We start from the raw sequence: 144,179 nt of genomic DNA, 5'->3' as shown, positions 1-144,179 counted from the left end.
ACCAACAAGAAATTGTGAAGCCCCAAAGAAGCCCTTTCTTCCGTGTGTTACCATAGGGAACACGCGGAAGCAGAGGGACTTCTGTCATCTGTGATAGCAAAGGGAAGTGGCAGTGAAACTGCTGGATTCCAGTTACTACAGTGTTGCTGATTCACGATGTGAACTTGGGGGAGTTATTTCAGTGCTCTGAGTCTGAAGTTCACCATCTGTAAAATCAAGATAATTATATTTACAGTGCTTACCTCATAGAGCTGCTGTGAAGATTAAGTAACGCATATATACTTACAAAGTGCTTCGAGAACTTCAGGTGAAACCTGCTGCATATATGCAAAATATTATTTCTCTAAAATATCTTGAACCCTCAGGAGCAGCAGAGTCTTACTGGCTGTCACCACGTTTTTGAATGCTTTTACTTTTTGTCTAAGGAAGTTGTTTTGTAGGTAGCAGTTTCATATTGTGTTAATGGTGGAATACTTTGCAAATAGTAGCTTTTCCCAGTTCCTTTTGACTTGTTTTCCTTCTCATGTACTAAGTACAAGAAGATTATGGTTCCGTTGAACGGTAATTTTAGATTAAGTTGCATCTTTTGAGATTATTTTATTTTACCTCTGTAGATTTTATCACAAAGAAAATCTGTGTTTATTTGATATTGGTTGTTCCAGCTGTGTTGGTTGTTTGTGATTGGTCAGATAAACTATGATATATATCTGTACCACTTCCATTATAACATATCTGCAGGCATGGTTAAGGATCAAAGACTATGTGTGTTTAATTTATATGCCATGGGTGGGATTCAGCTCTTGTAAATTTAGCCATCTGAATATTAACTGCTTAAGTCTAAAGTGGTCACTCGAACTTACTTTACACTTAGTTGAAGGAGATGGGCACTTGCCCAGAGCAGTTTTCCCAACCTTTCTTAGATAAGATAAGTAGATAAGTAGACACTTAGATAAGTGTCTACATCTAAAGACGTTTAGATGTAGAGCTTAGTGATATGGTTTAGTGGAGGACTTGTTAGTGTTAGGTCAGAGGTTGGACTCGATGATCTTGAGGTCTCTTCCAACCTAGACAATTCTGTGATTCTGTGAAGTGTTGATTGGATGAATCAGCCTTTGGAGGCACAAATACCTCTGTTGACTGTAAAGGGACGTGGGAGTGATGTACACAGATTCAACTGTCTGGTGTGATATTAAAAAGTTGAGTACTGTTCCGTAGACCCTAATGATGCTCCTTGCCCTTGCAGGAGAAGCAGAGTTATATCGAAATAGCGGGTGGCTCATTTGAGCAGTAACACAGCTGCGCTCTCACTGCAGTCCAGGGACATCTTGGCAGAACAGCATTGAACCTAGAGATCAATGCAGCTGGCTGGTAGAGGTGTCCACCACAGGGTAAGCAGAATAGCTGGCTGGGCTCCTCTGACTCATACAGCTCTCTCTCTGCTGTCTCTTGCAATCTAAACAGCCAGCCCATCTGTGGATACAAAAATAGGGGTGTTTAAACCTGCAACCTCAATCTCAGATCAGAAGTATGATTTTATTAAGAGGATGAATGCAGAATTATTTGCTACAGGCAGATCTACTGAGGGTGCCACACTTCTTACAGCCAGAGAGAGTTTCTGCACTACTGAGTAGTCTGTAAGCATCTTGGTGTTTGTAAATCACATGTAAGCATCTCGAGGAGCGGCTGAGGGAGCTGGGCTTGTTCAGCCTGGAGAAGAGGAGGCTCGGGGCAACCTTATTGCTCTTTATAAATACATTAAAGGAGTCTGTAGCGAGGTGGGGGTTGGTCTATTCTCCCACGTGCCTGGTGACAGGATGAGGGGTAACAGGCTATAGTTGCACCAGGGGAGGTTTAGGTTGGATATTAGGAAGAACTTCTTTACTGAGAGGGTTGTGAGGCATTGGAATGGGCTGCCCAGGGAAGTGGTGTAGTCACCATCCCTGGAGGTCTTTAAAAGACGTTTAGATGTTGAACTTAGTGATATGGTTTAGTGGAGGACTTGTTAGTGTTAGGTCAGAGGTTGGACTAGGTGATCTTGAGGTCTCTTCCAACCTAGACAATTCTGTGATTCTGTGATTCTGTAAATCAGCATCTAAGAGTGTCAGGACTTGATAACACAAAACTCATATGCATTTAGCAGTTCTTATCTCTGCCTATCTGAGCTATTCTATAATTGTGCACTTTAGTTTTATTGTGTCTAAAGTTCTTAAATTGTGGTATTTCCACCTACTTTCTTTTAAGATAACTTTCCCATCTTCAGAATTCAGTGCAAAGAAGCCATTCAGCAGAATTTTTCTTCCTTAATTTTCCTCTTACATGCAGTTAAAGCCCTATGAATCACATCATTCAATTCTTCCATCTCTTGGTGGTTATAGATACACCTCCAGATAACTTCCACATCCATACACACAAGCTTTCTTCCTAATGTTTGCCATTCATTCTAGTCACTTTTGCAAAATTTCTGTCTCCTAGATCTGTGAAAGAGTGAAAAGAATATTTACACATGCACACAGCTATATACACAGGTGACTTGAAGCCAGTGTGTTCAACTCATGGCAGGAAGCAAACAAGTAGCATATACATGTATCTAAGCGTCTTCATATACCTTGTCTACTTCAACGTGCCAACTGACAATCTACCTTTATATACACACTCACACACAGATGTATGTATGCATATATATATAAGTACATATATATATAAATTTGCACTGGAGACGGGGAGAAGAATTCTTTTGATTTTCTCTGGACATCTGATGCTCCTTAAGGCAGTTATCATCCCACATTAATTTGTCTTGTTCTGCCTCAGCTCACTCCTTTTCATCTTAAATGTCATATTACCAAATGTTACGAGCTCCCCATCTCCTTTGGCAGACCCACAGTCCACCTGGGCATGTAGGGAAGCATGCCATAATCCTCCTTGACACGCCAGCAAACATCTCATCAGGGGCTCAGCTGTGTCACCTCCAATGATACTGATACTGCATGGCAAAATCACTCCTTGGCTACATTACACCCCATCCTGCCCTCCAGGAGGTGGGAAGGGCTATGCTAATTGGTTCTGGCCCTCCAAATCGAGAGGAGAAATTGCCTTCATCCAGTGCATCGTGCCAGATCTGTAGAACAGAAACTAGGGTGCTGCAATGTATGTAAACCCATTAGTGCATATGCAAGATGCCAGAAGCCCATGTCAGTGTGTATGTAAAATAAGGTACAATACCTGAGATGATTCAGGTATGCCTGAATTTATTCTCAATCTACAGAAGGCCCTCTGTCCCAGCCCTTTGACATAGACTGGGGACCCTGCAATATTAGATCCAGGGACAGAACTGAGGTTGTCTCATTCTTTTATATATGGTCTGCCTTGCTTTAAGTTGAAACCATGCCAACAAGCCTGCATCACAGGTTTCTGTTGCATTCAGCACAGTGTCCACCAAAGACAAGAGCTCTTCACACTCAGCCTGGCCATGGGGTTATGAAGGCATGTGCTTGAGCCCTGCCACATAGCTGTTACCTGTGGTCTTCAACACCCACTCTGAAGGCCTGGCTTCTCTGCAGACTCCTGCACCCCAGGGACCCCAGAAGTCAGTGGGGGTGAGTATACAATTCAGGAAAAACACAGAAAATCAATATGTTTCAAAATACCCTAGATTTTCTTCAGTCTCTTGAAAAAAATGAAGTTTTCTAGTTTGCTAGAGGGTATCACCTACTCTGCACAGCTAACAGAATACTAAATGCGAGGAGACCCAGGAACTCCTGCTCTTGCCTAGATCTTGCTCTCAGCCTGTGCAGAGCCTGACCCTGAATAAATGGACCAGAAGAACAGCAAGGGGATTAAAGCTCCAGTTGTTCTCTGACCTGGCTCTGTACATCCACTTTATCAGCCACAGACACTGTTGTGCTGCTTTGTCACTGTACTAAAGGGAAATGAAGGACTGAGTGCTGCAAGCTTTCCTCCCTGCACATTCATTCTTTTATTTTTGTCTCTCTCTCACTTTCCTTCTTTTCCTTACTCCATTTCCTGCTTTAATCATGCCTCACTAAACTCTGTGTTTGTTTGCATCTGACGCCAGATGATGTGCAGAGGTTCATGGCTTTAGGTTTCCCGAGCATGCAGATACTGCAGGGTACCTTGTCCTTTGCTTGGCAAGAACCAGGAGCTGACACCTCCAACAGAACTGGATTCCTTTTCAGAGCATGTGCGCTCAGCAACATTGCAGAAACATATCAGAGGAGAAATGAAGGTGGGCACACTATGTGAAATAGTTAAAGCAACACTGAATAAAGAAGATAGGAATTGAATCTAGTAGCCTGGTTAGGATCAAGCTTTTCAGTAGCACCAGGTGTTCTGGAAGAAGCAGAAGGCAGTTTTAAGATAGCCTAACACCAAACCAGTTCCTTGCCAGTTTTCCTGAATTAGATGTTAGCTTTCATCCTATGCAATAGATATTTTGTCTCCCTCTAAGACTCAGAAACAGCTAGTCCTTGTGGAACGATTTCTAGCAGAGAAAACTCCTTTCTACCGTGTGCCAAATCAAATAACTTCTTCTGCAGCTCAGGGTAGGGAAGTAGGGGGTTAGTAGGACCTTAAAACAAGTTTTTTTGGCGGGTTGTTATTTGGTTATCAAAGGAATGCTGAGTATGTGGTAACATTTTGCTTGTAACTGCCTGGGTTTAAATGCACACACGCGCGTGCACACACACACACACACACACACACACAAACACATACAATCAAGTTCTTCAGTGCTGGGGGAGTGAGGATCTGTCAGGACTATGTCACGGCAAAGGCATCCCATCAGCTAATAGGGGAGATTTTCTGGGCCTTGGTTTGAGAAGCAGACAGATGACTGACAGGGGTTAAAAGATTCTTGCTTTCTTTTCTGCATTGCCTCCTTGATGGTAAAGAGTTCCATGTCCCTCACACACAAGGTGCTCTCTGATTTCAAAGTATTTTGCTGGAAATACTGTACAATCTGTAATCATAGAATCATAGAATATCCTGAGTTGGAAGGGACCCATAAGGATCATCAGGTCCAACTCCTACCCAAAAGTCTACCCAAAAGTTTAGACCATGTGACTAAGTGCACAGTCCAAACGCTTCTTAAATTCAGACAGGCTTGGTGCAGTGACTACTTCACTGGGGAGCCTGTTCCAGCGTGCGACCACCCTCTCAGTGAAGAACCTTTTCCTGATGTCCAGACTAAACTTCCCCTGCCTCAGCTTAACACAGTTCCTGCGGGTCCTATCACTGGTGATTAAGGAGAATAGATCAGCGCCTGTCCCTCCACTCCCCCTCGCAAGGAAGTTGTAGACCGTGATGAGGTTTCCCCTCAGCCTCCTCTTCTCCAGGCTGAACAGGCCCAGTGACCTCAGCCGCTCCTCATATGTCTTCCCCTCTAGGCCCTTCACCATCTTCATCGCCCTCCTCTGGACACTCTCCTACAGCTTAATGTCCTTTTTGTACTGTGGTGCCCAGAAATGCACACAGTACTCGAGGTGAGGCCGCACCAGTGGCAGAGTAGAGGGGGAAAATCACTTCCCTCGACCATCTAGCAATGCCATGCTTGATGCACCCCAGGATACGGTTGGCCCTCCTGGCTGCCAGGGCACACTGTTGGCTCATATTCAACTTGCTGTCTACCACGACCCCCAGATCCCTCTCTTCCAGGCTGCTCTCCAGCGTCTCGTCACCCAGTCTGTACGTATAGCCAGGGTTGCTCCGTCCCAGGTGCAGGACCCAACACTTGCTCTTGTTAAACTTCATGTGGTTGGTGATCACCCAGCTCTCCAATCTGTCCAGATCTCTCTGCAAGGCCTTTCCACCCTCAGCTGAGTTCACAACTCCTCCAAGTTTGGTGTCATCGGCAAATTTGCTCAAAACACCTTCTAGTCCTACATCCAAATCATTTGTAAAAACATTGAAGAGGACTGCCCTAAAATGGAGCCTTGAGGGACCCCACTAGTGACCATCCACCAGCCTGATGTGGCCCCATTTACCACAACCCTTTGAGTCCTGCCCGTCAGTCAATTGCTCACCCATCGGATGATGTTTTTGTTAAGTTGTATGCTGGACATTTTGTCCAGTAGGATCCTATGGGAAACTGTGTCAAAAGCCTTGCTGAAGTCCAAAAAGATCACATCAGCTGGTTTCCCTTGATCGACTAGATGGGTGATCTTATCATAAAAGGAAATCAAATTTGTTAGGCAGGACCTACCCCTCGTGAACCCATGTTGGCTGGGACCAATGACTGCATTGTCCCCCAGGTGCACCTCAATAACTTCAAGAATCATCTTCTCCATAATTTTACCAGGCACTGATGTGAGACTTACAGGCCTGTAATTGCTAGAGTCTTCCTTCTTGCCTTTCTTGAAAACTGGCACATTTGCCAGCTTCCAGTCTACTGGGACCTCTTCCAGATTCCCAAGTCCGTTGAAAAATAATGGAGAGAGGTCCTGCGATGACATCAGCCAGCTCTTTAAGCACCCTGGGATGAATCCCATCTGGACCCATGGACTTGTATGGATCCAAGCAGAGCAGCAAATCCCGCACACGTTCAGGGTCGGTTGGGAGTTTATCATTCCCACCATCATGGTCCTCCAGCTCAGGGCACCCTGGGTCCCGAAGCCCATCATCAGTGTTGAAGATGGAGGCAAAGAAGGCATTAAATGTCTCTGCTTTGCCTATGTCCTTGTCTGTGAGGTCACCTTCCCCATCAAGTAGCGGACCTATGTTTTCTTTGGTCCTCCTTTTTCTGTTCACATATCTAAAAAACTTTTTATTGTCTCCCAGAGACATGGCCAGCTTCAGCTCTAGTTGGCCACACGAATTTTCTCCCTACAAACACAAACAGCATCCCTTTATTCCTTCCACGTCGCCTGACCCTCCTTCTAGCAGCCATACTTTCTTTTTGCATCTAAGCTCCAGAAGAAGATCCATGGTCAGCCAGGCCAGCCTTCTGCCCCGCCTGCCTGACTTCCAATATTTTGGAATTGCCTGATCCCATGCTTTTAGGAGGCAGTACTTAAAGACTGACCAGCACCGATGGACGCCAATGCCTTCAAAAGCAGTTTCCCAGGAGACCTTGCTGACTAGTTCTCTGAGCAGCCTGAAGTTTGCTTTCCCCATAAGCTACTGTAGCTCTTGGCAGAGATGATGCCCAGCTGAGCCTAATTTCCCATATCCTTAACTCATCAGCCCCGATCATAACGCAGGTTCAGTGTCCTAGAGGACCATTAAATAATAAAAAAAAAAACACACACACACATACACACACACTGAAAACAGTTAGAACATTTCATGATGGTAAGTGATGTCAGACTAAGCGCCATGGGCATAGCAGTCCTCTGCTTAGTCACAAAACAGGCAGAGCAATCTACCCCCAGTATCCCGTTGGCCTCACCTGGAGGACCTGAAACCAAAGGGTCAAACAGAGCTTGGGCTGCTTCACTCTTGAGGTTATCGGCTGCTTGGCTGAGGTGGTCACACACAAACACAGTTGTGATGCTCAGGGTGTCACCGTGCACACTCACATGCAAAGTACTGAACACGGCCATCACAACTTCAAACATTGCAGCAAGTTGGGAGGAAATAAACTAATAGTGAAGGTTACCAAAGGAGTCTGTGAGAAATTAAGAGCAAGAAAAACAAAAAGAAAGAGAAACAAACAAAAGGAAAGAGAAACTTATGCTTCCAAGTGGCTTTCACGAAGATCGCTATTGCAGTTGGTGGAGAAAGTGGTGGCACTCAGCTCTGAGACTATGATCAATATTAAGTGAAAACAATAATAATAGCATCTGAGATTTTCTGCAAAGCCCATGAGTTTGGTACTTAACTTTTCCTGGGGTAGTTTTACATTCCCCATAGACTCCCTTGAAAATCCCTTATGGGGAGATTAATTTTACTCACCCTTTGTCTGCCTCACACTTAATCAGTTCCCTCTCCAGAAGAGGTGTGGGTTTGCTCCATTCATGCCTCATTTTAACATGAAGCTGTAACATCCAGTGAACAGAAGCTGGGACCTATGGTCCCATTGCCCAGCATTGCTTTTCTAAGAAGAAACAGCTTCAAACTTCCTAGAAGATGCAGGAAATCTCACAGGCTCGCAGACGTGGGAGAATTTGTCTCCTTAAAAGGTCCCCTGAGCCCGAAGCTGAGAGAGCATGACACATGTGCTGCAAATACCTAAATAGATGAGATCTCACTTCAAAAAGTCATGCCTTCTGAGCTTCATTATTTAAATGTTTCTACGCCTGAAAATAATTATGCCAGACAACTATCATGAAAACAACTTCTCCTTAGCCAAGAGATGGTCTAATGGGCAGCAGTAAATAGCAGCTGTGGCTGGTAGCTCTCAGGTCCAGTCGTGGGGTTTCTGCTGTGTTGATCCATTAACTGTTGCCATTTCTGAGTGAGGATGGGGTGGTTCATATGTGCCACTCGGTCTTCAGCAACATCAGGATGAGCTTTGCCAGCTAACGATGCCTTTGCCAGGGGAATACAGGTGCAGTTCAACAGCACATGGCGTAATGTAGACTCTGACCCATTGAGTGTGATTAAATGGGTCTCGCTTGGCTACAGCATAATATTAGAAGCATTTTTTTTGCACTTTGCAAAGCAAAACATTCAATTAAGCAAACAGAAACAGGAAATTAATAAACATTATATTTCTGTGTTTTTCTTCTATCGGTTCATTCAATTGGCTCTTCCTAATAAACAAGATCCATCCAGGATCAACAGGTCTCCTGACTGATTTTCTCTTATTATCATCAAGGGGAGTCAGCTTTGTTGTTAATCTTTCCATTTATTTAAAATGCCCTAGATTTCATATTCAATTTTTATGCTCCCTGTTTCTGATTGTTTCATTGAAATGGGAACTTCAAGGACCTTGATAAATGGATTGAAAGGTTGCCTTATTTCTCTATCCCTTCTGCCTTTGCGTCCTCTGCAAAATGCTATTTTTCAAATCATAAATCAGGGGACTGCAGTAAGTATTCATCAGAGTAAGGCACAGAAAGCTGTAGGGGCATAGCAGATTAGATAGTCCCAGTGAGGGGCCAGCAGTGAGTGCTGATATGAAACAGTCGTGAGCAGAAATTAAGACAAAAGGACATAGGCTGGATACCAGTGCAGTCTTTCTGGCAGTGGTCTCTGTTAGCTGGAAGCAGTTTTCCACTGCTGTAGTCTGCAGATCAGCAGTGGTCTGGAACCCAGGGAGAAGGGCCTTCAGTGGGTTCGTGAGACTGCTGAGGATTTCATTTACTTATTTGGAACTCATTTACACCATTTTTCTAACAACTCCCATTGCAAGTGTGCTGATACAGGTATGCGTGAGGCTGTGAGAAAGGCTGATCCAGCTCTGCACAAATTGTCGTCTAAAATGCAAATGATCCCTTAGCCCTAGAAAAAGATAGGATCACCATTGCTGGGGTATTCGGCATTCCTTTGAACAAAGCATTGCAAATAAGTGTCTTCCCCAGAACAGGTTTTCATGAAATGAGTCACAGCAAGTGCATGTAAACACCCGGAGCCCCTGACTCTACTTCCAAGTCAGCAGAGTCCTGTTTGGGGGATGCAGCTTTCTAACAGCCCCCAGTGAAACTAGTGGAGCCTGCAGCCATGTGTTGCCAGGAGGGTTTCACCCCTTTGCTGGAACTGGCATAGCTTCACCTACACTCAGACCATCCTCCCTGGATCCAACAAATTGCCACAATACTTTCCCCACTGAAGCCACTAGCAGGCCCACACTGTACCTCCCTTTAACCAGTTGGACTCAGGGCTTAGATAACTGCAGAATGAGAAACCTTAAGCACTAAAGAGGTTTCCTCCTGGATGAGCTGAAATTGGGTTTCTGTTCCTCCTGCGTTGCTGCAGTCATTGATTGTACCAGAGCCTACAGGGGAGCACCCAAGGATCTTGTTGAATCACGCTTGCACCACAGCAGCTGTCCATTTTGTGGTGGAGGCAGTTGGTCAGGAACATCCCCATGTCACCACACATGAGGTGTGTCACCTGGGACAGCCAGCTGTCTTGCCCTTCCCCTGCCCAGTTCGAGTACGTCCCCCAGAGCCCCTCGCTGCCCCAGACAGGCCTCCCCTCCATCTCCTGGGCTCACCTGGCCCCACAGGCCCAGACATCTCACTGGGAGCTGAGCTGAGGGGTGACCGTGTCCGCAGCCCACAGTGCTTCACAAGGAGCTGCCTCCTCAGTGCGATGTGACGGTTGGAGCGCAAAGCTCTTCCCAGCAGTCCCAACATGTGATTACTGCACTTGTCCCTTCACACACCTCCGTAAGGGCAGCCAGGAGCCATGTTCCTTCTGGTGCTGCACTTTGCACTCCTTTTCGCTGTGTTACTATGGCAGAGGAGGGAAATGTTCAGCTGCCAGCTCTGAGTCATCGCCACCCTACCAAACACAGATGTGTCCTGGGCTGATCCTTCAAAGGAGCTGCTGAGCACACAGCCCATTATTCTCCTTAGCTTCTTAGGTGGCCACAGACTATACCTTGTAGCAGGAGCCGCAGATGCTATTAATAATCCCTGTTTACAAGAGGCCTCTTCAAAGCACAGGATCCAAAAGCACTTGATGCATTCTACTACCTGCATGTTGCCAATCCACGGCCTCGTAGGGATTTCACAGCTGTCACTGATGCAGGCTGAGCTCCTCATACCTTCAGAGCAACAGCACGGACAGACCTCAGGTTCTTCCTTGACATTTTGACAGGCATATTTAATGCTTTAAAAGGGAGGAGCTAACATCTAAGAGCAGCTGCTTTCTTTGACTACTTTACAGGCCATAGGCTTTCTCCATTTTTGGCAAGCATGACCTACAAATCTGATTTTGTGTTCTGACCATTTAAAGGAGAAATTATATGTCTGTTCTAAATAGGGGTTCCTAATTACCCTTTAAAATCCTTCTCCACTAAGGTTTCCAGAAATTGTAAGGTGTTTTCCCTGGTCACTGTGCATCTCCTGACATGGCTGAACAGACTGAAGAAGGATTCTTGTGTTATTGAGCTTTTAGAAATGCTTATGAAAGAATAATTTTTGTTTGTTTATTTTAAGAGTCAATGCAAGATCCACAGTTTTAGGGGAAACTTACATTTTTACCCCACTTCTTCAAATTAAGTTCTCTGTCCAAATTATCAAAAGCCATACTGCATTTCTTAGATCTTATTTTTTTCTAACTGTCATGGTTCCGCTCGAGTGGGTAGCCGAGCTCCACCACAGCCGCTCTCTCACTCCCCCTCCTCAAAGAGGAATGGGGAGAAAATATGTGAAAAGGGCTCAAAGGTTGAGATAAGGACAAGTAAATCATGCAGTAATTATTGTAACGGGCAAAACAGACTCGGCATAGGGAGATAGTAAGATTTATTGCTTATTACTAACAAGCGAGAGAAGTGAGAAACAAAAGAAAGAAACCAAAAACACCTTCCCCCCCCCATCCACTCTCTTCCACCTCCTCCCCCCGAGCGGTGCAGGGGAACGGGGGAATGGGGGTTATGGTCAGTCTACAGCGCTTCTCTGCCGCTCCTTCTCGGTCACTCTCGTCCCCTGTGCTGTGGGGTCATACCCACGGGATACAGTCCTTGATGAACTGATCCGGCGTGGGCTTCCCACAGGCAGCAGCTCTTCCAGAACTGCTCCAGATATGGGTCCGTACCACTGGGTCCATCCCTCAGGAGAAAACTGCTCCAACCTGGCTCCCCCACGGGCAGCAGCTCCTGCCAGGTCACCTGCTCCTGCGTGGGCTCCTCTCCATGGGCTACAGGTCCGGCCCGGAATCTGCTCCGGCAGGGGTCTTCCACAGGCAGCAGCCTCCGTCGGTGCAGGTCCACCTGCTCCACCGTGGTCTCCTCCACGGGCTGCAGCGTGGAACCCTGCTCCACCGTGGTACTCCATGGGCTGCAGGGGGACAGCCTGCTTCACCATGGTCCTCACCACAGGCCGCAGGGGACTTCTGCTCCGGCGCCTGGAGCACCACTCCACCTACTTCTTCACTGACATTGGCGCCTGAAAAGGCCGTTCCTCACTCCTCTCACTCTCCCAGCTGCTGTGTGGCGCAGCATTTTTTTCCCTGTCTTAAATATGCTCTCACAGAGGCACAAAACAGCATCGCTTATTGGCTCGGCTCTGGTCAGCAGTGGGGCCCTTACCAAACATGGGGCAGCTTCTAGATCCTTCTCACAGAAACCACCCCTATGTCCCCCTGCTACCAAAACCTTGCCACGTAAACCCACTACACTAACCAAAGGCATTTTCAGTTGGATCTAGATCAGTACTTCATCTTATAGTTTAAACAATATAACTCTTTCCTTTCTCTTGTTAGTACCCAGCATGGTTCAGTGCCACAACCTTCTGATCTAAATATTAACAGATTTCCTCTTTTCTTTTTCTTCCAAATGAGTCATATGAGGAGGTTATCTGTGTTTTTGTGTTTTTTTGTGGTTTTTTTTTTTCCCCCCACTTATTTCACTTTTAGTTTTGTTAGCTGTTTTTCACAGAATCACAGAATTATCTAGGTTGGAAGAGACCTCAATATCATCGAGTCCAACCTCTGACCTAACACTAACAAGTCCTCCACTAAACCATATCACTAAGTTCAGCATTTAAACGTCTTTTAAAGACCTCCAGGCATGGTGACTCCACCACTTCCCTGGGCAGCCCATTCCAATGCCTCACAACCCTCTCAGTAAAGAAGTTCTTCCTAATATCCAAACTAAAACACCCCTGGTGCAACTTTAGCCCATTACCCCTCGTCCTGTCACCAGGCACGTGGGAGAATAGACCAACCCCCACCTCGCTACAGACTCCTTTAATGTATTTATAAAGAGCAATAAGGTTGCCCCGAGCCTCCTCTTCTCCAGGCTGAACAAACTCAGCTCCCTCAGCCGCTCCTCATAAGACTTGTTCTCCAGACCCCTCACTAGCTTCATTGCCCTTCTCTGGACTCTCTCGAGCACCTCGATGTCCTTCTTGTTGCGAGGGGCCTAAAACTGAACACAGTACTCGAGGTGCAGCCTCACAGAGCCGAGTAGAGGCCATTTTTCACACAATGGCCTCCATAAAAAGCAATGTATTAGTTTGAAAAGCATGGCCAAAAGCTATTCATCACTATTTCTGCCTTCTGAACAGAAATTTCTGGACTGTACAACAAGAGAAGCTTCTAGTCCTTTTATGCCTATTAGGTTGCCCCAACCTAACCATAAATGAGTTATCAAATATGCAATGACATAAAGGGGAGAGATGGTTAGTTTGCTATCTAAGTAATGATCAGCAAGGAGCAAGATTTGCATTCTGTACATTGCTACACAAAGAACAGATCTATTTCAGAGACTTCCCAGGACAGGAGAGAACTAATAAAAAATAGTCATTAGTACAATTTGTATTGCACTTTCATGATCTGTTTCTTTTTGGTTTTGCTGATTTTTTTTTTCTTTAAAAAAGAAGGAAGGAATTTTCCTTCCCACTATGAAATACTACCAACAGAAGGGTGATTTTATGGTGACTGTCTCTTGTAGATGAAGAAAGATGACTTTTTTTTTTTCAGTAGCTGCAATGTTCTTATAGCTTCTTTATTAAGAATCTGCAAATTCAGTGGGTTCCAAGAGAGAACCTGGGATCAAAGAAATGAATATTAAGATGAGAAATATAGTGGGACACCTCTGATGGGAGCTTCAGTAGTTACTTTCATCTTGTTTATATGATACAACTCCAACAAAAACGATGTAAAAATGATCATCTTCATTCAGCAACACTCATAGATTCATAGAATCTCTGAATGATTTGGATTGGAAGGGACTTTAAATATCATCTAGTCCCAAGTCCTATGCCATCTGCAGGGACACCTTCCACAAGTACAGGCCTGTAATAAATGGCTAAGTCCCAAATAGGGTTACAATCAAAGTTTACAATTTATTAAAGGAATAGAGGTAAGCAAACAGTGCTGGGTGCACAAGGAGTCTCTGCTCCACCAAGACACACACCAGTTACATCAAGCAGCTGATTTTTATGCTCCTAGGCTAATACATATTCACTACTACTTCTAGAAAAAACAGGGTTATTATAATTAGTTTCCGGAATCCAAACCCTCCTACTGGAGCACGCGTATCAGTCTCCGGTGGTCCCTCTGTGGTTCTCTCATGCTGAAGGCTCATAGTCTTCCTCCCTCTTGTCCTTCTCCTTTGTCCAACTTGGCTGTATGTCAGAGACTTGTGCAGCGTACCTTGCAAGCTTTGTCTTTTAGTCGTTCTTCAGCTTTCCCCTTCTCCTTAATCTCCTGGCCAGATATCAGAGACTTGCATAGTGCCCTATGCAATAGTCATAATAGTTAGCAGTTATTCTGAACACCACCCCCCCCCAGATATCAGAGACTTCAAGGAAAAGCCTACAAATACATTTCCCTTCAAGCTCTCTATTGACATGAATTGCTAAAACATCCTTTGCAAGATACAAGAACTATAAACAAGATACAAGATACAAGAACTATATACATTAACCACTCCGTTTTTCTTAGACTTGTGGTTATACAAGGGTATGTAAGACAGAAGGTCACATTCATCATGCGGCCCTAGCATTGTTCCATATTGACATGAATCAGATGAACACATTTCACAATCCCCCATCTCCTTTTTCATGGTATCGATTCGTGTTTTCCTTTCCAATCGAGTCAATACTTGACGAATTGATACCAATTTTGGATCTTCTTTTGTTTTTATTATCATCAGGGAATGGGTTTTCACTTTCCCTGGTGCTGGGTCAACAGGTACTGCAGATATTTGCATTCCTTGTATAACCGAGTGTATTAGTCATATTTAATATAAGGTATTGTATTTAATACAATAATTTGTATTTGTATTTTTGCATTTGTATTTTCTACCTTGGGCAATTCAGTGAAATCAACTTGTACTTTCTCAAAAGGCCTATAAGCTGTGTTGTTGTGTTTTTTTTCTTCCTCCCGTGGCTGCTTGCTGAAACACTTTCTTATCTATTTTCTGACAAGTTAAGCAACCTTGTGTAATTTGCTTTGCTATTTCAAAAAATCCAATGCAACCAAATTGTGTAAGTAAATGATCACTTAACGCCTTTGTACCCCAATGTGTTTGTGCATGCAAACGTCGCAATATTTGCCTCGCATAAGCTTTTGGCAATATCTTTCGCCCCTCGGGCAGTGTCCATTTTCCTTGTTCTAATTTATCCCCTATTTTCTCCAGTTTCTCCAGTTTACTAGTTACTGTCCTTTGTTTCAATTTACACAAAAACCTTTTTACTGCAGGTTTTTACTATCTTTTCCTAATCTTCTTCCCAAATGTCCCAATTCTCTGGGATTAAACACTTCTTCCCACATACAAACTTTACTATTTCAGATTATTAATGAGCCCCGTTCCAATCATAAATCCACGGAACTTCAGGAAAACAGCTAAAGCACTCAGCCTTCTGTCTTCTAGACAAACATTACCACCTTTTCCACAAAATTTACATTTCAACAGGACCGAATTTCAAGCCGAATGCCAATTTGTTAGGAAGCCCATACAAAACAAGGAATCACTCCTGTGTATCTGTCAATAGGGGGGTTTAAAAAGGTATTGAGGCCTAAATAAATTTGCTCTCCCCCTTCTTACCAAATTCCCAGGGCTCAAGCCCAAACCACCAAAGAAATGACTCTCTCCATTCTATCGCTTTGATAATCAGTCAGCCCCCTCCCCCTCTCCAGTACTTGGGAAACTGACCAAACACCACAGCAAGTACACCAACACTTCTCAACTGTTAGTTACTTAGATAATGCTCCCGCCTTTTTCCTTGTCACACTCAAAGCATTTAAGAGCAAAAATAGGATCACAAGATACACCGCCAGGCCCATATGTTGGGCACCACCAATTAAAACTTGGATAAAACAGCACTTCTTTTCAGTCTGTCATGCATTTTGTTCGTCTCTGGCTGCTCCCCTCACGGAAAATACGGAACCGCGGATCGGAACTCGGCACTCGCTTCGCAGTGACGCTGTGTCTCACTCACACAGCACAATCACGCAATCACACAGAGAGGCCTCTAGCACATCTCATTCATACCACAAGAATATAATTTAGAATGATAACCAACCAACCAAGTATTGTCTCTGACTGTGTTCTTCGTGGAGTGACTCATTCCACTTTGTTTCAAACCCTTCCACTTACACAAATACTTTCAACACAAAATACCTGGACATTTAAGAATAAGACATACAATTATTAACACTCCAGTTAGTATCCCTCCAGCAGCTGAAAACATACCGTTTGTACGCAGCTTCAGGAGGTCTTTGTCTGCTCCTGCAGTGAGCAGCTGAGAGTGGAGTCCCCTCTGAGCAAAACACTCAGGGTGCATTTAGGGGCGTCCTCTCCACAGCCGATCCCGCAGCCGAGCAGAGTGTCTCCTGCCTGGCTCACCAAAATGACTCACAGAAATATGACTCCACAATCAGTAAGATTGTAAAGTAGGTATGTTTACTCAGCGCTGGGTGGCATTGGGGGGGGGGTAGTCCCACCAAAGTCGTGCACGCCTGTCGCATTAAGGGGTGTAGCTGATTAACCGTTACAGGCCCAGTCAGATTCAGGGTACTGAACCAGTCGGACATTCACCAACAACGCGTTAACTGTCTGGGGGTCTGGTTGGATTCAGAACACTGAACTATCATGGATAACCACCCTTACCCTAGTTGCATTTAATGAGAGCTATCACAATGCAATCAAGTATGGTTTATTACAGCAACAGATAATCAGGTTCTTTTGGATTGCCAGCGATAGTGACTGTCTGCAAACGCAAGCTATCATGCATGAAATATTCAGGTGTTACAGGTGTTACAGGTGCGCAGCCTAGAAATAAACGCGTTAAAAGGATATAAGCAAGTATTCAGATCTCACCCAAAGGCGTCCCAATGGGGGGAGAAGAGAGGCTCAGCCCGTCGACTGGTCCCAGGAGTCAGGAGGTCCTAAGGATGTTGTATTCCCTCGGGATGGTATCTCCCCTGACAGTGGTATCTTCCCTAACATCCCCTCTCACTTAGGCCAATTTATATTATTTTCTATCTTTTAGGTGGAGCTTGAGTGACTCTAGTCAAGCATATCTTAGTTATGATTGGTGAAAAGTTCTCCCGTCTCCGTTTAAAGTAATAGGCTCCGAGAAATTCAGAGCGCATGCTTGGTGAGGGGTGGTCACACCAAGTTTCCCCAGTGCGATAGCATCTAAGGTTGGGAGCCTAGGGAATGCTCAGGTAATGCAGCTATGCCCTACCCTGAAAGCCTCTTCAATGCTGTACATTTTCCTTAAAAAATGTGAATGTTAGTTTTATTTTCCTAGTTACTTCAAGCAATTACACCACAATGCCTAACGTGGCAACTTGCTTTGGTTATATCCAGTAAATTTCTAATTCCATGTTTTAGCTGCAGCATACTTGCTCTCTTCTGGATCCACAAGTATTCTACTATTAACATTAATGTTCAAAGCCTGATAGACCCAGTCCTCCGTGGACCCAGATATCGGCCTAAATACATGGGGTCTTAAGGGTTCTTTTGGTCATTCTATCATATATTACTGGACCATTTTTAATTTACTCTTTCATTTTCTGGGGCCCCTATTGTTCCAATTTCTAATCATTATTCCTAATGGACTTTCTGGTGGTATGTCTGGTAGCCCTATCTTTGGACCACCCATGGGATCAGAAGGCTTGCTTTTCTTCTGTCCCATCTTCCGAGGTGCCTCCGTGCACACACGCTCCCCTTGTTCGTGGCCCACGCCCTCGTGCGCAACGGGAACTGCACTACAAGAGGGTTCGCACTCGCTTCGTTCCTCAGGAACGTCTCAGTCAGTCACACCTCAGGAAACCCACCCCGACCGAACGGAACCACTCACCAATACTTACTCAATCTTGAGTCTTCGTTCGGATCTTTGTGCACAAAAATTATGGGGTACTGCGGGATTCTTTTGCCTGCTTACCCGAATTTAAAGTTCAGATGTACAGGATTTGGACAAGGGATCAGTCACCCAAGGGCCATCCGAAGATGGGGCACCCCCCTCGAGCTCAGATTCCAGACCAAATTTTCCTGTATCCGAGTCACGGCACCAAATTGTTATAAAAGCTAGAAGTCATTTGTACTTATCAAAACAGAATTTATTCAAGCAAGCAGGCAAGCAGACAAAACAGCGCTGGGCGGCCAGGAAGTCTCTTGCTCCACCAACAGCGTGCCTTACCCCTGCCAGGGTCCCCTTTTATTGTCTAGTGGTCCCGGGTTGAGTGGCACATCCTGTTTTTTTCTGCGGTTGCGCAACCAGTTGCTAGGGGGTCGTCACGGGCTCTCTGGTGGTCATGGGGATGAAGGTCATAGTCTTCCTCTGCCTTGCAGATTGATCGTCCTTTCATTATTTGGGCATTTCAGTTACTGCAATTGTTATCTTGCAGCAGGTAGTTATCACAATTGTCTGCTCAACAGGATGTGGTGGTTGGAGATAATCAAGTTACAGAGGTTAAACAGCTTATCCTGTTACCCCCACCGGTTTGATAGACAAATTCTTTATACAGTCTTTATTACAATAGGGACTGGAGCCAAGTTCAGATCTGGCTTGCACAGTCTTTTTCTCCAGACCCCCAAAAAAGCATTGCTAGCCAAAAAGAATTATTAGTGATCGTGAAGGTGGAGGTAGAAAGAGCCTACAGATACTGGTTATATCTTCCCACATGGACAGTGAAGCTCCAGTAGCTGGAAAATGGCATTTTTGAGACTTAGATTTTGTCCTTGTTATATATGGAGTGGTAATTCATGTTGAGAAAATGGTTGATATTAATAAAGAAGGGGGAGATGTGGGAGTGTGGCCATGGGGGTTGGAAAGCCCGTGGTTGATGATAACATCAGACTCTTAACGACCAGGCCATCAGGAATATAAAAGAGTTTAGAGGGAACAAAGAAGGGTGATTCAGGAGACTCCATGCAGTCTCAGGGTTTCTTGTTCTCCAGCCGTTAAGGCATGGAAGTTGCTGGGTGTTTGCTGTTGTTGTTATAGGCAAAGTTGTTTGACCAATGAAAAGTTGTTTTGAAAAGGACTGCTGTGTAGAGAAGGGTATAAGAGGGGAGCCTGCCTTCAAGATAAAAAAAGGCAACACGATGTGATGAAATTATGTCATCAATAAAGAAGCAGGAAAAAGAAGTGAAGAGGAACAGGCTAGAAGAACGGAGACCAGGATGGGAACAGGCACACTGATTGCCTCTTGGAGATGGGTTCGGCCAAACTCAGAAAACTGCTCAGAGAAGCTAGTACTGAAAGACGCTGGAAATGGGCGCACTGGAGCTGGAGAGAAGCTCGAGCTGAGAGAAGCGGACCTGTGCACACAGCTGCCCCTCGCGGGTAAGCAGTTGCGCATTATGGGGAATCATACGTCCTTAGGAACAAAGACTGTCCTGGTAACCTTACAGCTTATTCTCCTTATTAACAATTGGACAGTTTATGAGCCTGAAATATGGGACCAAACTGAGGTCAAGGTGTGGGACTCTGCAACTAAAAACGACAAGGTTGCAGTGGGATTGCTCGACACCTGGCGAGCAGTCTCTGAGGCCTTAAAGAGCCATGTGGGACCACAGTCAGACACATGTGGTTTGCCAGGCAGTGAGGGAGCTGCGGGCTGGTTCACTGATCCTTCTGCTATGCCATGGGCCCCTCTGCTGCTACAGCCATTGAAGGCTTTTGCTGTTACGCCCCCTGCTGACCTGGACATGCCTTTTGACCCAGGCCTATTGGCCTTGAAAAAGAGATGGATATGCTTTTCTTCGATCCGGGAAGAATGGGAAACATAAGGCCTGAAGACCGAGTTGCTTGACAACTTAAAGCAAGACATATTGTTCAAAGGGAATGGAAAACGGAGACTTGTATGTAATCAAGAAAAGGAGTGGAAAATGGAGACTGTTGAGTCGTGGAACTTAAAGGATTGTTTGTTACCTTTTCTGATTGCACATATGTATAGGCGTACTTGTGTTTATTATGTAAAGCAATGTTCTGTATATTTAGAATGTTTGATGTTCGTGTGCATGTGTTGGTGGATCGTAGACTCCCCGCATGTTGCAGGAAGCACAGCCGAAAGCACGACAGACACTAGTATGGTCAGATCATGCTCCATTTATTCCCCGAATAGCCTAACTTTTATAGTGAACTTAAAAGGGGTGGATAGTGCCTCAGTGGAATCATGGGATATAATAAACACCCAGGGAAAAAGGCAGCCTCAGTTTCCCCATCTGTAAAAGAATAGATGGGTGTTTCCACCACGCCTAGTTTGGCATTGCTGAGGTTCTTCAGTGTTTGCCAAGAGCCACAAATGCAAACAGTTCTGGCAATAACACTGAATGTCATCTGGCCAGCTGGTGGTCAGATCTCTGGCTGAACCCTCTGGTGGTCTCTATCAGATTAAGGTGGCTGAAGCTTCCCCCAGCTCCACGGTGAGGGTAAATCCAGGCAAGGTTCATTTCTGAATGGAAAGCTCTGCTTCTGCAAATAACACCAAGCATGCATCTTGGAGGGGTCTTCTGGGGAGAGATTTTTAAGCCCTTCAGTGGTATGACCCCTGAACACATTGTCACAGTAATTTAGGTGAATGTGTCCAAGAGAACACAGATGATAACTGTTGGCCTCATGAGTAACTGGAAAGAAATTTAACATTTTGCCAGCTGGTGAACCCATAGTCTAAGATTATGTTTTCAAATTAAACATGTCAGGGCTTATTTTCTGTTTTGAAGGCCCTCAACCATACTGCTGGCTTATCCTCCTGAGCACAGAGACCTGCTTGACAGAGTACTGGAAGAACTTGTTGGTCCTCGCCAGCTGCTGAACCACATCCAGAAGTTGTCTGGGAGAGCAGGGACATAAATAATGGAGCTGGGACAAAAAATGGAAGGAGATGGAGAAGAAAGTTCAGACTAGGAGGACGATCACTCTCTGGGCTTTGCTGGCCTGTGCTCCTGTTGCATTACCCACTACCTACCTGCAGAGAAGTGAAATCCAAGTGTACACCTACAGGCTTGTAGCTCAGAGAAAAGCACACTCAGGCTTCCTCTGTGTAGATACAGGACAGGTTATGGACAAAACCAGGGCAACAGGCCAAGTAAACCCTTCCATTAAGAGATAGCCTAAGCAATTCTTCTAACAGCAGAACCTCCTTGCACAGCTGAGAATATTATAACCCCAAGACAAATATCAACAGTACTGGCTTGCTGAACAGTGCCATCACAACTGTCCATTGCCAAGAGATGCTACTCCCTGTACAGATCTTAAATGACAGGTTTTATGGCGTTTGATATGGAGCTGGGAAAGCAACTTGCAACAACCCACTTTATTAGTAGCCTTTACTTAGGAAATCTGGTGGTGAGAAAAGTCTTAGAGCTGGTGTCATGAAAAGCACAAGGACTCTGCCTGATTTGTGTCTAGCAGATCATAATTGTTACAAGTTTATTCATTATCTGAAACACTCAACTGGAGTATTTCTGAGAATGATTCATGAGGCAGTGTTTTTTTGGGAAAAGACTCAGGATTCAAAATTTGATCTTTTTAAATTTGATGTATAGACCAGGAACCCAGCTTCTCTTCTCTGTCTCTCCACAATAGAAAGAATAACTGAACTCAAATCAACCTTCCAATCATGGAAAACAACAACAACACACATCTTTCCCTAAATATTAGCAGCCTGTGCTTATAGTTGCATTTTCCTGGGAATAGCCCTGGCCATGAGCTGGTCCACTGAGATATTCATGGAAGAAAAGCACCTAGGGAGACCCAGCACAGAAGTGTGGAGGCATGTAGCTATGCTGTATCTAAGTTTTGCAGGATTTCCCATGACTATCTGGGTTTCCAGCTCCTGCAGATCTACAGATGTCCCCTCACCCAGCTTGATGGATTTCCTGAAGAAGGAGGTGAAGGAGAAGACTGTCTTGTACTACCAAATGATACCTCAAACAAACACTGAATTACATCACGCTTTTACACTCATCTTTCAGAGACAGCTCAGATGTGAATACAGCTCCTGCAGCCTTTGGTTCTGGGGAATTTAACACATCTTAATTCCTACTGTTATAAATGAGGTCGCAACTCAATCTGAATTTTGTAATATTTATAAAACAACTATTTCTAAAAGGTATAAAAGGCAAGTAAACAGTGCTGGATGTGCGGGGAGTCTACGCTCCACCAACACGCACACACGAACATCAAACATTCTAAATATACAGAACATTGCTTTACATACTAAACCCGAGTATGCCTATACATACGTACGATCAGGAAAGGTAACAAACAATCCTTTAAGTTCCACGACTCAACAGTCTCCATTTTCCACTCCTTTTCTTGATTACATACAAGTCTCCGTTTTCCATTCCCTTTGAACAATATGTCTTGCTTTAAGTTGTCAAGCAACTCGGTCTTCAGGCCTTATGTTTCCCATTCTTCCCGGATCGAAGAAAAGCATATCCATCTCTTTTTCAAGGCCAATAGGCCTGGGTCAAAAGGCATGTCCAGGTCAGCAGGGGGCGTAACAGCAAAAGCCTTCAATGGCTGTAGCAGCAGAGGGGCCCATGGCATAGCAGAAGGATCAGTGAACCAGCCCGCAGCTCCCTCACTGCCTGGCAAACCACATGTGTCTGACTGTGGTCCCACATGGCTCTTTAAGGCCTCAGAGACTGCTCGCCAGGTGTCGAGCAATCCCACTGCAACCTTGCCGTTTTTAGTTGCAGAGTCCCACACCTTGACCTCAGTTTGGTCCCATATTTCAGGCTCATAAACTGTCCAATTGTTAATAAGGAGAATAAGCTGTAAGGTTACCAGGACAGTCTTTGTTCCTAAGGACGTATGATTCCCCATATATCCCATGTTTCCACTGAGGTCCTTGTCCTTGGCAGAGACGTATTGTTAGTCTTTTTTAACAGTAACTACATTGTTTTCTGTCTTGCTAATGCCAAGAATTACAAATCACATTAAGGGAAAAGTGATTTTGCTTTCCATAATATCCATATCACAGCTTGAGATGGGACCCAGGAGTTCCAAATACCAGTCGGAAATGTACAGATGAGAACTTTGGCCAAACTCTTGCATATCCTCTTGGGTCCACTCTTCCATAACTGAATCAGGAGTGATTTCCACTCTCTCCCAAAACAAGATGCAGGGCCCATCAGTGGAAACCAGTTAGCAGCATGCTCAACATAAACAAAAGGAAGCGGTTTATAACACAATGCATGATTAAGCTGCAGGACATCTTGCTGCAGGATGTGCTGGATGCTCATAGTCCTCATGGGTTCAAATCCCAATGAATAGTTACATTGAAGAAAGAAATTTTCAGGGCTGTTGTATACAAAAATACCACTTTAGGCTCTGAAAGTCCCTAAACTGCAGAGCGCTGAAGTCTGGAGGATATCTGGGGAGATTAACAAAATTGTTTACCTTGTTTACTCTTTCCTAGACATCTGCAGTTGGCCATGGTCAGAGGCAGTGCTCTGAGTCAGACACACCATCTCTTGTACAGCTGTTCTTCCACTTTGTGTGCAGTATCCACATCCAAGTCAAGGCCCAGAGTGCAGGCAAGCAATTAAACAAGAGAAATCCTTCAAACTAAATTTTTCATATTTAACAGTGGAGAGTAATGCACCTGTGGGACAAACCTTCCTTCTTTGTGCAGGAGAATTATACTCCCACACCTGGGCTTATATTCATTTGCGCTTGTCCCCATCACACAGCTATTCAGATTAGCTGTTGTTCTCTCTAGCCCAGGTGTCTCAAAGTCTCTGTCTCCAGCAGTCAGAGATCGGCAGCTGTGCAATCATATCTGCTAACACATGGGATATAAAGAATCTGTTAAGTAAAACCGAAAAGGGGAGGGAGGAGGGGAAGAGATCAGCACAAAGAAATCACTCCTGCTAAGATATGATTAGGGATGCCCCACAACACCCAGCTGCAAGGAATGGGTGAACATGGCAAACATTTTAAAGCCTGTAGCAGAATTAGCCCCTGTCCTGATTTCAGTTAGGACAGGGTTAATTTTCTTCCTAGTAGCTGGTAGAATGCTATGTTTTGTCTTAGGATGAGAAGAGTGCTGATAACATGCTGATGTTTTAATTGTTGCAATACAGTGCTTACACCAAGCCAAGGACGTTTCAGCTTCTCGCTCTGTCCTGCCAATGGGCAGGCTGGGGGTGCAGCAAGAGCTGGGAGGGGACAGACCCAGAGCAGCTGACCCAAACTAGCCAAACGGGTATTCCATACCATCTGACGTCATACTAAACAATATATAGGGGTGGCTAGCCGGGGGGAGGAGGGCTGGACTGCTCGGGGTTAGGCTTGGCATCAGTCAGCGGGTGGTGAGCAATTGCATTGTGCATCACTTGTTTTGTACACATTATTAGTAGTAGTACTCTTATCATCATTATTATTATTGTTATTATAATTTTCCTGTCTTAATAAACTGTCTTTATCTCAACTCACAGGCTTCACTTTCCTATTTCTCTCCTCCATCCCAGAGAGGGAGGGGGGAGGGTGAGTGAACAGCTGTGTGGTGTTTAACTGCCGGCCGGGTTAAACCACAACAGTCCCTTATGGGTATTGTTGGATATGTGGACGGGGAGTGAAAAGGGGGGAAATAGGTGCCTGTGCAGGTGGAAGGAGGATTCGGTTGCTATTGTTCAGAGTTAGGTAGAAGTAGGTTTTTGCTGTTTCCAATGTGGGTTGGGTTTTTGGGTTTTGGTGTTGTTTTTCCCCCATCCTAATTTTTGAAACACCTCTGTTTTACAAGATTCATGTATTTTCCAGCAAGGTACAACGGAGAAGATAATTAGCTAATTTACAACTAGCTACAACAGATTTTGTAATCGTTTCCCCTGTGGAAAGGGATGTAATCATCATCACGGAGCTGTAGGACTGCTGTGAAAATGGCAGTAGGAGCATGCAGCCCAGGCCCCAGGAAATGCCCTGCTTTTAGCCTATCGATCCATCTGATTAGCACAGGATGAGCTGAGCGGCAGGGCACTCTGGCTGAGCACTGGGTTGAGCCTGCAGCTTGGAGTTCAGAGCTGGATCTCAACCCAAACTTTCATGATGTTCAGGGGCTCACAGCTCACCCCTCTGCTCTGTAGTTCCTTCTTTGGATACCATGATTGTCTGAAATACCCCATGTTTATAGCTCTTCCATGGATTTGGCACGTTCCTGACCCTAGTGTATGGCTGTCTGGTCCATCCCTCCCTGATGGACACCCTAAGTGCCATTGCCTCTCCCTTTCCACCAATGGACTGATCAGGAAAACAGGCAAGGAAGATCCACTCTGTTTCTTTTTTCCTTTGTGGTCGATGTGCCCCTCAGTCCTGTGTAGTGGCATTTTCTTCTTACCCACACCTGCATGGCAAACATCTCTGGGCCGCTCATTTGTTCATTCGCGGTGCCAAGGAGATGAGCCTAAAGGCCTTCCCAGTGCCTGGGCTGAGGCTCTGCAGCTGGTCCCTCACTGTGTGTGCAAGCAATGTTTGGGGAGGAGGGAAACGGCATCAGGGGCAAATAATTATTAGCTATATAAATAATGGAATTAATTAGCATCTTCTTTCTGAAACAAAGCCATACGTTAACCTGGTCATGATGCTTAGAAAGCCGAAGGCATTGAGTAACATTAAAGATCTTCTCTGGTGAAAACCATGTTCCCACAGAAGACGTGTTCCCATACAGAAATACACAAATGTGAGGTTTGCTCTTGCATGGAGAAGCACACGCACCATCTATCTGTGATGCTGTAGCAATGAACTCATGATAAAATAGGGATGCTCGTAGGTTTTAGAATGAGAAGTTTGATGGTTGGAAGGGACCGTAGTGACCTTCTGGTTTGCCCTCCTTATTAGCCCAGGCCACAAAGGTGGTGGATCTGTCCCTCTTTATTTCCAAGGTCTTGGATGTGATGTTCTAGATGGTAAAGCCGGCTTATGCTTTCCTGATACAAGGATTCGACCTCTTTGTTTTACATGAGGAATACAAGAATACAAATGTATTTATATACTCTTATCTAAATGTACCCCCACGCGCACACATACATTATCAAGAGCTATCTGGATAAACACAAACCTGTGTCATGTCTCTCTGAGAGTGACCCTAATTTTCCCTCAGTCCTTCCACAATTGCTGTGATTCTTGTTCTTGTCCTTTTGCTCCACAGAGGGTCAAACATCTTGTGTTGCAAGAAGAACGGCCGAAAACACAACAGACACTAGTATGGTCAGATCATGCTCTCACTTTATTACCCGAATAGCCTGACTTTTATAGCAAACTTGACAGAGGAGGATAGTATCTCACACAAGATTATTGGTCAAAAGCACTCAGACAAACAACTAGAAGAAAACAACCCCACCTGCAAGAAAACAACCCCTCTTGTTATTAGCAGTCACGTAGTTCCCATTCTTGAAGCCAGCTGCTGGCAACAATATTTTTCTAAATTCCTCAATCGGGTGGTGTGGGAACACTGTCATGGGAACTTCTCATAGTCGTCCTGGTAGCTTGGTTTGCTCAGCTGTCATGGCTCCTTGCTGTTTCAAAAATCCCTCAACAATCTTGCATCTCATTGTCCCTTCTGTCTCTTTAATTAGTGCCCATCCTCCCCCTTCTCCCCCTTGCTCCCGTGTTCCCCCTTCTCATCTCCTCTTGGCACTTGGTTTGCAGTGCTCTATTATTTCACCTTTCATGCGTGTCATTTCCTTTGCCTGGGCCTGTCTGACACCTCCGCCTTATGCTTATCATAAAAACATAACATTTAAATACAAATAGAACAGGGAATAATTTAACCCCTATTTGCACTGGAGAAAGTGCCGAGGCTTTGTATAAACACAGCTGGGGAGACTTATAGAGAGCGTATATTTATCTGACGTTACATTTCTTCACTGCTGCACCTTGCAGCCAGTTTGTCCTGATTTGAACAAGCCTCTGTGGCTGGCAGAGCGGTCAGGAAGATGTGTAGGCTAGTTTTGGGGGAATATCGGAAATGTCACCAAGGGCACACCTCTGAAATCTTGTGATTGCTGAGGCCTTTCTCTCCCTACCTCTCTTCCTGGGAGGAACAGGGAGTGCTGGCTCCTCTAGTCGCTGTGGTTTGTTTATGGCTAACTGGGGCAGACTTGAGATGAATTTAGTTCCCAACATTATGGGGGTGCCTCAGGTCACTCATGGTGAGGGTCTCTGGCTCTTCTGGGAAAGATTAGCAAAGAGGAATAACCATCTATGTTTTTTTCCCTGGGCCAAGTATGCATGATGGACTCAGGTTGTTGGGAAAGACTGATGATGGGGTTAACACTAATGAAAGAAAACAAAACTGTAGAGAGAAGAGGCTTACATGAACACCCCACTGAGCCCCCATGCTGCAGGGCAATGTGACTGCTGCTGGTAAGGGCTGCCCCTACAGCGAGGCTAGAGAGGTTTCTTCACTGACACGTAAAATTTGGGCATGAGATGCAAGTGTCCTGAGACACATCCGTATGGGATGTCCTGTGCTGAAAGAGGAAGAAGCATGGTACTCATCGGGATGGTAGGGGTGGACCCTACACCCTACAGAGCTGTAGGACGGCTTGATCTGGGGACTGCTGTGAGCTTGTATGCAGCCCAAACCTCTGTTTTTTGTAGCATGTAGAAGTGGCCTGAGTGACGGCCTGTTCCCATCCAAGGACACTGCACAGGTCCGGCAGGGAGCACCAGCAGGTGCACACATGCTCATTGCCGCTGACACCAGCACATACTCTCTGCTTTTCATGCTGGCAGCCCCACAGTCTTGCTTGGACACATGTACAAAGCAGAAATAGTTGCCGTGGTGAACGGCAGTCAGTTTTTTGTCTGGGACCTGGCAGAGCAGCACACGGGCCATGCAAGGTATGAGAGGCTCACACAAGCGCATTAGGGGATAAACTCATTAGCCAAGATTGGGAATGTGCTGAATGGGCCCAGCTGCTGGCCCCCTCCCTCTCTCTTCCCATGCTGGTGTGAGAAACGCTCTGTAGCCAATAACATAGGCTCAGGTGAGGATCTCAGTGAAGTAGCATTTTTATTCGCGATTGCAATGGCGGGCATCCCACAAGCAGGAGTGCGCCTACTACACCCATCTACAAGAAGGGCCAGAGGGCAGACCCGGGAAACTACAGGCCTGTCAGTTTGACCTCAGTACCAGGGAAGCTCATGGAGCAGATCCTCTTGAGAGTCATCACGCTGCACTTGCAGGGCAAGCAGGCGATCAGGCCCAGTCAGCATGGGTTTATGAAAGGCAGATCCTGCTTGACGAACCTGATCTCCTTCTATGACAAAGTGACGCGCTGGGTGGATGTGGTCTACCTTGACTTCAGCAAGGCTTTTGACACCGTCTCCCACAGCATTCTCCTCAAGAAACTGGCTGCTCTTGACTTGGACTGGCGCACGCTTCGTTGGGTTAGAAACTGGCTGGATAGCCGGGCACAAAGAGTCATGGTAAATGGAGTCAAGTCCAGTTGGAGGCCAGTCACTAGTGGCGTTCCCCAGGGCTCGGTGCTGGGGCCGGTCCTCTTTAATATCTTTAACGATGATCTGGACAAGGGCATTGAGTGCCCCCTCAGTAAGTTTGCAGATGACACCAAGCTATGCGCGTGTGTCGATCTGCTGAGGGTAGGAAGGCTCTGCAGGAGGATCTGGATAGGCTGGACCGATGGGCTGAGGTCAACTGCATGAAGTTCAACAAGGCCAAGTGCCGGGTCCTGCACCTGGGGCGCAATAACCCCAAGCAGAGCTACAGGCTGGGAGATGAGTGGTTGGAGAGCTGCCAGGCAGAGAAGGACCTGGGAGTGATGGTTGATAGTCGGCTGAATATGAGCCAGCAGTGTGCTCAGGTGGCCAAGAAGGCCAACAGCATCCTGGCTTGCATAAGAAACAGTGTGGCCAGCAGGGCTAGGGAGGTGATCGTCCCCCTGTACACGGCTCTGGTGAGGCCGCACCTCGAGTACTGTGTTCAGTTTTGGGCCCCTCGCTACAAGAAGGACATCGAGGTGCTTGAGCGGGTCCAGAGAAGGGCGACGAAGCTGGTGAGGGGCCTGGAGAACAAGTCCTACGAGGAGCGGCTGAGGGAGCTGGGTTTGTTCAGCCTGGAGAAAAGGAGGCTCAGGGGTGACCTTATCGCTCTCTACAGATACCTTAAAGGAGGCTGTAGTGAGGTGGGGGTTGGTCTATTCTCCCACGTGCCTGGTGACAGGATGAGGGGGAATGGGCTTAAGTTGCGCCAGGGGAGTTTTAGGCTGGATGTTAGGAAGAACTTCTTTACCGAAAGGGTTGTTAGACATTGGAACAGGCTGCCCAGGGAAGTGGTGGAGTCACCATCCCTGGAAGTCTTTAAAAGACGTTTAGATGTAGAGCTTAGTGATATGGTTTAGCGGGGACTGTTAGCGTCAGGTCAGAGGTTGAACTCGATGATCTTGAGGTCTCTTCCAACCTAGAAATTCTGTGATTCTGTGATACTAGTCACATAGTACAGTTTATATACTTTCTTTCTCGATGACCGTGACCCTCCCCTGTTTCCCCATTGACTGGGTAGTCCAGGTTCACAATCTATTCAATGCTTCACAGATAATACATGGCTTTCAGTTGCCAGCCTGTTATTTTTCAAATTTCTTTTGACATTTTTTACTCTTTGAGGTGGTAATGCTTCTTCCCTTACCTGGTTTGACTTGATACCATGAATTTCCCCTAATTGTCCTAAGGAGTCTGGTTGTCTGCATTTTACAAGGTTGTCTGTTAAGCTTTGTTATCATTGCAAGCATATCTCAATACCACATTCCTTCCCTCTAAACAATGTAACATCTCTAGAAAAAAACTCTTTCTTACATGGTCACATACATCCAGTAAACGCTTTTCTGTTGAATATCAATTTAGTACTTGTCTTTCTTCCCCTTCCCCCCCCCCCCCCCCCATACATTGGGCATTCCCAAGAAGCAGCATGTCTGGTACTTCCTGTGCTTATGTTAACAATTCTGGTACAAAAACAACATTTTTATTCCCTCACTGGGCATGCAAGGGATGCTGTTAAAACACGATGCTGAGCTCCCTGGAAGGGCTGGGACGTGAAAGGTAAACACAGTACTTTGTTAGAAGAACTTCTCTGAGAAAAAAAGCGTGTTAAACTGACTCATTTTTTATAAGCTGAATGTGTGATCATGTAGATTTTGAAATGGCAGGTATGACAAATGATTCCCCTGACGGCCCAAGGCATGGTTTTTCGGGAGGGAGAGAGAGCGCTGATCTGGAGGTGGGGCTGGAGGTGGTGTCCAGGCGGTGCTGAGCCCTGGCTGGTCTCGGGATGCCGCTTTGGGCCACCTGCCTTGGAGCAGCTGGGCCAGCAGCCACTGAGGAAGGTGGTCCTCGCCCTCGGCAGAGCCTGTTCCTGGTGGTCTGATGGCCACCTTGTGGGCAGCTCACAAAGCACTGCATCTCCTGCCAGCCAGCTCCGGGGACAGGCGTCATGTCACCCCTCCTGGTGTCCTGCAGAGATGCAGAAAAGGGGGCTGAAATAAAATAAAATATAAAATTAACCGTTTCCTAACACACCTGGTTTAAGCTTTGCATAAACTAAACCAGACAAGGCAGTTTCAGGCCAGTTACACACTACAGAGTTTTGCTGACAGATGAGGGATGCGATTTTTTTTAAATGATACATTTATATTATCATAAAGCCTGGTGAATATACAGTTACAGAGCTATAGAAGTGCTTCTGCTGATGCAGCTTGTTTCAAACAGGGGAAACTGTATAACGTACAATATAACAGACACTTCCTCTGTGCTGGAAGTATTTACTAGACACAAACTCCCTCGTCAAAGCCCTTTGCCAGTGGTGTTCCCAGCTCACTCCCACCCATCTGCTCCCATCTTCCAGGACAGCTGTTCTTACTTTGCAGGTGGGTTTCCCTCGGGTATGTGGACAACCCTTGGAGTTTGGACTCAGCTTTCTCCAAGGCTTTGTCTTTCCCTAGCCTAAAAGACACCCAACAGCACACATTCAGCTTCAGTTGACACTTTATACCTCACCTCTGAGAGTCCCTTTTGCACATCAGTTTAGCCATCAAGTAAAGTGATTTCTGCTGGCACCTACAAAGTGTTCCATGAAAACAGGAGTTAGGTCATGCAGAAGAGATGTTTCTAAAGTTGAATTCCCACCTGGCTCTTCATCATTTGGTTACTTGACTGAGTGTCGTGGTTTAACCCGGCCGGCAGCTAAACACCACGCAGCCGTTCGCTCACCCTCCCCCCTCCCTCTCTGGGATGGGGGAGAGAAATGGAAAGTGAAGCCCGTGAGTTGAGATAAAGACAGTTTAATAAGACAGGAAAATAATCATAACAAAAATAATAACAATAACAATAATAATAATACAATGGTGATAATAGGAAAGTAATAATAATATGTACAAACAAGTGATGCACAATGCAATTGCTCACCACCCGCTGACCGATGCCCCACCTAACCCCGAGCAGTCCGGCCCCCTCTCCCCCCCGGCTAGCCACCCCTATATATTGTTTAGCATGACGTCAGATGGTATGGAATACCCCTTTGGCTAGTTTGGGTCACCTGTCCTGGGTCTGTCCCCTCCCAGCTCTTACTGCACCCCCAGCCTGCCTGTTGGCAGGACAGAGCGAAAGGCTGAGGTGTCCTTGGCTTGGTATAAGCACTGCTCTGCAACAATTAAAACATCGGGGTGTTATCAGCACTCTTCTCATCCTAAGCCAAAACACAGCATTCCACCAGCTACTAGGAAGAAAATTAATTCTGTTCTAACTGAAACCAGGACACTGAGAAATGTCATTGGTCCATCACAGGTGAAGGAAAACCAAGGAGGTCCCTCAGGCCCACAGGGATGTGATCTGTAGGGAGCATTTTAACTACTGAGTTCATTCTTTGCCATTATTGGATTGAAATTACTCAAATCCTTTCTAAAAATACTGGGCAAAGCACTGACAAGTACGTTTTGAGGAAAAATATCCTGTGATTATACAGGTTCCCCTGATACACTTCCTTGGGGTTCACAATCCATTCACTGAGCCTAATTGCCAATGCCATTTTAACTCCTGGATGAAGCCAGGAACAAAAATCACCCTGAAAATGAACCTTTGCGATGTCCAAAGCAGCTTCTCTTGAGGTGGGGACAACACACACAGGACTAGTTAGGGCTTTGTGCATTATCATTAAAGCCTCAACTTTGTGTTGCCAGCAAAGACCTCAAAGAGTCCCTTTGCCTAAACAATGCCAATATAAAGTGGGCATATTTCTTGCTTTTAACATGTCTATCAGAAGGTTATTCCTGGTTTTTCTCTTCTATCAGAAAAGCACACGTACCCTCCTCAAACTATTTTTCCTACCATTTCAGCAGCCTAACTGAAAGCAACATAACTCCTTGTTTTCTGTGGGCAGTGCACTCTTGGTTCATGTGGATAACTCCACTGCAGGACTGAAAGCTCCTAATATCCTCAGTAGATATCAACTGCGTGAAAAATTATCCTCGTCCAAGGCTAGAGTAATTTGCCAATTTGCAGGTGCATCTCGGAGAGGGGAATTTTGATCAAACACTGGTTGAAGCAGAACAGATTGTCTACACCAATGATTTCTCAGTGAACATAAGTGACATAAATCACCCAGTTAGTCAGCCAAAACATATTTGTTGCAAACCAATGTTTTGTTCATCTTTTGATTAATATGTGCATTAAAAATAAATAAAAAATTCAAAGTGTTTATTTACATTTATTTATTCAAATTGGTTACATCCGCTCTGTAAACTGCTCTAAAAAAAATCATGATTCACTCATTTACATAGTGTTTAATGAATGATAAATAAGACATTAATGAATGGTGTGCAAATGACCTGTTTAAATACAAGATGTAAACTATGTAAATTTCTCTTTTTTTTTTTTCTTTTATGGTGTAATGGTAGTAGTCTCTAAATATAAACCTGATTTATAGGCATCCCTCTGAGCCCCCTGAGATCTTTCTAACAACTCAGTAGCCCTTGGTTTGGTCTGTTTTCACAAACATTTTCTCAAGATGTTTTGTTCTGGACTGAAGCTCTCCATACTTGGTATAAGTCCAAGTATAAATAATCTTCATCTTTCAAAATACAATTATCTGTCAGCAGACCCCATCCTGCTTTAACATGAAACAGCATCTTCTTGAGCAAACTCAGATATTAGCATTCGTATAAGTTAACTTTGTTTCAAGAGACAATATATGTTTCCAAAACTTTGGGTTTATTTAAAATTAACTTTTTTTTTTATATATATATATATATATATATATATGTATATATATATATAAATGCATCCAAACTTGTAGGTACGTGTCTGTGAGTGGGTATGAATGACAAATCTCAATTTACTGGCTGTGGCTTCAGTTATATCCTGATTCAAAACAGCTTATGTTAAACATTTTTTTTCCTGTGACTTATTTAGTATTGTGAGGGCTACTTACTAATTTATGTTGTTTTTCAGTTGGACTTTATTTATGTATGCTATCTTTATTCACATTTCACTTAGATGGCAGTCTGAGCAATGTTGTCATTTCAGTTACTGCAAGCTGACTGCAAAAATTGATCAGAAAAAGCTGATTTGGAAGACTTTGGTGCCTAGATTTTGAGACGCAATTAAAACATTTTAGATATTTCTGGCATTTGGGAGGTTTTTTTTCTTCTTTGAAATTGTCAAATTATTTTCAAGTACTCACTGAAATTCAGATGTTATTAAGGTGTTTTGAGCAAGGCACCTGAAATGACTATCAGCTTCTGAAATATGTCACCTCAACGAAATCACTGTTTCTTCTGCATGTGATACTGAGCTATCTTGGCTTTCACATCCCTCCAGAAATATGGTAAGCACCTCCTTATTTTGTTCCAGAAGACAGAAAACTCTTTGTGGGCATGCTCAATAAGCAGCAGTCAGAAGATGACATGCGCAGGCTATTCGAGGCATTTGGCAACATCGAGGAGTGCACAATTCTTCGGGGACCTGATGGCAACAGCAAAGGTAAGACAATGGCTTATGGCACACCATGGCTTTATCTTCGAGCTAGACCCAGTCTTGGTGTATATATAATTTCCTGTCACAACAAAGTCACTAGGTGGCTGCCAGGTTGGCATCTCTTATATTAGGAAGGGTCACATTTGCCAAGGGAGGTCATTTCTTTGCTGATTGCTGTCTGCTTGTTCATGAGAACAAAGAGTTGATTGCACCTAAAAACATCCTCCTCCACAACAAGCTGTGTCTGACCACATGCAAACTGCTGCCTCTTGCTGTTTCTTTACAGGACAGCCTCCACTCTGAATGCAAAACCTTTATATTTGCTCAAGATCTGCTCTCCTCACCAGCCTTAGGAAAGTTGGGAGTTTCTTCCCCTATTGAACAGGCTCATGGCTCATTCTTTCCTTAAACAAAGCTGTATTTTCTGTTTTACATCCTTACTCACCAGCTCCGCCATTGTCTCTGCTTATTTATCACCCACCAGCCCCAGGTCCTCCTCTTCTTTAGTTGGTTCTTGCATAGTTACACACCAACCAGTGACCACTATTTCAAGCATACAGGATCTGATGTAAATATTACACTCAGTAGGTATTTGCTGCTTGAAACATCTCAATGCTTAATTGCAAAACTAGGTGTCTTACCTCCTTCTGCCACTTTTTGGCATCTCTCGTTACCTGGATAGCACAAGGAAACCTTTTCTAGAGTCCAGGCTTCTCTGTTAAACATAAGGGTCTTTTTTTTTTTTTTTTCCCCTGTCACTTTCTAGACAAAGTAACTTCAATTTGAATAGGAAGTCCTCTTCTCTTGACAGTATAATGTGTCCATTAAATATTGATCTGCATATAATACATCATAAACTGTGCTAGAATGTGCAGTACCAGGGAAGAGACTGGTCTTGCTGATGCAGTTCATATCTCACTGGATATTTTGACATGTGACAACATCAACCAGCATATTTTTGCAACAGGGAGGTGAAAAATCCAAATCATGGTTATACACTGAAAAAAAGATACTGCTATTCTGTAAAATCACTGTTAGCCAAAAAAGATTTCACTCTGGCATTATAGGGCAGTATTTTGATGTATGTCAGGAAAGCCCAGCCTTCCTGATACAAATAGCTGAAAATAAACTGTGGGTAACTTCTTTTGATTTTATGGCTACTTTAGTTTCATGACACTCAAAGGTTTGATTCACCAAAAAGAGTTTCAGCTATCATAAATTGCAGGCAGTTTGGCACTCCCATCACTGAACAAATCAGTAAATTGGGGAAAAGCAAAAAAAAGTCTGTCTGCCTCCACTTGGAATTGTACAGAACAAAATCTATGACAGAGGAGCTAAACAGAGTAATAATGAAGGCAATAATGTCTGAGATCTGTAAGAAACAGATTCCAAAGGAGATCCAACCCCAAAACTTGTATTCATTCTTGCTCTCTCTTTTTTTTTTTCTTAAACAATTTCATTATAAGTCTGAATCTGAGTGGCAGCTCCATATTGCTAACCAGTTTAATTATTAGTGCTAGCAGGCTTCAGTCTTAGGCTTGCATTTCACTGAGATGTTCAGGATCAATACTGAGCCTTGACAGAGTTAATATTACCAGCTTCCATTTGCAGGTGCTATTTACTGAGAATGTGAAGCTCCCAATTTCCACACGCACAGATATATACACACACACACAGAGCATTCAATCCAAACTTAAGGGTAGTGCTCTTATCTTAAGACACAGTCAGGTGAGCCACAACTCCCACCAACTCCCAGTCTGTAATGTTTTCCATCTGCTAGAAATCAACATGACACATACTGCTTATGAGATACTTATTTTGGGTAAAACCCATAAGGCATAAAATCCACCTAAATTGAGTTTTAGGAAGATTAACTAAGTGCATAGACTTCAGTCCTAGCAAAGCCATTACATGAAGCCTCACCAGGCGTCCCTGTGATGAGCAAGCTTTGAAGACACCTCAATGAAAGCAATGCTTGGAGGAGATAGGTCCCAGCTTCCCAGTGAATAACACGACAGGCCAGTCATAGTCAGAAAGGCATCTGAGCCTTTCCTGAAGCCATGGGAGGATGTCCGGAGCCATGTCCTCCATGCAAGCTCCATCTCCTGCACGAGTCACCTAGAGTCAAGCATAATAGTTACTAGAGCATGCAACCAGGTGGCAGGAGAGCTGGGACCAGGACATTTTTCTGCCTTAAGGGAAGTGCAGAGTCTGTCTGTCCTGGGAGAGATGGGTGTTGTGGTTCCACTCAAGTGGGCAGCCAAGCTCCACCACAGCCGCTCTCTCATTCACCCTCCTCAAAGAGGAATGGGTAGAAAATAAGATGAAAAGGGCTCAAAGGTTGAGATAAGGACAAGAAGATCATGCAGTAATTATTGTAACGGGCAAAACAGATTCGGCATAGGGAGATAGTAAGATGTATTGCTTATAACTAACAAGCTAGAGAAGTGAGAAACAAAGGAAAGAAACCAAAAGCACCTTCCCCCCCCCAATCCACCATCTTCCACCTCCTCCCCCTGAGCGGAGCAGGGGAATGGGGGTTATGGTCAGTCTATTGCGCTTCTTCTCTGCCACTCCTTCTCGGTCACTCTCGTCCCCTGTGCTGTGGGGTCCCACCCACGGGATGCAGTCCTTGATGAACTGATCCGGCGTGGGCTTCCCACAGGCAGCAGCTCTTCCAGAGCTGCTCCAGATATGGGTCCGTACCACTGGGTCCATCCCTCAGGAGAAAACTGCTCCAACCTTGATCTCCCACAGGCAGCAGCTCCTGCCAGGTCACCTGCTCCTGCGTGGGCTCCTCCCCATGGGCTACAGGTCCGGCCCAGAATCTGCTCCGGCAGGGGTCTTCCACAGGTGGCAGCCTCCATCGGTGCAGGGCCACCTGCTCCACCGTGGTCTCCTCCACGGGCTGCAGCGTGGAACCCTGTTCCACCGTGGTACTCCATGGGCTGCAGGGGGACAGCCTGCTTCACCATGGTCCTCACCACAGGCCGCAGGGGACTTCTGTTCCAGCGCCTGGAGCACCACTCCGCCTACTTCTTCACTGACCTTGGTGCCTGCAAGGCTGTTCCTCACCCCTCTCACTGTCCCAGCTGCTACGCATCACAGCGTTTTTTCCCCTGACTTAAATATGCTCTCACAGAGGCGCAAAACAACATCGCTTATTGGCTCGGCTCTGCTCAGCAGTGGGGCCCTTACCAAGCATGGGGCTGCTTCTAGATCCTTCTCACAGAAACCACCCCTATGTCCCCCTGCTACCAAAACCTTGCCACGTAAACCCACTACAACTGGTGGCTAGCAAACATAATGCTCATCTACAAGAAGGGCCAGCGGGTAGACCCAGGGAACTATAGGCCTGTCAGTTTGACCTCAGTGCCAGGGAAGCTCATGGAGCAGATTGCCTTGAGTGTCATCATGCGGCACTTGCAGGGCAACCAGCCGATCAGGCCCAGTCAGCATGGGTTTATGTACGGCAGGTCCTGCTTGACGAGCCTGATCTCCTTCTATGATAAAGTGGCATGCTGGGTGGATGTTGGAAAGGCTGTGGATGTTGTCTAACTTCACTTCAGTAAGGCTTTTGACACTGTCTTTTCTTCCCGAACCCTGAATCTTCTCTCTTCCACCTCCATTCTCAGTTGCTGTGGACAACATTATCATCCTACCTGTCAGTCATGCTCCTACCTAAGTATCATCTTCAGCTTGGTTTTCTCTTTCTCTCTGTGTCTTCACATTTGGGCAACAGCCAAATGTTGAAGAGGCATTCTGCACAACACGTCTAAGATATGGCCTTGTATTTTCACCCACACAGAATAAACTCTCCTTAGCGATTCATCACTCATACCAAAATTGCAGCAGCCTTTATGCTACCCATAAAGTACACAGGGTTAAATATTATACTACTGTTGAATCTCTTTGGCTATCTCACCCACCTCAGAATGGCACTTCAGAATTTCTTGTTCTAGTGAATTAATCCCTGAAAGGGGTAAAACTAATGTTACCTATGTGTTGTTTGTTTGTTTGTTTGTTTGTTGCACAGAAGCAGATAAGGTGAAGAGGAATTAAGAATGTAATTCATTTTATTTAGCTTTAACAGCCTGAAAATTTGTAATCTATTCTAAATGTTTTCCCACAAAGGAGGGAGGGGGAGAGAGAGAGGGGAGGAGAGAGAGAAAGAGATTTCTAGAGATTTGTGCATTCTAGAATATTTCCAGGGTAGGTACATTTTTAATAAATTGTCCTGGTTTCAGTTAGCACAGAATTAATTTTCTTCCTAGTAGCTGGTGGAATGCTGTGTTTTGGCTTAGAATGAGAAGAGTGCTGATAACACCCCGATGCTTTAATTGTTGCAGAGCAGTGCTTATACTAAGCCAAGGACATCTCAGCCTTTGCTCTGTCCTGCCAACGGGCAGGCTGGGGGGTGCAGTAAGAGCTGGGAGGGGACAGACCCAGGACAGGTGACCCAAACTAGCCAAAGGGGTATTCCATACCATCTGACGTCATGCTAAACAATATATAGGGGTGGCTAGCCGGGGGGAGGGGGCCGGACTGCTCGGGGTTAGGCTGGGCATCGGTCAGCGGGTGGTGAGCAATTGCATTGTGCATCACTTGTTTGTACATACTATTATTACTTTCGTATTATCCCCATTGTATCATCATTATTATTCTTGTTATTATTATTTTTGTTATTTTTTTTTCCTGTCTTATTAAACTGTCTTTATCTCAACTCACGGGCTTCACTTTCCATTTCTCTCCCCCGTCCCAGAGAGGGAGGGGGGAGGGTGAGCGAACGGCTGCGTGGTGTTTAGCTGCCGGTCGGGTTAAACCACGACAGTCTTTTTGGCGCCCAACGTGGGGCCCGAAAGGTTGAGATAACGGCAGATCTGATCAGAGTGTGTTAAACTAAAATTGGTGTAAGGATTAGACCTGCTTAATAGTCACTTGTCATGATGCTGATTGCTTTAATCACAACTCTGCTGCGCCTGTTTTCCAAATTGAGTATTATAGTACATTATTTTCCGTATTTGCTCTCTGTAGTGTTGTTTCTCCTCTCCGGGCCCTGGTTTCAGACCATTATGGTACTAAGTGTTATAGCAATGGCTTATGAGACGATAAGATATCTGGTCATGACTGTGAAACATGTGCTGCAATCAAGCAAGCCAAACGGTCAAAGCCTCTTTGGTATGGAGGACGATGGCTGAAATATAAATATGGAGAGGCCTGGCAGATTGATTACATCACACTCCCTCAAACTCGCAATGGCAAGCGCCACGTACTTACAATGGTGGAAGCAACCACCGGATGGCTGGAAACATATCCTGTGCCTCATGCTACCGCCCGGAACACCATCCTGGGCCTTGAAAAGCAAGTCCTATGGCGACATGGCACCCCAGAAAGAATAGAATCAGATAATGGGACTCACTTCCGAAACAACCTTATAGACACTTGGGCCAAAGAACATGGTATTGAATGGGTGTATCACATCCCCTATCATGCACCAGCCTCCGGGAAAGTTGAACGATACAATGGCCTGTTAAAGACTACCTTGAAAGCAATGGGCGCTGGGACGTTCAAAAACTGGGATACGCATTTGGCAAAGGCCACCTGGTTAGTCAATACTAGGGGATCTACCAACCGAGCTGGACCTGCCCAATCAAACCTGTTACGTACTGTAGATGGGGATAAAGTTCCTGTAGTGCATGTAAAAAATATGCTGGGTAAAACAGTCTGGGCTACTCCTGCCTCAGGAAAAGGCAAACCTATTCGTGGAATTGTTTTCGCTCAGGGACCTGGATATACTTGGTGGGTGATGCAAAAGAACGGAGAGGTCCGGTGTGTACCTCAAGGAGATTTAATACTGGGTGAGAATAGCCCATGAACTGAATTGCACCATGTTAAATAGTATATTATACTGTATGTTATCACTACCATGATTACTATAGGTGACTAATTAGAATGTATGGAAAAGAGTGTAACCTGAGCATGACATAAATGGTATGGAATAAGGGGTGGATAGATGTCCTGGTTTCAGTTAGCACAGAATTAATTTTCTTCCTAGTAGCTGGTGGAATGCTGTGTTTTTGGCTTAGAATGAGAAGAGTGCTGATAACACCCCGATGCTTTAATTGTTGCAGAGCAGTGCTTATACTAAGCCAAGGACATCTCAGCCTTTGCTCTGTCCTGCCAACGGGCAGGCTGGGGGGTGCAGTAAGAGCTGGGAGGGGACAGACCCAGGACAGGTGACCCAAACTAGCCAAAGGGGTATTCCATACCATCTGACGTCATGCTAAACAATATATAGGGGTGGCTAGCCGGGGGGAGGGGGCCGGACTGCTCGGGGTTAGGCTGGGCATCGGTCAGCGGGTGGTGAGCAATTGCATTGTGCATCACTTGTTTGTACATACTATTATTACTTTCGTATTATCCCCATTGTATCATCATTATTATTCTTGTTATTATTATTTTTGTTATTTTTTTTTCCTGTCTTATTAAACTGTCTTTATCTCAACTCACGGGCTTCACTTTCCATTTCTCTCCCCCGTCCCAGAGAGGGAGGGGGGAGGGTGAGCGAACGGCTGCGTGGTGTTTAGCTGCCGGTCGGGTTAAACCACGACATAAATACAAAACTAAAAATACATTATCTTCTAAACCTTGTTACTCTTAATTGGAAAGAGAAACCTACATTTTTTTTTTATTCTGTTTTGTAGGTTTTCTTCAAATAGACAAAAAGGAATTATTTATTGCTTTCATATTTCTAAATAGCAGGAAAGAATTTCTAGCCTACTGGTGTAAGAACACTTACCATTTCATAATGCGTTAAGGAAGGTGAATGAATCTGCAAGGACATAGACTGAGCTGAAAAATGCAGACCTGCTTGAGGAATTCAGCTTTGAAGTTTAGGTTGTTTGGATACCTGACTTTGATCTGAGGGTCATACTAATACCTGGGTTATATAACAAATTCTTTTTAATTAGAATTGGCTATGGTGTCACCAGAAGTCAATGATTCTGTTGCCCTGTGGAAAGCAATAACTTTAGCTCAGTGAGACACCTGCTAAGTAGTGTATGGGCAAGTAAAACCGAAATCAAGATTCCACTCCAAATAAATTACAGTTCTGGAGACCTGTGAAGGGAAGTACCTGCAGCAAGTCTCTCTGTTTAGACATTGCATGAAGAATCCCCTCTACTGAGGGAGCAGCATTATCAAAGGGTCTGTCACCCCAGCCCTGCATGAATGCCTCCTTTCTCCACTCTTGTTTCAAGTTTGTCTAAACCAGCTCTCAGGACTGTACAGTTGAAATTGCTCCTAGTGACTGCTGTCCTACTCATCTTTCAGATGAGATGTGAAATTGGAGCCCTGAGTACAGCATGTCTCACAAGAGGAGAGGGATGTTAGTCCTGGTCTTCTGGCCATCTCTACGTAGCTAAAATTCGCTACATCTCTACGTAGCTAAAATTCCCTCTGCTCTACAGTTTTAATTGGACGGTAGTTTCTTTCTCACTTGTCTAAAATCCCAGGTTTGGGTTCAAGCCCCCTGCTGGCTTATTCAGCAGACCTCTTTTTCAGAAGAGCTACACAAATTCACACCACCACCACCCCCGATCTAGTTTTGTTTTCAAATTTAGGAGACATAATACCAAATACCCTGATCTGATGGAGCCTGAAGCAAAGAAATCCCCCTTTGGCTTTCGAGGCCTAACATCAGGGATCCTTTTGTGGAAATACCACCTTGAATGGCTTGATGAAGATCAGCATCCTCCCAACTCTGCTTTGCAGTCATGAAGAGTGCTATGGCAAAATGTCCAACATGAGTAACCCTGTTCACATGGTGAAACTTAAGAAGGTAGTCTGCCCAAATGGGAAGTATCCAGCAGTGTCTATTCATTTAATACCTGGTATGCGTGGCTGCATTTTGGAAGGTACTTAATGGGATCTGTATATTCAGTGCTCTTATACTCAAGAGCTTTATTCACTAGAGCTTTAATATGACAAGTCATTTTAAAATATTTTTAGTCCAAAATTTTAACTGGCTCCATTTGAGCTAACCATGAGATAAAAGTCCACCTGTATGAGACAGACATCTCTGCAGTACTTAAATATATGCTTACATCCAATTATTATGTTTCTCTTTAAGCTTAATTAATCTTAATGGCTGTGATTAATTGGGCCCAAATTCATCAGTTTTGCAAGAAAAATATGTCTAACTGTTTCTAGAGGTAGGTAACATACTAGTCAGAGAAGACTTACAGGGCTGACAAAGAAACGAAAAACAAGAATATATTCTGCAAGGAAACATCTTCACAAAATTTTGTCTATGAATATTGTTCTAAGGAGAAGCAGATTTCCCTGATGTTGTGCAGGTCTGATGGAAACATTAAACTTAATTTGTGCATACCCTCCATTTGGAAGGGCATAACTAATGGAAACCAGTCCCAACATCCAGGCAAAATATTTGTTTTCCTTAGCTTTTAAATTAAATATCAATGGATGGATATTTTATTTTTAGTTGAATATGAAATTTCACAAGTGACCCATCAAGCTCCTCTTTTCAAGAATCACTTTATTTCACATGTCATGACAGGCTGGGAAATTAGTTTTTCCCACAGAGGACTCTGATTAGGGATTACAAAGTGAGTGTGGTGCAGAGTGATTTTTCTCCAATCTTTTTCCTCACCCCACCATCCTGGAGAACATCTGACTGCTGACTAAGGGGAGCAATTCATTACTGTGCATGGGAGGGGGATGGGAAGCAAGATAGTCATATTAAGTAGACTTGCTGGTCCAAGAGAGAATGGGGAAAGCATAATAATACTTAGCCCTTATATTATTCTTTTCATCAGTAGATATCAAAGCACTTGAAAAAAAAGGTTGATTTGATGGGAAAGGAGATAAATGCCAATTCTAAGTAGCCTATTGTAGAGGCACCAGCAGGAAGGTTCACTTTCATAGTAATCTCTTTTGACTGTGGATCTGCAAGGCAGAGAAATAAACATCTTTTCCTCAGTAAAATGCAGAATTAACACAGATCTCAAGGTATATTTCAAATACTATTGATTTACCTACTGTAGCTCTTTTGGGGGTTGGGGAAATGTAACATCCAGTCCAACAACCAGGGAGAGCAAGGGTGAGGCTTACGTATTACTAATAAATGACCAAGCAGACAGGACCTATTGCCTTTGTCAGCAGACAACAAGAGATTTACACCATGGTTTAACTGCTCACAGAAGCAATAAATATTCCAGATGAAGGGCTCTGTAGTTCATACACCACTGAAAATTGGACGCATTCTGTGGTATTTCTAATGTTATCTAGTGGATTACTGGGAGTCACTAGAGTAGAAAAGAGCCTTGTGGCTGTTTTAGATGAATGCTGTTTGGCTCCTTTGCTAAAAATCCTGCACTGGATGGCCTGATAAAGTTCACTGCCTGATTTCCTTCAGGCCATGTGGAAGGGCTGCACACGAGGAACCACATATAGAAAGCATCTATCCCAAAGGCAGTGGTCATATTCAAGAGCTGAGCAGCATCTCTATTGGCTACATATCTTTAACTGCTTGTGTGTGCATCTCATTGCACCATGCTCTGAAAAAAAAAAAAAAAAAAAGAAAAAAAAAAGAAAAAAAAGCTGCCTTTTCTATTCCTTATTGTAGTGTGTGTTCTAACTTGATTCTGTTTGCCAATGGCCCTTCTGCAGGTGCGAGACCCTCCGATTTTGGCACGGGGAAGCAAGTGATCAACTCAATATGAGTGGTAATACAAGCTTCAACTTTATTGTGCAGATATCCGTATATTTATACACACAGCGATAATTATGCCTACTGGTCACTATCCTATTGGCTAAGCCTAGAAGTGTTGCAAAAAATACTGTTTCTCCTACTTGCGGTTACAGTGCATAAGCTACTTCCTTATCTTCCCGGGCCTCAGATCCACCTGTTTCTCTCTCTCTCAAGGACAGACTGCTCCTTGCATATTTTCACAAAAATGCTTCTCATCCGGCCTACTCCATGGCTATAAACTCTGTATTTTCTTTGCCTTGCTTGTACAATTCCTCTAGGGACCTGTGCCCTTGCTCTTTGAGCCATTCTTCAACACCTTTCTGCCCTGTGTATATGATAGTGGTGGTCAAAGAGGCCTGAAGTCCTGCTATGACAGGCAACCCAGAAAAACATCTCATAAGAAGCAGTCTTGGATCCTATTGGGTCAAATGGCTGCTGTGCAGTCACTGTGACTCACATCAGGAGGGAAGAAAACTCCAGGGGCAAGAACTTCATATGGAGCTTACCCATGTTTTCATGATGTCATCTACAATAAAAGCTTGGGGTGAGAAACAAAGTTGTGTTTTTGCAATAGAAGGTGCTTTTGCAGTGGAAAATTCCACTAACCTTGCAGAATCAAAAGTGATTGTGCAGCATAGCAGTGTGGAGTATGTTAAGCAGATAAGGGGAAGGTCCTACTGTCACAAAATAAGGAGGATACCTAAGGAAAACAGGATGAGCAGCACGAAATTAGTAAAAAACAAAAATCACGGGACCTCTAGTCATGAGAGAAGAAGGAAAAAAAAAAGGAAAAGGAGAAATTAACAGTTGGTCAAATCAAATTGTACATATATGGTATAGAAGTGCGTCGAGTAGGTTGTGAACCTGTAGTACTCAGCCAATGAGGAAATGGGGGAGAAATCAGGTGTCCGGTAATAGGGAATATAAGGCTATGATAAACTTTTACTGTGCACTCCTAATTGGCAGGATGCCCACCATTGCGATTGCGAATAAAATAGCTTCACAGAAGGTCCTGTCTGAAGAAAATTATTGAGGTCTGTTGTGGTTTTACCATGCTAGGCAGCTAAACACCACAACTGCTCTCTCACTCCCCCTCCTTAGATGAGGAGGGGAAGAAGTAAAGAACAACTCATGGGTTGAGATAAGGATAATTTAATTAAAGGAAAAAAAAATAATAATTAAGGAAAGATTATTATTAACTAAACGATTTAACTAAAGGGGGAAAAAAAGGAAAAAAAAAAAACAAAAAAAAAGGCTATGTGGAAGTGCAGAGGAAAGAAATTACTCTCTACTTCCCACAAATGAGCGATGCTTGACCACGTCCTTGAAGCAGGGCCTCAACGCACGTAGCCAGTGTTCGGGAGGAGGACCGACGTTTTCATAACAAGAGCCCACCCCCACCCCCCTTCTTCTTCCTGTTTCCACCTTTTATTGCTGAGTGTGACATCACATGGTATGGAACATCCCTTTGGTTGGTTTAGGTCAGCTGCCCTGGTGATGTTTCTCTTCTCACTTTTTGCCCACCCCCTAGGAGGGTTAGAGAGAGTCTTGATGCTGTGCCAGCACTGCTCAGCAGCAGACACAACACTGGTGTGATACCATTGCTGTTCTGGCTACAAGTGCAGAGCACAGCACTGTATGGGCTGCTGCAGGGAAAGTTAACATCCCAGACAGACCCACTACAAGGTTTTTCTCACAATTTGGGGGCTCATCCAGGATTTCAACACAGGACCTTTTTTCTCACATTGGTTTTCAAAAACGTGAGGGATCGGCAATTTCCTAAGGCAGGTCTCCAGCCCTAACACTTCCAGGGCAAACAGAGATAAAAGGAAAAGTCAAAGGAAAAAGACACAAACTTATTTTCACTTCTCTGTCCTGCTGTCTAGAACAGGTCACATCTTCAAAACACATTTGCAGAGATGAATACTCATTCAGCTTATTCAGTCTGGAAATCCTCCAAGCTGTATTGTGCCCACTATGCTGCAGCCTCTGCTCTGCAAACCACAACAGCTCTGAACAGCCTAATCTGCTGAGGACCACTGTCTCCTTCCAATACAGCTACAAATAGCTTTAAATTATTAGATCCAGGTTACCAAACAGTCTCTTGGATCGGGGTTAATTAAATGAGTGTTGAAATCTAATTAAGGACTGGTCCAGGTGATAATTAGCAGGAAATGTATGCATTAAAATATTCATTTGTCAATGAGCTGCAATTAAGAGTGTGATTTGGGGAAGGATCAATAACTATATCATGTGATTTTAAAAAAATAAATAAATAAATAAAAAATTGCCCAATCTTGAGCAGAAATGTGGGGGAATCTTGACTGGATTTTTTTTTTATCCCCCCCCTCCCCCCCTTCACTCCTGTGTTCTGTTTTGCTCTCATGATAACTTCTGAAGACTGCTCTCCACCCTTGAATAGAGCATTCATCTCTCCCTGCCTTTGTTTTCCTGAAGCACTTCTTTCAACCCCTTCTTCTTCACCACATTGTTCAATTGGGTTATAGATTTATTAGAGAAAAAATAACAGGTCAAAAAGAAAAATTCTTTGCCAATGAAAATCACTTTCTTCCAGAGCAGGCTGCTAACCCAGGCAAACAATGCTCATTGTGTGGCCTTAGATTATTTTCTTTTTTAGCAAGTTAGTTCCTCAACTCCTTATTCATAACTGAGTATCTGGAGAGGCTATTGAATATGCAAAGCCTGGATTTATATATATGGTACGTCTGTAGTTGTTGTTTACTACACTATTCCCAGTTTCTCATGGAGCAACTCTGCTTTCCCTGAGACTGTTTTTGTTTTGGTTGTGGGTACATAGGTGTATGTGTAAGCGTGTTAACTACACTCCCTGTGTGCAGTCCCACATAATCCCACCTCTGCAGGAACACAGAGGGCCCCACAACAACCCAGCTCCTCTGGCACGGAATTGGCATTCCCCTATTGCTGACTGTATTTCCATCAGTGAATACCAGTGTGTCAAAAGGGAAGCATACCATGGGAACATCATGATTTCAGCTGCTCTTTGTCAGTCTCCTGACAGCTCACCTGCCCTTCTCCCCAGGCATGGTGGCAGCCCAACTCCCAAGGCAACAGTCTGCCTGCTGTCAGGGCTGCATCCCTGTCCCCCTGGGGAGACTGCACTGTAGGGAATCAAGCAACCCATGAAGTGAGGAAGTCCTTGGAGCTAGCCAAAACAATCTCAGTGAATGCCTTCCTAAGCAGATCTATTTCTTCCCATCTATGTCTCCTATCAGAAATTTAAGAATCACAGTCACTGACCTTTCATCTCATTTTAGGGAGGAGAGGGATTCCTTTCATTCCCAAAAGCTCTACATTTTTCAGACTCCTGCAGCCAGCTGTCATGATCATCAGTAGTTCTGCATTAGTGTTGACTGCAGACAGAATCCAAGCATTGTGTAACTCGCCCAGAAAAAATGTAAAAAAAACCATTTGGCCATTTGGGCTCTTTTGTAGTAGCCTCTCTATTCCCTGCTGTTCATGGATGGGGAACTCAGATCGATCAGGTCCTATTTTTGCTCCCCTGATTTAATAGTGCTACCTAGATGCTGCTTGGTGAGGGGACTTCTGCCGTACCCCGCATACTGAATCCTGCCTCCAAGGCTTGGCAGGGTTTTCGCACTAGACATAGGGGTTACGAGACACCACAGTGTGGAAGAATGTGACCATCTTAGTGGTTTGGCATGCACAGAGCTAACACATTCCGTCAATTCACAAATCCCACAGCATAACTCCAGCAAAAGCTTCTACATTTTGCTGCTCCCAGGTCCTTGCCCTCTGTTGAGAGCTAACAGGCCAGAAGGTTTTCTACAGTTTGAAAGAGTAAGGCAACAACTTTTGCAGAGAGTATATTTATGACAGACTGGAAGTTTGAATTTTGGAGGAAACTAGGAACTGGGCTGCTGGCCTCAGATGTTCATCCTCCTTAATGTCCTTTTTTTCCTTATGCCCTCAGCCTCTTGCAGAGGTCCAATTCAAAAGGCCAGAGAGTTTGTGTGGGAAAAACCTCTGTCATCTGGATCCAGCACTACCTAGTCTGCGTGTGCTGTATGGATTGCATGAGCCAATGTGTACCTGGCTAATTCCCTTGCATGTCTCCTTTTGTGTCCTGTCCTGCAGGGAGCCTCTTCAAGCCTGGTGGTGAAGTTTGCAGATACAGACAAGGAGCGTACAATGAGACGCATGCAGCAAATGGCAGGACAAATGGGCATGTTCAACCCCATGGCCATCCAGTTTGGAGCTTATGGTGCCTATGCACAGGCAGTAAGTATAAACATTGCCTCTATGCATGTTCACAGGGACAGGAATAGCATGTAGAAAGCACAAAAGCACACGTGAGCAGAGAGACAAGTACAACAGCAAAAGAGGAACAAATGATTTCTTCGTTAGTTGAATGATGGGAGCAAACAGCTGTGTCATCCTGGGGTAGGTGAGGGCATCTCCCAGACAAGCTCCAGAGGTGCAATAGTTGCTTGTAGTAGTAACCAGTCCATGTGTGTACCTATGCAAGACAGTTCCCATGGCATCTAAGCCATTGCTGTTAAATCCAAACACAACTAACCTTTGAGTTTTGGGAGCAAAATAGGCCCTGAATTTAGCTCACGCTAGTTCTCTGTCCCATGTCAGAGTTGTCTGGCCCCAGAGAAGGTTTTTAAAGGCATAAATAACTTTCCTGTTCTGCTAGGCCACACAGATGGAGCTGAACAGTGGACATGGCTCTTTGCTCCATTTGGCCAAGCTCCTTCTGCCCTGTGCATCATTGGGGGTAACTTTGGAATGATCATGGGATAATATAGCAGCTTCTGAAAGAAGTGCTTTTAGGTTTATGGAAGCATGCTAGTTTATACTAAAATGGAAAAGCAGATATATGCGCACACACAGTTCTGACTCCCCAAAGCAGTATTGTTTAAGCACCCTGGGAGAACACGTCAGCTATTCAAAGCATTGTTGTGATGTCTAACTTTTGGTATCTATCTTACACACCTAACCTAGACGGTGGGCCTTTGGGACATTCATGACTGGACAGGGAGCTGGGCTCCTGACATAGTCCCGGAATGGATGCTTCTAGCATAAGTGCCTTTCCTTAGGCTAAAAATAACAAGGATCTGCAAGACAAGATCAGGTTCAGGTCTCTCTGCCAGGTAGAGATGATCCCTGCAATAGGCAGACACAATACTGCCAGGTGACTTTGTATGACTTTTCTGGAGTTGGGAAGATGGGAAAATGCAGAAGAGCAAAGCAAGAACAAAGGAAGGAGCCTTGGAAAGTGACAGATACTGTATAAATTATTTAATTTTTAAATTATTTAAAATAAGATCAAAGTCATAAATCAAGTTTGCATAAAAAATAGGGTGGGAGTGTTAGCCACAGTCTCCTGACCAAATTCCAGTCATGGCACTGATTGTATCCTGCAGCAGGGGACAGGCATAGATTTAGTGAGTGAAAATAGACAGATGGGGACAGAGGCAGAATAGACAATGGTAGCATTTGCTCTCTGGCCTAGAGCAAGTCCTTTCCCCTCAGTAAATCCCAGCTCCCCTCCCTCTGAAAAGGTGCAAATGGCTTTGGCTTCTAAACTGCAGACAGTAACTGCAACACATCCAGCACTGCACAGATCTCAGTCATAATCAGAAGTGGTCACCTTGGGATTTTGGGGTGGCAGTGACTCTATGGTGCTGACCATGAAACCTAGCTGCTCACCTCTGCCTCCCTGCTCCAGCTCCTGGGGAGCTGAAAGGGTTTTTCTGCTAAATGATTTGAGGTAGTGCTGAAGGGAAGAATCGCTCTTTCCAGTGTTTATTCAATTTGTACTGTAAATTTATTTTGGATATATATATATACATATATATTAAATCTAGCCCTACAAAATCAGGGAAAAATTTGCTTTATATAGACTGTGTTCTCCATAGCATTATTTTATTTAAATGACCAAAATAGGACAGTATACTTGGTAAATGCTACCAGTTATGCATATCAGTTGTTCTGATCTGTTCTAGAAAAGGAAGCTATTTTGAAGTCATGGTACTTCGTAGCAGGGCTAATACCATATTTCTGATTGTCATTTCCTTGGTATTTCAGAAAAACTGAGTAGCAGGGAATGAACCATGACATGGCCATTTGCACATTTGGGCTCTGTTATACATTCCAAGTCAATTTCGCTTTATAAGATTTATTTCTGGGGTTAATAAAAGGCAAGTAAACAGTGCTGGGTGTGCGGGGAGTCTGGGCTCCTCCAACATACACACACGTTACATCAGGTGGCTGGTTTTTATGCTCCTAGGCTAATACATATTCATTACTACTTCTAGAAAAGGCAGGGTTATTATAATTAGTTCACTCGAGTGGAACCACGACAACATGACCAGCTGTAGGTCACAGAGAAAACACAGAGTGTGGAGGAACACAGAGAAAAGTCAGCAAAGGCCAGACTGGGACTGACCCCAGCCCTTGCAACTGCATCCATCTCAGAGATGCTACTTGGATCAGCAATGTTAAATGGATCCTATAGGCACAGATCTTGGCCATCATTTCTGCAACCAGCCAATTATATCCTCAGCTGTCCCCAGGTGAAAATACCTGGCACAGAAAATGAGATATGGGTCAGTACACCCAGTGCTGGAGTCAATCCAGTGTTAAAGATGGATGGATTCCCCTTTTTTCATTCACTTTCATTGGCATACTTAATAAAATCACCTGCTCAGTGCCTCATTTGGAGAATAAACTCAAATGATGCCTAGAAACAAATGTACTCCTTAAAGGGGAATCAGCATTGTGCTATAATAGAAAAGATTGTCTAATCATTCCATCAGTAATTACAAAGAACAGGATATCACTAATTAAAATGTGAAAGCGTCTTATGCAGGGTATAATAAAAGAGGGTAATTAACAGTCAAAGGAGAAGCCACCACCTTGGCACCAATCTGCATGAGGCTACAAAAAATAACAGTACTCAGCTCTACTACAGCACTCCTAATCTGTAGATCTGAAGGCACCCCTGCATGGGGAGACAGATATCCTGTGCCTCAGTTTATAGCTGGAGAAACCAAGGCAAGTTTACGCAATTTGTCCATGGTTATACAGCAGGTCAGTGGCAGAGCATCCTTTAATTTTGTCTCTTCACAGATGGTGACAAGGAAATTTTCAGCATTTGAGTGAGAGAAGTGATTTCAAGGATTTGTTTCAGTGTGTATATGTAAGAACAGTCAATTTAATATTTCAATATTAAACAGTAAGGGACAGATTTTGTCATGACTTTGTCAGACTTTCTCACAACTTTGTCATGACTTTTTTGTCGTGACTTTTGAAGTCTGAGAAACATATCCCATGTGCTTAAACAACAGCATCAGAGGGTTTTCTTGATGGGAGAGAAAGTAAAATTACAGAGAGCATCAAAACTCATCCTGAAGACAGAAAAGACATGAGTCACTTGTAATCTTTATAAAAAAAATAGTTTCCTTCTCTGCTGTTATCATCAAATCATGTTACCAGAGGCTGGGGAATGAATAGAGTGAGGTTTCAGTCCCTGCTCATCCTCTTTCAGTGGCCATTTGAAAATACCTCTCAAAAGCAAAAACAAAAAAACAACAACAAGAAAGTAGCCAACAAGGAAATGCATCAGGATTTGGTTTTTGGTTACTATATATCTATTTAAAAAACCTCACAACATGTCCTATAATTCTGACTTATCTTCCCCATCCTTTCTCTAAGCATCCACCGTCAGTCACTACTGGGGGTTGGACACTGTCTCACAGGACCTCAGATGTACCTTGTCTGGCTCTTTGTACAGCTCCAGGGAAGGGAGACAAGAGGCAGCTTCATCTAAGCTGTCTTCTTTACACCAGGAGCATTTTACTGGCCTACTGCAGCCATACTGTACACGTGAACTGCACTGTCCATGAATTAGGCTCAGAGTGAAAACTAATGATAGCAAAGTCTGGTTTTAATATAGGAAGCATTTCTGGCATAGTTACCCATTTTCCACCCTTCTCTTCCAAAATTCTTACTGCAAAATGCCTGAAAATATAGCCCAGGTTCCTTGTTTCTGCCTTTTGTAGGTGCTTTAGAAGAGGCAGCATTTTGATGACATTCTGGAAAAAAAAATAAATAAGGAAATCCCAGCAGCATGAGAAAGAGTGATTTTTCTCACCACCAGATGAAAATGGGTCAAGTTATCCCCAGAGAACTAGCTCAGCTTACTGCTCTGGAGAGGGGATCCTCTCTCCTCACTGCTCCACATGCACTGGTCTCCCCTCAGCAGCCACCAGTGTTTTCCCAGAGCTTTGATACAAGCAACATAAGCTATGAAACCTCTCTGCTCAGGAACATATAAAGTGTTTTCTCTGCCTTTCTCATCAAGGAAGGGCCTGGCAGTCAGAGTGTTGAGTCCAGCTCACAGGAGGCCTCCACACAGGGGAACACACTGGGGATGTGGGGGCCATAAAGACCCCAAGATGCAATGATACAATTTACCTCCTGTAGTGAGAAGGAAGGCCAAGGTTGGGGGGGTACCACAGATGTGGTGAGCTGACATCTCAAACCAGAGGGATCCCTCACACCCTGGTGTGTGGCCTCCATCCTGGTGCTGGTTCCCCAGGCTGTTCTGCTGGTGATCGCGTGGTATTTTTTCCCTGCTCTCTTTGTTCCAGCTGATGCAGCAGCAGGCCGCGATCATGGCATCGGTGGTGCAGGGTGGCTACCTGAACCCCATGACAGCCTTTGCCGCAGCCCAGATGCAGCAGATGGCGGCTCTGAACATGAACGGCCTGGCGGCTGCCCCCATAACACCAACCTCAGGTAAGGGGCCGAGAGGGGTAGAAAGGGCAAAGTGCAGGAAATGCTAGCCACGTGGCAGAGGAGATGTGGAAGGATGTGTTAGCTGTCAGCTTCTCCTACAGTAAGTGTTTTCTAAAATGGTGGTCTTGCTGGTGAAGGCCACCAGAAGGAAGGAGCAAGGTGACCAGATCCATTTTGGGGGCTGGAAGAGGGAACCTCTGCTGGGACTGGGTCCAGCTGGGGGTCAGTGTCTGTATCATGAAAAAGGTGCGATAGCAAAGTCAAAGAGGGGGCCAGTAGTGAACTGTTGGGCTAGCAGTACGCTGTGCTGAGCAGCACTCACTGGTTGGTGAGGAGAATGAGGGGGCTGAGACCCACCAGAGATGGGATGCAATGGGTTTTGGAGGAAGGAGGGAGCATGCCAGAAGGGAAGGCATTGGGAAGGGCTCCCAGCCATGACCCTTTGTGTTATCCCTTATACAGCTTCCCCTTAGCTCTTAGCATCAATGGAACAGCATCACAAAACATCCCAGTGACCTGTGCTGGTTTATTGGTTGTTCATAGACACATGAAGGATCAGTGCTAGTGTTGTCACAACCAGGCATGTCCAAAAACAAACAAAATAAGGTTTGTGGTGAGATGCTATGTTGTTAATGAGATGAGCTGTGTCTTTGGCACACGTAAGCATTGTGCTGGTGTGAAATAGTACTGAGGTGCTCAGGGAAGACCTTTGGTGCTACCTGGAATGCAAGCATTTGGCGAGAAGGTTTCTTGCTGCTGGAGCAGAGACAGGTAGTCAGTGAAGGGCTGCCAGGGTCTAGCTGGACTGTGACAGGTCACAAGAAGCCTGTGCTCGGAGGTGGGTTATGTTATTCAGAGGCAGAGAATTAATCTGGGATGGAAACAGGACTGGCTTTCCTGGGGCTTGAAGCACAGGTCAAGGAACTGGGCAGGACAGGTAGTCATGCAGTGGCGGGTGGCCTAACAGCCAAGCACTAGGGTGGCAGCTGGGGAAAGCAGGGCCAAACTGTGAAAGAAGTGAGAATTTTGAGAGCTTTGTAATGTACTGCTGACTCTGGTAGGGAAGCAGAAGATTCAAGGATGTAACTGCAGAGAAGGACCATTTCTAAGGGACAGTTTGGGATAGAAGTGTCCCAGGGGTGATGCCAGTTGTTCCTATGAGAGATACTGGAGGTGATACTGAGCTCAGTGACATGGCATTGCAGTGAGCAATGCACTGAAGCACTGAGCTAGCCTGGAGAGGAGCAGTTTGACATGGGTTTGGGTTGAGAGGACTGAGCTAGGCCTGAGCCAGCCGTGGTGCAGCCAGTGGTGGGAAGGCAGGATCTGGGACTCCTGCAGAGCAGAGTTGTAAGAGAGCAGCTTCACTGCTGAACATGGAGAAGTCTGCACCAGCACTGGAGCAGGAAAGGGACAACTGAGCCAGGAAAGATACCTCATGGCTGAGAAACACTGGATGGCAGGGAGATAAGGTACTGCAGCAGAGCAGGCTTGGAGGCTGTTGAATACAGTTCTAATGAATCCAGTTCTGCTAACTCTGCCTGCCAAAAAAACCCTCCCCATTAACACACAGCTTAGCATCTCTTTGCAATCTGTAGCTGGGAACAATGTCAGCAACTACTGGGTCAGATTGTATTATATGAGAGGGTGGAGGGGAAAGGGGAGAAAGAAAGATAGATCTCATTCCACATGAATTTATGGAGAACCAAGAAAAAGTGCTTGACTCAAAATCTTACACCACACATTTTGAAATATATGTTTACACAACAATAAATTTATAAACAAAGAGTCAATGAAGCTACTGCGAATCCAAATAGAAAAGTGGCTTAATTATATGTGCACCCTTTAAACCCGCTGCTGGAAAGATTATCATATTTGCATTAGCTAGATTTGTTTTGTGTTCGTGGGAGCAGAGAGAATGACAAACGTTCTTTAGTCACATGGTCTAAAATTTTGGGTAGACCTGTGCGGTGCCAGGAGTTGGACTTCATGATCCTTATGGGTCCCTTCCAACTCGGGATATTCAACGATTCTATGAAACAAAGAATGCCTGGAATTCAAATGTTCTCAGGTCCTGGAAAGCTGAATCCAGGCTGTGGTTCATGATGGCCTCACCCCAAAAAGCACAAGCAATTTTGCATATAAATGTCTTGAGAATAGCAGTCCTGTGATATAGGTGTGTAAATGCCAGTGCAACAGCCAAATCCCGTGTCTGCCATGATATCCAGGACATGAAAAATATCCTAGCTCTTCTTCCGTGTAAGTTCTGCTCCTCTTCTGATGTGCCCACTGCCTTCTGGGAACTGTTAAACTCTTATTGTCAGAATACAGGAGGAAAGAAAGGTCATGTTTTTTACATGCTTTCCAGAGCACCCATGACTGGTCATTACTGAAAATAAGATTCTGGTTTAGATGATCCCTTGATCTCTTTCATGGTGGCAGATTTTGCACTCTCCTTATGACATATTTTCAATCATGGAGCACATTCACTTTGGCATTATTGTAGATTTACCTTAAATGTGTTGCTTCCTTCATGAAAATCCTCTGTAATGGGTTGTGGAAATGCCCACTGACAATTATTCCTTGGGTGAAATGTTTAGACTTTGAAATGAGTCCTTGTATTACTGCCACACTCACAAAGCTTGTGATAAGATGCATAGAAAATGTTTCACATACGTCTGAGCAAGCAAGCCTACAACACTAGCAATGATTTCTGAGTAGCCAAGAGATACCTGAAGCCTAAAGTGAATTTTCCTGATGGCTTCTGTTAGCATTCAGAAAGCCAAATGGAAAATGATCATTCTGCTTCATAGCAGGATTTCCAGTCATTGAAGTATATCTTTGTTCTGACTTGGAATGAAAATGAAACATTTCAAACTTCTGTGAAAAACAAGCGTTAGAAAAAGTGTTTGGAACATTGAGAAAAAAAAAAGTGTTTTGATCTTTCCTAAGAAAAAGAAAAACTGCTAGAAAAAAAGACTTTGGTAACCCAGAATTCCTGGAGATAGTAGCTGGGCACCGTGCCTCTGTGCTGGTATATTCAGGCCCTTTGTGTTCTCACCTCCCTTTCAGACCAGAACCTGCTCCTGCAGAATTCCTAATCCAGCCCCCAGGACAACAGGTTTTTCAGGTCATGGCCATGAGTTCATTGATGTTCATGAGTTCCCATGAGACCTGGGAACTTCAAGACTCTTGGATACAGGCAGATCTAACAGACTAGAGGCAGGGTGCATCTCACGTGGCTTTAACCATACAAAAATTAGACACCCAGTTTGAACTAGTCATCTGGCTTGCCTGCAGTCAATGCAAAGCAGTAGGCAGTCCCAGTGGGTAACTCAGACCAGAATAACTATGCTACTTGCCTGCATTTTGATGACGCCTGTGATATACTGAGTAATAATTTGTGCCAAGAAGATGGTTGATATTAATAAAGAAGGGGGAGATGTGGGAGTGTGGCCATGGGGGTCGCCAAGCCCCATCATTGATGATAACATCAGATTCTTAATGATGAGGCCAACAGGGATGTAAAAGAGTTTAGAGGGAACAAAGAAGGGTGATTCAGGAGACCCCATGCAGTTTCAGGTTGCTTGTTCTCCAGCCATTAAGGCATGGAAGTTGCTGGGTGTTTGCTGTTGCCGGGCAAAGTTGTTTGACCAATGAAAAGTTGTTTTTGAAAAGGGCTGCTGTGGGGTGAAGGGTATAAGAGGGGAGCCTGCCCTCAAGATAAAAAAGCAACACGATATAATGAAGTTATGTCATCAAAAAGAAGTAGAAAGAAGGAATGAAAAGGAACAGGCTAGCAGAACGGAGACCAGGAGGGGAACAGGCACATTGATTGCCTCATGAAGATAGGTTCGGCCAAACTCAGCAAACCGCTCAAAGAAGCTTGTACAGAAAGTCACTGGAAATAGACGCACCAGAGCTGGAAAGAAGCTCAAGCTGAGAGAAGCGGACCTGCGCACACAACTGCCCCTCGCTGGTAAGCAGTTGCTCATTATGGGGAATCATACGTCCTTAGGAACAAAGACTGTCCTGGTAACCTTACAGCTTATTCTCCTTATTAACAATCGGACAGTTTATGAGCCTGAAATATGGAACCAAACTGAGGTCAAGGTGTGGGACCCTGCAACTAAAAATGGCAAGGTTGCAGTGGGATTGCTCGGCACCTGGCGAGCAGTCTCTGAGGCCTTAAAGAGCCATGTCAGAACCACAGTCAGAAGCATGTGGTTTACCAGACAGTGAGGGAGCTGCAGGCTCCTTTATTGATCCTTCTGCTACACCATCGGACTCCCCACTGCTACTGCCATCGCAGGCCTTTGCTGTTACGCCCCCGGTGACCTGGACGTGCCTTTTGACCCAGGCCCTATTGGCCTTTAAAAGGAGACCGGATATGTTTCTCTTCGATCTGGGAAGAATAGGATACGTAAGGCCCGAAGGCTGAGTTGCTTAACAACTTAAAGTGAGACAAAACACCTTGCTCAGTGTCAAGATATACGTCCTGAGCATCAATTGTGTTGCTTTCACAGATAAAATCCTTGTTGTTCCCGGGTAACACATGATTCCAGATTTACAGACTGCCATTTCCCATTCTCCTTCTGTGCCCATGTTCTATGCTCCGAAGGATAGAGCACTGTCTCCTCATGGTTTAATCCTAGTGCAATGATGGGGTGGATAACATAAACTGTGGCATTACGTATAGTCAGCACAAAGGCAGTAGCCATGTTAACAATGGGATCATAGGTAAAATTTACCAGAGTCCACCAAGATTGGAACTTCTCAAAATCATTGGTGTTGTCCCAAACAGTCTTTCAGACTTCAGCTGGGAAAACGCCTTCACTTCCTTCCCTAATGATCAAGGCAGCCATTGCCTGCATCCATGACTGTGCTTGTATACAACTAAGAGCTAAGGATACATTATCTTGAACCATACTAAGTGCATCTATCATTAGTTTGTGGTCTTGGTCTTCAGCCTTTTCCCATCTCGGTAACACCTTTGAGACTTGCCATTGGCTAGTTCCCAATGCCAATAAGGATGATTGTAGGGGCTGTTAATCATTTGGCACCCTATTTTAATTTCATTCCCTATGGTTCTTTGATGTGTTCATTCTTCTCCTATTTTTTGCCATTCTTTTAATGTATATAAATGGTCACCATTTGTTCACCATATAACCACAATTGCTAACTTTCCATTAATACTCTTATCCTCTGTTGTTACGGCTTCAGACCAAGGCCACTCACCATTCTCTATTATCATAGAGGCACCTTCCAATTCTTGAATCACAATTACAACTATAAGCCACAAAAATAAAACAATTCTGCTAACTATTTTTTCTGCAAATTATATTACTAAATACTCCTGACCGTAATGTCCTCATTTTGCTCGACCGAGCTTTAGTTTCAATTCACCGTTACCCAGCGTTACTTTCCAGAGGGCTTCTGGAGCTTTCTTCACTTGAGAATGGTGAATCCAGGCACTTTGTTCCTTGATCTTAATTGTGGTGAAGGTAGTAAAAAGCACCTGGTATAGTCCTTCCCACTGTGGTTTCAAAGTTTTTTCTACAAAAGACTTAGTTACCTCTCAGGCTTTGGCAGTCCTAGTGGGGAAAATGTCTGGCCATCCTGAAAAGGTATCTGTTAACACCAGTAAATATCGACACCCCCCTTTTCTTGGAAGTTCAGAAAAGTCAATTTGCCACTGTTGTCCAGGCCCATGGCCTTTTCCAATTTGACTCAGTTTTGGTTTGGGGGTATTTTTGGGGTTCGTCTGGAGGCAAAGATCACACTGTTAAGTTATTTGAGTGATGGTAGCATATAAGTTCCTGCCAATAATTTTTCCAATTAGATAGTTACACAAAGCGTCTATTCCATAATGTGTTTTACAGTGTTGCTTCTTTACCAGTGACCACAATAAATTGGAGGGGATGACTAGCTTCCCCTTCCCTTCTTTGGTAATAGCCCAACCCTCTTGGTTATATTTTCCTTTTTGTCTTTCGATTCATTTTCTATCCTTTTTGTTATATACAAGCTTACCTTCAAGGGGAGTTTGCCTGTCTGCAATCAGGGCTCCCTCAGTTGCTACCTCACCTTCTGCTGCTTCTTTTGCCTCTCTGTCTGCCAGATCATTTCCTTCCTCCAATTCTGAGCTCACCTTCTGGTGTGCCTTAATGTACATGATTGCTACCTTTTCAGGCAGCCGAACTGCTTCCAATAATCTCATTATTTAGTCCCTATAGATGTTTATTTTCCAGATTCTGTTATGTCTTTGCAAGTGGTAACTGCATATACAGCACGTCGCTTTCCGCTGACGACGTAGCTGCTTCCATATTTCCACACCATCAAAAGGAGTGTCCTTCAGATCTGGACGGCTGGAGTAGGTAGCTTCAATGGTCTCCAGGCAGTCATGGTGTACTGGCTCTCCTTGGTTTCTGCTGATTTCAGGACCCTTTGTGGGGAAAGCCAGTGACCACCTTTCACTTCCAGCACTGTGGACACTGTGTGAGACACTAGCACAGTTATTTTCTGTCCCAAGGTGAACTTGTGTGCCATCCCTTGGCGGCAGCATCCAGCTGCTTAGAAATATAAGCAACTGCCCTTCAATATGGGCCCAGGTCCTGTGCTAGTATTCCCAGGGCAATCCCCTGTTTCTCATGGGAGAAGAGGAAGAATGGTTTATTTACATCTGGAAATCCCAGAGCTGGAGCTGACATTAAAGCCTTCTTTAATTGGTCAAAGGCTCGCATGGCCTCCTTTGTCCATTGCAGGTCCCTGTTCCCATTTGCAATGAGCACATACAGCAGTTTTAAAAAAAGATCCGTAATTATAGATCCACAATATGCACCATTCCCAAAAAGGTTCACAGTTCTTTTATTGTCTCGGGTTTCAGGGTTTGACATATCGCTTCTTTACGATCTTGCCCCAAGGTCCGTTGTCCGGCACTAACGTCATAACCCAGGTAGATCACCTTCTGCTTTACCACCTGAGCCTTCTTCTTCGATACCCTGCAATCCTGTCCCAGAAAGTTTAGGAAGCTTACGGTCCAGGTCACTCATGCTTCTTCTGTCTGGATGGCTATTAGGAGGTCATCTACGTGCTACAACAGCCTTCCTTCTCCTGGTAGGGCTTCTCAGGTCTCCAAGTCCTTTGCAAGCTGTTCTCTGAACAAAGTGGGTGAGTTCTTGAAGCCCTGAGGTAACCTCTTCCATGTGAGCTGTGTTTGGCACCCACTCTTAGGGCTTTTCCAATCAAATGCAAAGATTTTCTGTCTGGCTTCATGGAGAGGAAGGCAAAAGAAGGCATCCTTCAGGTCTAAAAGAGTAAACAAAGTTAGCTCTGGTGTTAAGCATGTGTAGTGGGTTTACGTGGCAAGGTTTTGGTAGCAGGGAGCCATAGGGGTGGTTTCTGTGAGAAAGATCTAGAAGCTGCCCCATGTTTGGGAAGGGCCCCATTGTTTTCCAGATCCGAGCCAATAAGCGATGTTGTTTTGCGCCTCTGTGAGAGCATGTTTAAGACAGGGAAAAAACGCTGCGCCACACAGCAGCCGGGAGAGTGAGAGGAGCGAGGAACAGCCTTGCGCCAAGGTCAGTGTAGAAGGAGGGGGAGAGGTGCTCCAGGCGCCGGAGCAGAAGTCCCCTGCGGCCTGTGGTGAGGACCATGGTGAAGCAGGATGTCCCCCTGCAGCCCATGGAGTACCACGGTGGAGCAGGGTTCCACGCTGCAGCCCGTGGAGGAGACCACGGTGGAGCAGGTGGCCCTGCACCGATGGAGGCTGCCGCCTGTGGAAGACCCCTGCCGGAGCAGATTCTGGGCCGGACCTGTAGCCCGTGGAGAGGAGCCCACGCAGGAGCAGGTGACCCGGCAGGAGCTGCTGCCCGTAGGGGAGCCAGGTTGGAGCAGTTTTCTCCTGAGGGATGGACCCCGTGGTACGGACCCATATCTGGAGCAGTTCTGGAAGAGCTGCTGCCTGTGGGAAGCCCACGCCGGATCAGTTCATCAAGGACTGCATCCCGTGGGTGGGACCCCACAGCACAGGGGACGAGAGTGACCGAGAAGGAGCGGCAGAGAAGAAGTGCTGTAGACTGACCATAACCCCCATTCCCCGTTCCCCTGCGCCGCTCGGGGGGAGGAGGTGGAAGAGGGTGGATGGGGGGGGAAGGTGCTTTTGTTTTTTTTTCCTTTGTTTTCTCACTTCTCTTGCTTGTTAGTTGTAGGCAATAAATCTTACTATCTCCTTATGCCGAGTCTGTTTTGCCCGTTACAATAATTATTGCGTGATTTTCTCGTCCTTATCTCAATCCTTGAGCCCTTTTCACATATTTTCTCCCCATTCCTCTTTGAGGAGGGGGAGTGAGAGAGCGGCTGTGGTGGAGCTCGGCTGCCCACTCGAGCGGAACCACGACAGTCTTTTTTGGCGCCCAACGTGGGGCTCGAGGAATTTGAGATAAGGATGATAGTTAGTAGAAGTAACGGGCAAAAATATGTGCAGGATGATTGTTAGGAATGTACAAGTTGTGAAGAATTTAAGAAAGCAGTAACTGTGATATGTTAGTGTGGTGAAGGGACGAGGGGTGGTGTGTGTGTAAAATGTCCACCTTGTCGGTGCTGTGATGATGTTATGTTTATTTTGGTGTGGTGAATTCTTTTTCGTTTTGATTTAAGTGAATTTTGTGAAGGTTGTTGTGATAATTGTAAAGTAAGAGTATATTGTGAGTAATCTTAAATATGCTTTTAACAGAGGCGAGGGGTGGAATGTAGTGGGTTTACGTGGCAAGGTTTTGGTAGCAGGGAGCCATAGGGGTGGTTTCTGTGAGAAAGATCTAGAAGCTGCCCCATGTTTGGGAAGGGCCCCATTGTTTTCCAGATCCGAGCCAATAAGCGATGTTGTTTTGCGCCTCTGTGAGAGCATATTTAAGACAGGGAAAAAACGCTGCGCCACACAGCAGCCGGGAGAGTGAGAGGAGCGAGGAACAGCCTTGCGCCAAGGTCAGTGTAGAAGGAGGGGGAGAGGTGCTCCAGGCGCCGGAGCAGAAGTCCCCTGCGGCCTGTGGTGAGGACCATGGTGAAGCAGGATGTCCCCCTGCAGCCCATGGAGTACCACGGTGGAGCAGGGTTCCACGCTGCAGCCCGTGGAGGAGACCACGGTGGAGCAGGTGGCCCTGCACTGACAGAGGCTGCCGCCTGTGGAAGACCCCTGCCGGAGCAGATTCTGGGCCGGACCTGTAGCCCGTGGAGAGGAGCCCACGCAGGAGCAGGTGACCCGGCAGGAGCTGCTGCCCGTAGGGGAGCCAGGTTGGAGCAGTTTTCTCCTGAGGGATGGACCCCGTGGTACGGACCCATATCTGGAGCAGTTCTGGAAGAGCTGCTGCCTGTGGGAAGCCCACGCCGGATCAGTTCATCAAGGACTGCATCCCGTGGGTGGGACCCCACAGCACAGGGGACGAGAGTGACCGAGAAGGAGCGGCAGAGAAGAAGTGCTGTAGACTGACCATAACCCCCATTCCCCGTTCCCCTGCGCCGCTCGGGGGGAGGAGGTGGAAGAGGGTGGATGGGGGGGGAAGGTGCTTTTGTTTTTTTTTCCTTTGTTTTCTCACTTCTCTTGCTTGTTAGTTGTAGGCAATAAATCTTACTATCTCCTTATGCCGAGTCTGTTTTGCCCGTTACAATAATTATTGCGTGATTTTCTCGTCCTTATCTCAATCCTTGAGCCCTTTTCACATATTTTCTCCCCATTCCTCTTTGAGGAGGGGGAGTGAGAGAGCGGCTGTGGTGGAGCTCGGCTGCCCACTCGAGCGGAACCACGACAGCATGTTGATCAATTATCGGGCTAATTCCTTCTCTATCTTCTGTATAAATGGCTCAGTCTTCAAAATAGGACTATAATCAAAGTTTACAATTTATTAAAGGAATAGAGGTAAGCAAACAGCGCTGGGTGTGCCGGGAGTCTCTGCTCCACCAAGACGCACACCAGTTACATCAAGCAGCTGATTTTTATGCTCCTAGGCTAATACATATTCATTACTACTTCTAGAAAAAACAGGGTTATTATAATTAGTTTCCAGAATCCAAACCCTCCTACTGGAGCATGTGTATCAGTCTCCGGTGGTCCCTCTGGGGGTCTCTGGGGGTCTCTCGTGCTGAAGGCTCATAGTCTTCCTCCCTCTTGTCCTTCTCCTTTGTCCAACTTGGCTGTATGTCAGAGACTTGTGCAGTATTCCCTGCAAGCTTTGTCTTTTAGTCGCCCTTCAGCTCTCCCCGTCTCCTTAATCTCCTGGCCAGATATCAGAGACTTGCATAGCGTCCCATGCAATAGTCATAATAGTTAGCAGTTATTCTGAACCCCCCCCAGATATCAGAGACTTCAAGGAAAAGCCTACAAATACATTTCCCTTCAAGCTCTCTATTGACATGAATTGCTAAAACATTCCTTTGCAAGATACAAGAACTATATACATTAACCACTCCGTTTTTCTTAGACTTGTGGTTATACAAGGGTATGTAAGACAGAAGGTCACATTCATCATACCATGCGGCCCTAGAATTGTTCCATACTGACAAGAATTAGATGAACACATTTCACACTTCCTTTTTCAAGAGGTACTGTTTAAGTGCATGTGGTGGTTTTATCGTGCTAGGCAGCTAAACACCACAACCGCTCTCTCACTCCCCCTCCTTAGATGAGGAAGAGAAGAAGTAAAGTAAAGAACTTACGGGCTGAGATAAGGATAATTTTATAAAAGGGAAATAATAATAATAATAATAATAATAATAATAATAACAATAATAATAAAAATAAAGGAAAGATTATTATTAATGAAACAATTTAACAAAAGGGAAAAAAAGGGTAAAGGGAAAAGGGAAGGGGAAAGGGAAAAAGGGAGGAAAACAAACAAACAACAAATAAAGGCTATGTGGAAGTGCAGAGGAAAGAAATCACAGAATCACAGAATTTCTAGATTGGAAGAGACCTCAAGATCATCGAGTCCAACCTCTGACCTAACGCTAACAGTCCCCACTAAACCATATACCTAAGCTCTACATCTAAACGTCTTTTAAAGAGTTCCAGGGAGGGATACTCCACCACTTCCCTGGGCAGCCTGTTCCAATGTCTAACAACCCTTTCGGTAAAGAAGTTCTTCCTAAGATCCAACCTAAAACTCCCCTGGTGCAACTTAAGCCCATTCCCCCTCGTCCTGTCACCAGGCACGTGGGAGAACAGACCAACCCCCACCTCACTATAGCCTCCTTTAAGGTATCTGTAGAGAGCAATAAGGTCACCCCTGAGGCTCCTCTTCTCCAGGCTGAACAAGCCCAGCTCCCTCAGCCGCTCCTCGTAGGACTTGTTCTCCAGGCCCCTCACCAGCTTCGTCGCCCTTCTCTGGACCCGCTCAAACACCTCGATGTCCTTCTTGTAGCGAGGGGCCCAAAAGTGAACACAGTACTCGAGGTGCGGCCTCACCAGAGCCGAATACAGGGGGACGATCACCTCCCTAGCCCTGCTGGCCACACTGTTTTTTATGCAAGCCAGGATGCTGTTGGCCTTCTTGGCCACCTGAGCACACTGCTGGCTCATATTCAGCCGACTATCCACCAGTACTCCCAGGTCCTTCTCTGCCTGGCAGCTCTCCAACCACTCATCTCCCAGCCTGTAGCTCTGCTTGGGGTTATTGCACCCCAGGTGCAGGACCCGGCTCTTGGCCTTGTTAAACTTCATACAGTTGACCTCAGCCCATCGGTGCAGCCTATCCAGATCCTCCTGCAGAGCCTTCCTACCCTCGAGCAGATCGACACGCGCATAGCTTGGTGTCATCTGCAAACTTACTGAGGGGGCACTCAATGCCCTCGTCCAGATCATCGATGAAGATATTAAAGAGGACCGGCCCCAGCACCGAGCCCTGGGGGATGCCACTAGTGACTGGCCTCCAACTGGACTTGACTCCATTTACCACGACTCTTTGGGCCTGGCTATCCAGCCAGTTTTTAACCCAACGAAGCGTGCGCCAGTCCAAGCCAAGAGCAGCCAGTTTCTTGAGGAGAATGCTGTGGGAGACGGTGTCAAAAGCCTTGCTGAAGTCAAGGTAGACCACATCCACAGCCTTTCCCTCATCCATCCAGCGCGTCACTTTGTCATAGAAGGAGATCAGGTTCGTCAAGCAGGACCTGCCTTTCATAAACCCATGCTGACTGGGCCTGATCGCCTGCTTGCCCTGCAAGTGCCGCGTGATGACTCTCAAGATAATCTGCTCCATGAGCTTCCCTGGCACTGAGGTCAAACTGTCAGGCCTGTAGTTTCCCGGGTAAGTCCTCCGGCCCTTCTTGTAGATGGGCGTCACGTTTGCTAGCCGCCAGTCAACTGGGACCTCCCCTGATAGCCAGGACTGTTGATAAAGAATGGAAAGCGGCTTGGCCATCTCCTCTGCCAGTTCTCTCAGTACCCTCGGGTGGATCCCATCCGGCCCCATCGACTTGCATACATCCAAGTGCCATAGCAGGTCGCCAACCAGTTCTTCGTGGATAGTGAGGTCCACATTATGCTCCCCATCCCCTTCCACCAGCTCAGAGTACTGGGCATCCAGAGAACAACCGGTGTTGCCGCTAAAGACTGAGGCAAAGAAGGCATTAAGCACCTCCACCTTTTCCTCATCTCTTGTAACTAAGTTTCCCCCCGCATCCAGTAAAGGATGGAGATTCTCCTTAGTCCTCCTTTTTGTGTTGATGTATTTATAAAAACGTTTTTTGTTGTCTTTAACGGCAGTAGCCAGATTGAGCTCCAGATGAGCTTTGGCCTTTCTAATTTTGTCCCTGCACAGCCTCGCAACATCCTTATAGTTCTCCTTTAGTGTCCTGCCCTCTTTTGCAAAGATTATAAACCCTCTTTTTTCTCCTAAGCTCAAGCCACAATTCTCTGTTAAGCCAGGCTGGTCTTCTTCCCCGCTGGCTCATCTTTGGGTACGTGGGGACAGACAGCTCCTGTGCCATTAAGATTTCCCTCTTGAAGAGCGCCCAGCCTTCCTGGACTCCTCTGACCTTCAGAACCGCCTCCCAAGGGACTCTACCAACCAGTGTCCTGAGCAGCTCAAAGTCAGCCCTCCGGAAGTCCAATACAGTGGTTTTACTGGTCCCTTCCTGGTTTCTCCAAGAATAGTGAACTCTACCATTTCGTGGTCACTCTGCCCAAGACAGCTCCCGACAATCACATCCTCCACCAGTCCTTCTCTGTTTGTGAAGAGAAGGTCTAGCAGGGCGCCACCCCTGGTAGGCTCACTAACCAGCTGCGTCAGGAAGCTATCTTCCACGCTCTCCAGAAACCTCCTAGACTGCTTTCTCTGGGCTGTGTTGTGCTTCCAGGATATGTCAGGGAAGTTGAAGTCCCCCACGAGAACAAGCGCTGACGATTTCACAACTTCTGTCAGCTGCCTGTAGAACTCCTCATCCGTCTCCTCATCCTGGTTCGGCAGTCTATAACAGACCCCGACCAGGACACTAGCCTTGTTGGCCCCACCGATCCTAACCCAAAGGGGTTCGACCTTGTCATTCCCAGCCTCGAGTTCTACAACCTCGAAAGACTCTCTAATATAGAGAGCCACAGCACCACCCCTTCTGTGCTGCCTGTCCCTTCTGAAGAGCTTATAGCCAGGCATTGCAGCACTCCAGTCATGAGAGTGGTCCCACCACGTCTCCGTGATGGCAACCAAGTCGTAGCCTGCCTGCTACACGATGGCTTCCAGCTCCTCCTGTTTGTTACCCATGCTGCGTGCATTGGTGTAGATGCACTTCAGCTGGGCCATTGCCTTATCCCCCGGCCTTGCTATTGTTCCCCCGGCACAGCTCCAACAATCCTTGCTTCAGCCCCATTCCCCTTCTTACCTAGTTTAAAGCCCTCTCAATGAGCCCTGCCAGCTCCTGGCCCAGGATCCGGAAATTACTCTCTACTTCCCACAAATGAGCGATGCTTGACCACGTCCTTGAAGCAGGGCCTCAACGCACGTAGCCGGTGTTCGGGAGGAGGACCAACGTTTTCATAACGAGAGCCTACCCCTCCCTTCTTCTTCCTGTATCCACCTTTTATTGCTGAGTGTAACATCACATGGTATGGAATATCCCTTTGGTTGGTTTAGGTCAGCTGCCCTGGTGATGTTTCTCTTCTCACTTTTTTGCCCACCCCCTAGGAGGGTTAGAGAGACAGGCCCGATGCTGTGCCAGCACTGCTCAGCAGCAGACACAACACTGGAGTGATACCACTGCTGTTCGAGCTACAAGTGCAGAGCACAGCACTGTATGGGCTGCTGCAGGGAAAGTTAACATCCCAGTCAGACCCAGTATGGCCTCCAATATTCCATAACATTTGTATCACACTCAGATCCCCATACTTTAACATACAAGTATTCTCATCATTATTCCTCGTCCTTTAACAGGACAAGGATTTAACAGGACAGGATTAATAGGCAGGTATATCTTTTCATTCCATAGGTCGTTCTTGGAAAATGTTCATAAGAACTGTTGACGATTAGGTCTTCATCTGCCAAAGTGGCCACTCAGGGCAGGTGGAGTTGGATGTCTGGACACAAGCACCATCTTCTTTAGGTACGCACTTGATATCCCCATTCTTTTGCATGACCCACCAGGTATACCCTGGTCCTTGGGCGAAGACAATCTCACGAGTGGGTTTGCCTTTTCCGGAGGCAGGAGCAACCCATACTGCCTTCCCCATCCACCTTCCTACATGCACTATGGGAACTTTAGCTCCTTTCACAGTGTGTAGGGGTTTTGTTTTGGCAGGACCAGCACGGCTGTCAGACCCCTTATTGTTAACTAGCCAAGTGGCTTCTGGTAGACTTATGTCCCACAGTTTCCATGTCCCAGCACCCAATGCTCCTAACATAATCTTTAGCAGTCCATTCTACCTCTCAAACTTCCCAGAGGCTTGTGGATGATAAGGGATGTGATACACCCACTCAATACCATGCCTCTTGGCCCAGGAGGTAACAAGATTGTTTCGGAAATGACTCCCATTGTCAGACTCAATTCTCTCTGGTGTACCATGACGCCACAGCACTTGCCTTTCTAGGCCCAAGATAGTGTTTCAGGCCGTGGCATGGTTTACAGGGTATGTTTCCAGACACACAGTAGTTGCTTCTACCATGGTGAGTATGTACCGTTTGCCTTGGTGGGTTTGTGGGAGTGGTCCAATGTAGTCAATTTGCCAGGCCTCACCATATTGAAACCCTAGCTACCTCCCCCTGTTCCAGGGAGAGTTTACCTTCATGGCTTTCTTGATTGCAGCACAGGTCTCACACTGATGGGTAACCTGTGTGATGGCCTCAATGGTCAGGTCCACCCCTCGATCACGAGCCCATCTGTATCACACAGAATCACACAGAATTTCTAGGTTGGAAGAGACCTCAAGGTCATCGAGTCCAACCTCCAACCTAACGCTAACAGCCCTCCACTAAACCATATCCCTAAGCTCTACATCTAAACGTCTTTTGAAGACTTCCAGGGATGGTGACTCCACCACTTCCCTGGGCAGCCTGTTCCAATGTCTAACAACCCTTTCAGTGAAGAAATTCTTCCTAACATCTAACCTAAAACTCCCCTGGCTCAACTTAAGCCCATTCCCCCTCGTCCTGTCACCAGGCACGTGGGAGAACAGGCCAACCCCCACCTCGCTACAGCCTCCCTTGAGGTACCTAAAAAGAGCGATAAGGTCACCCCTGAGCCTCCTCTTCTCCAGGAATGTGGCATCCCTCCCCAGATGCCCTGATGTTTCATGGACCCATCGAGCTACAAACAGCTCACCCTTACGTTCCCAGTCTAGGTCCACCTGAGCCACTTCAATTTTCGAAGCTCGATCCACTTCTTCGTTGTTCTGATGTTCTTCAGTAGTGTGACTCTTGGGCATGTGGGCATCTACATGACGTACTTTTACATCCAGGTTTTCTACCCGGGCAGCAATATCTTGCACAGGTTAGCAGCCCAGGTAGGTTTACCTCTGCGCTGCCAGTTGCTCTGTTTCCATTGCTGCAGCCACCCCCACAGAGCATTTGCCACCATCCATGAGTCAGTGTAGAGATACAATGCTGGCCATTTTTCTCTTTCGGCGATCTCTAGGGCTAGTTGTATGGCTTTTACTTCTGCATACTGACTCGACTCGCCTTCCCCTTCCATGGCCTCCACAACTCGTTGTGTGGGACTCCACACAGCAGCTTTCCATTTCCGATGGCTCCCTACCACACGGCAGGATCCATCAGTGAACAACACATACTGCTTTCTGTCTTCGGGCAACTCATTGTATGGTGGTGCCTCTTCAGCACGGGTTACCTCTTCTGTCGGTACTCCGAAATCTCTGCCTTCCGGCCAGTCCATAATCTCTTCCAGGATTCCTGGGCAATTAGGTTTTCCCATTCGAGCCCGCTGTGTAATTAACGCTATCCACTTACTCCATGTAGCATCAGTTGCATGGTGTGTAGTGGGAATTTTCTCTTTGAACATCCAATGTAACACAGCTAGCCGTGGTCCTAAGAGGAGCTGTGCTTCTGTACCCACAACTTCTGAAGCACCTCAAACACCTTCAAATGCCGTGACTATCTCGTTTTCAGTTGGGGTGTAATTGGCTTCTTATCCTCGATAGCCCCAGCTCCTGAACCCCAGAGTTTGACCTCGAGTTTCTTCTGGGGTTTTCTGCCAGAGGCTCCAGCTGAGGCCATGCTCCCCAGCTGCAGTGTAAAGTAAGTTTTGCTCATCTGGTCCGGTACAGACAGGCCCAAGGGCTACTGCGCGAGCTATTTCTTGTTTGATTTGTTCAAAGGCCTGTTGTTGCTCAGAGCCCCACTCAAAATAGTTTCTCTTTCGAGTCACCTGATATAGAGGACTCACAAGCTGACTATAGCCTGGCACATGCATTCTCCAGAATCCCACAAGGCCTAGGAAAGCTTGCGTTTCTTTTTTGCTAGTTGGTGGAGACATTGCTGTTATTTTATTGATCACATCCATTGGAATATGGCGACGTCCATCCTGCCATTTTACCCCCAAGAACTGGATTTCCTGTGCAGGCCCCTTGACCTTACTCTGTTTAATGGCAAAACCAGCTTTCAGGAGAATTTGGATTACTTTCTTCCCTTTCTCAAAAACTTCTTCTGCTGTGTTGCCCCACACGAGGATGTCATCAGTGTACTGCAAGTGTTCAGGAGCTCCCCCTTGCTCCAGTGCAGACTGGATCAGTCCATGGCAAATGGTAGGGCTGTGTTTCCACCCCTGGGGCAGTCGATTCCAGGAGTATTGGATGCCCCTCCAAGTGAAAGCAAACTGCAGCCTGCATGCTGCTGCCAAAGGGATGGAGAAAAATGCATTAGCAATATCGATTGTGGCGTACCAATCGGCTGCCTTTGACTCTAGTTCGTACTGAAGTTCTAGCATGTCCGGCACTGCAGCACTCAGCGGTGGCGTGACTTCCTTCAGGCCTCGGTAGTCCACCATTTGCCTCCACTCGCCATTAGACTTTCGCACTGTCCACATAGGAGTATTAAATTGTGAGCGAGTCTTGCTGATTACTCCTTGACTCTCCAGCTGGTGAACCAACTCATGGATGGGAATCAGGGAGTCTCAGTTGGTGCGATATTGCCATTGGTGCACCGTTGTGGTAGCAATTGGTACCTGTTGTTCTTCAACCTTCAGCAATCCTACAACAGAAGGGTCTTCTGAAAGGCCAGGCAGGGTAGACAGCTGCCTGATATTCTCTGTGCTCAAAGCAGCTATGCCAAAAGCCCACCGATATCCTTTTGGATCCTTGAAGTACCCTCTCTTGAGATAGTCTATGCCAAGGATACACGGAGCCTCTGGGCCAGTCACAATGGGATGCTTTTGCCACTCATTCCCAGTTAGACTCACTTCAGCTTCCAGTACAGATAGTTGTTGGGATCCCCCTGTCACTCCAGAGATACAGGTGAGTTCTGTCCCTTGGTAGCCTGATGGCATTAAGGTACATTGTGCGCCAGTGTCCACTAGAGCTTTGTATTCTTGCGGTTCAATGTGCCAGGCCATCAGATCCACACAGTCCAATAAATCCGGTTATCCCTCTCCCCTACCTGGCCAGAGGCAGGGCCCCTCTAGTCCTGGTTGGAGCGTCTGCCACTTAATTCTTGCAAATGAGAGGCAGAGGTCCCTTCATCAGGGTCAAGAATAACATCAGCTCTTCTACTGCCTCTGGGGTACTGCCCAATAGAAACTGGAGCAGCATTTCTCTTAGGAGCCCCTCTTCTTGCTGCTGTATTTCCTTTCAGTTCACGTACCCAAGCAGCTAGGTTTGAAGTAGGTACGCCATCCCATTTCCTCATATCTTCCCCATGGTCACGCAGATAAAACCACAAGGTGCCACATGGTGTGCGTCTTGGGTACTCTCTCTCTTGAGCAGAAAAATGCTGATTCTTAGTGGCTGAAATATCACTCCGTCTAGATGAGGGGGAATATGCTCGTTCTACGAGGTGGTCAAATCTTTCAGTTTCTCCACAGCTGAGACACAGGCCCATAGCGGAGCAGAGAGATGATTGTCTTCATATTTTTGAAGCTGGCAGGACAGATTATACACTGTTGGTCCCATCCCCTCATCCCAGTTAATTACTGCCAGTGTACTGGCATGTGCTGATGGTGCACTCCGCACCAATTTACGCCACATGGATGTTGTGCACTGGACTTCATCGGGATCTTGAGGTGTCTGGGCATTGTCCAAATCACTATAAATCATCTCCCGCACAGCTAATTCCCGCAGATGCTGGAGACCTTTATCCATAGTGGCCCACTTGCCTATGTGATATACAATATCTTCCTTATGGGGATATCTTTCTTTCACAGCTGCCAGGAGTCATCTCCAGAGGGTGAGAACCTGTGCCCCTCTCCCAATTACTTTGTCAATTACCATTTCTCTAGAGAGGGATCCCAACTGCTTGACTTCATTTCCTTCTAATTGTTGGCTATTGGCCCCAGCATCCCAGCATTGAAACAGCCAGGTGAGGATGTGCTCGCCTGGGCGTCGACCATATTCCTTTCGTATTTCTCGCAACTCACTCAGGGATAGGAATCCAGTGGTTTCTGATTCCTTTATGATTTCCATTTCTTCCTGCTGTTTTTGTGATGGCTCTGCTTTAGTGGTGCCTGCCATTTCCCAAAATGGTGCCTGCCATTTCGCACTTATTCAGGGGTGAAGTTCAAAACTATTGGAGGAGACACCCGTGACAGGTACCTTCCTACATCCTCCCACACACCTTGCAACCTGCCACAAGACTGTTTTAAGACAGATTCCTGGGGAAAGCTTTCCAAAAAAATTGAGTAATCTTAGAGAGAAGAGGAAACCTGTTATTTAGAATTAGAAATAGCAATATATGGGTTACAGATGGATCTTCAAAATAGTCAAAAACTGTTGTAATTAGCCCACTGTGAAAGAAGGAGGAGGTACCATTCCTGATATTATTCATAAAGTGACATCCAGATGAGGAAAGGAAGGCAGTGTAGTTCTGAATATTCTCTAAAAGATAGTTTCCATGAGACCCAAATGATAACAGTGCAGAGCCTGAATGCCAGATTAAACTCAAGGCCAGTGCTTGGCAGCACAGCGAATTAAAAAAAGTGAACACAGATTGTAGCACATTCTCGGATCGGATGTAGAGGAGTGTGCTAGGTCTGTCTGAGCTGGAGTCACCTTTTCCCTGCAGCAGCACACACAGTGCTGTGCTCTGCACTCGTAGCTGGAACAGCACTGATATCACTCCAGTGTTGTGTCTACTGCTGCATAGTGCTGGCACAGCATCAGGACTCCTTCTAAGCCCCCAAGAGCCAGCAGGCTGAGGGTGGGCACGTGATGGGGAGGGGACATTGCCAGGGCAGCTGACCTAAGCCACGAAGAGCTCCCCATCCCTCTAACCTGCTACAAACATGTAACTTCTAACTTCTAGCACAGTAAGACCCTTGATTTCAATTCTGCTTAAAGTTAAACTCATGGCTAAATGTTTACAAGTTGTGTGTAGGAAGAAATTATAACTATTTTTTTCAATACTATTGATATTTCTGGGCTTTCCTTTGCTGCATTACCAGTTGTTTTGTGTTCTTTATTTTATTTTATTTTATTTATTTATTTTTATTTTTCCCCCAGTTACTTTGAGCAGTAACTAGGCAAGACTTTTGTACTTTTGTACTTCTGCGTTATATTTTCCTTGTAGCTCACAAACTCCCCAGTGATGTTGAATCTTCTGAGTTTTCAGAACTAGTTGAGATGGAAAGATTTTTGTTTTGTTTTGTTTTTCTTTTCTTTTTTTTTTTTTTTTTTTTTGTTAGGGCTTTTGCAGAGTTTTTGCCTGGAGTATTTGACTGAATGTTTGACTTCCTAACAGACTAGATTAATCTGAGTGCTCCAGGGTAAAATATGCCTTTGTGTATTTTGGTGACTAGGATCAATTAGTAACATTTATTTAATTTTTTATTGTTATGATTGGTATTATTAGTATGTGTACACCAATTTTTTAGGAAGATCTTTCCAGCAAAACTACAGCCTGGAGAAGAGGGCTGTATCAAATCCCAAGGACCATGGAAAAATGTTGGTGCACATTAAGGACCTGTAAACCCCTAAGTTCTTGGTGATTACGGCCTCACAGTGTCCATATATTTGTTAAGTATTAGTACAGAGGTAGGTACCTATTCTTTAATCTGCCTCATTCATTCCTGACTTGCAAAATCACCCCTTCAATACTGGATCTTTTGAGCTTGTCAGTCTATGAATCCTAGCAGCTGTGCTTCAGTGGTGTACCACTGAAGGGTAAAGCTGAGCCAGTTCTGTGGCTGTATTGAAGGAGCTTCAGTCTCCAAGTCTCCAGTCTGTTAAGGCAACAGGGTTTGAATGCAGCTGTTTTGGAGACCAGCACCCACCGCCTGTGCGCATGGTCTGAAGTTGCAAGTGTGTTGGGTCTGTCTGGGCTGGAGTCACCTTTCCCTGCAGCAGCCCACACAGTGCTGTGCTCTGCACTCGTAGCTGGAACAGCACTGATATCACTCAAGTGTTGTGTCTATTGCTGCATAGTGCTGGCACAGCATCAGGACTCCTTCCAAGCCCCCAAGAGCCAGCAGGCTGGGGGTGGGCAAGTGATGGGGAGGGGACATCGCCAGGGCAGCTGACCTAAACCAACCAAAGAGATATTCCATAACACCTGATGTCACACTCAGCAATAAAAAGGGGGGCTCTCGTGGGGGAGGGGGCTGTTCCTCCTGAACAACCACTACATGTTTTGAGGCCCTGCTTCCCAGGACGTGGCCGAACATCGCTCGTTGATGGGAAGTAGAGAATAATTTTTTTTCCCCTCTCTCTGTGCTTCCGCGCGGACTGACTGTTTCTTTTGTTTCTTTTCTCCCCATTCCCTTTCCCTTTAATTAAACCTTTCTCATCTCAAACCTCGAGTTCTCTGTGTTGTATTTTCTCCCCCTTCCTCTTTGAGGAGAGGGGGAGTGAGAGAGCGGTTGTGGTGGAGCTCGACTGTCCACCTGAGTAAAACCACCACAAGGAGAAAGGAGAACGTGACACAGATTGCATGACATATGAACAAACAAGCTATTATTAACTGGACACTGAACATGGTTACTAGCAAGTAAGTGTGTTAGTTTTACGCGATTTGAACAATTCTATTTTTATCTCAACCCTTCGTGCCCCAGGTTGGGTGCCAAAAAGGACTGTGTTGGTTTCAGGTAGCTGTGGTGTTAGGCAGCTGAACACCACAACCGCTCTCTCACTCCCCCTCCTTAGATGAGGAGGGGGAGAAATAAAGCAAAGAACAACTCACGGGTTGAGATAAGGATAATTTAATTAAAGGAAATAATAATAATAATAATAATAATAACAACAATAATAATAATAAAGGAAAGATTATTATTAACGAAACAATTTAATTAAAGGGAAAAAAAAGTGTAAGGGGAAAAGGGAAGGGGAAAGGGAAAAAGGGAGGAAAACAAACAAACAAAACAAGTAAAGGCTATGTGGAAGTGCAGAGGAAAGATATTACTCTCTACTTCCCACAAATGAGCGATGCTTGACCACGTCCTTGAAGCAGGGCCTCAACGCACGTAGCCGGTGTTCGGGAGGAGGACCGACGTTTTCATAACGAGAGCCCACCCCTCCCCTCTTCTTCCTGTTTCCACCTTTTCTTGCTGAGTGTGACATCATATGGTATGGAATATCCCTTTAGTTGGTTTAGGTCAGCTGCCCTGGTGATGTTTCTCTTCTCACTTTTTTGCCCACCCCCTAGGAGGGTTAGAGAGAGAGGCCCGATGCTGTGCCAGCACCGCTCAGCAGCAGACACAACACTGGTGTGATACCACTGCTGTTCTGGCTACAAGTGCAGAGCACAGCACTGTATGGGCTGCTGCAGGAAAAGTTAACATTCCAGACAGACCCAGTACAGTGCATTTTTTGCCTTCCCTGGTACATTAGAAGATCATACTCCGGAAAACATTTGACTTAGGATTTCCTCACTAATTTCCTCTTTGGTCTCAATAGCTGTTAATATCAAACTCAACACGTCCACATATCTTTGATCATTTACCTCTAGAATAATCTCCCCATTTTTAAATGAGGTGGGTGCTTGTAATCTTTCCAATAAATCTCTCCCTACGAGTGACTCCGGAGAGTGGGGCATGTATAGGGATTTGTGAATGCCCCACTGTTTCCCATATTTATATTTCAATGTTTTGCAGAAATATGCTATTTCAGATTGGCCAGTTGCCCCCTTCACTACAATGTAATCATTCCCCACTGATACCAATGCTTTACTGATCTCCTTCTATGACAAAGTGACGCACTGGGTGGATGAGGGAAAGGCTGTGGATGTGGTCTACCTTGACTTCAGCAAGGCTTTTGACACCGTCTCCCACAGCATTCTCCTCAAGAAACTGGCTGCTCTTGACTTGGACTGGCGCATGCTTCGTTGGGTTAAAAACTGGCTGGATAGCCGGGCCCAAAGAGTCGTGGTAAATGGAGCCAAGTCCAGTTGAAGGCCAGTCACTAGTGGCGTTCCCCAGGGCTCGGTGCTGGGGCCGGTCCTCTTTAATATCTTCATCGATGATCTGGACGAGGGCATTGAGTGCCCCCTCAGTAAGTTTGCAGATGACACCAAGTTAGGTGCGTGTGTCGATCTGCTCGAGGGTAGGAAGGCTCTGCAGGAGGATCTGGATAGGCTGCACCGATGGGCTGAGGTCAACTGCATGAAGTTCAACAAGGCCAAGTGCCGGGTCCTGCACCTGGGGTGCAATAACCCCAAGCAGAGCTACAGGCTGGGAGATGAGTGGTTGGAGAGCTGCCAGGCAGAGAAGGACCTGGGAGTGATGGTTGATAGTCGGCTGAATATGAGCCAGCAGTGTGCTCAGGTGGCCAAGAAGGCCAATGGCATCCTGGCTTGTATAAGAAGCAGTGTGACCAGCAGGGCTAGGGAAGTGATTGTCCCCCTGTACTCAGCTCTGGTGAGGCCGCACCTCGAGTACTGTGTTCAGTTTTGGGCCCCTCGCTACAAGAAGGACATCGAGGTGTTTGAGCGGGTCCAGAGAAGGGCGACGAAGCTGGTGAGGGGCCTGGAGAACAAGTCCTACGAGGAGCGGCTGAGGGAGCTGGGCTTGTTCAGCCTGGAGAAAAGGAGGCTCAGGGGTGACCTTATTGCTCTCTACAGATACCTTAAAGGAGGCTATAGTGAGGTGGGGGTTGGTCTATTCTCCCACGTGCCTGGTGACAGGACGAGGGGGAATGGGCTTAAGTTGCACCAGGGGAGTTTTAGGCTGGATGTTAGGAAAAACTTCTTTACTGAGAGGGTTGTTAGACATTGGAACAGGCTGCCCAGGGAAGTGGTGGAGTCACCCTCCCTGGAACTCTTTAAAAGACGTTTAGATGTAGAGCTTAGGGATATGGTTTAGTGGGGACTGTTAGCGTTAGGTCAGAGGTCGGACTCGATGATCTTGAGGTCTCTTCCAACCTATAAATTCTGTGATTCTGTGATTTATTTAATACTGAGTATGTTGCCCCCACATCTACCATAAGTTCCACTTCTTTTTCCCTCCTTCCCCAGCTTCATTTTTATAACCAGCTGATCTGCTGGGGTAGATTCCCCAGGTCCTCTTCAGTTATCTTTTGCACGTGCGACCACCACTTCCCTTCCCCGGTTCCCTTTTCCATTTGTTTTCTGTTCTGGGCATTTGTTTTTCCAATGGCCAAATTTCTTACATAGGGCACATTGATCCTTGCCTATCCGGGGCTGTTCCTGTCTGGGCCTCCTTTTTCCTTCTTCTCTAATAACTGCTATCAGCCTCTTCTGCATGTTTAATTGGGTAAGATAAAAGTCCTCTCTCCTTCTAAATTGCCCCATGTGCATGCACCACACCAAAGGCATATTTCAAATCTTCCAAAATGTTTGCCAGCTCAAGAGCTCTTATCAAGGCAATGATTTCCACCTTTTGGGCTGATGTTTGTTACCGCATATCCTGTGAGGCGAAATCCGTGGTGGATGAAGCTGCTGCCATCTATATACCAATCCTCTGCATCTTCTAGGAGTGTTTCCTTTAAGTCTGATCAGCTGGAGTCCATGGTCTTGATGTAATCATGAATGGGTGATCTGAAACACTGTTACTGAGGAAAGAGGCTGGGTTCACAGTATTAATGCCAAAAAAAAAAAAAAAAGTAAACTAATAGTCCATTATACACATTCCTTTTCTTCTTCAGCAGCTATCATTTGCAAATTGCAGCTGTGTCCCCTTTTCCGGAAGAGGTCTTTGAAAATTCAAGATCACAGTTCATGAATATGGTGGGGCTATTCTTGGACCCCTGTGGTAACACTGTCCAAGTAAGGTGTGTTTTCCATTCTCTATTGTTATTTTCCCATCCAAAGACAAAGAGTTTCTGGTTTTCAGTTCCCATGGTCAGGCAGAAAAAGGCATCCTTTAAATCTAGTTCTGTGAACCAAACTTGACTGTTTTTCTTATTTTGCAATTACAATCATTTTTCCCAATTTAAATTTCAAGCATTGCAAAAAAAAAATAAATGTATATTCCTGTTGGCTAGTTGCTCCTATTACATTTACAGACTAATTAACACAGAGAAAGAAGCTCCCATAACCAACAAAAAAATTCAAGCCTCTTTTCTTCATTCCCTACCTTTATTTCAACCAGTGGACCTGCTAGGCTAGATGCCCCAGGTCCCCATCATTCCTGACTGTTGTAAGTTTATCCTGCAGCCTAAGACAATTTCTTTCTGATATCAGGGGCCAATTGCCCTAGAAAGAGGCTAGCCAATTGCCTCTGTTTGTTTTCTGAAGCCAGGTCCATTTATTTTTTTTTTCTCTTCATTGTTTTTCAAAGTTGGTCCAAAAATTCCATAGGGGTTTCTTTTGGACCTTGTTGGAACAAATTTTCAATTCCCAATTTAACCAGATTTTGGTATAACTGTTCATAATTTCCGGGGTGATTAGGGTCTCAGTGGGGGGGTCGGTCAGGAGAATGCAATTGTCAACAGTTCCCTGAGCGGTCCCATTGGCAATCTGAGCTCACCCATACTCAGGTTGTTTTAAAAGTTAGCTGCTTTTCTGTTTCTATGACAATTCTCTTGGACCCATCATGTTCCCTCTGCCCCAAAGGGCTCACACCCATGATTTTGAGATCACAGCCTCCTGTTGAGGCAGAACTATTAACATTCCTACATCCTCTTTCCCTGCACATTCAACTTCAAACAGCTCTGTTAAATACTACATGCCACACCTTTAACACCTTCAACAACTCTTTTAACCCTTCCTTTATCTTTCTCCAGACTGTACTTTTCCTAATGCCAACACCAAACGCTAAGTCAGGGGTCAACTTAATTCCATACTGTCATAAATGAAGTCTCAACTCAATCTGAATTTTGTAATATTTATAAAACAAATATTTCTAAAAGGTATAAAAGGCAAGTACACAGCGCTGGGTGTGCGGGGAGTCTACGCTCCACCAACATGCACACACAAACATCAAACATTCTAAATATACAGAACATTGCTTTACATACTAAACGCAAGTAGGCCTATACATACGTACAATCAGAAAAGGTAACAAACAATCCTCCAAGTGCCACGACTCAACAGTCTCCATTTTCCACTCCTTTTCCTGATTACATACAAGTCTCCATTTTCCATTCCCTTTGAACAATATGCCTTGCTTTAAGTTGTCAAGCAACTCGGTCTTCAGGCCTTATGTATCCCGTTCTTCCCGGATTGAAGAAAAGCATATCCATCTCCTTTTCAAGGCCAATAGGCCTGGGTCAAAAGGCATGTCCAGGTCAGCAGGGGGCGTAACAGCAAAAGCCTTCGATGGCTGTAGCAGCAGAGGGGCCGATGGCGTAGCAGTCAGATCAGTAAAGGAGCCCGCAGCTCCCTCACTATCTGGCAAACCACATGTTTCTGACTGTGGCTCCACATGGCTCTTTAAGGCCTCAGAGATTGCTCGCCAGGTGTCGAGCAATCCCACTGCAGCCTTGCCATTTTCAGTTGCAGAGTCCCACACCTTGACCTCAGTTTGGTCCCATATTTCAGGCTCATAAACTGTCCAATTGTTAATAAGGAGAATAAGCTGTAAGGTTACCAGGACAGTCTTTGTTCCTAAGGACGTATGATTCCCCATAATGCACAGCTGCTTACCAGCGAGGGGCAGTTGTGTGCATGGGTCCACTTCTCTCAGCTTCAGCTTCTTTCCAGCTCCGGTGCACCCATTTCCAGCAACTTTCTGTACGAGCTTCTCTGAGCAGTTTGCTGAATTTGGCTGAACCTATCATCATGAGACAATCAATGTGCCTGTTCCCGTCCTGGTCTCCGTTCTGCTAGCCTGTTCCTTTTCATTCCTTCTTTTTGCTTCTTTATTGATGACATAACTTCATCACATTGTGTTGCCTTTTTTTCTTTTTTCTTGAGGACAGGCTCCCCTTGTTGCAGGAAGCACGGTCCAAAGCACGACAGACACCAGTAGAGTCAGATCATGCTCCGTTTTACTGCCCGAATAGTCTAACTTTTATAGTGAACTTAACAGGGGCGGATAGTGTCTCACACAAGATTATTGGTCAAAAGCACTCAGACAAACAACTAGAAGAAAACAACCCCACCTGCAAGAAAACAACCCCCTTGTGATTAGCAGTCACGTAGACCTTGTCCTTGAAGCCAGCTGCTGGTAACAATATTTTTCTGAATTCCTCAATTGGGCGATATGGGAACACTGTCATGGGAACTTCTCGTAGTCGTCCTGGTAGCTTGGTTTGCTCAGCTACAGCAAGCCATGGGATTTTTACTGTTTCAAAAATCCCTCAACATCCCCTCTTATACCCTTCTCTCCACAGCAGTTCTTTTCAAAACAACTTTTCATTGGTCAAACAACTTTGCCTATAACAACAACAGCAAACACCCAGCAACTTCCATGCCTTAACGGCTGGAGAACAAGCAACCCTGAGACTGCATGGAGTCTCCTGAATCACCCTTCTTTTTTCCCTCTAAACTCTTTTATATTCCTGATGGCCTGGTCGTTAAGAGTCTAATGTTATCTCAACCACAGGGCTTTCCAACCCCCATGGCTACATTCCTAAATCTCCCCCTTCTTTATTAATATCAACCATTTTCTCAACACGAATTAACACTGCATTTATAACAATACCTTTTCCCTCTAAGATGCTGAAACAACATATCTGTATACAACATTTCATCCTATTTCCCTTCTCTCCTCAAAAACAACATTAATTGCAAGATGGTGTTATAGTCGATTGATCCATAAAGTGGCCATTTAGTTTATGTAGTGGCCACCATTGATTGCAATACTTAGTGAAAGTCCTCTTGCTTTCTGTGCCCCCAGTTCTAACAATATCCTTCGAATGTGCCAATATGCACCCAAGGAGGCTTTCTTTAAAACATCTTTGTTTTGGATATTACTCATTTCCTTGATTTCCCATTCCCTTTTATTTATTTATTTATTACTGTTCCTTACTAGTTACTGTCCTTTGTTTCAATTTCCACACAAACCTTTTTACTGCGGGTTTTTACTATCTTTTCCTAATCTTCTTCCCAAATGTCCCAATTCTCTGCGATTAAACTCCTCTTCCCACATACAAACTTTATTATTTCATTTTATAAATGAGCTCTGTTCCAATCATAAATCCACAGGACATCCGGAAAACAGCTGAAGCACTCAGCCTTCCATCTTCTAGACAAATATTACCACCTTCTTCCCAAAATTTACATTTCAACAGAATCGAATTTCAAGCCGAATGACAAGTTTTCTCATGCACTTTGTTAGTAAGCCCATACAAAACAAGTAATCACTCCTGAGTATCCCTCAATATGGGGGTTTAAAAAGGTATTGAGGCCTAAATAAATTCACTCTCCCCCTTCTTACCCAATTCTCAGGCCTCAAGCCTGAACCACCAAAGAAGTGACTCTTTCCTTTCTGCTGCTTTGATAATTAGTCAGCCCCCTCCCACCCAATACTTGGAAAACCGACCAAACACCACAGCAAATATACCAACACTTCTCAACTGTTAGTTACTTAGATAATGCTCCCGCCTTTTTTCTCATCACACTCAAAGCATTTAAGAGCAAAAAACAGTGTTATATATGGAGTGGTAATTAGTGTCGAGAAAATGGTTGATATTAATAAAGAAGGGGGAGATTTGGGAATGTGGCCATGGGGGTTGGAAAGCCCCGTGGTTGAGATAACATTAGACTCTTAACGATAAGGCCATCAGGAATATAAAAGAGTTTAGAGGGAACAAAGAAGGGTGATTCAGGAGACTCCATGTACTCTCAGGGTTTCTTGTTCTCCAGATGGTTCTCTTGTTCTCCAGCCATTAAGGCATGGAAGTTGCTGGGTGTTTGCTGTTGTTGTTATAGGCAAAGTTGTTTGACCAATGAAAAGTTGTTTTGAAAAGAACTGCTGTGGGGAGAAGGGATAAGAGGGGAGCCTGCCCTCAAGATAAAAAAGGCAACAGGACGAAGTTACATCAATAAAGAAGCAGGAAAAAGAAGTGAAGAGGAACAGGCTGGCTGAATGGAGACCAGGACGGGAATGTTTGATGTTTGTGTGTGCGTGTTGGTGAAGCGTAGACTCCTCACACATCCAGCGCTGTTTACTTGCCTTTTATACCTTTTAGAAATATTTGTTTTATAAATATTACAAAATTCAGATTGAGTTGAGACCTCATTTATATCAATAGGAACACAAGATACACCACCGAGAGCATATATTGGGCACCACCAATCAAAACTTGGATAAAACAGCACTTCTTTTCAGTCTGTCATGCACTTCATTCCCCTCGGGGAAAATACAGAACCGCAGATCAGAACTCTGCACTCGCTTCACAGTGATGCTGCGTCTTACTTACAGCACAATCTCCCAATCACACAGAGAGGCCCCTAGCACATCTCATTCATACTACAAGAATATATCATTTAGAACGATAACCAACCAAACAAGTATTGTCTCTGACTGTGTTCTTCGTGGAGTGACTCATTCCACTTTGTTTCAAACCCTTACACTTAAACAAATACTTTCAACACAAAATATCTGGACATTTAAGAATAAGACGTACAATTATTAACACTCCAGTTAGTATCCCTCCAGAAGCTGCAAATATTACCCAGTGTGATATATGGCATAATAATTCGTGTCAAGAAGATGGTTCATATTAATAAAGAAGGGGGAGATGTGGGAGTGTGGCCATGGGGGTCGCCAAGCCCCATCATTGATGATAACATCAGACTCTTAATGATGAGGCCATCAGGAATATGAAAGAGTTTAGAGGGAACAAAGAAGGGTGATTCAGGAGACCCCATGCAGTCTCAGGTTGCTTGTTCTCCAGCCATTAAGGCATGGAAGTTGCTGGGTGTTTGCTGTTGCCAGGCAAAGTTGTTTGACCAATGAAAAGTTGTTTTGAAAAGGACTGCTGTGTAGAGAAGGGTATAAGAGGGGAGCCTGCCCTCAAGATAAAAAAGGCAACATGATATAATGAAGTTATGTCATCAATAAAGAAGTAGAAAGAAGGAATGAAAAGGAACAGGCTAGCAGAATGGAGACCAGGACGGGAACAGGCACATTGATTGCCTCATGAAGATAGGTTCGGCCAAACTCAACAAACTGCTCAGAGAAGCTCGTACAGAAAGTCGCTGGAAATAGGCGCACTGGAGCTGGAGAGAAGCTCGAGCTGAGAGAAGCGGACCTGCGCACACAACTGCCCCTTGCTGGTAAGCAGTTGCGCATTATGGGGAATCATACGTCCTTAGGAACAAAGACTGTCCTGGTAACCTTACAGCTTATTCTCCTTATTAACAATCGGACAGTTTATGAGCCTGAAATATGGGACCAAACTGAGGTCAAGGTGTGGGACTCTGCAACTGAAAATGACAAGGCTGCAGTGGGATTGCTCGGCACCTGGCGAGCAATCTCTGAGGCCTTAAAGAGCCATGTGGGACCACAGTCAGAAACGTGTGGTTTGCCAGATAGTGAGGGAGCTGCGGGCTCCTTTACTGATCTGACTGCTACGCCATGGGCCCCTCTGCTGCTACAGCCATTGAAGGCCTTTGATGTTATGCCCCCTGGTGACCTGGATGTGCCTTTTGACCTAGGCCCTATTGGCCTTGAAAACAAGATGGATATGTTTTTCTTCAGTCCGGGATGAATAGGATACGTAAGGCCCGAAGGCCGAGTTGCTTGACGACTTAAAGCGAGACATGCTGTTCCCACGACTAGCCCTGGAATTCTCTGGTGTTTGTAATCAAGAAAAGGAATGGAAAATGGCGACTGTTATAAGTCATGGAAGATATGGTATCACTTTAATCAGGCCAACTATGCTCCCCCAGTCATGGACATTGATAGTAATAGACTTAAAGGATTGTTTGTTACCTTTTCTGATAGTATATATGTATAGACATACTCGGGTTTAGTATGTAAAAGCAATGTTCTGTATATTTAGAATGTTTGATGTTTGTGTGTGCGTGTTGGTAGAGCATAGACTCCCTGTGCACCCAGCGCTGTTTACTTGTCTTTTATAAATATTACTAAATTCAGATTGATTTGAGACTTCATTTATAACACCCACAAAACATTGTCATAATTGTGAAAGGCCCACTTACCCTTCTCCTGCTTCTTATATAGTCATTAGCAGGTCCATCCTGGCTCCCAAAACAGGGATGAAGCGATAACTTTGGATTTGCTCAGTCTACTCCCAAGATTGCTAGTGGCCACTCTATCGATCAGCAAATCCCCCTTGACCACTCTACCAGTCAATCTGTAGGGTACCCACCTCCCCTATGGGGACTATGCTGCATGCCAGACGTCTCTGCGCGATTTACCAGCTGTCCCGGTCACGTGTACAACTTACAGGCCCTTCCTCTACTGTAAAACATACCGTTTGTCCGCAGCTGAGGGAGGTCTTTGTCTGCTCCCACAGTGAGTGGCTAGGAGTGGAGTCCCCTCCGAGCAAAATACTTGGTACAACTAGGGGCGTCCACTCCACAGTCGATCCTGCAGCCGAGCAGTGTCTCCTGCCTGGCTCGCCAAAATGACTTGCAGAAAACGGACTCCACAATCAGTAAGATTGTAAAGTAGGTATGTTTATTCAGCGCTGGGCAGCATGGGGGGGGGGAAGTCCCACCAAAGTCATACTCACCTACTAGTTCCAAAACACAGTTTATATACTTTTTGATTATAGGACCCTTCCCTGTTTCCCTGCATGACCTTCAGTTGCCGGCCTGTTAAATTTCAAATTTCTTTTGACTTTTTTACTGAAAGTGGTAATTACCACTTTTGAAGTGGTAATGTTTCTTCACTTATCTGACTTGACTTAACACCATGATTTTCGTCTAATTGTTCCAAGGAGTCTGGTTGTCTGCGTTTTACAAGGTTGCCTGCTAAGTTTTCTTATCACTGCAAGCATATCTCAATACCACATTCCTTACCTTTAAACAATGTAACTCTGCAAAAACAACATTTTTATTACCACAATCGCAAATGTAGCACTTATTCATTCTTAATCAATCACTCTCTAATTTCTAATCCCATGTTTCAATAGCTGTTGTGTTAGTAGCTTTCTCCATGTGGTTATTGCTTCCAGTACTCATCAGCTTTAATTTTGTGTTCTCCCCACTTTCAGGTGGAAGCACGCCTCCTGGTATAACTGCACCAACTGTGCCTAGCATCCCATCTCCAATTGGGGTGAATGGTTTCACTGGCCTCCCGCCACAGGCTAATGGGCAGCCCACCGCAGAAGCTGTGTTTGCTAATGGCATCCACCCTTACCCAGGTAAGCCAGACCACAACCTGCTCCTTCAGTCCTAGGGAAATTATCTACAACTGAGGTAGTGTAAGCTACTTCAGAAGGGTTATACCTTGCTGTGGTGGTTTTACTCACGTGGGCAGCCGAGCTCCACCACCGTACTAGGTCTGGTAGGGGGAGTGAGAAAGCGATTGTGGTATTCAGCTGCCTAGCACGGTAAAACCACCACAACCAGAACCGCTCTCTCACTCCCCCTCTCCTCAAAGAGGAAGGGGGAGAAAATACAACACAGAGAACTCGAGGTTTGAGATGAGAAAGGTTTAATTAAAGGGAAAGGGAATGGGGAGAAAAGAAACAAAAGAAACAGTCAGTCCACGCGGAAGCACAGAGAGAGGGGAAAAAAATTATTCTCTACTTCCCATCAACGAGCGATGTTCGGCCACGTCCTGGGAAGCAGGGCCTCAAAACACGTAGTGGTTGTTCAGGAGGAACAGCCCCCTCCCCCACGAGAGCCCCCCTTTTTATTGCTGAGTGTGACATCAGGTGTTATGGAATATCCCTTTGGTTGGTTTAGGTCAGCTGCCCTGGCGATGTCCCCTCCCCATCACTTGCCCACCCCCAGCCTGCTGGCTCTTGGGGGCTTGGAAGGAGTCCTGATGCTGTGCCAGCACTATGCAGCAATAGACACAACACTTGAGTGATATCAGTGCTGTTCCAGCTACGAGTGCAGAGTACAGCACTGTGTGGGCTGCTGCAGGGAAAGGTGACTCCAGCCCAGACAGACCCAACACACTTGCAACTTCAGACCATGCGCACAGGCGGTGGGTGCTGGTCTCCAAAACAGCTGCATTCAAACCCTGTTGCCTTAACAGACTGGAGACTTGGAGACTGAAGCTCCTTCAATACAGCCACAGAACTGGCTCAGCTTTACCCTTCAGTGGTACACCACTGAAGCACAGCTGCTAGGATTCATAGACTGACAAGCTCAAAAGATCCAGTATTGAAGGGGTGATTTTGCAAGTCAGGAATGAATGAGGCAGATTAAAGAATAGGTACCTACCTCTGTACTAATACTTAACAAATATATGGACACTGTGAGGCCGTAATCACCAAGAACTTAGGGGTTTACAGGTCCTTAATGTGCACCAACATTTTTCCATGGTCCTTGGGATTTGATACAGCCCTCTTCTCCAGGCTGTAGTTTTGCTGGAAAGATCTTCCTAAAAAATTGGTGTACACATACTAATAATACCAATCATAACAATAAAAAATTAAATAAATGTTACTAATTGATCCTAGTCACCAAAATACACAAAGGCATATTTTACCCTGGAGCACTCAGATTAATCTAGTCTGTTAGGAAGTCAAACATTCAGTCAAATACTCCAGGCAAAAACTCTGCAAAAGCCCTAACAAAAAAAAAAAAAAAAAAAAAGAAAAGAAAAACAAAACAAAACAAAAATCTTTCCATCTCAACTAGTTCTGAAAACTCAGAAGATTCAACATCACTGGGGAGTTTGTGAGCTACAAGGAAAATATAACGCAGAAGTACAAAAGTACAAAAGTCTTGCCTAGTTACTGCTCAAAGTAACTGGGGGAAAAATAAAAATAAATAAATAAAATAAAATAAAATAAAGAACACAAAACAACTGGTAATGCAGCAAAGGAAAGCCCAGAAATATCAATAGTATTGAAAAAATAGTTATAATTTCTTCCTACACACAACTTGTAAACATTTAGCCATGAGTTTAACTTTAAGCAGAATTGAAATCAAGGGTCTTACTGTGCTAGAAGTTAGAAGTTACATGTTTGTAGCAGGTTAGAGGGATGGGGAGCTCTTGGTGGCTTATGGGGAGGCATCAGAAGATTGAAGGAAGCCTTAGTGTGCTCACTGAGCTCAGCCACTGCAGCAAGAAAGCACCCTATTTTTAAGGTGATATAAATATATCCTTTGGTTCATCTGAGCATCTGCCTGTTTGCCAGTCTGTCATCTCGCTGTTTATCCATCCCTTTCTATGTCTATCTTTTTTTCTGCTTTATCTAGCTCCTCTTAGCTAATTTTCCATGATACATTACTGCAGATATCAGAGAAAAGATGATCTCTCTAGATGAATCATAATGATTTGAGCTTTCATTACTACCTCCAAATACTCCCATAATTAAAGAAAGCTTTGAGTTAGGTATTTCATCTAAGATTATATGAAATTAATCTGATCTTTTCTGAATTTTGGAGAGACTCGTTCAGCCAGCAGTCCACAGTAAGCCCCTGCACAAATACCAGAAGCCTAACACACTGAAAGGTAAAAGTCATCCTAGCTTCACTTCTCTGCAGGATGAGGGTCTCCTCTGCCCGTAGAGCTGACTTCCAAACATTTTGTTTTGTGTGAAGTTGGGATTTATCTCAGCATGTCTTCAGCAATACATTGGTCCTTCCCAGTGCTCAGCTTCCCCATAACTCAATGACATCCTAAGTGATAGCAGAGGTGTAAAGTGGTCAGCCAGAATCTTACCGATCATTTTATTTCTGCCTGTCCCAACTAGCAATGAAACCTTGACAGCAAGCTCCTTTGTAGCAGGTTAGGTGTAGGACACGTCATGTGTTTGCTCCATCATATTCTCTTCCTTCTCATGAGCATTAATGCACCCTCCAAGACTTTATTCCTTGCCACAGGCTTTATTGAAGCCTAGAGCTTACGGGTATTAAAATAAATAAATAAATAAATAAATAAATAATAATAATAATAATAATAATAAAGGATTAGACATTTATGTGGCTATTGAGAACATCCACAGCCACATTAGACTAGATAAAAATATAGAAAGGACACAAACCTTCATGTTTTATGATATAATCCAGTCACTAATTGCTTGGGGTTAGAAAGAAATTTTCATCACTGGACAGCTTATCCTATCATTGTTCATTATGGGATTTTTCACACTTTCTTCTGTAGCATCAGTTATTGGCACTGCCCTGTGGTTCTGCATTTCTAAATGCAAAGGTAGAAATAAAATATTAAAGCTAAGCATGCAATTGCACTAACACTATAGAGAAGAAAAGAACATGCCAGTCCCTACTCAAAGTCAGCATCTTCCAAACAATTTTCTTTTATGATATATTTCTCATTCTGAAAGTGGCCAAGAGTGCTGCAGTATTATGTATGTAACCATAGCAAGACTAGTCTTGCTATGGTTATGACTTGCTATATGTTGTTTAGTGCCTGAATTTTGCTCTCAGATACTCTTTCATACTCCACAGAAAAACTGAAATGTGGGTTCTGACCATTATATCCTGTAGCAGAATTTACTTTGTTGCCTGAAAATAGCAAAACAAGACAATCAAAATCTGTAGAGGCATGACATCCACATCATTCAGAACCAAATAAATCCCATTAATTGTGTACTTTGTCTACACATCCATATTTGCGTCTTGCTATAATATTTTTGATGTTGCAGCTAAACGACTTCAGAACTCCAGTCTTTGCACTACAAAAGCAGGTGCAAATCATATAATTATATTTGCCCTGTAGTTTCACTATTATTTTTTTTCTGTCTTCACTGGTGCTCTTTTTTTTTTTTTTTAACATTCCCTTTGCCTGGAACAGGAACAGACACAGAGTATCATTTGGGTCTTAGTTTTTTCACTACTGAAACCCCCATGACTTTGGAGCAAAGGCAACAGTAGGTCAGACATCCCTACTCACCAGATCTCTGATCACAGCTCCAGTCCCTGCAGGAGTTCTCTCTTTCTGTGGTTTTGGTTGGGCTATGGATCCATGCAGCACCACCAGAAAACAATTCCTTGCAGACATACACTTTGCAAGCCATGCTCACATCCTCTCCAAGCTCAACCAGTACATACATAATGCTTCATCGTGCACTTTTTGGCATGGACAGAAAAACAAGGGATCAAAATTTTCACCTCCAACTAGCATGAGTTCCTTTGGAGATTTGGCCTTTTTGTGCATTAAATGCCTGCCCTTTAGTCTTTCAACTTGCATAGCTATCGAACATGGCAATGTGTCACAACACATAGTGGGGACAAAGAACATAATCTGTTGTGCCATGATCTGGCAAGTCACTTTGCAGCAGCACAAGAGCATTTGCCATTTTCACATTCATCATAGTAACAAGGATTGTGCTCTTCTGCCAACACTTTGTACTGGGTCTGGCTGGGATGTTAACTTTCCCTGCAGCAGCCCATACAGTGCTGTGCTCTGCACTTGTAGCCAGAACAGCAATGGTATCACACCAGTGTTGTGTCTGCTGCTGAGCGGTGCTGGCACAGCATCAAGACTCTCTCTAACCCTCCTAGGGGGTGGGAAAAAAAGTGAGAAGAGAAACATCACCAGGGCAGCTGACCTAAACCAACCAAAGGGATATTCCATACCATATGATGTCACACTCAGCAATAAAAGGTGGAAACAGGAAGAAGAAGGGGGGGGGGGGGGCTCTCATTATGAAAACATCTGTCCTCCTCCCGAACACCGGCTACGTGCGTTGAGGCCCTGCTTCAAGGACGTGGTCAATCATCGCTCATTTGTGGGAAGTAGAGAGTAATTTCTTTCCTCTGCACTTCCACATAGCCTTTATTTGTTTTGTTTTGTTTTTTTCCCCTTCCCCTCCTTTTTCCCCTTTCCCTTTTTTTCCCCTTTAGTTAAATTGTTTAGTTAATAGTAATCTTTCTTTAATTATTATTATTTCCCTTTAATTAAATTATCCTTATCTCAACCTGTGAGTTGTTCTTTCCTTTACTTCTTCCCATCCTCATCTAAGGAGGGGGAGTGAGAGAGCAGTTGTGGTGTTTAGCCGCCCAGCACAGTAAAACCACCACACACTTCTTAGCCACCAAGAGCCCGGTGCCTCTCTTGTAACAGTGTGTGACCTACAATAACAGTGGAGGCCATCTGCACTGTTTTCTGCTGTGTTTCACACCATCAAAATTCTGCTCTCCAAGAATGAGTCTTGCCCCTACTGGATTACATTGTGAGGATCTAGACAAAATGCTTGCTGCAAAAATAAAGCCTCCTCAGGAAGAGAAGAGGAGGGCAAGATGAGAAAACTGGGAGATCAAAGTGTATCAAACAAGAGAGAGACAGGAGCAGCTGTCATGGGTTCAGTGACTCAAAATGAGGGAATTGGAAGGGGGCACAGAGCACAGCACTCAGAAAAGAGTGAGCACTGCTCTGTCATCTTCTGCCCAGTAATGTGCCCAGGAAGGAAGCATAAATATAGCCCATACTATCCCGGGCCAGGGGATGTCCAGTCCAACTAGAGCCAGGGGTGGACCCAGTGGTAGGGCAACTTTGAGGAGCCTCAGATGGGGAATGTTTTCCAGGATGCTGGTTTCTTCAGTGCATTTAGTCTGGGCATGTGTAACTGAGGACAACGAAAGAAGACTTCCCTCAGCTGTCCATAATGCACTATAAATAAGTTTCCTCATTCACAGCTCTCGGTGCTGCTGTTTCTGACTGCCTACCACTACCAGGAACAGCTTTATAACTCCTCATTGCAGACACTGCAGAAGTCCCTCCACTCCACTTTACTTATGCAGTGGGCGCATCTGTGCTAGCAAGACAGCAAGCTCCACTTCATGCCCTACTTGAGGCCCGCTCCTCTCTGGTGAGGACTACCTGTCAGTACAAATGGGTAGCCAAGCCTTTATGCCTACATTTCCAAGCCACAGCTGAGACTGGCAGCAAAGGTGTCCCTCATGGGTGAATTCCTGTGTTGTAGAAACTCATGTCTTAGGAACTGACATGAAACCATCAATTCATTTTCCTTGGCTCAACAAAGAGCCATCAGGCAGTAACCAGTTTCACCCATTGTCAGCAGAGACAGGATTCAAACTCCATCTGTAATTATTATCATTAACCAAACTCATTTTGTAGGGGAGGAGTTGCCGGCATGCTGATATGACAGCCTTATCTGTTAGTTTGTCAATTATCTAGCAGCACTGCTGATGGGCAGGCTGCTGCTCCAGGCCAGTTGGTAACAGGATCAGTCCTGATCACAACAGACACCCTCCAGTGGCATTGGCCAGGATCAGGGATTCCTTTGTGCAGGCAGAGAAAGGGACTGGCTTCCCCTGCCCCAGTACATGCCCTGACATTTCAAAGGGGTCACACAGAGTCCCAAGAGCAGGTGAATGAGAAGAACAGAAAATGAGTGACCTTCCTGCACCTGTAGAAGGTCCAGAATGAAAGCCAAGACCCCTAGCATTCGGTCTGGTCATACACCATGCCCTAGAAATTACCTGGCTCAGCAGCCCCGTTACTTGCAATAGGAAATCTTTTGCTTCATTGTGTTTGTCTACCCTAAATCCCTGAGTGAGAGCTTTCCCTTTAATATTTTTTATCAGCAGTTCAAAAAATGAAACAGTGAGCTCCTGAAACATCATTATGAGTGGGAAGCATTTATTTGACCCATTAGTAACTATCTGCCATGTGCCATAAACCACGCTTTACTGGTAAAATAAATAAGTGAATGTTCTGGTTTAACCCTGCCAGCAGCTAAGCACTACACAGCCTTTCGCTCACCCTCCCCCCTCCCCCTCTGGGATGGGGGAGAGATAAGGTCGACCCTGAGACTTCTCTTCTCCAGGCTAAACAATCCCAGCTCCTTCAGCCGCTCCTCTAATCCTGGTCAGAACCTTCATTTCTGTGTCTGAAGGACTGCCTACTGGAAATAGGAGTAGCAGGCTTCTTAGAGAATTCCCATTTTGTGACTGTTTTTCCTTGCAACTCACGTACCCGTGCCTCTAGGGTCGAGGTATATTTTCTATCCCATTTCCTCATGTCCTCTCCATGGTCACATAGGTAAAACCACAGGGTGGCTCGGGGTGTGTACCCACTATATCTTCTTCACGGGAGATGCTGAGAAGGCAGAGATACTGAATGCTTTCTTTGCTTCAGTCTTTGCTTCAAGGACACTCCCCCGGGACTCCTCGCCCCTGGCAATAGGACAAAGGGTCTGGGAAATGGAGGGCTCCCCCCTGGTGGATGTGGGACTGGTTCAGGAGCGTCTGAGTGGGCTCAACTCACACAAATCCATGGGTCCCGATGGGATGCATCCACGTGTGCTAAGGGAGCTGGCAGATGTGATCACCGAACCGCTCTCTATCATCTTTGAAAGGTCCTGGAGAACAGGAGAGGTGCCTGAAGACTGGAGGATAGCCAATGTCACTCCGGTCTTCAAGAAGGGCAAGATGGAGTTTCCGTGAAACTACAGGCCAGTCAGTCTCACTTCTGTCCCTGGAAAGGTGTTGGAACAGCTTGTTCTGGATGCCATCTCCAAGCAATTGGAAGAGAAGAAGGTTATGAGGAGTAGTCAGCATGGCTTCACCAAGGGGAATTCATGCTCGACCAACCTCGTTGCCTTCTATGATGGCCTCACCAGCTGGGTAGATGAGGGGAGAGCAGTGGTGACAAGCTGCTCACCTAGACAGTGACGAAAATCTTTCTGCACATCTCATAACTCACACTGGTATAGGATTCGGGTAGTTACTGTTGTTTTTGCGACATCTTCGTCTTCATCCTTCTGCTCCTCTGATGGCCCAGCCTCGTCTTCTCCATACCTAGTCTTAGCAGGAGTTTCTCTGCGTTCTAAACGTTCTGACTCTCTAAACCATTTTTTCATCTTGGTTACGGGTGCAACCGACACTGGTACAGTTTGTTTCCCTGGCTCAGCCTTGGGGCCCGTTGTAGGGCTTGGAGTGGCCGCTGGGCCTGTCTTAGGGGTAGAAGTGTCCGCAGGGTCTGTCACTGGGGTTATATTGGCATTGAATTGTAGTGGGTTTAAGTGGCAAGGTTTTGGTAGCAGAGGGCCATAGGGGTGGTTTCTGTGAGAAGGATCTAGAAGCTGCCCCATGTTTGGTAAGGGCCCCACTGCTGACCAGAGCCAAGCCAATAAGCGATGTTGTTTTGCACCTCTGTGAGAGCATGGAGTACTCCACTGTGGTACTCCATGGGCTGCAGGGGGACAGCCTGCTTCAATATGGTCCTCACCACAGGCCTCAGGGGGACTTCTGCTCTGGCGCATGGAGCACCTCTCCGCCTCCTTCTTCACTGACCTTGGCGCCTGCAAGGCTGTTCCTCACTCCTCTCACTCTCCCAGCAGCTGTGTATCACAGCGTTTTTTTCCCTGTCTTAAATATGCTCTCACAGAGGCGCAAAACAACATCGCTTATTAGCTCAGCTCTGGTCAGCAGTGGGGCCCTTAACAAACATGGGGCAGCTTCTAGATCCTTCTCACAGAAACCACCCCTATGGCCCTCTGCTACCAAAACCTTGCCACGTGAACCCACTACAGTCAGATCCTTGCCACGTTAACCCACTACAATCAGATCCATTAGTTTTTGTAACACTAACTTCAACTAATATTTGCAGTAAGAGAGAAGACTTGTCAGCTGGATGGGGTGGCAGAGACAGGGTAAATCTACCTTAGAGGAGCATGATCATATTACTTTATGTGCATCTTACCGAAGAGTAAAGCAACCTTCCCTCCTGGTTTCATGCTGAGACACAAAAATGATTTACATCTCCCCACCACTGTGAATTTTAGCATGTGGTATGCTCCAGCCTACAGTTACAAACAACCCTGGGGCAGGTTAGCTGTGGATCATGAGCCCCTCGTACATTTGAGCCCTTCCTGAACTTCACACTGGTCATTAGTATGTAGGAGGGCTGTCACTTTGATGAACACAGCATGGCCACAACTTCCTCAAATGTCTAATCAGTGTCTTGAGATTTCTGGATCAATACCAACCGTTGGCTTCATCCGTACTACAGCTGGGAGAACAGGCAGTTATGCCCTTCACTAAATTTAATTCATCTGGCACAGTGAGTGGCAGCATGAGGTTATGCTCATGGATGCCCAAGCTACTCTGACTTCATGCCAGGGTACCCAGCCAGCCCTGGAGCCTGTGTCCCTGCATCTTCCTAGGCCGTGTTGGCCAGCATAGGCACATCCACTGTAATGAAGTCACATCTTCATTTGCTGAGTAAACACACCTTCAGAGCTAAGGAAGATGAATTCTTCAGTGAGCAAAGGTCATCACTTTTATTTTTAAGAACTCCCAAGTTCTTAAACAACACCAAATAGGTGGTGAATTGCCACAACTGCCTTTCGCAAACGGCCAGGGTAGGGTATAAGGCTCTGAATAAAACAGAGAGCACTGAACTGGGGGTTGCTGCCTCTCCATGGGGTCTGGTGCTACAGCCCAGAGGTGCTTTTGCCTTGCTGCTTTTCAACAGGGACTCTTGGGCCAGTGTTGTAGTCCTGAGTGTCAGACCAGCCACAAACACCTTGCATCTTCTTTACCTGTGAGTAAATAATTCCTAGCTTGGATCAAAGCTGACTGAAATCAAAGATTGAGTTATCCTGTTGACTTGCATGTGCTGAGAGACAAGAGGAAAATCCCTCTGTAATCTGGGGCACAAAACAGTCTCCTTAGAAAGAAACTCACAGTTAAATACTCCACTTGCTGACGAGTGCTGAAGGCTCAGGGAAATAATCACAGAATCACAGAATCACAGAACTGAAGGGCTTGGAAGGGACCTCGAAAGATCATCGGGTCCAACACCCCTGCCAAAGCAGGTTCCTTAGAGCAGGCTGCCCAGGTAGGCATCTAGACGAGCCTTGAATATCTCCAGAGAAGGAGACTCCACAACCTCTCTGGGCAGCCTGTTCCAATGCTCCGTCACCCTCACCGTGAAGAAGTTCTTTCGCATGTCAGTGCGGAACTTCCTGTGCTCTATCTCGTGACCATTACCCCTTGTCCTGGCCCCACAAACCACTGAAAAGAGGTTGGCCAAATCCCTCTGTCTCCCACAACTCATGTATTTATACACATTGATGAGATCCCCTCTCAGTCTTCTTTTCTCCAGGCTGAACAGACCCAGGTCTCTCAGCCTTTCCTCATAAGGAAGATGCTTCAGGCCCCGTATCATCTTGGTGGCCCTCCGCTGGACTCTTTCCAGGAGATCCCTGTGTTTTTTATACCGGGGAGCCCAGAACTGGACACAGTACTCCAGGTGAGGCCTGCCCAGGGCAGAGTAGAGGGGGAGGATCACCTCCCTTGACCTGCTGGCCACACTCCTTTTAATGCATGCCAGGATCCCATTGGCCCTCTTGGCCATGAGGGCACAGTGCTGGCTCATGGCCAACCTGGCATCCACCAGCACCCCCAGGTCCTTCTCCTCAGAGCTCCTTTCCAGCAGGTCACCCCCCAGCCTGTACTGATACTTTGGGTTGTTCCTGCCCAGGTACAGGACTCTACACTTGCTCTTGTTAAACCTCATTTGGTTTCTTCCTACCCATCTCTCTAGCCTGTCTAGGTCTCGCTGAATGGCATCACAGCCTTCTGGCGTGTCAGCCACTCCTCCCAGCTTTGTGTCATCGACATACTTGCTGAGGGCAGACACTATTCCCTCATCAAGGTCATCGATGAAGATGTTGAACAAGACTGGACCCAGCACCGATCCCTGAGGAACACCGCTGGTCACAGGTCTCCAGCCAGACTCTGCGCTGCCGATCACCACCCTCTGAACTCGGCCAGTCAGCCAGTTCTCAACCCACCTTACTGTCTGTGGTGCTTTTACCATGCTGGGTGGCTAAACACCACAACTGCTCTCTCACTCTGCCTCCTTAGATGAGGAGGGGAAGAAGTTATGCAAAGAACAACTCACAGGTTGAGATAAGGATAATTTAATTAAAGGGAAATAATAATAATTAAAGAAAGATTATTATTAACTAAACAATTTAACTAAAGGGGAAAAAAAAAGGGAAAGGGGAAAAGGCAGGGGGAAAGGAAAAAAAAAAAAGGAGGAAAACAAACAAATAAAACAAATGAAGGCTATGTGGAAGTCCAGAGGAAAGAAATTACTCTCTACTTCCCACAAATGAGCGATGATTGACCACGTCCTTGAAGCAGGGCCTCAACGCACGTAGCCGGTGTTCGGGAGGAGGACCAACGTTTTCATGACGAGAGCCCACCCCTCCCCTCTTCTTCCTGTTTCCACCTTTTATTGCTGAGTGTGACATCACATGGTATGGAACATCCCTTTGGTTGGTTTAAGTCAGCTGCCCTGGTGATGTTTCTCTTCTCACTTTTTTTCCCACCCCCTAGGAGGGTTAGAGAGTCTTGATGCTGTGCCAGCACTGCTCAGCAGCAGACACAACACTGGTGTGATACCACTGCTGTTCCAGCTACAAGTGTAGAGCACAGCACTGTATGGGCTGCTGCAGGGAAAGTTAACATTCCAGACAGACCCAGTACACTGTCAACTCCTCTATCCCACAATTTCTCAGCTTTGCTATAAGGATGTCATGCGAGACAGTACCAAAAGCCTTTCGAAAAGTCAAGGTAGATGACATCCACTGCTCTCCCCTCATCTACCCAGCTGGTGATGCCATCATAGAAGGCAACGAGGTTGGTCGAGCATGAATTCCCCTTGGTGAAGCCATGCTGACTACTCCTCATAACCTTCTTCTCTTCCAATTGCTTGGAGATGGCATCCAGAACAAGCTGTTCCAACACCTTTCCAGGGACAGAAGTGAGACTGACTGGCCTGTAGTTTCACGGAAACTCCATCTTGCCCTTCTTGAAGACCGGAGTGACATTGGCTATCCTCCAGTCTTCAGGCACCTCTCCTGTTCTCCAGGACCTTTCAAAGATGATAGAGAGCGATTCGGTGATCACATCTGCCAGCTCCCTTAGCACACGTGGATGCATCCCTTCGGGACCCATGGATTTGTGTGTGTTGACCCCACTCAGATGCTCCCGAACCACTCCCTTGTCAACAAGGGGGGAGCCCTCCATTTCCCAGACTCTTTCTCCTCCCTCCAAAGTCGAGGAGTCCCAGGGGGATTCCTTGAAGCAAAGACTGAAGCAAAGAAAGCATTCAGTATCCCCGCCTTCTCAGCATCTCCCGTTACCAGGACACCCCCCTCATTCAGCAAGGGACCCGCATTATCCCTAGTCTTCCTTTTACTGTTTACATACTTAAAAAAAAAAACTTCTTATTATCTTTTTTTCTCTTTTGCAAGCTTCATCTCTAGGTGGGCTTTAGCCTTCCTTGTCGCGTCCCTGCAGGCCCTGACAACACTTCTGTACTCTAAAATGTATACGAACTCTATGAACTCTATGAACTCTAAAAGCTTTGTGTGGGAGGGAAAAAGTCTGCATTTAAATGCCTGTTGTTCCAAAACCCTTTAAATAAAGCATTTGCCCAGTTTTAATATTTAATCTTAAAGGTGAACGGTGATTTTTAGCACATATTACCTACACTGAATGGCTTACTTCTGATGGGCAGAGTATGACCCTGAAGAGAGGCAAGATATCCTCCCATGGGGTAAGGAGAGCAGCTCCCCAGTGAGCTGGGAGGTCCCATTCAGTTTCTAGCACTAGCACAAAGACAACAACTGTCCCAGGACATCATCTTTGTCATCCAGATGATGTGATGCTTCTGGAGCTGCTGACACTCATTCTCCCTGAGAAAGTGATCAACCCCACCAAGATTTAATCCATTTTAAAAGTCTAAGCCCAGAACTGTGTCCAGGGAAAGATGTTTAATTGTGAGAAAGAATTTATTCTGATCCAAACCAAAATCAGTAAAAGTATCAGATTTCCTAAAGGAAAGGCAAAGCCTGCACTCTCAGGCCTGAGAAGCCAGAGGTAAAATAGCTTATTTGGAGGGTTTTGTCACTGTAGCAGCACCCTGTGGGCAGGATACACTCAGGTATAGCTGGGAGAGTGGGCAGTTTCCATGAATGCCCAACTAAAGCAAGGAAGAAAGAAAAGGACCACAGTTGGATAGGTACAGCTCCATGTATCACCAAAGAGGCAGTCATTGCTAATTGCCAGCATGTCAGAGAAGGAAACAACATGCCCAAGTCCAGCCTCAACTTTAACACTGTCTTTCTGCATGGCCTGCAGATTGAGCAATGTCAGCACAGACACCTTGGAAGAAATTTTCACTAGCCATACTGCTGTAATGCCCCAGGACATCAGCTAAGTGCTCTGCACCAGCCTGCAAGCCCCAGCAGCCCAGTGTGGGGGCTGGTATCTCATCCTATACCATGCCCTCCTGGGAAGCTGATTTTTGGTTTCTGACAGGTGTGACCTTCTGCTCCAGCTAGACTAACCCAGGACAGAGAAAGGAAATGCTGAGTGTATCTCCTGAGCAGCAAAGAGAATTTCTTTTTCTAGCTCAATAAGCAGATGGGTACCACCAAGAAAGGGCAGTTGCCTTTGGGGCAGACACAGTAGATCATCTCCTTTCCTTCAGAGTGCAAGACCATAATTCTCTTATAAAGATTTTCTCCCTCTACCACGTCTCCTCTCTCACCTTGCTCGGGATGTGCCTTCTATTTGACAGAACATGGTCTATTTGGGGAGTCCAAGTTATTAAGATCCTTTCTCCCACGGGAGCGCAGGAACTGGTGTATCACTCAGCCTTTCATAACCATTCAGTTTTCTTCTGGAGCAATATACTCAACGGCCTGTTTTTAGTGGAAAACACGTTTGAACAGAGGTTAAAAAGAAAAGACTTTGGTCACTTCCTTCTTCCAGAAGGGAGGAGTAAGTGGAAAACAGATTTTATGTTTTGCAAGCATTTCCTCCAGTTTCCTGCAGCATCTAAATTTTAAAAATACAGTGTTACATCCCCACTATGCCTTCCACTGATCTCCAGAGGTTTTAAGGAATTCTCCTCATGCCCCTTTTCAAGGGGTGCAAATCCTTACAGTAATGCAGTGCTTTTCCATTCCACATGCATACTGTGGGGCCTGCCAAAGCAATTCAACCAGCCAACTTCCAGCCTAAGACTACAGTCCCACCTGTTTCTTCCTTTGACTACCCCGATGATCTAGTAATACCCATAATCAACAGGAGCCTCCAAGACTTAGCCAGGTAATTGAGTTTCTCCCCTCCAATGTTGGTCTTACCATTCATCTTTGCACTTGGGGAGATAAATGTACTAGGAGACCTTACAAGCTGCTATCAATGGTAATCTTTGCCATTAAGGATCAAATCTGTAATTGCATCTGTAACACAGCACTTTGTCCATGTTCCCTGGGTCCATAGCACTCGTTTGCCACTGCATCACACACTGGCATGTAGCCAGTCTCTCTCCTTGGCTAGGTCAACAGCACCAGCAGATTTCCTTCCAAGAAGCCCCCATCGAGTGCACCCTCCAAGCCCTTTCCTCCAGCTACACCTCTGCTCTTGTAGGAGGGAAGAAGGTGGGAAGGAGGGGGAAAGCAGCAGTTCCCTAAGGGGATCATCCTAAAAGTACAAAGCTGGAGGGACTGAATAAACGTAGAACTGTGCAGCACCAATAAATACAAATTAAACTCATAACAGGAAGTGAAATATTAGGGCCAAGGTAACATTTGGACTGGAGGTTCAGCCAAGCTTTGCTTTAAATATTTTATTGCTGCAGATAAAGAAAAAAACGTGCTTATCCTACACGTTTCAATCTCTCTCTTGCTCTCTCCTTCTCTCCTTATCAACCAAAGGGGAAAGGGAAAAAAAATCTTAACTAGCTTTGGTTGTATTTGAGCTAGACTTCAAAGTTTCACAAAAATAAACAGTTTTAGGGGGAGGAATGCACACTTGTAAAGGGAAAAAATGCACTTTGAAGCCAGCTAGGGACTGCATGCTTTACACAGAGATCCACAGCATCCTCCTGGAGCAGACAAGTGGTGTCCCCCTCCCCTCCAAGCAGCCTCTCCTCCCCATGCAGGGGTCTGCCTGGCAGCAACATGGTCCTTTGAAGGGATGTCAGGGTAGAAAGCCAGTGCTTTGTTCTCTTCCCCTTCCTCCTGCTATGCCCCTGTTTTTTCCTTCTCTGATTGAAAGTTTCATGCACTTGTAGTCATCACTGAGATCTGAGTGTGCACAGCACCTAGTACAGCATCAGTCCTGGCTTAATATAAGGGCTTTTGTGGGGTTGATTGCTGCAATGCCAAAAATCAGTATGAGTAGAGGTGGTCTCTATAATTTAAACTTGGGAAAGGAGAGGATAAATTTGTCTGCCTTCTGCTCTGAAGTCACTCAGGGCAGCTGGGGGACTGTTATCATAGAGGGTCTGCACCACACTGTCTGTAGGGTGATCAAGCTGCTTCTCCTCTGGAACCTTCAGCCTCTGGGTTTGTCTGTCCAACACCACCCATCAATGAGGGAAGAGAAAGAGGGACCATCCGTCATATTTTAATCCCTTAATTCCTTCTTTCTCCTGTCTCCACAGCACAGAGCCCCACTGCAGCAGACCCCTTGCAACAAGCCTACGCTGGAGTGCAGCAGTATGCAGGTCGTTAGTATTAACACTTTCTCCCAATAAACCTTTCTCTTCTCTAAAGCCTTTAATCTCTGAACACACCTAAGGGGGCTGGGGGAAGGGAGGTATTTGCTGAGACAGGGGCACCAGGACCACAGATCCTCAGATTAAATTTGCATTACTCATGAAAACAAAGACCCAGGGTCTTCTTCCCCTAAGGAGGCAATCTTCTACCATAAAACACCAGGGAAAGGCTCCCACTGACCTGTACCTTGGTGCAGCTTCTTTGACATGACCAGGTTGTGTCTCCTTAGCACAATGAACAAGTGGAAAATCAGGACGCTTGGTTTGGGGGCCACTTTCTGTAGCAACAAAATTGGGTGTTTCCTGAGTGCTGTGATGTGTAGGGGAGATGAGCAGTCAGACCCTGCTGTGCCTGGCAGGTTTTGGGATGTCTTCACATCCCCATGTTGTAGGGTAGGTCTACGCTTTGCAGGTTGGCCATGCGTGAGACACCTCAGCACTGGTTAGCACTTGTGTGGCTGGAGGTGCAGCTGCTGAAGCAGGGGCTACCACACCAACCCCAAAAGCTATTGTCTCTGGGGTCAGCCTTAACACACCGCTGACCATATCCCGGCTAGTTAGTCTGAGACCTGCTTAGAAGCTGCAGACGTACTCCTGGTTCCTCAGCAGCTTCTTCACAACTTCCAGTGGATCAGCTTCTGCTGACTCTCACGTTGCCCTGCACGCAGAGCTGCTCCTTTGCGGCTGATGGACTGACACCAGCCAAAGTGACTTGGTGCAGATCATGACCCTGCTGTGTTCAGCCTCCCTTTGCAAGGTGTCCATGGCCAATGTTGCGAGGAAGCTGCCACCCCAAAGTCATTATTTCCTGTGGTAACTGGAGCAATCACGGGCTCCTGCTGAGGAATGGCTATTATCTCATGTCAGCGTTGTATCTGGAAACTTAATTTAATTCTCCATGTAGGGCTTCATTTGCCAGTGTTTTAGTTATTGTCATTTATTTCTTGTGAGGTTTGATAGCTGGGAAGCAGCTCAACCCTTTGAGCTGTTAATTAACCCCTCTGCACACACATGGCTCCTATCTCCCTCTCTCTGGGCTCACATACTCTGTATTTTTAGCAGCACGGCACATCATCTACCATCTGTGGTACTGAATGGCTCCCTTTGTCTGCTTGGTGGGGGAGCTGAGGTGGGGAAAATTGTTTAATTGGCGCACACTGTTTCCACCGTGTCTGTGTGAAAGAGAAAGTGTCTGTAGACATAAAAGGAAATATATATCTGAAAGTGTATGCACAAGTGTGCCCATACAGGGTGTGTGCATATGAAGGTTATAGTAAGAGAGAGGAAATACACGTGTGAACTGTTACTATGAGCATGTGAATTAGTCAGAGTGCAAAAGAGATTATACAGGGAAACGTGAATGGGTGCTGCACGTGACTGCCAGCATGGGCATCAATGTGCTGAGCTTGTCAGTGAGCGTGCTTGTGGTACCATCAGGGATGGTTACACATCTCAGTGGAGACCCCCATTTAGACCACGTGGCTGTCCTCAGTGCTACTGTTAGGATGCTGAAGGGAGGTTGGGTCTTCAGGGCCAAGTGTCATCTGGAGCACCACTGTGATGTTTCTACTGCATCTCAGGCTGTATGAGGTGGTTAAAATACAGGGAGAAAGTCCACCTCCGGCTTGGTGTGATTGTTTAGTGTGAAAGCTCCATGCTTCCCAACACTGAAATCTGTCCTTTCTTCTCTCCCTTTCTCTCCCCTATAGCTGCTTATCCTGCTGCTTATGGCCAGATTAGCCAAGCGTTCCCACAGCCGCCTCCCATGATCCCACAGCAACAGAGAGAAGGTGAGTGAATGGCCTGTTCTTTCTGGACCCAGCATGCCATCCCCACCACATTGGTTCCCCTTCTCACACACCTAGAGAGCATCCAGTAAATGCCCCATTGCTTCAAATCCCTGGTCTACTGAGCCTTTTCTCAATTTCCATATGTAGCATCATTGTCATTAACTATAATATGCAAGAACATCCTTGTGGGGAATAGCTGCTGAGATCTATCTTCTCAGCCCCCAGGGACAGGAGCACACTGATGTGCATGGGCCATGGAAAGGCCTGGTAGCAAAGTAGGCAATAACATAAAGTGGGGTTTTTTAAAGACAGTCAGCAAGAATGTGGATCAAAACCACAATCGCATTGGAATAAAGAATTTAATAGGAAACAAAGCACTGGTGGGCCTTAATTAGAAGCCAGTAATGTTATTTCAGACACCTGCTATTTAGTGGAGCTGATAGAGTCCTTTCAGCCTCCCTCAGTAATCAGGAAACAGAAATCAGCCCTTTTAGAGTGCAATATCTGTATCAGGGTGAGATGAATCATCTAACAAAGGTACCTATTTCTTTACATTGACTGTGAGAGGAGCCAGGGTTAAGTAGTCTATAGGACAGGCAGCACTAGAGACATGAAAAGTAAGGAGAGGTGAATCTCCCCTAAATACATGTAAATGTTTTGGGAGATATCCACGTCAGGTAGTGCTTTGCAACCAAAGGGTTGCCTGAATGAAGAGAGGAGTCCATCATGTTTCCTTTACAGTCAGTGGGTAACAGTGGGATCCTCAGAGGCAACATACTCAGGTAGTCCAAACTGTCCTTCAGGGAGTCCACTGCTCTCACTTGAATAGAAGAGGAGACTGCTTGCCTAAGTGAGGCATTTAAATCAGATGCTTCAGCCTAGTGTAGAGACCCTCATTTTAAAATTTATATTTCAGCTTTTATCCTCTATTAGGTCACTCATTCAGATATATGCTATGTGCTATTATATATATATTATAACATTTAATATTTTAATATAGTGTAACAGAGTGAAATGAATCAAGATTATACTATCAAACTAAAACATTCTGATGGCCTAGAATTACTTTGAAGGAGAAATCTGATTTTGTGAGAAAATTGGAAATGTTGGCATTTCGATCTAATTTGGAATTATTTTTTTTTCCCATGTCAGAATTTCCTGGGGAACATTAATTTTGTTAATAAACCAGCCCTACCACAACAATAACATTGATGATCACATTGTTAATAATGATACTAACTCTCAGCTCCTGGATCCTGGTTGGATAACAAGCCCAGAGCTGCTTGGCTGCTGCATCATTCCAGTAGAGATTAGTCATTGCTTCCACATGAGTGCTGAGGCTGCTGGCAGTGGATGGGGTGCATAGGGTGGAACAGATCCAAAATGATCGAAGGTAGAGATGACAATGATCAAAGGTAGAGGCAAAGTCTTGATTCAGACTATGTCAAAGAAGCAAAACTTGGGGGTAATTTCAAATTTGTACGGTATTACTCATCTTGACATAGTTTCTGAAACTCAGAAATACACATTAAAATAAAGTGATGCAGGCTTGTGACTCCTGCATTCAAACATGCTGAGGACTTGAATACCAAGTAGATGCAGAAAAGGCAATGAAGTTACAGCCTCTGAGTGTCTGCTGTAGAGGTGAGGTGTATATGCCACTTACTGTGCATCCAACCAAAGGGCTGCAAAAATTCATACAACCTTATGGCACAGCTCATTTTTACTTACTGTTGGAAGAGCTCTCTAGTCTCCTTATGACACTGATTCACAGTGCTGGGGATGCGATCACAGATAACTAATCTCAGCTCAGGTATGTGGAGTTTACTCATGTAGACAGTGGACACCCAAGATAAGTTGGGACGGCTGCTGTCCCCAAGCCAAGTAATGATCAGCAATCTGGAGGGTGAGGAGCATGGGCAGAGCAATGACTTAGCAGCTCAGGTCCAACCAACCCAAATAAACAGGGACCCACAGCAGATCTCTTTGCCATGTGTTCCAGTGTTCCCACTGTCCTGGTTTCAGTTAGGACAGAGTTAATTTTCTTCCTAAGTAGCTAGTAGAATGCTGTGTTTTGGCTTAGGATGAGAAGAGTGCTGATAACATACTGATGTTTTAATTGTTGCAGAGCAGTGCTTACACCAAGCCAAGGACTTTTCAGCTTCTTGCTCTGTCCTGCCAACGGGCAGGCTGGGGGTGCAGCAAGAGCTGGGAGGGGACAGACCCAGGACAGCTGACCCAAACTAGCCAAAGGGGTATTCCATACCATCTGATGTCATACTAAACAATATATAGGGGTGGCTAGCCGGGGGGAGGAGGGCTGGACTGCTTGGGGTTAGGCTGGGCATCAGTCAGCAGGTGGTGAGCAATTGCATGGTGCATCACTTGTTTTGTACACATTATTACTAGTAGTACTATTATCATCATTATTGTTATTATTATTGTTATTATTATTTTTCTGTCTTAATAAACTGTCTTTATCTCAACTCACAGGCTTCACTTTCCCATTTCTCTCCCCCATCCCAGAGAGGGAGGGGGGAGGGTGAGCGAACAGCTGTATGGTGTTTAGCTGCTGGCCGGGTTAAACCACAAAAACAAGTACAAGTGTTTCCATTAACTAACATGGTTTGCCTGTAATATAAAAACTATTCATAAACCATGTGTTTCTCTACAACTTTTCTTTCCCTTTGTCTGAACCAAGACTATCCGTGCTTCTAGTGTATTAATGAGCAGAAATATCTATTACATAAAGCAATAAAACCTAAATACATGGAAGGTGTCAGGGTAGAAATGAACCTTGATTCTCTTTTCATAGTGTCACAAAGGTTAGGTTTTGAGCTGACTTACAGCCCTTTCAAAAACCAAAGTGAAGTGCTTAGCAAAGAATTTTAGTACTGTATTCAGCCCTGAACTGCCAAATTTACTGATCTCCAATAATCCGTTAACTCAGTCCAAAACAAGACCTTTCTCTTGACAGTTAGAGTTTTCACTGAGGTTTTGCCATACCAACAGGGATCTTGCTCCAGTGATCCTGATCCCTTCTAAACTCATTGGCTATGTGCACTGAGAACTAACTTAGCTCTTCAGAGCATTCTGAGCTGAACAACTCTTGCATTCAGTTTCTCGAAAATATACATATATGTAAAAAGCAGTGACCATACACATAACTGTGTGGTCTACCATGGACTGCCTAGATTAGCTTGACTAGGAATAAAGAAAAAACAAAATAGAAGGGCTGAGAGAGAGCTTGTTTTGTGAATTCTTTACCAAAGGGTCTAACTGTGATAGGTAACTTACGCACGGATGGAGTTAACAAGAAATTTCTTGTTAAATTCTAATAGCAGAATTTTCATATGTGAGAATGATTAAACATCAAACTATCCCAGGTTGTTTCTCAGTAGCAGGTGGAGTTTTCAGCATCGAAAATTAGCAAAAATCTTCTGTAGTTGGGAATGGAGTGAGTTTGGCCTTAAATATCTGAGTCATAGAATCATAGAATCATAGAATCATAGAATATCCTGAGTTGGAAGGGACCCTTAAGGATCATCAAGTCCAACTCTTGACACCGCACAGGTCTACCCAAAAGTTCAGACCATGTGACTAAGTGCACAGTCCAATCTCTTCTTAAATTCAGCCAGGCTCGGTGCAGTGACCACTTCCCTGGGGAGCCTGTTCCAGTGTGCAACCACCCTCTCTGTGAAGAACCCCCTCCTGACGTCCAGCCTAAATTTCCCCTGCCTCAGCTTAACCCCGTTCCCGCGGGTCCTGTCACTAGTGTTAATGGAGAAAAGGTCTCCTGCCTCTCGACACCCCCTTACGAGGAAGTTGTAGACTGTGATGAGGTCTCCCCTCAGCCTCCTCTTCTCCAGGCTGAACAGGCCCAGTGACCTCAGCCGTTCCTCGTACGTCTTCCCCTCCAGGCCTTTCACCATCTTCATAGCCCTCCTCTGGACACTTTCCAACAGTTTCATGTCCTTTTTATACTGTGGTGCCCAGAACTGCACACAGTACTCGAGGTGAGGCCGCACCAGCGCAGAGTAGAGCGGGACAATCACCTCCCTTGACCTACTAGCGATGCCGTGCTTGATGCACCCCAGGACACGGTTGGCCCTCCTGGCTGCCAGGGCACACTGCTGGCTCATATTCAACTTGCTGTCTACCACGACCCCCAGATCCCTCTCTTCCAGGCTGCTCTCCAGCGTCTCATCGCCCAGTCTGTACATGCAGCCAGGGTTTCCCCGTCCCAGGTGCAGGACCCGGCACTTGCTCTTATTGAACTTCATGCGGTTGGTGATCGCCCAGCTCTCCAACCTGTCCAGATCCCTCTGTAAGGCCTTTACGCCCTCATTTGAGTCCACAACTCCTCCAAGTTTGGTGTCATCAGCAAACTTGCTCAAAATACCCTCTATTCCTACATCCAGATCGTTTATAAAAATATTGAAAAGTACCGGCCCTAAAATGGAGCCTTGAGGGACCCCACTGGTGACCGCCCGCCAGCCTGACGCAGCCCCATTTACCATAACCCTTTGGGCCCTGCCCGTTAGCCAATTGCTCACCCATCGTATGATGTTTTTATTTAGCTGTATGGTGGACATTTTGTCCAGTAGGATCCTATGGGAAGCCGTGTCAAAAGTTGCTTAGTTGGGAGACTGAGGAAGAGGCAGACAGGAGGTGAGGGGAAGAATGAAAAGCTTGGCATGAAATAGGGGAACCTGACTGTGGGCCACTGAGGTTCAAAAGTAATTTAGTTAAGCAGATGACCGGGTGCCTAATTAGTTAATTATCCCACCATCCCACTATCCCCTCCATTTGGAAGAAACCCTGTCACCATCCTCATGACCTTCAGGAAATGCACAAGATGCAAAGGATCAGCTGTTCCTTTGTGACAGTCCTTTTAACAAATTAGTGGGGAAAATTGTGCTTAGCAAATATTCATTAGGACTTCATTTTCCATTAATCCAAAAGGAAATGTGGAGAGCTTGTGACTTCAATAATGCTGAGGCCCAGGAATTTTAATGAGCTTTAAATGGGCAGCTGTCAGAATCCTGACTTTGCTGTACTTCTCCTGCCAGCCAGGGGGGTAATTGTTAATAAAAGGTGGGAGCATCTAGGCAAACTCCTCTCCCTAACAGGAAAGGCAAAGTTGTAATTTGCTGTGTTATGACACCGTAATTATGCCCTGATGAAGAAAAGGAGCGTATTAAGAAACCCTTTACTTCCCCACACTGTGCCCCAGCCATAAATGGGGGAAAGCTGGCTCAGTCAGGTCACAGGGTTGTAGGCACAGGGACTGGGTGGGAGGAGTATTACCTGGTATTCCTTCCACACTTCCTATTTCTCTCTGTCCTCTTACCATCACAACAAGGAACATGCACTAATTCCCCTTCATCTTGACCCCCCTGAGCAAACCAGAGTTGGAGTTACCTTTGGAGGTCAGTGCAAAGCTGGGCAGCAGCTGGAAGTACCCTTGGAAATAATCCCAAGAAAAAAAACAATCCCAGCCTTCTGAAATTATACAGGTTTCTGCTAGTGGACACTGCAAGTGGTTTAAATGCTTTTTTTATTATTAATATTATTATTATTTTTCCAACAAAACCACTTCGAAACAAATGTTCCCTCTGGATTTTTACTCAATGTATTTATACACTATACTTAAAAATAAAAGTCACATTGATAAGCTTCGTTCTAAGCCAGAGGCAGATTCTCCCTCTTCTACCCCAAAATTTGATTCCAACAGAACATGTTCTGATTCTTTAACAAAACTGCATATTCCAATGAAAGACTCCTCTCTGGATATTTTTCCAAGTACCCTCTGAAGTCTGTAACCCTTTGAAGTTTGTTACAGCACTGACGAAAAAAAAAAAAAAAAAAAAAAAAAAAGGCAATTTCTGTCCTTATGTCTAGTAGTTTGGATTTGAATCCATCTATCATCTCTTTTGAAGAACCCTGTAGAACTGGGGGACATGACCAAACTGCCCAGATTTGGGGGAGTTCTTGGGCTGAGTCAAGCTGGGTAGGCTGAATGTAAAATTCTAAAATCAAAATAAGCCTGGGGGTTTCTGCATCTCTTTTTACTTGTTATCACAGTCCTCCCACAGACACGAGAAAGATAATGAAACTTCTGTGTGCAGACACTGAGAAGAGGCAAGGGTTAGTGGTGGTCACCCAATACTCTACAGATTAAATGACGTTATGGGGAGCAAAGGAAAACTGTGATCTGCATCTTTCATTCTTTTTGCTCTTATTCCTACATTCTCTCTTTCCATGGCCACATGTGCTCTTGCATTCCTCTGTCGCTAGGTTTTATCCTGGTGCTTATCCTGGGAAGGTTAACATAGCCTCTGGGTGGCTTTCTGAACTCCCGGTCTTCTGCTTTCTTTGTTCCTCTGAAAGTGTTTTGAAGACCAATATAGGAGAATAGGGAAGGGTCATTAGGACAGATGCCACATTGCTAGGCATACAGTTTTCCAAAGAGGATAAAATGGTAAAAATAAACAGATGAGCCAAGAAAACCTGTGAAAACACATCCCACAGCCACTCTTTCCCAGCTGAGGAAAGTCAGACATGCAGAGGAACAAAGGGAGCCCTTTCTCCAAGACCCATTAATGCAGTCTGGGCTCTACAGACTGCTTCCTTGCAGTGACCCTTCAGCTGTCAGAGAGAGGGGACACCAAAGTAAATCTCCGCCACGTGCTTCTCATATCCTATTAATTTCCATTCATGGCTCTTTTTTTCTCTTGACAGGTCCAGAGGGCTGTAACCTGTTTATCTACCATCTGCCCCAAGAGTTTGGGGATACTGAGCTGATGCAGATGTTCCTGCCTTTTGGTAATGTCATCTCCTCGAAAGTGTTTGTGGATCGGGCGACAAACCAAAGTAAATGCTTTGGTGGGTAAAGATAACAAAACAATTAGATTCATCCAGGAAAGGGCTTTCTCTGAATACTTCACCTTTCAAACTGCTTTCTTTCTGCTTAAGCTTTATGATTTCTCTTGATTTACTCCTGTCGATACTTCACCCCTTCCCTCTTTCTCTCCTAATCGTCTCATGCTCAGAATTGTCTGCTCTGCTAAGAAGCGAAGGTTTGGCATTTCACTGGCAGCTGGGTGCTGCAGTTGCTGCTGGTGGGGTGGAAAACACCCCCCCCCCTTGGAAGGGGAGGTGGGGAGGGTGCAGAAAAGACTAAAGCACATGGAGTAAAATGGAGGAGGCCAGGGAGTAGGTGAACTGCTGATGGAGTCAGCAGTGGGAATTTCTGCACCCAAGTGAAAGGAAAAACAGGTTGTGGAGTTGAAGGGAGGACAGAGCTTGAGGGACAGCTATCTAGCAGATGTGATGCATTAAACTGCAAAGGGCCAAGGGCTGAACACCATCAGCTGAAAGCCTGGTCTTCTGCAGGGATGGTTGCTCAGCAGACTGCAGGCAGCTGTGCTCTGAGCCTGCCACACCTGAGCCAGAACCATGGCACGTACAAATAGCTCCAGCTAACCCTGTGCCTAAGCCAGCAAGCCATGCTAAGAGGCTGGGTCTGAAAGCAATGCTGTTCTCAAACAGCTCTAGGCCCAACTCCACCAGCTGGAGCATGAGCAGAACACAGCTTCAGCTGCCTGTGGGCCACCAGGCAAGAACACCCCAAGGTGCACCCACAAAGGGAGGGATCAGTCTGCCAACAGCGGTGTGCTGATGTGTGCGTGATGTCTCAGTGGGATCCCGCTGTTTGCAAAGGTGCTGCTGTGAAAGGTCCCTTCTGGCAGCCCCAGAAAGGTCCCATCCCACCTGGTGGATGGGGGATCTCCTCTCACCTGCCACTGGAATGTGCAGTTTCTGGTACTCCACCACTCAGTGTTCTTTGCAAACTTTCTCTGAGAATTGCAATGGTACAAACTATTGCTTTTCTTTTCCTGTTACTTGCATCTGATCTGGACTCTGTTTCTCAGGCAAACTTCCAGAGTTAAGACTTGTTGGAATTTCATTTGATTTTAAAGTCACTCAATCTCCACATTATGCTTCCTTCCCATGTTGCCTTCCCCATTCCCTTCCTGGACAGCCCACCTCCCAAAACTCTTACCTCATTCCTTGCTAGCTATGGTGCATGGCAGACAGTACTTCCAAGAGATCTGTGCCCCTTCTCTGTGCAGTTTCTCCTGCCCATCCACAGAGGGTCTGAACAGGCTGCTTTTTGATTGAAAAAGCCTTGCTCCCTAGTGTGAGGGGACATGGCAATCCCTTCACCAGTAGTCACGGGATTGCTGTACTCTTGAGCATTAGAGAACAAAAGAGTTTGTTAAGAAGAACTTGGGAAGTTCAAATGAGAGATTTAGAGCTTTAACCGTATAAAAGCTCATAACAAAATAAGCAGACCAGCAAAGCTCTAGGTGACATTGAACACTAATGCTCCAAGGATATCAACAAGTGGACCTTTGTCAGTGAAATTGCTATTCCTATCATAAATAATATTTAGGGGAGTACTGAGCCTGTCTCCCCTTATACAGGCAAGGGGGAAGGGCAAAGGTAAATGGAGAAGAAATGAGGTGGGAGCCAAGTCCAGTAAGGAAGAGTATCTTCTGGACAGAGATTCACCTCATATCCTCCTGTTTCAAAGATTCTTTGGCTATAAGGCTTAATGAGGGTAATAACACATACTTAGCTTGTGGGGCAGGGTTATGGGGCTGGCTTTGTTGCTGTTTCCAAGGTACTGTGAAGTTGTGGCTGATAGCTGAGCAGGGATTGAGGGATCTTAGCAGAAATTTTTCTTATTGTGAGTCTTACTGGAAGAACCTAAACCACAGCTTGTTTGATGCAGTAACCTCCAACACCAATGGTAGGGTATTCCAGCCTGAAAGCAGGAAGGTGCACTTTGGATGTGTAAACTCAGGCAAGCAAAAGCAGGAACTAGAGAATGCTGATGGATTTTAGTCACCTTATATTAGTTTCTGAGACACCAATATCCAGTCAATTTTGGGTTCCAGGCATCAAGCCCCGGTTTTCTCTGACTTTAGCTAAGTTTCCCATAGAACTGAGTGCCTGATGTGACTGTTGGTTTCACTTACACTGCCATGTACACCTCCTCCACAAGGACAGAAATAGCAGACATACAGGTAGATAATTATCACAAGTATGTCATACTGCTCTTCAAAACCTCCCACCCCACTGACCTTCAACTTTAGAGCAATGTAAAAATATGGACATTATTACAGATAACCAGGCCTTTCATTTGTTGTGCTAAGTCCACTGAAGTTGGCACTGATTATAATTCTTTGTTCAGAAACTCAGCTTTTTTAAAAAGGGAAATATTACTTTTTCCTAAAGGAAAAGAAGTATTTTTGTTAACTTTGAAAGTAAAAAAACTCTTTCCTTTTCTGCTTAAGCATTTCCCCAAACTCATCATATAAAAACATAGCATTTGCATTCTGTTTCACTTTTTTTTTAACCAGTCAGAGCTCTCCAACTGGTAGCCTGGGGGGACAATTCTGTCTGGCCCCAGAAAGATACTCCACCATTATATGACCTTTTAAAGTATATCTGCTATGCAGATCCCAAGTAAATTGCTATAACAGAGTCTAGCCCAAGGTTGCTGAGAAATTGTCAAGAAGTCTTTCTTTAGACAAACTCAAAAAATTCCATGGATAAAAATGTAACCATGTTTTTCTTCCATGGGAAGAGAAAATACTTCATTTGCTGCTCTTTTCTCACTATTGAACTACCAGTAAGTAGCCAGCCCAAAGTGCGTCAGTAGAGCAGCATCTCAAAAAAAAAAAAAAAAAAAAAAAAAGACTTGTGTTCTGAACCTCCCCTGTGCTTCCAGCACAAAGATGGATGCATTATCTCCTTTAGCCACTGCTGGCAGGATTGTGTAGGGGCAACTGTGGGAGAAAACAAGACCAGCCACAAGCCGTTCTCCCGGTTTCCCAGGGTCCACCGTCCTGCTGAGACCCATTAGCACCTGTGTATGTTGAAGAAACCACATTGCAGTTATGAAGCCTTGGACGTTCTCAGTTCAGAGGTTGCCTCCTGGCTTGACAATGAGCAGTGCAGAATGGTGACTACAGCAAACACCAGTCTTGTGCAAAAAAAAATGTGAAAGTGGTCAAAATATGGCTGTTGTTTACCACAGCAGGTCTGCTTCCTGCCTGAGACACAACCCTGACCTCACTAAAACATTCATTGAAGTTGGGAGGCATTTTTGTCTGGGACTTTCCTCTTGCTGCCTTCATCCAGTCTAGACCCAAATCCTCCCTTTTTTACTACAATTTTTCAGGCCGCTGGCTTTTATTTCCCCCTTATCCTGATGCATCTGAAATATGTCCCACTACAGACCACACTTCTTTCTCCCTCGCACTCATCACCATCCTGTCTATCCCCATGGCCTGAGCCTCCATCACACCAACCACATTGTTATAAATGGCTCAGGATTCAAATTAGGATTAAATAAAAAAATAGGACTTATTGAAAGAATATAAAGGAATAGAGGTAAGCAAACAGCGCTGGGTGCACCGGGAGTCTCCGCTCCACCAGGACGCACCCCAGTTACATCAAGCAGCTGATTTTTATGCTCCTAGACTAATACATATTCATTACTACTTCTAAAAAAATAGATTATTATAATTAGCTTCCGGGGTCCAGTCCCTCCTACTGGAGCATGTGCAGTCTCCTCTGGGGTCTCTTCTGGGGGTCTCCAGGGGTCTTTCATGCTGAAGGCTCGTAGTCTTCCTCTCCCCCTTTGTACTTACTTGGCACCATACCAAGTTTATAGAACATTCTCTGCAGGTCTTGTCTCCCAGCCGTCCTTCAGCTTCTTTTTCCTTCCTCTTAATCTCTCGGCCCCCCTAACCAGATACCAAAGATCCGCATAGTATCCCATAACAGTCACTAGTTGTTATCAGTTGTTCTGAAACTCCCAGACATCAAACACAAACAGCTTTCTTATTTGACGCTTCACGAGTAATTAAAACATTCTTCCCCAGCCATTCACAGACACATCTATAGCAGTGTTAAGTTAATCTCAAAGAAGACAGGAAAAAAAAAGGCTGTAACTGTTAGAAATAGAAGTCCGGAATAACAAAAGCAAACAGGTTCATAAATTTAAGGAGTATTTTCTGAAGACTTGATAAATTGACTAGAATGAGGGGGAGACTGGGACACACTGCATCTGTGGTTCAAGAATTAAGTTGCCAGTGCAGGGCCCAGAGGCAGACAGGATTCAAACAGAATTGTTCTTTATGGACACGAATTGTTAAAACATTCCTCACACAGATAAGTTTATTGTGACCAATTTGTGTACAAGGCAAAAAGAAAACTCAATTAAAATGCCAAAAGAGAGAAGAAAACGCCACTTGATGAGGGTCATAGTAGTTAATTGCCCTCACGGTGAAATATTTCTACTCCCTACTCAACATTTTCTGGCTCCTATCTTGTGAGCCAAGGGACAGAGATTAAAGGTGAGAAAAGCAGTAAGGAATGAGGACTGGACACAGGAGGGGATGAAGCTCAGGAGAAGTGCTGAGACATAGGTAGAGCTTGTGTTGTGTTATTAAAAACAGTTGGTAGATCAAGATGGCAGCGTGGTGGCAGAATGGTAGGGTGGGAGTTGCAAGGCAGCAGGCAGATCATGACAGTCTGCAGAGTTTCATCTTGGAAGCTGAAACAGAAAGAGCAGAAACATCAAGAGACTGGGGCATTGGCAAAGCTATGCAGGGCCCCAGGACCAGGGGCACTGCACATCAGATCTAAAGTGCATTGGCAGCATTCCATAAGACGTAAGAGTGGAACAACAGACCCTGAGGTGCACCAGAAAAATATTGTTCAGCACCTGCTCGCAATGTGCCTCCAACAAATCCTGAAAAAGCTGGCAATTTCTCATTTAGTTAAAAAAAAAAAAAAAGTCTCTCCTTAAATTCATCCAAGGAAATTAACAAGTCCAGGAGTAAGGTGATGTACTGGTAAGAAATTCCAGCCCCATGTTCCCATCCCATCTGGGTGATGATGGATTAACCAATCTGTGTGCTTCTGTTTACCCCTCTTGTAGCAGGACACTGATTCCTTTGCATGGGGATTTGAGATATGTGGATGAGGAGAGTTATTTATCAGCTCAAAGGTGTTTTTGGTTTGAGGTTTGTTTGGTGTTTTTATTTATTTATTTATTTTTTCCTGTTTCTTCCTTTTTCTCACCAGATAAAGGAATTATTAGAAAGCACTTGGGAAAGAGATGGAGCTCTGCTTGCTAGTATTACCAGTACTATGATTAAATTGATTTTTTTTCCTTTTTACCTTTAACCTGATTTCAAACTTCCTAAGAAAAATCTCTGCCCCAGATTTTCTTTCTGTAGCCCACAGATTTAGATTATGTCCTTTGTTTTGCATGATCTATGACAATTAATTTTGTTTCAGTTCCCTGGACAATATGATATTGTCTTAGCCATATAGCTATGGGTTTCAGGCCAAAGCTCTGTAATGAAAGAGTGTAATGAAAGAAACCACTAATTTTAGCACCTGAGTTGAGACAATATGGGAACAATCTTCCAAGTGTATTAAAATACAGAAATACAGAAATTTATATTTGCTAGCTCCAAATATTATAAATATTATAATCCAAAGCAGCCAGGCTCTAAGACTTCAGATCCACAGAGTGAGGAAGGGACAGTTTTCCAGGTGATAAGGAAAGAGTTGTGTAAGAAAGTGAAGGAAGAGTTCATCAAACTTACTGCACAGCACCTCCAACCACTGCAGTTGGTTGGGGGAGGTTTTAGGGGGAGGAGGAGGAGCGGGAGAAGTATTAGGGCTATGAGCCACTATTCATTTACAAACTATAATTAATTTGATATTTAGATTAATTTCTGATGCACTCTCAAAGGTGCACTGAAAGCATTTTTCCTTTATTATAATGGTGATTGCTTACTGGGGAGATAAATCTAACTGTCAGTTACGCACTGACTTACCAAAACTCTCAGACCAAGCAAGCATGTATGCATAAGGAACAGCTGTTTGCAGTTCTCCAGTTAAAGGGATAGCTCTGTCTTTTCCCAATAACTCACATTAAAGAAAATCTATATATTCTACACAGGGACTTCTGCTTTCTTTTGTAGTTTAACAATTTATTAGACAAGAATATGTTAGCAGAATCTATGTTCTATTTATCTGTCTGTCCTTGTGTCTATCACTATTCTATCCATCTCTGCACCCAAGTGATAGATGTAGTCCATCCAGAATATGTCTAGAAGTTATGTATATGTCTGTACGTACCTACTCGCATACACACACAATCATTTAAAACATTTTCACTCATGGTGTGATTAGATGGAGGAACTCATTACTGCAGGGTCTTTGTGGCTACTCATTTAATGAACTTCAAAGGAGGAATGGACATTTATGTGACTAATGGAAATGACCAATGTTAAGAGTTAATGCCAGAAGAAAGAAAAGAAAAAAAAAAATTGAAAGAGGTTAAAAACTTAATGCTCTAGGCTTCAAACTGATCCTTTCGGAACTAGGAAAAGAACCTGAAGGGCTTTTCACATGTGCCTGCACAGCATGCTATTTACTGCCACCTCCTCTAAAAATACTTTGATTTTAGATAGAGTAGATGAACCCTAATTAGATACAGCTGATCCTCCATATGCTCCAAGGATATTGCAGTTTTAAATGCAAACACCCCCATGTGTAGAAATGCCAGAGGAGAGTCTCTAGTGCTACTTTCATTCGGTCCAGAAGTTTCTGTTCAGAAAACAGTTAACACTTTAACAGGCAGGCCCATGTCTGAACTCAAGGTGATTGAACTGCTGAACATGGACTTACCACATCCTGCTCTTGTGAGATTGCAGACCTACAACAACATTTAGGCTTTCCATTGCATCTGTTTTTATTTTGTTTTCCCAAGATCTCTCTCATTCAATGTAAATTTGAGCTGTAGAACAAGTGTTTCTCCATCCATCCATCCATCCATCCATCCATCCATCCATCCATCCATCCATCCATCCATCCATCCATCCATCCATCCATCCATCCCCACATATTTATCTTCAACTTCTTTATATCTGTCTGTCCTTTTTCATTTGCTGCACAGGACTGCGCTTCAGCATTTTGAAGTCTGTCAGCTACCTTGTTACAGAGCAGCTGTTCAATAGGTCCTCACAGCTCTCTGCTTGGCCCCAGGCCTTCCTTCCTGCACAATATTCAAATGTTGCTATGAATATGAATTTATTATTATTTTCTCATCTGTTTTCCTAAGGCCCTTCCTAGCAGAGCATTTGAGAGGTTCATGGAACTGAGAAACAGCATTTTCACAGTGCTCATGTCGTCTTCATTTCACCAAGGGGATGGTGAGACATAGAAAGATATTCAAAACTATTTATTAATCTTGAATGCCTCATCTGAGATGCCATGAGCCTGATTGGTCTGTTTGTGTGTTTTCTCAAAATGTCTAACACAATGCAGAGCATGCTATGTTTATGTTCATTTCAGATCCAGTACAGGCATGCAGCCTTTCTACACCAGCAAAATCTCAGGTCACACACTGACTGAGCACCAAGAAAAAAATAAAGAGGCCTCGCATATCAGCTCATGCACTATGTCATAACTATCCATATCTTTTTAACATTTGTATGCTTTTGGCTCTAGTTGGGCCAGGACGTCTTTGGGGCATGGCTCAGGGGTGGCAAGGTACAGGGACCGTCCCTAGACAGTGGTATAGACAAGACCACTCCTCTTTTAGGGATAAGAGAGTTTAGTCATAAGGATAGAAGCCATGATGTGCCATTTGCACTCAGAGCCTGCAGATTTTATTTACTAATAAGAAAGTAGCCTAGGAGATCTTATTAAGGGGTTTTGTGACATGTTATTTACCCACCATAATTGGGATGTCATGCCAAAAATAGGCGTCAAGTCCATTTCTCCAAGGCAGCATTTGGTTGTACAACTACATCACAGAACCATCCTTTTCCTATTTACTGTCTGTATTCCAACACTAGCAAAGATGAGTCTGATACATTGCCATCTTCTTCACCATGTTCTTATTCATTCTCTACAGTAATTAAAACAAGGATGCCATGAAAAAGAAAAATACAGAAACATGTGGTTAGCAGTGATGCCTTAATGCATATACAAAACAATACGAAATTAAAATTTTATATATAGCATCAATTCTTGCATTTTTTCACTCCTGAGTGCTTCATTTTGTAATCTTATCATTGCTTTAGTGTATTGGTGTGTGTGATATCTTGCTTTTTCAAGTAAGCAAACCAAAACCAATGTATGAGATGAGATGAACAGATAGTGTATACTGACATCACAAAGGTTGTCATCAGAAAAACGATTTTCAGATCCCCATAAAAATAGGTACCTTTCCTCACCATTCCTACTTCCAACTATTTCAAATCCCCAACCATATTCAACCTCATCCCCACTCTCCTCATTCCTGATCTGTAATATATTACATATGTATATGTATATTTATATGTATTTATATATATATTTCTCCAATAGTGAATATGCCTGCAGTTTCTCAAAAACAATTAAAACAGCTGAACTAGGGATGCTTAAGAGCAGTTTAAAGATGACTATAAAATTGTAGCCTAATGTTAAGTAGGTGAATTTTCTGAGTAAATGATACAATGCCTGTTGCTAGCTTGCAGCTGATTTCTGTAAATGAGCTAGTAAAAGCCAGGTGGAATAAGAAATTCTGAATGGAATCAGATGAAGTCTATGGGCAAAATGCTCTTGTTAACACAAGAACCCTGTGAAGAGGTGTTCCTATAACATCCTTTCTACTTTCATTAGCTAAGAGATGAGTGTATAATCATTGGAAACATGAGCGTTACGTAGAAAATAAGGCTTTATAATTATGATCAGTACTTCCATTTTGTGTTTATCCATCATAATTTGTTAAGGTCACTGTTATTATTAATCATAAATTATGGAAATTAATGTTTCTGTCTATTAATAGATTCACAGAGCTTGTCAGGGACCTGAAAAGTCCAACCTCCTGACCAAAGCAAGGTCAGCTGTGGGGTCAGATCTCAGGATTGCTCAGGGATTTATCTAGTCAGGTCTTGAAAACCTCCAAGGATGGAAATTCATTTGGTCAACCTGCTCTAAAACTTGTTGGCCTTCATGGTGAAAAAGCCTTTCTTTATATCCAGTCAAAAACTCTCTTGTTTCAATTTCTGTCCCTTGTCTCTTGTCCTCCCACCATGCACCACTGTGAAGAGACTATGTCATTTCTTTCTCAAAGGGCAAGATCGTCAGCCCTTGGCCATCCTGATGGACCTATGCTAAACTCATTCTGTTTTGTTACTGTCTTTCCTATGCTGGACTCAGGGTGGAGGAGGGTGCCCAAAACTGGATGTAGTATCCAGATGTGATCTAGTGAGTGCTGAGCAGAGAAGAATAATCACTTCCCTGTTTGACTGCCTGTGCTCTTGTTAATAGAGCTCAAAATACTAATGCCCTCCCTTGCAGCTAGGGCACACCACTGGTGAGATCTAGTGATGTAACCCATGTAAAGCCTAGAGACAGTGGGACTCAGCCTTCATACAACAGCCAGGTATCAGTCCCCTTGACATTTTGACAGGCATATTTAATGCTTTAAAAGGGAGGAGCTAACATCTAAGAGCAGCTGCTTTCTTTGACTACTTTACAGGCCATAGGCTTTCTCCATTTTTGGCAAGCATGACCTACAAATCTGATTTTGTGTTCTGACCATTTAAAGGAGAAATTATATGTCTGTTCTAAATAGGGGTTCCTAATTACCCTTTAAAATCCTTCTCCACTAAGGTTTCCAGAAATTGTAAGGTGTTTTCCCTGGTCACTGTGCATCTCCTGACATGGCTGAACAGACTGAAGAAGGATTCTTGTGTTATTGAGCTTTTAGAAATGCTTATGAAAGAATAATTTTTGTTTGTTTATTTTAAGAGTCAATGCAAGATCCACAGTTTTAGGGGAAACTTACATTTTTACCCCACTTCTTCAAATTAAGTTCTCTGTCCAAATTATCAAAAGCCATACTGCATTTCTTAGATCTTATTTTTTTCTAACCAAAGGCATTTTCAGTTGGATCTAGATCAGTACTTCATCTTATAGTTTAAAGCGTATAACTCTTTCCTTTCTCTTGTTGGTACCCAGCATGGTTCAGTGCCACAACCTTCTGATCTAAATATTAACAGATTTCCTCTTTTCTTTTTCTACCAAATGAGTCACTGCATATGAGGAGGTTGTTTGTGTTGTGTTTTTTTTTTTTTTTTCCCCACTTATTTTACTTTTGGTTTTCTTAGCTGTTTTTCACAGAATCACAGAATCACAGAATTGTCTAGGTTGGAAGAGACTTCAAGATCATTGAGGCCAACCTCTGACCTAACACTAACAAGTCCTCCACTAAACCATATTGCTAAGTTCAACATCTAAACGTCTTTTAAAGACCTCCAGGCATGATGACTCCACCACTTCCCTGGGCAGCCCATTCCAATGCCTAACAACCCTCTCAGTAAAGAAGTTCTTCCTAATATCCAACCTAAAACTCCCCTGGCGCAACTTTAGCCCATTCCCCCTCGTCCTGTCACTAGGCACATGAGAGAATAGACCAATCCCCACCTCACTACAGCCTCCTTTAACGTACCTATAGAGAGCGATAAGGTCGCCCGTGAGCCTCATTTTCTCCAGGCTGAACAAACCCAGCTCCCTCAGCCGCTCCTCATAAGACTTGTTCTCCAGACCCCTCACTAGCTTCATCACCCTTCTCTGGACTCTCTCGAGCACCCCGATGTCCTTCTTGTAGTGAGGGGCCCAAAACTGAACACAGTACTCGAGGTGCGGCCTCACCAGAGCCGAGTAGAGGCCATTTTTCACACAGTGGCCTCCATAAAAAGCAATGTATTGGTTTGAAAAGCATGGCCAAAAGCTATTCATCACTATTTCTGCCTTCTGAACAGAAATTTCTGGACTGTACAACAAGAGAAGCTACTAGTCCTTCTATACCTATTAGGTTGCCCCAACCTAACCATAAATGAGGTATCAAATATGCAGTGACATAAAGGGGAGAGATGGTTAGTTTCCTATCTAAGTAATGATCAGCAAGATGCAAGATTTGCATTCTGTACATTGCTACACAAAGAACAGATCTATTTCAGAGACTCCCCAGGACAGGAGAGAACTAATAAAAAATAGTCATTAGTACAATTTGTATTGCACATTCATGATCTGTTTCTTTTTGGTTTTGCTGATTTTTTTTTTCTTTAAAAAAGAAGGAAAGAATTTTCCTTCCCACTATGAAATACTACCAACAGAAGGGTGATTTTATGGTGACTGTCTCTTGTAGATGAAGAAAGATGACTGTTTTTTTTCAGTAGCTGCAATGTTCATATAGCTTCTTTATTAAGCCTGTAATAAATGGCTAAGTCCCAAATAGGGTTACAATAAAAGTTTACAATTTATTAAAGGAATAGAGGTAAGCAAACAGTGCTGGGTGTGCCGGGAGTCTCTGCTCCACCAAGACACACACCAGTTACATCAAGCAGCTGATTTTTATGCTCCTAGGCTAATACATATTCACTACTACTTCTAGAAAAAACAGGGTTATTATAATTAGTTTCCAGAATCCAAACCCTCCTACTGGAGCATGTGTATCAGTCTCTGGTGGTCCCTCTGGGGGTCTCTGGGGGTCTCTCGTGCTGAAGGCTCATAGTCTTCCTCCCTCTTGTCCTTCTCCTGTGTCCAACTTGGCTGTATGTCAGAGACTTGTGCAGCATCCCCTGCAAGCTTTATCTTTTAGTCGTCCTTCAGCTCTCCCCGTCTCCTTAATCTCCTGGCCAGATATCAGAGACTTGCATAGCGTCCCATGCAATAGTCATAATAGTTAGCAGTTGTTCTGCACCCCCCCCCCCCCCCCCCCGATATCAGAGACTTCAAGGAAAAGCCTACAAATACATTTCCCTTCAAGCTCTCTATTGACATGAATTGCTAAAACATTCCTTTGCAAGATACAAGAACTATATACATTAACCACTCCGTTTTTCTTAGACTTGTGGTTATACAAGGGTATGTAAGACAGAAGGTCACATTCATCCTACTGTTATAAATGAGGTCTCAACTCAATCTGAATTTTGCAGTCAGATCAGTAAAGGAGCCCGCAGCTCCCTCACTATCTGGCAAACCACACGTTTCTGACTGTGGTCCCTGTAGTGGGTTTACGTGGCAAGGTTTTGGTAGCAGGGAGCCATAGGGGTGGTTTCTGTGAGAAAGATCTAGAAGCTGCCCCATGTTTGGGAAGGGCCCCATTGTTTTCCAGATCCGAGCCAATAAGCGATGTTGTTTTTCGCCTCTGTGAGAGCATATTTAAGACAGGGAAAAAACGCTGCGCCACACAGCAGCCGGGAGACTCAAGGGAGCGAGAGAACAGCCTTGCACCAAGGTCAGTGTAGAGGGAGGGGGAGAGGTGCTCCAGGCGCCGGAGCAGAAGTCCCCTGCGGCCTGTGGTGAGGACCATGGTGAAGCAGGATGTCCCCCTGCAGCCCATGGAGTACCACGGTGGAGCAGGGTTCCACGCTGCAGCCCGTGGAGGAGACCACGGTGGAGCAGGTGGCCCTGCACTGACAGAGGCTGCCGCCTGTGGAAGACCCCTGCCGGAGCAGATTCCGGGCCGGACCTGTAGCCCGTGGAGAGGAGCCCACGCAGGAGCAGGTGACCCGGCAGGAGCTGCTGCCCGTAGGGGAGCCAGGTTGGAGCAGTTTTCTCCTGAGGGATGGACCCCGTGGTACGGACCCATATCTGGAGCAGTTCTGGAAGAGCTGCTGCCTGTGGGAAGCCCACGCCGGATCAGTTCATCAAGGACTGCATCCCGTGGGTGGGACCCCACAGCACAGGGGACGAGAGTGACCGAGAAGGAGCGGCAGAGAAGAAGTGCTGTAGACTGACCATAACCCCCATTCCCCGTTCCCCTGCGCCGCTCGGGGGGAGGAGGTGGAAGAGGGTGGATGGGGGGGGGAAGGTGCTTTTGTTTTTTTTCCTTTGTTTTCTCACTTCTCTCGCTTGTTAGTTGTAGGCAATAAATCTTACTATCTCCTTATGCCGAGTCTGTTTTGCCCGTTACAATAATTATTGCGTGATTTTCTCGTCCTTATCTCAATCCTTGAGCCCTTTTCACATATTTTCTCCCCATTCCTCTTTGAGGAGGGGGAGTGAGAGAGCGGCTGTGGTGGAGCTCGGCTGCCCACTCGAGCGGAACCACGACAGTCTTTTTTGGCGCCCGACGTGGGGCTCGAGGAATTTGAGATAAGGATGATAGTTAGTAGAAGTAACGGGCAAAAATATGTGCAGGTTGATTGTTAGGAATGTACAAGTTGTGAAGAATTTAAGAAAGCAGTAACTGTGATATGTTAGTGTGGTGAAGGGACGAGGGGTGGTGTGTGTGTAAAATGTCCACCTTGTCGGTGCTGTGATGATGTTATGTTTACTTTGGTGTGGTGAATTCTTTTTCGTTTTGATTTAAGTGAATTTTGTGAAGGTTGTTGTGATAATTGTAAAGTAAGAGTATGTTGTGAGTAGTCTTAAATATGCTTTTAACAGAGGCGAGGGGTGGAATGTAGTGGGTTTACGTGGCAAGGTTTTGGTAGCAGGGAGCCATAGGGGTGGTTTCTGTGAGAAAGATCTAGAAGCTGCCCCATGTTTGGGAAGGGCCCCATTGTTTTCCAGATCCGAGCCAATAAGTGATGTTGTTTTTCGCCTCTGTGAGAGCATATTTAAGACAGGGAAAAAACGCTGCGCCACACAGCAGCCGGGAGACTCAAGGGAGCGAGAGAACAGCCTTGCACCAAGGTCAGTGTAGAGGGAGGGGGAGAGGTGCTCCAGGCGCCGGAGCAGAAGTCCCCTGCGGCCTGTGGTGAGGACCATGGTGAAGCAGGATGTCCCCCTGCAGCCCATGGAGTACCACGGTGGAGCAGGGTTCCACGCTGCAGCCCGTGGAGGAGACCACGGTGGAGCAGGTGGCCCTGCACTGACGGAGGCTGCCGCCTGTGGAAGACCCCTGCCGGAGCAGATTCCGGGCCGGACCTGTAGCCCGTGGAGAGGAGCCCACGCAGGAGCAGGTGACCCGGCAGGAGCTGCTGCCCGTAGGGGAGCCAGGTTGGAGCAGTTTTCTCCTGAGGGATGGACCCCGTGGTACGGACCCATATCTGGAGCAGTTCTGGAAGAGCTGCTGCCTGTGGGAAGCCCACGCCGGATCAGTTCATCAAGGACTGCATCCCGTGGGTGGGACCCCACAGCACAGGGGACGAGAGTGACCGAGAAGGAGCGGCAGAGAAGAAGTGCTGTAGACTGACCATAACCCCCATTCCCCGTTCCCCTGCGCCGCTCGGGGGGAGGAGGTGGAAGAGGGTGGATGGGGGGGGGAAGGTGCTTTTGTTTTTTTTCCTTTGTTTTCTCACTTCTCTCGCTTGTTAGTTGTAGGCAATAAATCTTACTATCTCCTTATGCCGAGTCTGTTTTGCCCGTTACAATAATTATTGCGTGATTTTCTCGTCCTTATCTCAATCCTTGAGCCCTTTTCACATATTTTCTCCCCATTCCTCTTTGAGGAGGGGGAGTGAGAGAGCGGCTGTGGTGGAGCTCGGCTGCCCACTCGAGCGGAACCACGACAGTCCCACATGGCTCTTTAAGGCCTCAGAGATTGCTCGCCAGGTGCCGAGCAATCCCACTGCAGCCTTGTCGTTTTTAGTTGCAGAGTCCCACACCTTGACCTCAGTTTGGTTCCATATTTCAGGCTCATAAACTGTCCAACTGTTAATAAGGAGAATAAGCTGTAAGGTTACCAGGACAGTCTTTGTTCCTAAGGACGTATGATTCCCCATAATGCGCAACTGCTTACCAGCGAGGGGCAGTTGTGTGCGTGGGTCCGCTTCTCTCAGCTCGAGCTTCTCTCCAGCTCCAGTGCGCCTATTTCCAGTGACTTTCTGTACGAGCTTCTCTGAGCAGTTTGTTGAGTTTGGCCGAACCTATCTTCATGAGGCAATCAAAGTGCCTGTTCCCGTCCTGGTCTCCATTCTGACAGACTGTTCCTCTTCACTTCATTTTACTGCTTCTTTATTGATGTAACTTCATCGTTTTGCCTTTTTTATCTTGAGGGCAGGCTCCTCTCTTATATCCTTCTCTCCACAGCAGTTCTTTTCAAAACAACTTTTCATTGGTCAAACAAATTTGAATGTAACAACAACAGCAAACACCCAGAAACATCCATGCCTTAATGGCTGGAGAACAAGAGAACCATCTGGAGAACAAGAAACCCTGAGACTGCATGGAGTCTCCTGAATCACCCTTCTTTGTTCCCTCTAAACTCTTTTATATTCCTGATGGCCTGGTCGTTAAGAGTCTAATGTTATCTCAACCATGGGGCTTTCCAACCCCCATGGCCACATTCCCAAATCTCCCCCTTCTTTATTAATATCAACCATTTTCTCAACACGAATTACTACTCCATATATAACAATTCCAATTTCTCTTATCTCTTGTAATCTCCTTCCAGTAGTAATTATATATTTCTGGATGCTACGATCCTCAACTACATTGTTCCCTAGAGGCATCCCTTGAGAAGAAGGCATACCATATAACATTTCATATGGCAATAATCCAGTCTCACTGTGTGGTTTAGTTCTTATGTTTAAAAGTGCCAATGGTAAGCATTTCATTCAGGGCATTTGTGTCTCGATCATTAATTTAGCCAATTGTTTTTTTCTTGTTTGATTCAGTCGTTCTACTTTCCCTGAGCTTACTGGGTGCCACAGAGTATGGTATTCCCACTGAATACCTAATGATTGACATAATAATTTTATTATTTTAGAAGTAAAGTTTGTGCCCTGGTCAGAATCAATGTGCTGGATTATCCCATGTCTAGGTATCAGGTGTTCTAATAGAATTTTTACCACCATTTGTGCTGTAGCTCGTGCTATGGGATAAGTTTCTACCCATTGTGTTAAATGATCTACTATTACCAATAGATATTTTATCCTCTATACGTTGGGCAATTCAGTGAAATCAACTTGTACTTTCTCAAAAGGCCTATAAGCTGTGTTGTTGTTTGTTTGTTTGTTTTCTCCCTCCCGTGGCTGCTTGTCGAAACACTTTCTTATCTATCTTCTGACAAGTTAAGCAACCTTGTGTAATTTGCTTTGCTATTTCAAAAAACCCAATGCAACCAAATTGTGTAAGTAAATGATCACTTAATGCCTTTGTACCCCAATGTGTTTGTGCATGCATACGTCCCAATATTTGCCTCGCATAAGCTTTTGGCAATATCTCTCCACCGTCGGGCAGTGTCCATTTTCCTTGTTCTAACTTAGCCTCTATTTTCTCCAGTTTCGTTTGTTTGTTTTGTTTTGTTTTCCATTGCATTTCAAAGTTGGTCCAAAAATTCCACAGGGGTTTCTTTTGGACCTTGTTGGAACAAATTCTCAATTCCCAATTTAACCATATTTTGGTATTTACCGTTCATTATTTCCGGGGTGCCTATAGTCTCAGTGTGGGGTCGGTCAGGGGAATGCAATTGTCAACAGTTCCCTGAGCGGTCCCATTGGCAATCTGAGCTCACTCATAAACTCAGGTTGTTTTAAGAGTTAGCTGCTTTTCTGTTTCCATGACAACTCTCTCGGACCCATCATGGTCCCTCTGCCCCAAAGGGCTCACACCCATGATTTTGAGATCACAGCCTCCTGTTGAGGCAGAACTATTAACATTCCTACATCCTCTTCCCCTGCACATTCAACTTCAAACAGCTCTGTTAAATACTACATGCCACACCTTTAACACCTTCAACAACTCTTTTAACCCTTCCTTTATCTTTCTCCAGACTGTACTTTTTCTCATGCCAACACCAAAGGCTCAGTCAGGGGCCAACTTAATTCCACTCCTTTTCTCTCTAAGATGCTGAAACAACATATCAGTATTGTCGTGGTTTAACCCGACCGGCAGCTAAACACCACGCAGCCGTTCGCTCACCCTCCCCCCTCCCTCTCTGGGACGGGGGAGAGAAATGGAAAGTGAAGCCCGTGAGTTGAGATAAAGACAGTTTAATAAGACAGGAAAAAAAAAAAAAATAACAAAAATAATAATAACAATAATAATAATGATGATACAATGGGGATAATACGAAAGTAATAATAGTATGTACAAACAAGTGATGCACAATGCAATTGCTCACCACCCGCTGACCGATGCCCAGCCTAACCCCGAGCAGTCCGGCCCCCTCCCCCCGGCTAGCCACCCCTATATATTGTTTAGCATGACGTCAGATGGTATGGAATACCCCTTTGGCTAGTTTGGGTCACCTGTCCTGGGTCTGTCCCCTCCCAGCTCTTACTGCGCCCCCCAGCCTGCCCGTTGGCAGGACAGAGCAAAGGCTGAGATGTCCTTGGCTTAGTATAAGCACTGCTCTGCAACAATTAAAGCATCGGGGTGTTATCAGCACTCTTCTCATTCTAAGCCAAAACACAGCATTCCACCAGCTACTAGGAAGAAAATTAATTCTGTGCTAACTGAAACCAGGACATCTATCCACCCCTTATTCCATACCATTTATGTCATGCTCAGGTTACACTCTTTTCCATACATTCTAATTAGTCACCTATAGTAATCATGGTAGTGATAACATACAGTATAATATACTATTTAACATGGTGCAATTCAGTTCATGGGCTATTTTCACCCAGTATTAAATCTCCTTGAGGTACACACCGGATCTCTCCGTTCTTTTGCATCACCCACCAAGTATATCCAGGTCCCTGAGCGAAAACAATTCCACGAATAGGTTTGCCTTTTCCTGAGGCAGGAGTAGCCCAGACTGTTTTACCCAGCATATTTTTTACATGCACTACAGGAACTTTATCCCCATCTACAGTACGTAACAGGTTTGATTGGGCAGGTCCAGCTCGGTTGGTAGATCCCCTAGTATTGACTAACCAGGTGGCCTTTGCCAAATGCGTATCCCAGTTTTTGAACGTCCCAGCGCCCATTGCTTTCAAGGTAGTCTTTAACAGGCCATTGTATCGTTCAACTTTCCCGGAGGCTGGTGCATGATAGGGGATGTGATACACCCATTCAATACCATGTTCTTTGGCCCAAGTGTCTATAAGGTTGTTTCGGAAGTGAGTCCCATTGTCTGATTCTATTCTTTCTGGGGTGCCATGTCGCCATAGGACTTGCTTTTCAAGGCCCAGGATGGTGTTCCGGGCGGTAGCATGAGGCACAGGATATGTTTCCAGCCATCCGGTGGTTGCTTCCACCATTGTAAGTACGTGGCGCTTGCCATTGCGAGTTTGAGGGAGTGTGATGTAATCAATCTGCCAGGCCTCTCCATATTTATATTTCAGCCATCGTCCTCCATACCAAAGAGGCTTTGACCGTTTGGCTTGCTTGATTGCAGCACATGTTTCACAGTCATGAATAACCTGTGCTATAGCGTCCATGGTCAAGTCCACCCCTCGATCACGAGCCCATCTGTATGTTGCATCTCTACCTTGATGGCCTGAGGTGTCATGGGCCCATCGGGCTATAAATAATTCACCTTTATGCTGCCAATCCAGGTCCACTTGAGCTACTTCAATCTTAGCAGCCTGATCCACCTGCTGGTTGTTTTGATGTTCTTCAGTAGCCCGATTCTTGGGCACATGAGCATCTACGTGGCGTACTTTCACAGCCAGGTTCTCTACCCGAGCAGCAATATCTTGCCACAATGCAGCAGCCCAGATAGGTTTGCCCCTACGCTGCCAGTTGTTTTGCTTCCATTGCTGTAACCATCCCCACAGGGCATTTGCTACCATCCATGAATCGGTGTAGAGATAGAGAACTGGCCATTTTTCTCGTTCAGCAATGTCTAAAGCCAGCTGAATGGCTTTCACTTCTGCAAACTGACTCGATTCACCTTCTCCCTCAGCAGCTTCTGCAACTCGTCGCGTAGGACTCCATACAGCAGCCTTCCATCTCCGATGCTTCCCCACAATACGACAGGACCCATCAGTGAACAGGGCATATTTCTTTTCATTCTCTGGCAACTGGTTGTACAGTGGGGCTTCTTCAGCACGACCCACCTCCTCCTCTGATGATATCCCAAAGTATTTGCCTTCTGGCCAGTCCATGATCACTTCCAATATTCCTGGGCGACTGGGGTTTCCTATTCGAGCCCGCTGAGTAATCAGTGCAACCCACTTGCTCCATGTAGCATCAGTTGCATGATGCGTAGAGGGGACCCTTCCCTTGAACATCCAGCCTAGTACCGGTAATCGGGGTGCTAGGAGGAGCTGCGCTTCAGTACCGACCACCTCCGAAGCAGATCGAACTCCTTCATATGCTGCCAATATCTCCTTTTCAGTTGGAGTATAGCGGGCCTCAGATCCTCTGTATCCCCGACTCCAAAACCCCAGAGGCCGACCTCGAGTTTCCCCAGGTTCTTTCTGCCAGAGGCTCCAGGTGGGGCCGTTCTCCCCGGCTGCAGTGTAGAGCACATTCTTTACATCTGGTCCTGTTCGAACTGGCCCAAGGGCTACTGCATGGACTATTTCCTGCTTGATTTGTTCAAAGGCTTGTCGTTGTTCAGGGCCCCATTCAAACTCATTCTTCTTGCGAGTTACTTGGTAGAGTGGGTTTACAATCAGACTGTAATTTGGGATGTGCATTCTCCAAAACCCCACAACACCTAGGAAAGTCTGTGTTTCTTTTTTGTTAGTTGGTGGAGACATAGCTGTTATTTTGTTGATCACATCCATTGGGATTTGGCGACGTCCATCTTGCCATTTTATTCCTAAAAACTGGATCTCCCGTGCAGGTCCTTTGACTTTATTTTGTTTTATGGCAAAACCGGCTTTCAGAAGGATTTGGACTATTTTCTTCCCTTTCTCGAAAACTTCCTCTGCTGTGTCACCCCACACAATAATGTCATCGATGTACTGCAGGTGTTCAGGAGCTTCCCCCTGCTCTAGTGCAGACTGGATCAGCCCATGGCAAATGGTAGGGCTGTGTTTCCACCCCTGGGGCAGCCTATTCCAAGTATATTGGACTCCCCTCCAAGTGAAGGCAAATTGTGGCCTGCACTCTGCTGCTAGAGGGATGGAGAAAAATGCATTAGCGATATCAATTGTGGCGTACCACTTGGCTGCCTTCGATTCAAGTTCATACTGAAGTTCCAGCATGTCCGGCACTGCAGCACTCAGTGGTGGCGTGACTTCGTTCAGGCCGCGATAGTCCACTGTTAGTCTCCACTCGCCATTAGACTTTCGCACTGGCCATATGGGACTATTGAAAGGTGAATGAGTCTTGCTGATCACTCCTTGGCTCTCCAATTGACGAATTAGCTTATGGATGGGAATCAGGGAGTCTCGGTTGGTGCGATATTGCCGCCGGTGCACAGTTGTGGTAGCAATTGGCACTTGCTGTTCTTCGACCCTCAGCAACCCCACAACAGAGGGGTCCTCTGAGAGACCAGGCAAGGTAGATAATTGTTTAATGCCCTCTGTCTCTAAGGCAGCAATACCAAAAGCCCACCGGAACCCTTTTGGGTCCTTGCAGTATCCTCTTCTAAGATAGTCTATGCCAAGGATACATGGAGCATCCGGACCAGTCACAATGCGGTGCTTTTCCCACTCATTCCCAGTCAGACTCACTTCAGCCTCCAATACAGTCAACTGCTGAGATCCCCCTGTCACTCCACAAATATAGATGGGCTCTGGTCCTTTATAGCTCGATGGCATTATAGTACATTTTGCACCGGTGTCTACTAAAGCCTTATACTTCTGTGCGCGTGATGTGCCAGGCCATCGAATCCACACAGTCCAATAAACTCGATTGTCCCTTTCCTCCCCCTGGCTGGAGGCAGGGCCCCCCTAATCCTGGTCAGAATCTTCCTCGTTTCTGTGTTTGAAGGACTGTCTGCTGGAAGTTGGAGCAGCAAACTTTTCGGAGAATCCCTTTTTCCTGATTGTTTTCTTTTGCAACTCACGTACCCGTGCCTCTAGGGTCGCGGTAGATTTTCCATCCCACTTTCTCATGTCCTCTCCATGGTCTCGTAAGTAAAACCACAGGGTGGCACGGGGTGAGTACCCACCATATCGTCTTCCTTGTGTGGGTGAACGCCTACCCCTGACAGCTGAGACACTGCTTTGTACAGGTGCGAAGGAGAATAATCTCTCTTCAAGTTGGTGAACCTTTTCAGAAAGTTTCTCCCAAGTGTTCTCCTTTGGTCGGTGGGCACTGGTTGGTTCAGGTGGGGAGGACAATAGATTCTCTTCAAGTTGGTGAACCTTTTCAGAAAGTTTCTCCACAGCTGAGACGCAGGCCTGTAAGGAAGAGGAGAGACTTTCTTCGTACTGCCGGAGTTGTTTAGCCGCTTCACCCACTGTGGGTTCCTCATCCTCTTTCCAGGCCATTATTGCCAATGAGCTGGCATATGATGATGGTGCACTCCGTACAAACTTCCGCCACATGGGTCGTGTACACTTGACTTCATCTGGATCTGTGGATGTTTGATTGAGGTCTGGATCCTCATAAATCACTTCCCGTACGGCTAATTCCCTCAGGTACTGGATTCCCTTCTCCATAGTGGTCCACTTGCCTGGTAGACATAAAATATCTTCCTTGAAGGGATACCTTTCCCTCACAGCTGAGAGGAGACGCCTCCAGAGGCTGGTGGGTCGTGCTCCATCTGCAATTGCTTTGTCAATGCCGGCGTCTCGAGCAAGGGATCCCAGCCGCTTGGCTTCCCTGCCGTCTAATTCCACACAATTGGCTCCAGAGTCCCAGCACCGGAGCAGCCAGGTGACAAGCTGCTCACCTATACAGCGACCAAAATCTTTTCGCACATCTCGTAGCTCGCGCTCGTTTAGGCTTCGGGTAGTTACTGTTGCTCTTTCGGCATCCTCATCTTCCTCCTCCTGAATCCTTGACGGCCCAGCGTCGTCATCATCTTCGTCATCTCTATACTTAGTTTTGGCAGAAGCCTTACCTGGATTGGCAGAAGACTCTCTGCGTTCTAAACGACTTGAATTTCTGTACCATATTTTCACCTTCTCTACAGGGGCAGCTTGCACTGCTACTGCTCGTTTCTCTGACTTTGTTACAGGGTCTGCCACAGGGGTTGGAATGCCCTCTGCAGGGTCAACTTGCACTGCTACAGCTCGTTTCTCTGACACGGCCACAGGAGCTGGAGCGGCTACAGGAGCTGGAGCAGTTGCAGGAACCGGAGCTGTAGCGGCTACAGGAGCTGGAGCTGGAGCTGGAGCAGTTGCAGGAGCTGGGACTGGAGCAGCAGTAGGAGCTGGAGCTGGAGCGGCTTCAGGAGCTGGAGCTGGAGCGGCTTCAGGAGCTGGGACTGGAGCAGTTGCAGGAACTGGGACTGGAGTAGCGGCCGGAGCTGGAACTGGAGCGACTGCAGGAACTGGGACTGGAGCAGCTGCAGGAGCTGGAGCTGGAGCGGCTTCAGGAGCTGGAGCTGGAGCAGTTGCAGGAACTGGGACTGGAGTAGCGGCCGGAGCTGGAACTGGAGCGACTGCAGGAACTGGGACTGGAGCAGCTGCAGGAGCTGGGACTGGAGCGGCTGCAGGAGCTGGGACTGGAGCGGCTGCAGGAGCTGGGACTGGAGCGGCTGCAGGAGCTGGGACTGGAGCGACTGCAGGAACTGGGACTGGAGCGGCTGCAGGAGCTGGGACTGGAGCGACTGCAGGAGCTGGGACTGGAGCGGCTGCAGGAGCTGGGACTGGAGCGGCTGCAGGAGCTGGGACTGGAGCGACTGCAGGAGCTGGAGCTGGAGCGGCTGCAGGAGCTGGGACTGGAGCGGCTGCAGGAGCTGGGACTGGAGCGGCTGCAGGAGCTGGGACTGGAGCGGCTGCAGAATCCACCGTAGGGGTCACAGTGGCCGTTGGATCTGTCACAGGGTTTGGAGTGGCCGCAGGGTCTGTCACTAAGTTGACAGCAGTATCAATGGCAGCTCGATAGGCATGAGCCAGGCCCCAGCACGTTACAATGATTTGTGTTACTTTGGAACTGCCAGAATCATTACACCTTTTTTTCAAGCATTCTGCCAGTTTTTGAGGATTTTGCCATTGTTCAGGGGTGAATTTCCAACACACTGGGGGTGCCAACTGCTCTAGATGCCTGCCCATATCCACCCATACTCCCTGCCACCCACAACTATACTGCCTCCGGGCAGATCTCCGGATGAGCTTCATAAGTAGTTGTTTAACTTTAAGCAGAATCTGAAGTGCATTCATGAGGCAGAACAACAAGACTATGGTATTCTGAGTATTCCAGAAATATTCAATATCTTGGAGAGCTATTGTGACAAGCTCAGGGGATAAGAGGGTGGTGAAGGAGGAAGGCAGAGTGACCCAGGAGGATACAGGGGTGGTGAAGGAGAAAGGGAGAGTAAGCAAGTAAGGAAAAATATCCTCCCCTTTCCCCTCCACAGATTGACTCTCTAATGGAGAAAAACAATAGGTATAATTGCTAATAGTTCCCAAGATGCTGTTTCCAAAGTACAGAGTCCACGATGTTACTGAGTATAAATACCAAGTTAGAGTCATGACCAGATATCTTATCGTCTCATAAGCCATTGCTATAACACTTAGTACCATAATGGTCTGAAACCAGGGCCCGGAGAGGAGAAACAACACTACAGAGAGCAAATACAGAAAATAATGTACTATAATACTCAATTTGGAAAACAGGCGCAGCAGAGTTGTGATTAAAGCAATCAGCATCATGACAAGTGACTATTAAGCAGGTCTAATCCTTACACCAATTTTAGTTTAACACACTCTGATCAGATCTGCCGTTATCTCAACCTTTCGGGCCCCACGTTGGGCGCCAAAAAGACTGTCGTGGTTTAACCCGACCGGCAGCTAAACACCACGCAGCCGTTCGCTCACCCTCCCCCCTCCCTCTCTGGGACGGGGGAGAGAAATGGAAAGTGAAGCCCGTGAGTTGAGATAAAGACAGTTTAATAAGACAGGAAAAAAAAAAAATAACAAAAATAATAATAACAATAATAATAATGATGATACAATGGGGATAATACGAAAGTAATAATAGTATGTACAAACAAGTGATGCACAATGCAATTGCTCACCACCCGCTGACCGATGCCCAGCCTAACCCCGAGCAGTCCGGCCCCCTCCCCCCGGCTAGCCACCCCTATATATTGTTTAGCATGACGTCAGATGGTATGGAATACCCCTTTGGCTAGTTTGGGTCACCTGTCCTGGGTCTGTCCCCTCCCAGCTCTTACTGCGCCCCCCAGCCTGCCCGTTGGCAGGACAGAGCAAAGGCTGAGATGTCCTTGGCTTAGTATAAGCACTGCTCTGCAACAATTAAAGCATCGGGGTGTTATCAGCACTCTTCTCATTCTAAGCCAAAACACAGCATTCCACCAGCTACTAGGAAGAAAATTAATTCTGTGCTAACTGAAACCAGGACACAGTATACAACATTTCATCCTATTTCCCTTCTCTCCTCAAAAACAACATTAATTGCAAGATAGTATTATAGTCGATTGATCCATAAAGTGGCCATTTAGTTTATGTAGTGGCCACCATTGATTGCAATACTTAGTGAAAGTCCTCTTGCTTTCTGTGCCCCCAGTTCTAACAATATCCTTCAAATGTGCCAATATGCACCCAAGGAGGCTTTCTTTAAAACGTCTTTGTTTTGGATATTATTCATTTCCTTGATTTCCCATTCCCTTTTATTTATTTATTTATTACTGTTCCTTACTAGTTACTGTCCTTTGTTTCAATTTCCACGCAAACCTTTTTACTGCGGGTTTTTACTATCTTTTCCTAGTCTTCTTCCCCAGTGTCCCAATTCAATTCTCTGGGATTAAACTCTTCTTCCCACATACAAACTTTCCTATTTCAGATTATTAACGAGCCCCGTTTCAATCATAAATCCACAGAACTTCAGGAAAACAGCTGAAGCACTCAGCCTTCCGTCTTCTATACAAACATTACCACCTTTTCCACAAAAATTTACATTTCAACAGGACCAAATTTCAAGCCGAATGCCAATTTTTCTCATGCACTTTGTTAGTAAGCCCATACAAATCAAGGAATCACTCCTGTGTATCCGTCAATATGGGGGTTTAAAAGGTATTGAGGCCTAAATAAATTCACTCTCCTCCTTCTTACCCAATTCCCAGGGCTCAAGCCCAAACCACCAAAGAAATGACTCCATTCTACCGCTTTGATAATCAGTCAGTCCGCTCCCCCCCAGTACTTGGGAAACTGACCAAACACCACAGCAAGTACACCAACACTTCTCAACTGTTAGTTACTTAGATAATGCTCCCGCCTTTTTCTCGTCACACTCAAAGCATTTAAGAGCAAAAATGGGATCACAAGATACACCGCCAGGCCCATATATTGGGCACCACCAATCAACACTTGGATAAAACAGCACTTCTTTTCGGTCTGTCATGCACTTCATTCATCTTCCCTTCAAGCTCTCTATTGACGTGAATTGCTAAAACATTCCTAAACATTCCTTTGTAAGACACAAGAACTATATACATTAACCACTCTGTTTTTCTTAGACTTGTGGTTATACAAGGGTATGTAAGACAGAAGGTCACATTCATCATACCATGCGGCCCTAGCATTGTTCCATATTGACACGAATCAGATGAGCACATTTCACATGTGTATTGGACAAACATTTGAATCATGGGGTCTCCAAAGACTGGCTGGATCCTGAATCCTTCACTTCTTCCATCCATTCATTGGATGACTTCAACTCCTACTTAGCAAAATGGGTAGACCCACAGTCTGCAGCATCAGACAAATAGTTGCTCATCCTTTATACAAGTTGTGTACACAGGAAAATAAGAGAATAAGATAAGTTTTTAGCATTGCCTCCATTCGTAGGATGAAAAATCCATTGTGGTTTTCTATATCAGATGTTTGCTTCTTCTTTTCCTCTTTTTAGAAAACATTGGTCCTGATCAGGTGCCCTGGTTGCAGATATATGCGAGTCAAAACCCCAGATCAGACCATACAGTAATTTAAACTGTCCAAATTTTGGTCTAATCTTGAATTTTAGCCATTTGCTTTCAGTGGAGTCATGTAACTAATTTCTATATGAAAGAACAGATTGTGAAAGAGAAGAATAATAGAACTAAAAGTCTTTCTTGGTTAGAATCACCATATTCAGGGTCAGCATCTACAGCCCTCAATCTTCAGTGACTGCTTCTTTCAAGCAGTATCTGGGTAGCATCCAACTGACTATACACAATAACAGGGACCACTTCTCTGTACATTCAAGCTCACACTTCCCGCACTGTATGGAAGTGGTTGCATGCATGGGAAGATGGGAAGGTGACATCAGGAAGATGCTCATGTATTTCTAGTTACCTTCTGCACTGGGCATTCTGACCTTTAGAGAAAGTTAATCATGCCATCTACTTTCACTCTTCATTTAATCTCCCCTTCCCATCTGTTTAGTTTTTCTCAGCTGGAAGTAAGATGAAGAACGAGTACCAGTCAGCTGTCTCAGTGGTCCACAGCCCACACTTTGGGGCCATTTATTGTAAGGCATTAGCATCAATTGTTACCTCTTTCATGACAGTTACTGCAGTCCATGCCAGATTAGTAGGCAAGAAATGATTTTCTAAATATCTGAAAAATGAAATGAACGATAGACAGATAGATGTGCAGTATCAGAAGGGACTGTTCTGATCCTTTGGACTGAACTCCAAAATAACATATGCCAGATACCTTGGCTCATGTGACAGGTTCAAACCTTCTGCTTGAGTCAGAGCATCCCTTTTAGAAAATCTCTTAATCAAGATTTCACGTGATAGGTGCTCCACCCCTATTGCTAAACAAGATGTTCCAAAATAGTTAATTACCTTCACTATTTAAAAAATGCAGACTCAGTGTCTTATTTCCATTTTAAATTTGTCAAACGTCTGCTTCCATCCAGTGGAAATCATCAAACTTTTTTTTTCTGTATTAAAAAAAAATAAAATACAAACATTCTATTAGAAATTATTTATAGACTATGATTGGAAGACTGTTTAACCTCTTCAATGAATTGTGGCAACTCTTGTTACTTTTTCAGACCTAGAATTATTCTTGCAGTTCTGCATAATTCCTAGACTTTATTTTTTTTAAAGAGAAATCACCTGAACTAAATGTAGAATTCCAATATGGACCTTTCATGAACCATATTCATAGGTAACATCTCCTCACTATTTCTAGAGGATAATCTCCAAAGACTGGCTTTATCCAGAGAATGTACTGAGCCCTATAAGTATTTTAGCATAATCCTGAGAGCTCATGTATTTGGTTTTTACCAAGATATTTATGTTCTTGTTATAAACACTGTTTTCTATTGTAGAATTCTTCTTTTAATGAGCTATCCACCTGCTTTTTCCTGTGGATACTTAATTTTACATCTTGTTGGGTTAAAATGAACACTCTCTGACTGAATCCAGCCTACACAGTGACCCAGGTCAGCCTGACTTCTGTCATTATTTACCAGTTCTAGTATGACTGGCAAATTTTACCAGTAATTACTTTAGATATCTTACAGGTAGTGTTAGAGAAACTGAATAGCACAGAGATTTCAGCGTACTCCTAGAGGAGCCTACTAGAAACTCCTCAATATTATAGGTCACAATTTACTTTTTTTTTCAGTGGTGTATCAATTATCCAATTTTTTAGAAGTTTAATATGGGCTGCTTTCATCTTCTGTAAAGAAAATCTCTGTCAAATACTCTAGAAGGGTTTAAGTAAACTTTATAAAAATTTACTTTATTAACCAAACTTGCAATTTCATGAAATCAGATTCATTTGATACATATTGATACATAGATTGTATTTTCCATGAAACCATGCTGATTAGTATTATTTGTACACCACTTAGTTTTTTATCATATAATCTCATGTCAAGATTTTCATAGTTTTACTTAGGCTTATAAAGGATTAAGTTTACCAGGTCATCTGGTTTACATACTTGAAAAATAAGAATAGATTTTTTTATGGAGCACTTTGAAACTTTTCTAATATTCAATAAATATCTAAAATCCGCCTGGTGGCAGAGCTCAAGGAGGAGGTGGAGAGGTTGAGGGCCATCAGGGAGTGGGAGCAGGAGATAGACTGGTGGAGCAACTCCCTGCAAGGCCTGAAGGACAGGTATCTGGGTGAGGCACCCCAAATGGGGATGGACCCCCTGCCCTGTTGCTGTCGGGCAGAGGGAAGGGAACCTGGGAGTTGAGGAGGAATGGAGACAGGTCCCTGCTGGGCATCGCAGGTGATGCCCCACCCACCGGCCCTAACGGCCCCACCTTCCCAGGTGCCCTTATGCAACAGGTTTGAGGCCCTGGAGCTTGAGAGACTGGTGGATGAGGATGAGGCAGAAAGTCTACCCAGGAGGATGCCTAGGGCGAGGAAGTAAACTCCATGCCTCAAGACTGCCTCCACCAAGAAAGAAAGAAGGGTGATTGTTGTGGGCGACTCCCTTCTCAAGGGAACAGAGGGCCCTATTTGTCGGCCTGACCCTACCCATAGGGAAGTCTGCTGCCTCCCTGGGGTCAGGGTCAGGGACATTGCCAGAAAGCTTCCCAACCTGGTTTGCCCCTCTGATTACTATCCTCTTTTGATAGTCCAGGCTGGCAGTGATAATATTGAAGAGAGAAGCCTGAAGGCTATCAAACAGGACTTTAGGGGACTGGGACGGGTAGTGGATGGAGCGGGGGTACAGGTGGTGTTTCCGTCCATCCCTACGGTGGCAGGGAGGGGTACAGAGAGGACACCGAAAGCCCACCTGATAAACACGTGGCTCAGAGGCTGGTGCCAACACAGAGATTTTGTTTTTTTTTGACCATGGGGCGCTTTACTCGGCACCCAGCCTGATGGCTGCAGACAGGTCCCACCTATCTCTAAGGGAAAACAGATCCTAGCCCAGGAGCTGTCGGGGCTCATTGAGAGGGCTTTAAACTAGGTAAGAAGGGGGATGGGGCTGAAACAAGGCTTGTTAGAGCTGTGCCAGGGGAAGCAATGGCAAGGCCAGGGGAGAAGGCAATGGCCCAGCTGAAGTGCATCTACACTAATGCATGCAGCATGGGCAAAAAACTAGAGGAGCTGGAAGCCATCGTGCAGCAGGCAGGCTACGACTTGGTTGTCATCACGGAAACGTGGTGGGACCACTCTCATGACTGGAATGCTGTAATATCTGGCTATAGGCTCTTCAGAAGGGACAGGCAGCACAGAAGGGCTGGTGGTGTGGCTCTCTATATCAGAGAGAGTTTTGATGTCGTGGAACTTGAGGCTGGGAATGATAAGGTTGAGTGATAAGGTTGAGTCCCTATGGGTTAGGATCAGCGGGAAGTCCAAGGGAAGCATCCAGGAGGAGGAGACTGATGAGGAGTTCTACAGGCAGTGGACAGAGGTTGTGAAATCGTCAGCGCTTGTTCTCTTGGGGGACTTAAACTTCCCTGACATATCCTGGAAGCACAACACAGCCCAGAGAAAGCAGTCTAGGAGGTTTCTGGAGAGCATGGAAGATAGCTTCCTGACGCAGCTGGTTGGTGAGCCTACCAGGGGAGGTGCCCCGCTAGACCTTCTCTTCACAAACAGAGAAGGACTGGTGGAGGATGTGATTGTCAGGAGCTGTCTTGGGCAGAGTGACCACGAAATGGTGGAGTTCTCTATTCTTGGCGAGGCCAGGAAGGGGACCAGTAAAACCGCTGTATAGGACTTTTGGAGGGCTGACTTTGAGCTGCTCAGGACACTGGTTGGTAGAGTCCCTTGGGAGGCGGTTCTGAAGGGCAGAGGAGTCCAGGAAGGCTGGGCGCTCTTCAAGAGGGAAATCTTAATGGCGCAGGAAAGATCTGTCCCCACGTGCCCAAAGACGAGCTGGCGGGGAAGAAGACCAGTCTGGCTCAACAGAGAATTGTGGCTTGAGCTTAGGAGAAAAAAGAGGGTTTATAATCTTTGGAAAAGTAGGCAGGCCACTAGGGAGGACTATAAGGATGTTGCGAGGCTGTGCAGGGACAAAATTAGAAAGGCCAAAGCTCACCTGGAGCTCAATCTGGCTACTGCCGTTAAAGACAACAAAAAATGTTTTTACAAATACATAAACACGAAAAGAGGATTGATTCTGAGTATTTCTGGTGGGGCTTGTATACATAAGGATTTTGATTCAGCAATTAACACCACTTTGAGGAGTGAACCATACAGGCACTAGCCAGCAGCACAGTCTTACCTTGAGATGTGAGTCCCAGCTGCAGAACTGGTAAACCTTGCTTTAAGCTAGGTGTCTGCTTTCACTGCAGTCAGTGCCTATCCCTGCTAAACAGCCAGTGGGTTTTACAGTGTGATTCGTTTGTGCACAGCTAGCAGTGTCCCTCCCCCACCCCCCACAAAAAAAAAAAAAAAAAAAAAAAAAAAGAGAAAAATTGCATTCTATACTCCACGGAGTGTATTGGCTAGACCTCTATTGATTATTTTAAGATCCCAAGGTGATTTGCTCACAAATGGATGCCTGTGTAGACACACTCTAAATGTATGTGTTTAGCCAGTAGGAGGTACTTTGCAACAGGACCAGTCACAAGAGTAGAAATCAAAGTTCACAGGCAAGTTATGTTCTCCAAAGACATGATATAAGCAATTGTGCAGCTGCAGCCAGCTCAGCTTTGATATTTGGTATCTGTATCTATATTAGTAACATAAACGTACCTGGCACTTTTCTCGAGTACTGGTGCCAGCTGACACAGAATGGCCCACACCCAAACTATTAAATCCTGTTACTTTCCAGAATATCATGGCAACCTCCAAGCGAACTACTGAAAACAGCTTCTGTCCTGTGCTAATACGCATGCTGTGTCCAGGTATTGTTTGGAGTTAGGCATCAGCCAAACTATGTCAAGAACCTTTCTAAAAATTCAATGGTATAGATGATTGGGCTTCAGTTTCTCTGAACTTCCCTGGCACATTTTTAGTTTACTGTTAGGGCTGATGGGTCTTGGACAGCAGTATTAACAGTCCAGAGGTGATTTTAAAAAGAACTGTCTTTCACTGCAGCTATATTCAAGGATGTGAGGTAGCTAGACAACAAATTTCAAGTTGAAGATCGAATAAAGCATTTCCAAAGGAGCTGCCAACAGTATTTAAAGACTGAATCAACTCAGGTGAAATCAGAAAGTGCTTAGTTTATTCCTTTGCTGAGACCAAATCACAGGGCCTTGTTGACTGATAGATTATTCAACTAGTCAGATGTAAACTGAGAACATTACCAGGTGCTTACTGGCTAAAAAGTAATTGCAAATGCAGATCCATTGCCATTTAATAATACGTAGGCTCATTACTCACCATAACTCTCTAGTTTTCTGTCTAGAGATTGATGACTGCCATGAGGCTCAAGCAACACTTCTGCTCATACCTTCAGAGCTGCAGTGTTGGTACCTCCTCATCCAGGTATCTGGCAGGATAACTGTGTGGAGAGCCAGTTACCTGGAGCCTTGGCTTCAAGAGGGGAGGATGAGGAGGGATGCCTATTTATTTCATGGGCCTCCCTCTTAAAACCACATCTGCCACACTTAATAAACCTGTTGTCTCAATCTGAGGCTGAGATCATAGGTTTTATGACCCCTCATAAACCTTTGTTATAAGCCAAAGGCAGGGAGTACAGCTTTAATGCAAGAGTGAGGCGGTTTGTTTTTGTTTGTGTGTGTGTCTTTTCCAAACAAAAGCCATCCTGTGTCACGTGAGAGCCTTGCTTTCGAGGAGGAACTAGACCAGAGAGGAGGTGCTGCTGATTGAAGTCACGGAACAGCCCAAGGCTGTAAACCATGTCCAGTGCTGTTGTCAGGAGCAGGTGTATACCTGGCAGCAAATGCTTAGCATTATCTTTTTGAGGGGCTCTAAAGCTGTCTCTTCATTTCAGCCTGTCTGTCTAGAGACACTGGGTTTCTGGGGCTGATTTGTGCTGCTGGAGCTGATTTGTGCTGCCAGATCTTTGCAGGGGTGGGAAAACAGATGGCTTTGTCTGGACTGTAGGCTTGTCCAGGCTAGACTTACCCAGAGTTTTTGCTCAGAAATATTTTTGGCGAACAAGGAAATTTCTGGCAAAGGTAGCACAGGCAATTCTTGTACAATGTGATGGCCCCCTGTCTCAGTCATATCTCAGTCTCCTGGTCACTCCAGCTACAGTCATGTACAGTATGTGCAAACAAGGTCTCCTCCTGGAGCTAACATAAGAAAAAAAAAACAAACAAAAAAAAGAAATTAAAAACCTTCCTCAAAGCTGAATGAGTTAGATGCATTGCATCTAGCTTGGTTCTGAGCTATCTTGCCTCTTCTGATCCTCTTCCACTGAGACAAAGAATGAGTGGCCTGTAGGTACAATATTCAATCATTATAGGTGCTTCTATTGCTGGATGGAGTCCATGGCTGATTAGATGGTGTGCTGGCAAGGTATGAAACTAATTACAGAAACCATGTTAGGAAAGCACTAGTGTTCATATTTCTCAACTGCAGCATCAACATAAAGTAAAGGTCTACAGTAATTGCCAGTTAATAAAGTTCCTTATATTCTTATGTGGCCAACAATCAAACTATTCGTGCCAATGAATACCATAATGGAGAGCTTATTAAATTCACATTTTGCTTATATTGCCATAATAAGGAGGTAGCAGTAGGTATATCAGGTTCCCTTCATTTTGAATATTGGAAGGCAAAGGAAAGGTTATGTTGGGGAGTGAAGGAGGGTCTAGAAAGAGACGTTACCCAGTCACAATGGAGGAAAAAAGAACAAGACAGAGAACAAGTGCCTTGAGACCATGCATCACATCTGCTCTAGGGTGATCCAAATCTTCCGTGTGCTGGTACTGTGGCACCAGGCTTTGGATCCCCATGCTTCACATAGTCTTGTGTCTGAACTGGTACTCAGACCAGGCACAGCATCCTGGGACACCGATCTGTAACAACCCCTCCTACCCTCTGTCCCCCATTGTCAACCATCCTCTCCTCACTTTCCTGCCTGCCTGCCTACCCTCCTACCTGCTCACTTACTCCCTCCCGCCACCCTCACCCCCTACCCCATGTTAATTCTCAGTGGTAGTTGCATGTACATGCTTTGGCCCCCTTCAGCTCATTAAGCCCTCTGCCTTGCCTCATGTTTTGACAGGTTTTGTGAGTTTTGACAATCCTGCCAGTGCCCAAGCTGCCATCCAGGCTATGAACGGCTTCCAGATTGGCATGAAGAGGCTGAAGGTGCAGCTGAAGAGGCCAAAGGACGCTAATCGTCCCTACTGAAGGGTTGTGGGAACCACTGGATACAAAGCACTAGCACAGGTATCTGCATGGGGAAGGGGATGTCAGCTGTGATTGTAGCCTCTCCTTTGTGCTGTAGACCCTTAAAAAGATTCAGCTCTGCAACTCTCTGGCTTCTGCCTTTTCCACTTAGGCCTCTGGCTAGAGCCACACCACACAGACACCCACCTACACATAAACCAGAAACTGTTTGTGCCTCATTAGAAAGAGAGATGGAAGGATGCTTAACAACAGTTCCCCACCCCAGTAGCATCCTGCATCTCTCCAAATTCTTCCTGGTCACTAGAGGGGAGGCAGCAGCTGTCCTAATTCCCCTTGCTCAGCCAAAGGCAGCATTTCTAGTGACTGAAGAAAATCAGCAATTAAGCGATGGGACTGGGCTGCAGTTTAATCCCAGGTAACAGGACTGGGACAGTGTCTGTCTCAATAGCTCTGTGTTGCAAATGTTTCAAAGCATTCTTCATTCTTCATGCAGTATAGTCTGTATCCAATTTCATCCCAGCATAATAACTATATGTAAATATGTCTCCATGACAACTAAATAACACCTGTTTCCAAGCCCAATGAATTAATAGGAGGATCCATGCTGTCATCGTATTCAGTTGCTGTTAACTTCTGTGTATAGATAAAACCCAAACAAAGCCAAGGAAGCTTTGCTTGAGTGAGGACCTAGACGTATCTGAATGAGGGTCTCATTGTAAGACTTAAGTGCTTTGTGTTGTTGAAAAGGAGACAGCTTAATGCTACAAGTAAACTTTGAATACATGTAACAGTGTCAAAAATATCAGAAGCAGCAGCTTGTTTCATTGGTATTCCAGCCTATTAGCAACAACAACAATAGAGATGTTTCCAAAAATTGAAACATTTTCCTCTACTGACTGGCCTTTCCATTAGATAATTCCTAGAGAAATTAAATATATAAAATGTATGTGTTTGTTGCAGGGATGGCAAGTCTCTGCTGTTAAAACCATCACATAACAGAGATTCCCCAATAAACCCAGAACTTAGGGTCACCCTAAGTTGCAACAAGCAGTTTGCATTCCTAAGTTAGTGACAGAGAGATGGGTTAGGTAAGCTTCCTAGGCCATTATGACCATAACATCTAAGATTCAGTGATTTTTGACACACCTAAGGTTCGGGCAGAAAGTCCCCTTCTTCAACCCTCCCATAGAACTATGAAGTGATCCAGTTTTTCACTGGTATCTCTAATATCTTTGAAAATACCTTATTTGGGTCTGCAGAGCAGTATCCTTTCTATTGAGAATTAAGGAATGGGATTAAAATGTCTTTGAAAGAGGTGCTGCACTGAACAAAACATGGAGCAGACTAAGAAAACTTCCAATAAATGTATTAGGTGCAAGTGCTAATTTCAAAGGGGCTTTTAGTATCTCTCTGTAGTGGGTTTACGTGGCAAGGTTTTGGTAGCAGGGAGCCATAGGGGTGGTTTCTGTGAGAAAGATCTAGAAGCTGCCCCATGTTTGGGAAGGGCCCCATTGTTTTCCAGATCTGAGCCAATAAGCGATGTTGTTTTGCGCCTCTGTGAGAGCATATTTAAGACAGGGAAAAAACGCTGTGCCAGACAGCAGCCGGGAGTGAGAGAACAGCCTTGCAGGTGCCAAGGTCAGTGTAGAGGGAGGGGGAGAGGTGCTCCAGGCGCCGGAGCAGAAGTCCCCTGCGGCCTGTGGTGAGGACCATGGTGAAGCAGGCTGTCCCCCTGCAGCCCATGTCTGTTTTGCCCGTTACAATAATTATTGTATGTATACTGTCTGTATGCCGAGTCTGTTTTGCCCGTTACAATAATTATTGCGTGATTTTCTCATCCTTATCTCAACCCTTGAGCCCTTTTCACATATTTTCTCCC

At 45.2% G+C, this 144,179-nt stretch overlaps 1 protein-coding gene across 1 annotated transcript; it reads left to right on the top strand.

The window, feature by feature from the left end:
* Positions 1-27,871: 27,871 nt before the first annotated feature.
* Positions 27,872-142,300, top strand: LOC311220843 (CUGBP Elav-like family member 4; the record flags this gene model as incomplete). The annotated part of the gene is made up of 9 exons (XM_084304487.1): positions 27,872-27,878; positions 33,897-34,084; positions 47,929-48,072; positions 52,455-52,602; positions 84,758-84,907; positions 100,129-100,191; positions 101,952-102,032; positions 108,777-108,920; positions 142,173-142,300. The coding sequence occupies 9 exons, from the start codon at positions 27,872-27,874 to the stop codon at positions 142,298-142,300; spliced, it is 1,053 nt and encodes a 350-aa protein (XP_084160613.1).
* Between the last annotated feature and the right edge of the window lie 1,879 nt (positions 142,301-144,179).

Source organism: Netta rufina (genome assembly GCF_964035555.1).
Source record: "Netta rufina genome assembly, chromosome: W".
NCBI classification, from domain to species: domain Eukaryota; kingdom Metazoa; phylum Chordata; class Aves; order Anseriformes; family Anatidae; genus Netta; species Netta rufina.
Note: the sequence above shows the minus strand (reverse complement) of the source record. Positions and strands in the feature narration are given on the sequence as shown.